General features: G+C 40.5%; 5 protein-coding genes and 1 long non-coding RNA gene across 8 annotated transcripts in view; 3 read left to right on the forward strand and 3 right to left on the reverse strand.

The window, feature by feature from the left end:
- LOC133629759 (gamma-aminobutyric acid receptor subunit rho-3) overlaps positions 1-19,159 on the reverse strand; it is a 54,920-nt gene extending 35,761 nt beyond the window's left edge. The window contains exons 1-4 of the mRNA XM_062020733.1: positions 19,032-19,159; positions 18,725-18,800; positions 9,789-9,879; positions 8,054-8,126 (exon numbers count right to left, since the gene is read on the reverse strand). The gene's annotated coding sequence lies outside the window, so the exon portion shown is untranslated. The remainder of the gene's footprint in view (positions 1-8,053; positions 8,127-9,788; positions 9,880-18,724; positions 18,801-19,031) is intronic.
- Positions 19,160-31,075: 11,916 nt separating this feature from the next.
- LOC133630543 (CD276 antigen-like) lies at positions 31,076-41,604 on the forward strand. Its single transcript, XM_062022157.1, has 5 exons — positions 31,076-31,208; positions 39,263-39,583; positions 39,650-39,919; positions 40,904-41,182; positions 41,444-41,604. The coding sequence occupies exons 1-5, from the start codon at positions 31,148-31,150 to the stop codon at positions 41,602-41,604; spliced, it is 1,092 nt and encodes a 363-aa protein (XP_061878141.1). The 5' UTR covers positions 31,076-31,147.
- On the forward strand, positions 41,476-96,846 carry LOC133629758 (uncharacterized). Of its 3 annotated transcripts, none has more exons than XM_062020730.1 (11): positions 41,476-41,518; positions 50,355-50,418; positions 58,140-59,129; positions 88,472-88,792; positions 88,859-89,128; positions 90,056-90,334; positions 92,364-92,684; positions 92,751-93,020; positions 93,875-94,153; positions 95,882-95,974; positions 96,082-96,846. In XM_062020730.1, the coding sequence occupies exons 3-11, from the start codon at positions 59,069-59,071 to the stop codon at positions 96,216-96,218; spliced, it is 2,031 nt and encodes a 676-aa protein (XP_061876714.1). In that variant the 5' UTR covers positions 41,476-41,518; positions 50,355-50,418; positions 58,140-59,068; the 3' UTR covers positions 96,219-96,846. The 3 variants fall into 3 exon arrangements, with proteins under 3 accessions (XP_061876714.1, XP_061876715.1, XP_061876716.1); XM_062020731.1 differs by lacking the exon at positions 41,476-41,518 and having other exon boundaries at positions 50,249-50,418; positions 58,140-58,281; positions 58,406-59,129; XM_062020732.1 differs by lacking the exon at positions 41,476-41,518 and having other exon boundaries at positions 50,249-50,418; positions 58,140-58,241; positions 58,340-59,129.
- LOC133629762 (uncharacterized) lies at positions 54,413-76,430 on the reverse strand. Its single transcript, XR_009821116.1, has 11 exons — positions 76,378-76,430; positions 76,062-76,185; positions 75,558-75,867; positions 64,323-64,500; positions 64,120-64,232; positions 63,614-63,923; positions 62,529-62,699; positions 57,849-58,053; positions 57,632-57,755; positions 57,125-57,434; positions 54,413-55,067 (listed from the first exon to the last, which is right to left on the reverse strand). It is a non-coding gene; the product is annotated as an uncharacterized LOC133629762 (long non-coding RNA).
- Positions 96,847-116,068: 19,222 nt separating the features above from the next.
- LOC133630379 (V-set domain-containing T-cell activation inhibitor 1-like) lies at positions 116,069-125,229 on the forward strand. Its single transcript, XM_062021952.1, has 6 exons — positions 116,069-116,234; positions 118,331-118,657; positions 118,728-119,006; positions 119,068-119,343; positions 124,891-124,980; positions 125,056-125,229. The coding sequence occupies exons 1-6, from the start codon at positions 116,162-116,164 to the stop codon at positions 125,103-125,105; spliced, it is 1,095 nt and encodes a 364-aa protein (XP_061877936.1). The 5' UTR covers positions 116,069-116,161; the 3' UTR covers positions 125,106-125,229.
- Positions 125,230-127,127: 1,898 nt separating this feature from the next.
- chrnd (cholinergic receptor, nicotinic, delta (muscle)) overlaps positions 127,128-144,179 on the reverse strand; it is a 21,817-nt gene continuing 4,765 nt past the window's right edge. Inside the window, exons 4-12 of the mRNA XM_062020734.1 lie at positions 138,289-138,398; positions 138,064-138,219; positions 137,876-137,985; positions 137,615-137,815; positions 135,045-135,156; positions 134,868-134,982; positions 133,195-133,405; positions 132,999-133,117; positions 127,128-130,202 (exon numbers count right to left, since the gene is read on the reverse strand). Coding sequence (XP_061876718.1) covers positions 130,020-130,202; positions 132,999-133,117; positions 133,195-133,405; positions 134,868-134,982; positions 135,045-135,156; positions 137,615-137,815; positions 137,876-137,985; positions 138,064-138,219; positions 138,289-138,398 — 1,317 coding nt within the window. The 3' untranslated portion in view covers positions 127,128-130,019. The remainder of the gene's footprint in view (positions 130,203-132,998; positions 133,118-133,194; positions 133,406-134,867; positions 134,983-135,044; positions 135,157-137,614; positions 137,816-137,875; positions 137,986-138,063; positions 138,220-138,288; positions 138,399-144,179) is intronic.

Below are 144,179 nucleotides of genomic sequence, written 5' to 3' on the forward strand. Positions count from 1 at the left end.
GAGTGACTGACATCCACCAAGCTGGTGGACACTGTCCCACTTTATAAACAAACCCCTCTGGCATTTGAATGAACTGCAGACTGTAATAGTGTGTGTGTGTGTGTGTGTGTGTGTGTGTGTGTGTGTGTGTGTGTGTGTGTGTGTGTGTGTGTGTGTGTGTGCTCAACCAAACTCCACCCCATCCCCAGTCAGCGTGTGTGAAGTGTGAGCGTGCGTTGAAGTGCGTGAGCGTGCGGTGTGTTCTCTAAATAACCTGTTGATCCAGTCATGCTAACACGATCGGAGGGCGACAGACTCCACTCTTCCTCTTTTGGACACATTTCAGTGTAAGTGTGCCTCTGACTTTTATCACCTATTACTTCTCTCCCAGGATTTCTCATGTCTTCTTCATCCGCACTAAAACCTCAGACGTCTTACTTCTGTCACAAACTAATGGATCCTCTTGCTGGCATCTTATCCCTTGCGGAGACGAAGAGACATCTTCCTGACAGAATGAAGTCTCACTCGTCCGAGGAACCTACAGACCTTTCACTACGTATGATGTCTCACTCCTACTGGTTTTCAGATGTCAGTTGTGTCTCACTTCTCATTCTCACTTTCACTTTCTCAGATGTATTGATCGTATTTGGTGTATTAAGGTTTCACTTTCTCAGATGTATTGATCGTATTTGGTGTATTGAGGTTTCACTTTCTCAGATGTATTGATGGTATTTGGTGTATTGAGGTTTCACTTCTCATAAACCTTCTGACGTCTCACCACACACACTGTTGTGTCATGATGACATGTCACTGCAAACACACTTACTCAACACTCCCTAGGGATTTTCTGATCTTTCACTCTTAACAAACTTTCTGATGTTTCACCCCAACACACTTTCTGATGTTTCACTCCTAGCACACTTGCTGATGTTTCCCATTCTTCACAAACTTTTGATGTTTCTCTACACACATTTTCTGATATTTCACTCCTCAAACTTTAGTTTTTTTACTCCTTTGTCTTTATGATGTTTAATTTCAAAGACTCATATGTTTCACTCCTTACAAACTTTCTGATGATCCATTCCTAAACTTTCTGATGTTTCACTCCTTAAAATGTCCGATGATTCCCCTTCTTACCAAAATGTTGACGTTTTTTTATTTTCTTTTTTTCTTTTTCGAACATGAACACATTTACATCATAATACATCACACAATTTCATATCATTTCATTTACATCATGCCCGAAAAGGAGTAGGAAGAAGCAAAGCTTATTTAATCCTACCCCTTTCCCACTTCAAAGCATTTACAATTATATAAAATCATTTACTGACCTTTTTATATAATAAAATAACATCTATGAATTAGTATATACAACAGTTTGTAATATGTAATTAATTAATTCAGTCATTATTAACATACTGAGATGAAGAATATTTTCAATAAGGTTGGAAGTTTTTCTCATAATTCTTCTTCTTTGTACTTTGTAAGCACTATTAATTTAAACAACCTCTTAAACTGGATCATGTCAGTACAATGTTTAACTTCTTTACTTAATCCATTCCATAATTTAATTCCACATACTGTTATGCTAAAAGTTTTAAGTGTTGTACGTGCATATAAATGTTTTAAATTATTTTTTCCTCTAAGGTTATATTTCTCCTCTTTAGTTGAGAAGAAATGTTGTACATTCTTTGGTAGCAGGTTATAGTTTGCTTTGTACATAATTTTAGCTGTTTGCAATTTTACCTCAAACTTTCTAATGTTTCACTCCTCAAACCTTCTGATGTTTCACTCCTCAAACTTTCTAATATTTCACTTCTCAAACTTTAATTTTTTTACTCCTTTGTCTTTATGATGTTTCATTTCAGAGACTCAGATGTTTCACTCCTTACAAACTTTCTGATGATCCATCCCTAAACTTTCTGATCTTTCACTCTTTAAAATTTCCGATGATTCCCCTCCTTTACAAACTTTTGATGTTTCACCCCTCAAACTTTCTGATGTTTCACTCCTCAAACTTGCTGATGTTTCACTCCTCAAACTTTCTAATGTTTCACGCCTCAAACTTTCTAATGTTTCACTCCCAACACACTTGCTGATGTTTCACTCCCAACACACTTGCTGATGTTTCACTCCTCAAAGTTTCTGATGTTTCACTCCTCAAACTTTCTGATGTTTCACTCCTCAAACGTTATTTTTTTTTACTCCTATGTCTTTATGATGTTTCATTTCAGACTCTCAGATGTTTCACTCCTTACAAACTTTCTGATGATCCACCTTAAATTTTCTGATGTTTCGCTCCTCAAACTTTCTGATGATTCCCACTCTTCACAAATGTTTGATGTTTCTCTACACACAAGCTTTCTGATGTTTTGCTCATCAAACTTTCTAATGTTTCACTCCTCAAACGTTCTGATGTTTCATTCTTCAAACTTTCATTTTTTTACTCCTTTGTCTTTATGATGTTTCATTTCAGACTCTCCATCAGACTCTCAGATGTTTCACTCCTTACAAACTTTCTGATGATCCATCCCTAAACTGTCTGATATATACTCCTTAAACTGTCTGATATATACTCCTTATACTGTTTGATATATACTCCTTAAACTGTCTGATATATACTCATTAAACTTTCTGATGTTTTACTCCTCAAACATTCTGATGTTTCACTCAAACGTTCTGATGTTTCACTCAAACATTCTGATGTTTCACTCCTCAAACTTTCTGATGTTTCACTCCTCAAACGTTCTGATGTTTCACTTCTCAAACTTTCTGATGTTTCACTTCTCAAACGTTCTGATGTTTCACTCCTCAAATGTTCTGATGTTTCACTCCTCAAACGTTCTGATGTTTCACTCCTCAAACGTTCTGATGTTTCACTCCAACTTTCTGATGTTTCGCTCCTCCAACTTTCTGATGTCTCACTCCTCAAACTTTCTAATGTTTCACTCCTCAAACTTTCTGATGTTTCACTCCTTAAACTTTCATTTTTTTTACTCCTGTCTTTATGATGTTTCATGTCACAGACTCTCAAATGTTTCACTCCTTACAAACTTTCTGATGATCCACCCTAAATTTTCTGATGTTTCGCTCCTCAAACTTTCTGATGATTCCCACTCTTCACAAACTTTTGATGTTTCTCTACACACAAACTTTCTGATGTTTTGCTCATCAAACTTTCTAATGTTTCACTCCTCAAGCGTTCTGATGTTTCACTCCTCAAACGTTGTGATGTTTTACTCATCAAACATTCTGATGTTTCACTCCTCAAACGTTCTGACGTTTCACTCCTCAAACGTTCTGATGTTTCACTCCAACTTTCTGATGTTTCGCTCCTCCAACGTTCTGATGTCTCACTCCTCAAACTTTCTAATGTTTCACTCCTCAAACTTTCTGATGTTTCACTCCTTAAACTTTCATTTTTTTACTCCTGTCTTTATGATGTTTCATGTCACAGACTCTCAGATGTTTCACTCCTTACAAACTTTCTGATGATCCACCCTACATTTTCTGATGTTTCGCTCAAACTTTCTGATGATTCCCACTCATCACAAACTGTTGATGTTTCTCTACACACAAACTTTCTGATGTTTTGCTCATCAAACTTTCTAATGTTTCACTCCTCAAACTTTCTGATGTTTCATTCCTCAAACTTTCATTTTTTTACTCCTTTGTCTTTATGATGTTTCATTCCAGACTCTCAGATGTTTCACTCCTTACAAACTTTCTGATGATCCATCCCTAAACTGTCTGATATATACTCCTTAAACTGTCTGATATATACTCCTTAAACTGTCTGATATATACTCCTTAAACTGTCTGATATATACTCCTTAAACTGTGTGATATATACTCATTAAACTTTCTGATGTTTTACTCTTCAAACTTTCTGATGTTTCACTCCTCAAACGTTCTGATGTTTCACTCCTCAAACGTTCTGATGTTTCACTCCTCCAACTTTCTGATGTTTCGCTCCTCCAACGTTCTGATGTCTCACTCCTCAAACTTTCTAATGTTTCACTCCTCAAACTTTCTGATGTTTCACTCCTTAAACTTTCATTTTTTTACTCCTGTCTTTATGATGTTTCATGTCACAGACTCTCAGATGTTTCACTCCTTACAAACTTTCTGATGATCCACCCTACATTTTCTGATGTTTCGCTCCTCAAACTTTCTGATGATTCCCACTCTTCACAAACTTTTGATGTTTCTCTACACACAAACTTTCTGATGTTTTGCTCATCAAACTTTCTAATGTTTCACTCCTCAAACTTTCTGATGTTTCATTCCTCAAACTTTCATTTTTTTACTCCTTTGTCTTTATGATGTTTCATTCCAGACTCTCAGATGTTTCACTCCTTACAAACTTTCTGATGATCCATCCCTAAACTGTCTGATATACACTCCTTAAACTGTCTGATATATACTCATTAAACTTTCTGATGTTTTACTCCTCAAACGTTCTGATGTTTCACTCCTCAAACGTTCTGATGTTTCACTCCTCAAACGTTCTGATGTTTCACTCCTCAAACTTTCTGATGTTTCGCTCCTCCAACTTTCTGATGTTTCGCTCCTCCAACTTTCTGATGTCTCACTCCTCAAACTTTCTAATGTTTCACTCCTCAAACTTTCTGATGTTTCACTCCTTAAACTTTCATTTTTTTACTCCTGTCTTTATGATGTTTCACGTCACAGACTCTCAGATGTTTCACTCCTTACAAACTTTCTGATGATCCACCCTACATTTTCTGATGTTTCGCTTCTCAAACTTTCTGATGATTCCCACTCTTCACAAACTTTTGATGTTTCTCTACACACAAACTTTCTGATGTTTTGCTCATCAAACTTTCTAATGTTTCACTCCTCAAACTTTCTGATGTTTCATTCCTCAAACTTTCATTTTTTTACTCCTTTGTCTTTATAATGTTTCATTCCAGACTCTCAGTTTCACTCCTTACAAACTTTCTGATGATCCATCCCTAAACTGTCTGATATACACTCCTTAAACTGTCTGATATATACTCAATAAACTTTCTGATGTTTTACTCCTCAAACGTTCTGATGTTTCACTCCTCAAACGTTCTGATGTTTCACTCCTCAAACGTTCTGATGTTTCACTCATCAAACGTTCTGATGTTTCACTCCTCAAACGTTCTGATGTTTCCCTCCTCAAACGTTCTGATGATTCCCACTCTTCACAAACTTTTGATGTTTCTCTACACACAAACTTTTTGATGTTTTGCTCATTAAACTTTCTAATGTTTCACTCAAACTTTCTGATGTTTCACTCTTTAAACTTTCATTTTTTTACTCCTGTCTTTATGATGTTTCATGTCACAGACTCTCAGATGTTTCACTCCTTACAAACTTTCTGATGATCCACCCTAAATTTTCTGATGTTTCGCTCCTCAAACTTTCTGATGATTCCCACTCTTCACAAACTTTTGATGTTTCTCTACACACAAACTTTCTGATGTTTTGCTCATCAAACTTTCTAATGTTTCACTCCTCAAACTTTCTGATGTTTCATTCCTCAAACTTTCATTTTTTTACTCCTTTGTCTTTATGATGTTTCATTCCAGACTCTTAGATGTTTCACTCCTTACAAACTTTCTGATGATCCATCCCTAAACTGTCTGATATATACTCCTTAAACTGTCTGATATATACTCATTAAACTTTCTGATGTTTTACTCCTCAAACTTTCTGATGTTTCACTCAAACATTCTGATGTTTCACTCCTCAAACTTTCTGATGTTTCACTCATCAAACGTTCTGATGTTTCACTCCTCAAACGTTCTGATGTTTCACTCCTCAAACGTTCTGATGTTTCACTCCTCTAACTTTCTGATGTTTCGCTCCTCCAACGTTCTGATGTCTTACTCCTCAAACTTTCTAATGTTTCACTCCTCAAACTTTCTGATGTTTCACTCCTTAAACTTTCATTTTTTTACTCCTGTCTTTATGATGTTTCATGTCACAGACTCTCAGATGTTTCACTTCTTACAAACTTTCTGATGATCCACCCTACATTTTCTGATGTTTCGCTCCTCAAACTTTCTGATGATTCCCACTCTTCACAAACTTTTGATGTTTCTCTACACACAAACTTTCTGATGTTTTGCTCATCAAACTTTCTAATGTTTCACTCCTCAAACTTTCTGATGTTTCATTCCTCAAACTTTCATTTTTTTACTCCTTTGTCTTTATAATGTTTCATTCCAGACTCTCAGATGTTTCACTCCTTACAAACTTTCTGATGATCCATCCCTAAACTGTCTGATATATACTCCTTAAACTGTCTGATATATACTCCTTAAACTGTCTGATATATACTCCTTAAACTGTCTGATATATACTCATTAAACTTTCTGATGTTTTACTCCTCAAACGTTCTGATGTTTCACTCCTCAAACTTTGTGATGTTTCACTCCAACTTTCTGATGTTTTGCTCCTCCAACTTTCTGATGTCTCACTCCTCAAACTTTCTAATGTTTCACTCCTCAAACTTTCTGATGTTTCACTCCTCAAACTTTCTGATCTTTCACTCTTTAAACTTTTGGATGTTTTACTCTTCAAGCTTTTGGATGTTTTACTCCTCAAACATTCTTGTTTCCCTACTCAAATTTTCGGATGTTTCACTACTCAAACTTTTGGATATTTCACCCCTCAAACGGTCTGATGTTTTACTCTTCAAACTTTTTGATCTTTCACTCCTAACACACTTTCTGATGTTTCACTCCAAGCAGACTTCCTGTGATCTCACCCCTCACAAGGATTCTCAGACCTTGAACTATTTACATGTACTTCCTGAAGACTCTCTCTCTGGCAGTCTCATGCCTCCCAGAGACTTCCCGAAATCCCACTCCCTCAAACTTGTCGCAGCCAGGTTGGAAAGTGAATATTTTCGGTGAGAGTGATCAGAAGGTAAATTGAGGAGCTGGCTGTCACACTATTGATAACAAATCAATACATATCTGTCGCTGGCTGCCAGGACTAAGAGGAGGATGTGATTAGATGTCCTTCTGCTCTTTGATTGATCAGTGGCGGTCCTCATTCTTTCAGGAGTTAAAGTGATCAAGCAGCAGCTGATAGTGAGCGCTTGTCGTGTTATTCTTCGTGTTTTATCAGTGCGCTGCTTCTCAAAGGCTCTATCTGAGATGAAAAGACAACATGCTTTTTGGAGATGAAAAGATGCAGAGGAAAGACAGCGAGCGGTGATGAAAAGGGAGCTCGGAGAAAAACCCTCCTGGATCCAAACTGGGCTTTTCTCAAAGAGCTCTCGCACATGTTCCGTCACGTCATTCGTCCTCCTGTGTCATCGTCGGCCAGGAACTCTCTGTAATTATGGCTTCTTTTTCTTTTGTTCTTGTCGTGTGATGTCAGACCACAGAGAGGGATATAAACCTGCACACCCCAGCGAAGAAGAAGAATGGACTGAAGCCTGAAGTCCCACTTTGAGCGTGTGTGAGAAGCAAATAATGTCAGCGTTGTGCATCCGGGCCTGCTTCCTGCTCGCCATCAGCGTCGCCGCGTGGGACAAAACGCCAGGTGAGACACAAACGCGCCTTTGTCCCGAAGCCACAGTGATCCGTCCGCAGGGGGGTTCAGGTTCTAAAGACAGCACGGCGGATCTCATGGCTGAGGAGGACTTGTTCGGAAAGTGCAATTGTTAATTTGCTCTCTGCTTTTGCACTGCATTCCTAAAAACAGCACAGCGCTTCTGTTGACTCACGTTTTAGCAGTAGAATACTGGAAAACAGCCGTTAGGCACATTGTTTGCAGTAGACTACTAAAAACAGTAGAACAAGGGTCTTTTCAGAATATTTTTTACAGTAGGTCCTTAAAAAAGCCAAAACCTGTCAGGGCATCTGTTCCTACTATTGTGGGAGTAGATTCCAAAAAATAGCAGAGTGTTTTTGTCGTAAAGCAGCTATTTGAATGACGTTTTTGCAGTAGGTCCTTAGAAACAGTGCAGCTCTTCTTTCATATAGAAAAACTTTGAATAGTGTTTTTGTAGTATTTTCCTAAAAACAGCACAGCGCTTCTGTCATATAGAGGATCTTTGACTCACGTTTTTGCAGTAGAATACTGGAAAACAGCAGAGCACTCCTGTCAGGAGATCTTTCACTTCTTGAAGTAGATTCCTAAAAACAGCAGAATGCTCTTGTCATTTACAAGATCTTCGACTAGCATTTTTGCAGTAGGTTCTAAAAACAAAAGACTCTAACACAGGATCTTTGACTAGGTGGGGGTTATGGTATTTTTTTTTTAAAATTTTTGTCATAAAGAAATACAATCATGTGTGCTTACAGACTGTATCCCTGCAGACTGTATTGATCTATATTGATATATAATGTAAACATTTTGTTTTTTATGTTGATTTAATAAAATAAAAAAATAAAATATATGTACCGTAATTTCCGGACTATAAGCCGCTACTTTTTCCCCTCGTTCTGGTCCCTGCGGCTTATACAAGGGTGCGGCTTATTTACGGCCTGTTCTTCTCCGACACCGACGAAGAGGATTTCGGTGGTTTTAGTACGCAGGAGGAAGACGATGACACAATGATTAAAGACTGACTTTTCATATACCGGTAGGCTGGTTATTTTGATAACGTACAGGCGAGCACTTTGTATTACTTTGCACCGTTGTATTATTTGTACTCTGCATGAATGCTGTTCGCCATGTCAAAGATGTGAAAGTTTGATTGAATGATTGAAAGATTTATTGTTAATAAACGGGACGCTTTGCGTTCCCAAACAGTCATCTCTGTCCCGACAATCCCCTCCGTGGTAGCAGGAACCCCTATATACTACGGTAATTACACATCAAAACCCTGCGGCTTATAGTCGGGTGCGGCTTATATATGGAGCAATCTGTATTTTCCCCTAAATTTAGCTGGTGCGGCTTATAGTCAGGTACGGCTTATAGTCCGGAAATTACGGTGTGTGTATATATATATATATAAATATATATATATATATATAAATATATATATATTTTATATATATATATATTTTTTATTTATTTCTTGTGCGGCCCGGTACCAATCGGTCCACGGACCGGTACCGGGCCGTGGCCCGGTGATTGGCATACTTGCCAACCCTCTCGTTTTTAGCGGGAGAATCCCGATATTCAGCGCCTCTCCCGACAACCTCCCGACAGAGATTTTCTCCCGACAAACTCCCGGTATTCAGCCGGAGCTGGAGGCCACGCCCCAAAAAAAAAAGTCTGCCGCAACTGCGATTGGACCTGACCAGCCTCCGGGTACAAGTACTGGAGTACCAATTGCTTGCCAGGGAAGATCTTCCCCAGGAAGCAAGGATTGACCGGTTTTGGGCCATGCTAGGGAGAGATGGAAGATTCCACACTCTCGTGCATTTGATGAAAGCACTTTTGTGCGTGCCACACAGCAATGCATCATCAGAGAGGGCGTTCAGCATGGTTACAAAAATAGTGACAGAGAATAGAAAGAGGATGGACAATTCAACCCTTTACAAAGCATTGTACTTTCAAGTACAACAATGAGTAGATGAGTGTTGTGTGTGTGTATATGTGTAAATAAATGAACACTAAAATTCAAGTATTTCTTTTATTTATATAATAAAATCAATATATATATATATATATATATATATATATATATATATATATATATATATATATATATATATATATATATATATATATATATATATATATATATATGTAACGGTGTAGAAACAGACGTTCATTATGCTTGATTAAATTATGAATGAAGTGTTGCAACAGTGCCTGTTGCTGGCGAGAAGTGGTATGTACTTTACCTGCGGGAAGTGCTCAGAACTGTGACGCCTTCCAATTGATAATCCCGTGACCCAAGTGGACTCACAGTCTCACAATTTGCACTGTTTTGCACTGTAATAAAAGAAATTCATAATCCACCTGGTGCCAGTGATATGTTGAAGCAACAGCAGTGTGGAGCTGCATTTTGCCACATACAGTTGTGGACCGTCACATATATATATATATATATATATATATATATATATATATATATATATATATATATATATATATATATATATATATATATATATATATAGCTAGAATTCACTGAAAGTCAAGTATTATATATATATATATATATATATATATATGAAATACTTGAGTTGGTGAATTCTAGCTGTAAATATACTCTCCTCTTAACCATAGTAGAAACAATAGTTATATGCGCAACCCCTAGAGGGACAAGAGGTAGAAAATGGATGAATGGATGCACACTGTAGGGTCTTTGACTGGTGTTTTTGCCTTACTGTAGGATCTTTGAGTGGTGTTTTTCCCATACATTCCTAAAAACAGCAGCATCCTTTTGTCATTTTAGACCATATTTGACTATTGTTTTTGCAGTAGATTGATAAAAAACAACAACAACTAAAGCACTACTCACATACACTGTAAGATCTTTGACCGGTGTTTTTGTTGTATATTCCTAAAAACAGCAGCATCTTTCTGTCATTTTAAACCATATTTGACTATTGTTTTTGCTTTAGATTGATGAAAAAACAACAGTAAAGCACTCTTGTCATATATACCGTAGGATCTTTCACTGGTGTTTTTCCCGTACAGCAGAGTCTTTGAATGGTGTTTTTGTTGTACTGTAGATTCCTAAAAACAGCAGCATCCTTCTGTCACATGAGGCCATATTTGACTATTGTTTCTGCAGTAGATTGATTAAAAAACAGTAAAGCACTACTCATATATACTGTAGGATCTTTGACTGGTGTTTTGTCATATATGCAACCCCGAGATGGACAAGAGGTAGAAAATGGATGGATGGATGCACACTGTAGGGCAGGGGTCACCAACGCGGTGCCCGCGGGCACCAGGTAGCCCGTAAGGACCAGATGTGTAGCCTGCTGGCCTGTTCTAAAAATAGCTCAAATAGCAGCACTTACCAGTGAGCTGCCTCTATTTTTTTAAATTTTTTTATTTACTAGCAAGCTGGTCTCGCTTTGCTCGACATTTTTAATTCCAAGAGAGACAAAACTCAAATAGAATTTGAAAATCCAAGAAAATATTTTAAAGACTTGGTCTTCACTTGTTTAAATAAATTCATTTATTTTTTTACTTTGCTTCTTATAACTTTCAGAAAGACAATTTTGGAGAAAAAATACAACCTTAAAAATGATTTTAGGATTTTTAAACACATATACCTTTTTACCTTTTAAATTCCTTCCTCTTTTTTCCTGACAATTTAAATCAATGTTCAAGTAAACTTATTGTTTTTATTGTAAAGAATAATCAATAAATTTTAATTAAATTCTTCATTTTAGCTTCTGTTTTTTCGACGAATAATATTTGTGAAATATTTCTTCAAACTTATTATGATTAAAATTCAAAAAAAATTATTCTGGCAAATCTAGAAAATCTGTAGAATCACATTTAAATCTTATTTCAAAGTCTTTTGAATTTCTTTTAAAATTTTTGTTTTGTAAAATCTAGAAGAAATAATGATTTGTCTTTGTTAGAAATACAGCTTGGTCCAATTTTTTATTCTAACAAAGTGTAGATTGGATTTTAACCTATTTAAAACATGTCATCAAAATCCTAAAATGAATCTTAATCAGGAAAAATTACTAATGATGTTCCATAAATTATTTTTTTAATTTTTTCAAAAAGATTTGAATTAGCTAGTTTTTCTCTTCTTTTTTTCGGTTGAATTTTGAATTTTAAAGAGTCGAAATTGAAGATAAACGGTTTCAAAATTTAATTGTCATTTTTTTCGTGTTTTCTCCTCTTTTAAACCGTTCAATTAAGTGTAAATATCATTAATTATTAATAATAACATAGAGTTAAAGGTAAATTGAGCAAATTGGCTATTTCTGGCAATTTATTTAAGTGTGTATCAAACTGGTAGCCCTTCGCATTAATCAGTACCCAAGAAGTAGCTCTTGGTTTCAAAAAGGTTGGTGACCCCTGTTGTAGGGTCTTTGACTGGTGTTTTTGCCGTACAGTAGGATCTTTGACTGGTGTTTTTGCCATACATTCCTAAAAACAGCAGCATCCTTTTGTCATTTTAGACCATATTTGACTATTGTTTTTGCAGTAAATTGCAAAAAACAACAACTTAAGCACTACTAATATACACTGTAAGATCTTTGACCAATGTTTTTGCCGGACTGTAGGATCTTTGACTGGTGTTTTTGCCGTACATTCCTAAAAACAGCAGCATCCTTCTGTCATGTTAGACCATATTTGACTATTGTTTTGGCAGCAGATTAAATACAAAAAAACTAAAACACTAGTCATATATACTGTAGGATCTTTGACCGATGTTTTTGCTGGACTGTAGGATCTTTGACTGGTGTTTTTGCTGTATTCTAGGATCTTTGACTGGTGTTTTTGCCATATATTCTTAAAAACAGCAGCATCCTTTTGTCATTTTAGACCATATTTGACTATTGTTTTTGCAGTAAATCGCAAAAAAAACAAAAACAACTAAAGCACTACTAATATACACTGTAAGATCTTTGACCAATGTTTTTGCCGGACAGTAGGATCTTTGACTGGTGTTTTTGCCGTATATTCCTAAAAACAGCAGCATCCTTCTGTCATTTTAGACCATATTTGACTATTGTTTTTGCAGCAGATTAAATACAAAAAAACTAAAGCACTAGTCATATATACTGTAGGATCTTTGACCGATGTTTTTGCTGGACTGTAGGATCTTTGACTGGTGTTTTTGCTGTATTCTAGGATCTTTGACTGGTGTTTTTGCCATATATTCCTAAAAACAGCAACATCCTTTTGTCATTTTAGACCATATTTGACTATTGTTTTTGCAGTAAATCGCAAAAAAAACAAAAACAACTAAAGCACTACTAATATACACTGCAAGATCTTTGACCAATGTTTTTGCCGGACTGTAGGATCTTTGACCGGTGTTTTTGCCGTATATTCCTAAAAACAGCAGCATCCTTCTGTCATTTTAGACCATATTTGACTATTGTTTTTGCAGCAGATTAAATACAAAAAAACTAAAGCACTAGTCATATATACTGTAGGATCTTTGACCGATGTTTTTGCTGGACTGCAGGATCTTTGACTGGTGTTTTTGCTGTACTCTAGGATCTTTGACTGGTGTTTTTGCCATACATTCCTAAAAACAGCAGCATCCTTTTGTCACTTTAGACCATATTTGACTATTGTTTTTGCAGTAAATCGCAAAAAAAACCCAAAAGCAACTAAAGCACTACTAATATACACTGTAAGATCTTTGACCAATGTTTTTGCCGGACTGTAGGATCTTTGACCGGTGTTTTTGCCGTACATTCCTAAAAACAGCAGCATCCTTCTGTCATTTTAGACCATATTTGACTATTGTTTTTGCAGCAGATTAAATACAAAAAAAACAAAGCACTAGTCATATATACTGTAGGATCTTTGACCGATGTTTTTGCTGGACTGTAGGATCTTTGACTGGTGTTTTTGCTGTACTCTAGGATCTTTGACTGGTGTTTTTGCCATATATTCCTAAAAACAGCAGCATCCTTTTGTCATTTTAGACCATATTTGACTATTGTTTTTGCAGTAAATCGCAAAAAAAAACAAAAACAACTAAAGCACTACTAATATACACTGTAAGATCTTTGACCAATGTTTTTGCCGGACTGTAGGATCTTTGACTGGTGTTTTTGCCGTATATTCCTAAAAACAGCAGCATCCTTCTGTCATTTTAGACCATATTTGACTATTGTTTTTGCAGCAGATTAAATACAAAAAAACTAAAGCACTAGTCATATATACTGTAGGATCTTTGACCGATGTTTTTGCTGGACTGTAGGATCTTTGACTGGTGTTTTTGCTGTACTCTAGGATCTTTGACTGGTGTTTTTGCCATATATTCCTAAAAACAGCAGCATCCTTTTGTCATTTTAGACCATATTTGACTATTGTTTTTGCAGTAAATCGCAAAAAAAACAAAAGCAACTAAAGCACTACTAATATACACCGTAAGATCTTTGACCAATGTTTTTACCGGACTGTAGGATCTTTGACCAGTGTTTTTGCCGTACATTCCTAAAAACAGCAGCATCCTTCCGTCATTTTAGACCATATTTGACTATTGTTTTTGCAGCAGATTAAATACAAAAAAACCAAAGCACTAGTCATGTATACTGTAGGATCTTTGACCAATGTTTGTGCTGGACTGTAGGATCTTTGAGTGGTGTTTTTGCCATACATTCCTAAAAACAGCAGCATCCTTTTGTCATTTTAGACCATATTTGACTATTGTTTTTGCAGTAGATTAATTAAAAAAACTAAAGCACCACTCATATATACTGTAGGATCTTTGACAAATGTTTTGCCGGACTGTAGGATCTTTGAACTGTGTTTTTGCCGTATATTCCTAAAAAACAGAAGCATCATTCTGTCATATTAGACTATTGTTTTTGCAGTAAGTCTTTAAAAACAGCAAAAAAACCTATCAGAGGAATCTTTATCTAGCGATTTTGGAGTACATTCCGGAAAACAGAAGAGCATTCCTGTCATGATAGAGAATCTTTGACTGGTGTTTTTGCAGTAGCTTCCTAAAAACAGCAGAACACATGTGATGCATTTTAAAGTACTTGAATGTTGACTTTTCACGGTAAGGGTGGCTTTGAAGGGTTAACTTAATTGCAGATATTTCCAAACATTCTACTTGCTGCCTCAGTTTGTGTTTTTTTTTAAAAGGACGGGAGTGTTTAAGAGTTGCTTCACTTTCCTTCATTCCAAAAGGAAAAAGTCTCCACTGTCAGGGGGAAAACTCAACTACACTTAACTTGCAGATTTGGAAAATGACGTCACTTTTTCTAGAACTTTCCACATGGCTGCACTTCGAACACACATGCTGACCTCCTGTCCTTTCTCCCAGACATGGCAGCACGAGCCTGTTAAGACAAGACTCGGGGCTAAAAAATGTGCCGCAGGGCCTTGGTGAGCCTTGACCCCAAATGTTGCGTGCACCTCGGGGAAGGTAATGAGGTCACATGTTCACCCTGAGACGTGAGCCTATAGTCGCACAATATCGGGATGTGATTGCCAAGCGTAATCCACGCGCAGGTGAGCACGCCGCATGTTGTTTTCATTTCAACACTGAACAGGTGCGAGTCAGGGCCATGACTCACTGCTCTCATTCTGTCTCTGCTGAAATTCAAGAGAAGGAATGACAGGAACGTCCGTCTGGTGAGTTCGCGGAAGCCCCAGGAAAGTCTGGAATAGTCCGTTTTTCATTTCAGCATCTCGAGAGAAGCGCCCCAAAGGGACATACCAGGACGTTTAAAAAGTGGGAAATGACAGACTGGTTGTCCTACAAGAAGTCATTTGCAACCAGAAAGTACGAGGGTGTTGTCACATTTCTTAAGTACTACAGCCTCACTTCCTCTTTGATTGTGACATGAACAAAGCAGCGTCATCACCATGGTAACATGCCTGTGACGTCTTGGAGGAGGAAGCGTCACCTCACAATTTAGTGTAACAACACTGTCATTGTGGAAGCTGAAGCCTCGATTCATGCTGCGCTCGCTGTCTCCCTCTAGTGGCCGAAGGGTGACACAGCTGCTACAGCAGCTGCAAACCTTTCGCACCAAGCAAGTACGGCCTCCAAAATGCTTTTAATTTTTGAGGACAGGAAAATATATTTTGCAAACACTGACATTATTTTATAAAAAAAAATTAAACTCAAGCGAAAAAAGTTTTGAGCAAATATATATGTATTTTGTGCACGACAGACTGTTTGCTTTATCCATATTAACAGTCAATATTTACTGATTTCTAACCAGTCAGACAGATGCGCTCTGTCGTGCCCTATGGAAGTTAGCTTGCGTCTTTTTTAAGAAAGCTTTTTTTTTGGACATTGCATTGATGTATTTACATTTTTTTAGCGTTTGAATTTTGTGAACTGAATTTTTTCACATCAAATTATGCTGACATTTTAATTGAAAAAATGTTAGCAAAATACGCGTGTTTAAAAATTCAGTGTTTATTTTAGGGATGATGTTCGAAATCGGTTCTCCCGGTTGTTCGATAAGAAAAGAACCGATTCCATGGAACCGAATCCCTTTTTGAGAACCGGTTCTCATTATCGAGGCCACTATAGTAAAGAAAAAGAGTTGGTTCTTTATTGGAATCCCTGGGAACAAATCTCTTCCCACGTACAGGAAATGCCCTGTGGGATCTGCAATGTTATGCCCATTTGATTGTAGACTCTTACTGACACCTTGTGGCGATATGAAAATACTAAGCATCATTAGTTTGGGCACTTCCGGGTTGAGACAATTGAGAAGTAGACAAGTTGTGTTAGCTCTTACAAGCCTTGGAAAAGATAAGTCTGTAAGTAAACTGTTTAACTTGTTTATGTAACTCAATATTAAGGTGGAAAGTGGTTAAATTTAATACTAAGATGTTTATTGAAAAACGATTTTTGTGCACTGTTTCAATGGATGTTTTGAGGACTTAAAATGGCTGCCAGTCGTGTATTTCCACCATCGAAATAGTTTCAACACTCAGAAGTATTTGTTTGATAGTACTGTATATTTGTGTGAAGCTAATATTTACATATTGTGTATTACATTTCAGTATGTTAATTGAATCACATAGCTTATACATTTGTCATTGTGTGTATTTCAGTTTAAAAAAAATAAAAAATAACAGTCCAGTGCAAGACAAAAGTAAAGATAGGAAAAGACAAAGCAAGATCAACAACAATAAAGAGCCTAAATGGATTAATGTGCTTTGGATTGTTTGTTAGCTGTCTGCCAAGCTGTATAACCTCAACACGCATAGTGAGGGCAGAACAGGCAATATGCAATTATTGCCAGGCTTCGCTCTCATGTAAGGGGGGAAGAATTGTTGATTGATGACTGTGGTGTTCTTAGTGTCATAGTGTGTGTAGTTAGTATGTTCCAATAGCAGCAGAAGTGCACTTTTTGGAGAGCTGTATTATTTTCAGTTTTGTGCCCAAGGGACTGATTTTATTTAACACTATATTATTATTTATACACCTATAGTGATCACAGAGACAGGTTGTTGTTGTGTTACTGTATATACAGTATTTGTCTTTCTGAAAAATCCCACTTAATATACTTTGGGTAACAACAGTCAATATACACATATATATATATATATATATATATATATATATATATATATATATATATATATATATATATATATATATATTTTTTTTTATGGTGGGTAACAGTCTATATATATTTTTTTTATTATAAAATAAAAGTGAGCTTTCGTTAAACCAAATATTGTGTTTTTTTCCATATGCAACAACCTATCTGGATTCGATAAGAGAATCAATAAGGAATCGGTTTGATAAGAGGATTCGATAATGGGCTCGAACTCGATAATTTCTTATCAAACATCATCCTATTTTTAAATATAGTGAACTACTTTATACTCTAACGAACCTAAATTGTCCAGCATTCTGGTTAACTGTTTTTTTTTCTTTCCCTGTCATATGACTTTAAATATGCAGTAAATTTCAGCAATAAGGTTTTTAGGATACCTACATGTTATGTATTACATTTTGTAAGAATTATTTAGTCATTAAATATTTTTTATTAACTGTAGAGACCGTGATTCTCCTTATAAAGGAAGGAAAATGATTTTAAAGTTATTATTTAATAGTTAAGTAGTTTATGGAGAAATAATATATGATGGTTGCATTATTAGTTCGTTTTTAGATCAAATGTAATGGTGTAATACAACAATCAGTTTTGCAAACTCACTAGACGAGGTAGTTATTAATATGTGTAGTCTCAGAAACACGCTGGAGACAATCCAGATGTTTCAAAAAGAGAAGTCTTCATGGTCGTTCTTTTTGGAATCCATACAGTAACACAGACCTGGGCAAATTAAGGCCCGGGGGCCACATGCGGCCCATTAAGCTTTTCAATCTGTCCCGCCGGACATTCCCAAATAATTTTTTAATTATGATGTGCAGCGATGTTTTCAAATGACCGTAAGTCTGACTCTTGAACTATACAAAGTATTTCAATGGTTGGAATCTGCACTTTTGCACGATATACTAGTTACTATGGTAATCTAATTAGTTACTATGGTAATCTAATTAGTTACTATGGTAATCTAAGTCACAGCAGCTCAGACCAGGCACCAAGCAGTGTGGGTGGGGAGCGTTTTCACAGAGTGTCAGCCTGAAATGCGGGTGTCAGGGACAGACGCGGAAGGAGATTTTTACAACAATGTTTTTAAGCTTAGTGATCCATCAGATTGTAGGTGGGGTTTTTTTTTACCCTTTGCGTTCATATTTCTGTGTTTGTTGCATTTTTGTTGCCTTTTGCTTGATTGTAAAATATGTGGATGGAGAGGGGTGTGACGTTCATATGCTGTCAATATTCAATGTTTTATCGTTCATAGTTAATATTGTAAAACCCACATCCTTTTTTTTCATGTACATTCTAGGTGTCTCATTCAGTAAAAAAATTAAAACTTCCATTCCGTTTTTTAAGGCGGTCTGTCATAATGTTTTTAACATTCAATCAGACATTATTGTGAGGTTTTTTGTTAGTGTTCCTGAAAATCAGATATACCAGCCCCCAGACACAAGTTTTTCTCTAAATATATATTCCCCTATTTTGGAATAGTTGCAATCAAGACAATAAATTAATCCCAACAGCAGTAGTCTCAGCACTTTGCTTATATATATAAACAGGTAAAATAAATGCTTTCAGATGATCGGCCAAACCTGCACGTTGTTTCTATTTCTTTTTGCTCTGTTGTCCTTTTAATTGTCTTGAAAGTCCATTTCCTTCTTGATTGTCCTAAAAGCAATAGCAGAGCAAACGTAAACACAAGATCACATTAACAGTGATTTAAAAGTAAACATTTTTAGTGAAACAAAAATGTACATAGCTTATACAAACTAATATTATTTAAAATGTACAAATAGTTAAAAAATCGACTATTAGTCACACATTAATAAAATATATAATGAAACATGTGTCAAGCTATTTTGGTGTAAAAATGTAAAGAAAATTATGTAAAGCTTTTACACGTCGAAAAAAGCTCCATGCATGAAGGTGCCTGCAGTGGCCGAATATGAGGGTCTGTCTCGGGGCAAAGAGAGGAGCAAAGAGCCTGGAGGTCGCTCGACATTACGATAGCCAAGGTCTCCTATTTTAAAATGGAGACCTTACACATACTTATATCACTACTGTCACTTCAGCTTTGCACTTCTGGTTTAGGATGTTTTAAATGAATAAATAAAGCTATACTGACATTTTAAAGTCGTTTGTCGAACTCCGTATAATGCCGCCATGTTGAAAATAGTTTTCCAGTGCAATCTCATTGGAGACAATCAGCCAATCAGAGCGCACGTATCCAGTTCTCTGATTGGTTGCCTTTTTTGACACAAATATAACGGTGTGTCAAAACCTGCGCAAGCGCAGAACAGAAATCTGAGCAAGTGCAGAAAAAAAACAGGTGAACGCGCAAAGGGGTGAAGTTGCGATGGGGGAACAGAGGGGGTGCAAGAGAGCGCCTCGGTCTGACTGCAGAAAGCATTAAAAGCAAACATGACAACACTTTTATTGTGCACATGATACACGTATCTTCACTCAAACATTTACATTTTTATTTTTTTTTTTTACAAAATATGTCTGTGCTTGCAAAATATATTTTTCTGTCCTCAAAATGACGACAAATTTTACGGCATAGATGGTATTCAGAGGCACTGCATAGGACGATGGTACTTAATCAAATAAATAAATACGATATTTTTGAAGTGGTAATTTAGCTTGGAATATGTGGCATCTATCTCTGCCGATGAAGGCACATTCTAAAAATATATTTTAAAAATGTATTTAAAGAAAAACATAAAAAGTGGCATAAAAGAGCAAACGTGTAATGTAACCATGTTGAAATGTTGAAGCTAATGACACAAAGCTGACATGCAGGCTATTGTTTCTTTTTTTAAATGTATACTAATTGTTTTGAGAGTGAAATATGACAATATGGCCGCCGCATCGCTTTATATTAGGATAGGATTGGGTAGGATAGACTTTATTTATCCCACAATGAGGAAATTATGTGCATACAAAAAGTCAACAAAAAATAAGGTGAAAAAACACATGAAAATAAGAGGGAAACATTAAAAAACATAAAAGACAATAAAAGAGCACAGAGCTGATGCAACCAGCTGCCACTTCAGCGGCGCCATTTCTACAAAAACAAAAAAACAAGCAATAAATGATACACATTGCGCACGCAAAAGACCCAACAAAGCAACCAGGAGAGCCGACTCCATCCAAGGCTACCCTCAGCCAATCTGTCCAGGGAGACCAAAGTGTCCGATACAAGCTTATTCTCCGCAGCCCTGTCTCTTCCTCCACATCTCCTCCGGTCTCTACACGCGAACTCTGTTGTGGCAGAACCAGCAGCTGGTAAACATGACCAGGCCACCCTCCCCACTGGGGAAAATCCAAAAGTCCACAAAAAAGGTCCAAAAAGCAGCGCAGAATTCACGAGCGTGCCACCCCTTGTCACGCAGTCTTGAAGGGGCCCCAAACTAAAAGGCAAACAACCCATGACCACAAGAGGGAAACATCAAAAACACAGAGGGAAACATCAAAAACACAAGAGTGCAGAGCTCCTGCAACCAGCAGCCACTACAGCGGCACCACTCTACGGCCCTCGGTGGACAAGGTTTAGACACCCCCGTTTTAGCTTCAATAGGACCCTGGGCGGAACCATTTTTTGGCGCCTAAATTCACAAACGTAAGTGGAGCATAGGGTTTCACGATGTATAGGATATCAATTTGACCGACGATAGCACTTTTAATACTCTCGTCATATTGCGTTGATGACGCAATCTAGCTATCTTGAAAATTTGACTCAACACACTCTCACGTCCCTCCACATAGAAAAGCAACCTCTAAGGGCTAGAATGGGGGCAAATGGAGGACGAGGACACACTACACACCGTAGGAAAGGGCTATTCAACTGGTGGCCCGGGGGAATGACAACATACCCCCCCTCCCACAGTTCAGTTCATTTTTGCAGCAAATTCCTAAAACCACTAAACTGCTCCTGCTCAAACGTGTTTCTCCAAGTACCACCTCAGAAAACCCTTGGCCCTTCAACTACCACCATCGTGATCAACATGAAAATACAGCAGTAGAGATTCTTTGGTGTACCGCAGTTTGAGAATCACTGGTATAAAGGAACTTGGACCACTGTAAACACATTCACCGATCTTTGCATTGACATTTGAACCTCGCTAGCAACCATTGAACACTGGTCAGAACTGAGGCCTTCCTCAAGGTACCCCTTTTAGTCCTCTCCTTTTTGGTATTTACACATTTTCCCCTAATGTGTTTTATGTAACTAAGGTGTTTCCGGAGATTGTTTAGTTAAAGTTAAAGTACCAATGATAGTCACACACACACTAGGTGTGGCGAAATTATTCTCTGCATTTGACCCATCACCCTTGATCACCCTCTGGGAGGTGAGGTGAGCAGTGAACAGCAGCAGTGGCTGCGCCCGGGAATCATTTTTGGTGATATAACGCCCAATTCCAACCCTTGATGCTGAGTGCCAAGCAGGGAGGTAATGGGTCCCATTTTTAGAGTCTTTGGTACGACTCGGCCGGGGTTTACTTCAGATGCGGTTGGTAGTCCTTTGTTCAACTTCTTTTGTTATACCAGTGGCGTTCCTCAAGGTTCTATTTGAGATCCTCTCTTGGGTTATTCAAGAACCGCAAGTTGAGGTCAATAAACATTCAAACACCATCAATGAAATTAACTTTAACTCACTTTTAAGCCGAAAGTCCTTAAAAACTACATGTCTACCGCAGGTTCTTCGGAATATCCAAAATGAGACTAACAGTCAAGGTATAAGTCCTGGACCTCAGAACAATTTAGTGGAATATCCCAGCCGTAGGAGGATATGCTAACCGCTAAGCTAGAGCTCTTGAATGTAAACATAGGTGGACGGATTGATACCAGTATAGATACCAAGTATCATATCAGAATATGGTCGATCCTACAGTAGTTAAATTGATTTATTGTTTACCAACTCAGGAAATAGAAGCACCTCTGCTGTGACTGAGTAACAATCAGACCCCTTTGCCTCAGGTTACGCCTCTATGAGGTGTCCAGAAGAGACAAACTATCATGAACACAAAACTTCTGTCTTTCAGATGTCACCGTGACTTGTCTGGTCTCAACGGAGTGCCTCCTTCCCTGCAGCTTCCCGCCCGCCGCCCAGGAGAGCGTCAGCTGGTTCCGGCAGGACGTGGCGGTCTTCAGCTTCCGGCGAGGAGAGGACGGAGACAACATTGAAAGCCAAGCGCTCGCCGGCCGGGTCGCCGTGGTTGGCAAATTTATCTCAGGAGGCAACGCCACCTTGGTCCTGAAGGAGGCGGTACTTAAAGACCGCGGCACGTACAGGTGTCACGTGCGCACCTCCGAGGGGGAACACAACGCCAAGGTGGTCTTGAAGGTGGAAGGTAGGTTTGATGTCCTCATGCTCACATATCAGAACCTTTGCGGACCATCGAGAGCCTTACCTGCGTTTGTGTAGCGCCTATCCGAGGTTTGACTCTGGAGCTCTCCAGGCTGAGCGGCTACGAGGAGATGGTGTGCATCGTCCGCAACGTCTTCCCACCGCCTCGGGTCACCTGGGTAACAGAACCGCCCACCTTTGAGGACCTTCGACCAATCACACACATGCTGGCCGACAAGCAGGGGCTCTACACGGCCGACAGTAAGCTGAAGATGCTGAGCGGCCAGCCGGACCTCATCTACATTTGCAAAGTCAGCACCTCCTACGGGGGTCCCACCTGGACGTCCTCGCTGCGGGAGAGAGGTGAGACAGTGAGATTGGACACACCTCCTACCAGGATTATAGCCAATCTTCTCTGACAGAAATAAGAGGACGTGAAGGTCAGGACCTGACCGTCCCCTGCTCCGCCCCGCCCTACCTGAACCACCCCACCCTCCACTGGAACTTCACCAACGGCGAGGGCCCGGCGCACATCCTCACCTACGACAGCCGCTCGGGGGACAGCGTCTCCACGCCGCCCTGGGACGAGCACGTGGAGCTGGACGGCTACAGGGTGCCCTTTGGAGACGGCTCCCTGCGCCTGATGGACCCCAAGCACGCCGTGCACACGGGAACGTACAGCTGCGTGTTCTCGGTGCCGTACAACACGCACACGGAACGTACAGACGTCTCCATTGACGGCCCCACAGGTGAGGAAGAGACAATGCAGGGGAAAGGTGGCCACAGAGGGCACCACATTTACCAACCACAGCTGAGCGCTTCGCTCAGATCTAGGACCTTAGACTAGCATTTTTGCAGTGTGTCCTCACAGACAGCAGAGTACTCTGATCAAGTAGAAGATCTTTGACTTGCATTTTTGCATTGTGTCCTCAAAGACAGCAGAGTACTCTGATCAAGTAGAAGATCTTTGACTTGCATTTTTGCATTGTGTCCTCAAAGACAGCAGAGTACTCTGATCAAGTAGAATATCTTTGACTTGCATTTTAGCATTGTGTCCTCAAAGACAGCAGAGTACTCTGATCAAGTAGAAGATCTTTGACTTGCATTTTGCATTGTGTCCTCAAAGACAGCAGAGTACTCTGATCAAGTAGAAGATCTTTGACTTGCATTTTTGCATTGTGTCCTCACAGACAGCAGAGTACTCTGATCAAGTAGATCTTTGACTTGCATTTTTGCATTGTGTCCTCAAAGACAGCAGAGTACTCTGATCAAGTAGAAGATCTTTGACTTGCATTTTAGCATTGTGTCCTCAAAGACAGCAGAGTACTCTGATCAAGTAGAAGATCTTTGACTTGCATTTTTGCATTGTGTCCTCACAGACAGCAGAGTACTCTGATCAAGTAGAAGATCTTTGACTTGCATTTTTGCATTGTGTCCTCAAAGACAGCAGAGTACTCTGATCAAGTAGAAGATCTTTGACTTGCATTTTTGCATTGTGTCCTCAAAGACAGCAGAGTACTCTGATCAAGTAGAAGATCTTTGACTTGCATTTTTGCATTGTGTCCTCAAAGACAGCAGAGTACTCTGATCAAGTAGAAGATCTTTGACTTGCATTTTAGCATTGTGTCCTCAAAGACAGCAGAGTACTCTGATCAAGTAGAAGATCTTTGACTTGCATTTTTGCATTGTGTCCTCAAAGACAGCAGAGTACTCTGATCAAGTAGAATATCTTTGACTTGCATTTTAGCATTGTGTCCTCAAAGACAGCAGAGTACTCTGATCAAGTAGAAGATCTTTGACTTGCATTTTTGCATTGTGTCCTCAAAGACAGCAGAGTACTCTGATCAAGTAGAAGATCTTTGACTTGCATTTTTGCATTGTGTCCTCACAGACAGCAGAGTACTCTGATCAAGTAGAAGATCTTTGACTTGCATTTTTGCATTGTGTCCTCAAAGACAGCAGAGTACTCTGATCAAGTAGAAGATCTTTGACTTGCATTTTAGCATTGTGTCCTCAAAGACAGCAGAGTACTCTGATCAAGTAGAAGATCTTTGACTTGCATTTTTGCATTGTGTCCTCACAGACAGCAGAGTACTCTGATCAAGTAGAAGATCTTTGACTTACATTTTTGCATTGTGTCCTCAAAGACAGCAGAGTACTCTGATCAAGTAGAAGATCTTTGACTTGCATTTTAGCATTGTGTCCTCAAAGACAGCAGAGTACTCTGATCAAGTAGAAGATCTTTGACTTGCATTTTTGCATTGTGTCCTCACAGACAGCAGAGTACTCTGATCAAGTAGAAGATCTTTGACTTGCATTTTTGCAGTGTGTCCTCACAGACAGCAGAGTACTCTGATCAAGTAGAGAATCTTTGACTAGCATTTTAGCATTGTGTTCTCAAAGACAGCAGAGTACTCTGATCAAGTAGAGAATCTTTGACTAGCATTTTAGCATTGTGTCCTCAAAGACAGCAGAGTACTCTGATCAAGTAGAAGATCTTTGACTTGCATTTTTGCATTGTGTCCTCAAAGACAGCAGAGTACTCTGATCAAGTAGAAGATCTTTGACTTGCATTTTTGCATTGTGTCCTCACAGACAGCAGAGTACTCTGATCAAGTAGAAGATCTTTGACTTGCATTTTTGCAGTGTGTCCTCACAGACAGCAGAGTACTCTGATCAAGTAGAGAATCTTTGACTAGCATTTTAGCATTGTGTCCTCAAAGACAGCAGAGTACTCTGATCAAGTAGAAGATCTTTGACATGCATTTTGTCCTCCAAAACAGCAGAGCACTCCTCTCATATAGATGATCTTTGACTAGCATCTTTGCAGTGGATCCTCAAAAACAGCAGAGAACTCCTCTCAAATAGAGAATCTTTGACCCGAGTTTTTGCAGTAGGTCCCAAAAATCAGTAGAGCGGTCCCATCAAATAGAGGATCTTTGACTAGCATTTTTGCAGTGTGTCCTCCATACAGCAGAGTACTCTGATCAAGTAGAAGATCTTTGACTTGCATTTTTGCATTGTGTCCTCACAGACCGCAGAGTACTCTCATCAAGTAGAGGATCTTTGACTAGCATTTTAGCATTATGTCCTCAAAGACAGCAGAGTATTCTGATCAAGTAGAAGATCTTTGACATGCATTTTGTCCTCCAAAACAGCAGAGCACTCCTCTCATATAGATGATCTTTGACTAGCATCTTTGCAGTGGATCCTCAAAAACAGCAGAGAACTCCTCTTAAATAGAGAATCTTTGACCCGAGTTTTTGCAGTAGGTCCCAAAAATCAGTAGAGTGATCCTATCCAATAGAGGATCTTTGACTAGCATTTTTGCATTGTGTCCTCACAGACAGCAGAGTACTCTGATCAAGTAGAAGATCTTTGACTTGCATTTTTGCATTGTGTCCTCACAGACCGCAGAGTACTCTGATCAAGTAGAGGATCTTTGACTAGCATTTTAGCATTATGTCCTCAAAGACAGCAGAGTACTCTGATCAAGTAGAAGATCTTTGACATGCATTTTGTCCTCCAAAACAGCAGAGCACTCCTCTCATATAGATGATCTTAGACGAGCATCTTTGCAGTGGATCCTCAAAAACAGCAGAGAACTCCTCTCAAATAGAGAATCTTTGACCCAAGTTTTTGCAGTAGGTCCCAAAAATCAGTAGAGCGGTCCAATCAAATAGAGGATCTTTGACTAGCATTTTTGCAGTGTGTCCTCCATACAGCAGAGTACTCTGATCAAGTAGAAGATCTTTGACTTGCATTTTTGCATTGTGTCCTCACAGACCGCAGAGTACTCTCATCAAGTAGAGGATCTTTGACTTGCATTTTTGCATTTTGTCCTCACAGACCGCAGAGTACTCTCATCAAGTAGAGGATCTTTGACTAGCATTTTAGCATTATGTCCTCAAAGACAGCAGAGTACTCTGATCAAGTAGAAGATCTTTGACATGCATTTTGTCCTCCAAAACAGCAGAGCACTCCTCTCATATAGATGATCTTAGACGAGCATCTTTGCAGTGGATCCTCAAAAACAGCAGAGAACTCCTCTCAAATAGAGAATCTTTGACCCAAGTTTTTGCAGTAGGTCCCAAAAATCAGTAGAGCGGTCCAATCAAATAGAGGATCTTTGACTAGCATTTTTGCAGTGTGTCCTCCATACAGCAGAGTACTCTGATCAAGTAGAAGATCTTTGACTTGCATTTTTGCATTGTGTCCTCACAGACCGCAGAGTACTCTCATCAAGTAGAGGATCTTTGACTTGCATTTTTGCATTGTGTCCTCACAGACCGCAGAGTACTCTCATCAAGTAGAGGATCTTTGACTAGCATTTTAGCATTATGTCCTCAAAGACAGCAGAGTACTCTGATTAAATAGAAGATCTTTGACATGCATTTTGTCCTCCAAAACAGCAGAGCACTCCTCTCATATAGATGATCTTTGACTAGCATCTTTGCAGTGGATCCTCAAAAACAGCAGAGAACTCCTCTCAAATAGAGAATCTTTGACCCAAGTTTTTGCAGTAGGTCCCAAAAATCAGTAGAGTGATCCTATCCAATAGAGGATCTTTGACTAGCATTTTTGCATTGTGTCCTCACAGACAGCAGAGTACTCTGATCAAGTAGAAGATCTTTGACTTGCATTTTTGCAGCGTGTCCTCACAGACCGCAGAGTACTCTCATCAAGTAGAGGATCTTTGACTAGCATTTTAGCATTATGTCCTCAAAGACAGCAGAGTACTCTGATTAAATAGAAGATCTTTGACATGCATTTTGTCCTCCTAAACAGCAGAGCACTCCTCTCATATAGATGATCTTTGACTAGCATCTTTGCAGTGGATCCTCAAAAACAGCAGAGAACTCCTCTCAAATAGAGAATCTTTGACCCGAGTTTTTGCAGTAGGTCCCAAAAATCAGTAGAGTGATCCTATCCAATAGAGGATCTTTGACTAGCATTTTTGCATTGTGTCCTCACAGACAGCAGAGTACTCTGATCAAGTAGAAGATCTTTGACTTGCATTTTTGCAGTGTGTCCTCACAGACCGCAGAGTACTCTGATCAAGTAGAGAATCTTTGACTAGCATTTTAGCATTATGTCCTCAAAGACAGCAGAGTACTCTGATCAAGTAGAAGATCTTTGACATGCATTTTGTCCTCCAAAACAGCAGAGCACTCCTCTCATATAGATGATCTTAGACGAGCATCTTTGCAGTGGATCCTCAAAAACAGCAGAGAACTCCTCTTAAATAGAGAATCTTTGACCCAAGTTTTTGCAGTAGGTCCCAAAAATCAGTAGAGCGGTCCAATCAAATAGAGGATCTTTGACTAGCATTTTTGCAGTGTGTCCTCCATACAGCAGAGTACTCTGATCAAGTAGAAGATCTTTGACTTGCATTTTTGCATTGTGTCCTCACAGACCGCAGAGTACTCTCATCAAGTAGAGGATCTTTGACTTGCATTTTTGCATTGTGTCCTCACAGACCGCAGAGTACTCTCATCAAGTAGAGGATCTTTGACTAGCATTTTAGCATTATGTCCTCAAAGACAGCAGAGTACTCTGATTAAATAGAAGATCTTTGACATGCATTTTGTCCTCCAAAACAGCAGAGCACTCCTCTCATATAGATGATCTTTGACTAGCATCTTTGCAGTGGATCCTCAAAAACAGCAGAGAACTCCTCTCAAATAGAGAATCTTTGACCCAAGTTTTTGCAGTAGGTCCCAAAAATCAGTAGAGTGATCCTATCCAATAGAGGATCTTTGACTAGCATTTTTGCATTGTGTCCTCACAGACAGCAGAGTACTCTGATCAAGTAGAAGATCTTTGACTTGCATTTTTGCAGTGTGTCCTCACAGACCGCAGAGTACGCTGATCAAGTAGAAGATCTTTGACATGCATTTTGTCCTCCAAAACAGCAGAGCACTCCTCTCATATAGATGATCTTTGACTAGCATCTTTGCAGTGGATCCTCAAAAACAGCAGAGAACTCCTCTTAAATAGAGAATCTTTGACCCGAGTTTTTGCAGTAGGTCCCAAAAATCAGTAGAGCGATCCTATAAAATAGAGGATCTTTGACTAGCATTTTTGCAGTGTGTCCTCACAGACAGCAGAGTACTCTGATCAAGTAGAAGATCTTTGACTTGCATTTTTGCATTGTGTCCTCACAGACCGCAGAGTACTTTCATCAAGTAGAGGATCTTTGACTAGCATTTTAGCATTATGTCCTCAAAGACAGCAGAGTACTGTGATCAAGTAGAAGATCTTTGACATGCATTTTTCCTCAAAAACAGCAGAGTACTCTAATTAAGTAGAGGATCTATGATAAGTATTTTTCCAGTAGATTATTCCAAAACAGCAGAGCACTCCTCTCATATAGATGATCTTTGACTAGCATCTATGCAGTGGATCGTCAAAAAACACCAAAGAACTTATGTCAAATGGAGAATCTTTGACGCTAGTGTTTGCAGTAGGTCCCAAAAATCAATAGAGTGCTCCTATCAAATAGAGGATCTTTGACTAGCATTTTTAGAGTGGGTCCTCAAAAACAGTGGCGCGCTCCTGTCAAATAGAGGATCTTTTTTTTTTTTTACAGTCAATCCTAAAAAAAACACAAAAAACAAAACAGCAGAGTGCGTCCCTCAAATAGGATCGTTGAGTAGCATTTGTTCAGTACAGTAGATTCTTAAATACACCAGAACACTTCTGACACCTAAGAGGAGCTCCAGCGTTTATGCAGTGGACTCCTAAAAACAACAGAGCACTCACGTCAAATATCAATCAATCAATCAATGTTTATTTATATAGCCCTAAATCACAAGTGTCTCAAAGGGCTGTACAAGCCACAACGACAACCTCGGTACAGAGCCCACATACGGGCAAGGAAAACTCACCCCAGTGGGACGTCAATGTGAATGACTGAGAAACCTTGGAGAGGACCGCAAATAGAGAATCTTTAAACTGTGTTTTTCAGTAAGTCCTTAAAAACAGAGCGCTCCTGTCAAATAAAGGATCTTTGAGTAGCATTTGTTCAGTACAGTAGATTCTTAAATACATCAGAACACCTTTGACACTTAAGAGGAGCTCTGGCATTCATGCAGCCTAAAACAGCCAAGCGCTCATGTCAAATAGAGGATCTTTGACCAGTGTGTTGTTGTTTTTTTGCACTAGATCCTGAAGAACAGCTCAGTGCTTCTGTCATTTAGAGTATCTTTGACTAGCATTTTTGTAGTTGATCCTCAAAAATAGTTAAGTGCTCCTGTTGTATATGGGATCTTTGACTAGTGATTTACCAGTAGATATTCAAAATTACTCATGTCATAATGATTATTTTTGAGCAGCATTTCTGCAGTCAGTCCTAAAAATACTGCACAGTTCTACTAAATTCAGGAGGTCCCCAAAAACAGCGGAGTGCTTCTGTCATGTAGGGGATCTTTTTTTAATACCATTTTTGCAGTGAGTCCTTAAGATAGACCCACTGTCATGTATAGATCTTGGATGATTGATTTTCCAGTAGATCTTTAAAAACAGCAGCACTCCTGTCATAATACATGATTTTTGCATTGAGTCTAGATCTTTGACGAGTGATTTTTTCCTTCTTCTTTGTAGTAGATCCTTAAAAACAGCGTAGTATTCCTGTCATATAAAATGAAATAAAAAAATGGCGCTAACATTAGCTGAACATGCATGGTGCTAATATCAACTGCCATTATGTGGCCAGTTAATGCCCATGGAACGTAATTTATTCACGTGCCACGTGTGTATTTTGTCGTGCGCAGTGAGTCGCAACACATCGGAGACACCATCATACTGGTGGATCGTGGGAGTGGCTGTGGCCGTGCTGATTCTGGGTCTGGCGGCCATGTTTGCTTACCTGAAGCTTAAAGGTAGAGACGGCAGGCAAGGAGATGTGCGGGTGTGTGCATCAAAATGTCTCACTGTGTTTGTTTTGCTGTCAGGAAGGGTATCCAGGAAGCCCAGGAGTAACCCTGAGGAGGTGACAGAGTTGAACTCAGTCAAAGGTCATCAAACTGCAGTAACACACATTTCCACTAGATGGAGCCAGAGCAAACCAACAAGAATTTGTCACACAGCTGCTCTTCTTTGTGATTTTTAGATGGCGGTGAGAGTCAGATGAGCGAAGGTGGAGGATGTCTTGCTGGCGGCAACAACGTACAGGCGGACCTCTCCTGATCCCACCTTTTCATCCACACATTCTGTACATAAAGTCACTCATCAGAATCAGTTTTATTGGCCAAGTATGTTTAACACACCGGGAATTTGACTTGGTGCTGTGTTGTCTTTGTTCAATGCAAGAAACAAAGAAAAACGGATCTACAAGAGAACACAATCGCATCACAGCTGCAGAATGAAGCTTCTCTTCTCACAAGAAGAAAACAATGTTTTCAAATATTCACCAAAGTGCCGTATTGTTAATAAATAATAATTGTTGCAAAGGATCATCTGTGTGATAGAATGAAGGAAAGAATGTGAGGTATGCGGGCTGGCATTGGCCAAAGTTACCTTGTGTAGAGGTCTGACAGCACCTGTTTGGGGTGTGACACAAACACCTATCATAAATGTTTCACGTCCTTCAGAGAGAGCTGACTGGCAGGCAGGCCGACCAGGTTGGTTAGCTTAGCCTGCTCATTGTTTTAAATGAGTGAAAATGAGGATTACTGTGGCTTGTTTGGCGCTTGTGACTTTTCTGTGGCCTGTCGTCAGCAGAGGTAAGGATGACCTCCTACTTTGGTTCCAACAACATCAAATACATGTTTTGTCTCTAATGGTGTAGCAGCAGAAAAGGATTGAATGAAAGGTTGAATATAATTTGTTGTGTCAGAGCAGCAGAAGTGTGAGGAGGCTAAGAACCCTTTGAACAAGTCAAAACTTGCAATAAAGCCTAAAATTAAACAGATTGTAAAGCTCATGATGACGTATGTTGTTTGTCACATTTAACCTGTCAGGTCACATTTTTTTTCCTTCTAAAATGTATTTCCTTGTTTCACTTTATGCTGCAGTCATTTTTGTTTATTAACGCTCAAAAATACATCCAATATAAGCCATGATTAGCTTCAAACTTTATGTTTAACAAGTCAATAAAACAAATCCAGTCTCAGCTGTACAGGATTACTCATAAATATTACAAATGCACTGTTTTTTAAACAATAAAACATTGAATATTATAGTAAGTGAACGTTCAACTCCTACCTTGTTTACTTTCCTGACGACCTCCTTAAAGTTTTGTGGCGAAGTTGGTAGAGTGGCTGTGCCAGCAATCGGAGTGTTGCTGGTTACTGGGGTTCAATTCCCACCTTCTACCTTCCTAGTCACGTCCGTTGTGTCCTTGGGCAAGACACTTCACCCTTTGCCTCTGATGGCTGCTGGTTAGCGCCTTGCATGGCAGCTCCCGCCATCAGTGTGTGAATGTGTGTGTGAATGGGTAAATGTGGAAATACTGTCAAAGCGCTTTGAGTACCTTGAAGGTAGAAAAGCGCTATACAAGTATAACCCATTTATCATTTAATTTATTTATAATTAATCAGAATGATCAAACAGCTAAAATTCACCAAACATGGTGTGGAGAGAGTGTTTTGCATATCATCCATCATCCATTTTAGTGGATTTATATTGGTGTAATTTTAATTTATGTATGGTGCTTGGACATGTTTTACAATGTCCACAAAGTTCAATGAGCAGGAAGTGTGTTATGTGCGACAGTATGTTGACCTTCTGTGTTGGTTATAGTTTATGTATACCATGAGTGGGAAAAGTTGTTGGGATTGGGTATATAATTGATGAAGTGCTTGTTGAACATACAAACAAAACTCATGGTCGGTGACCATAAGAAAACAAAATGGTGGCAAAATTTCAACAATCAATCACGTAAGTAATAACAGCTAGACTCAAGTCATGACACACTTTTTATCAAACTTGTGATGTCTCAGGTCAGACTGACGACGCCTGCAGGCAACCTGCTCAAAGCTTTGAAATTATACTTCATTTTAGATAAGGTCATCTAAAATAATTGGTGTTAAAAAAGGGGGCAGATAAATATAAGAGTATTATTCTTCCATCTGCTCCTTTCTGTACATGGAAATGTATAATAAACAAAAAAAAATGAAAGTGTGAACTGTACGTGGCTTGTATATATGCATTTTCATGAAAGGAATAAAAAGAAATGATGAATGATGATGATCTAACATGCAATCCACTTTTGGCCCCCGACAATTTTTTAGCCCTATGTGGTTCCAAGGTCAAAACGTTTGGACACTCCTGTTCTAAATGTACATTTGACAAGACTTTTAACTTTATTGGAGACTCTTGTTGGCCACATTTGTACTTTGCTAGGAGTTATTTGTTGAATGCTATAGTGTTTCTCACCTTCTTTTTTTAAGTGTTGCCACTTACATCCTCTTTTGGTCACGCTCCACACGACAGGGTTCGCCTTTTGTGTCGTTTGACATCAGTTTTGGGTCTGTGCTCTTATTTTTCTTTGGCAGTCTACTTGATTGGTATTTATTTTTGCAATAAGCCTGACCAAAGCCTTTTTCAGCATGTTGTTATATGAGCTGGTTTAAAGGCCTACTGAAATGAATTTTTTGTAATTAAACGGGAATAGCAGATCCATTCTATGTGTCATACTTGATCATTTTGCGATATTGCCATATTTTTGCTGAAAGGATTTAGTATAGAACAACGTCGATAAAGTTCGCAACTTTTGGTCTCTGATAAAAAAAAACTTGCCCCTACCGGAAGTAGCGTGACGTTGTCAGTTGTTCACTTCCTCATATTTTCCTATTGTTTTCAACGCAGCTAGAGCTATTCGGACCATTACCCCATTAATTTGAGCGAGGATGAAAGATTCGTGGACGAGGAACGTTAGAGTGACGGACTAGAATGCAGTGAAATACATATTTTTTTTCGCTCTGACCGTAACTTAGGTACAAGCTGGCTCATTGGATTCCACACTCTCTCCTTTTTCTATTGTGGATCACGGATTTGTATTTTAAACCACCTCGGATACTATATCCTCTTGAAAATGAGAGTCGAGAACGCGAAATGGACATTCAGTGCCTTTTATCTCCACGACAATACATCGGCGAAACGCTTTAGCTACGAGCTAACGTGATAGCATCGTGCTTTAACTGCATATAGAAACAAAAAAAATAAACCCCTGACTGGAAGGATAGATACAAAATCAACAATACTATTAAACCGTGGACATGTAAATACACGGTTAATGCTTTCCAGGCTGGCGAAGCTTAACAATGCTGTGCTAACAACGCCATTGAAGCTAACTTAGCAACCGGACCGCACAGAGCTATGCTAAAAACATTAGCTCTCCACCTACGCCAGCCAGCCTTCATCTGCTCATCAACACCCGTGCTCACCTGCGTTCCAGCGATCGGCGGAAGGACTTCACCCGATGCGTTTGGCGGCCCGGAGACGTAGGAAGTCAAGGTGTGGTCGCCGGCTAGCGCGTCTGCTCTCCAACAAAGTCCTCCTGGTTGTGTTGCTGTAGTCCGCTGCTAATACACCGATCCCACCTACAACTTTCAATCAATCAATCAATCAATGTTTATTTATATAGCCCTAAATCACAAGTGTCTCAAAGGGCTGTACAAGCCACAACGACATCCTCGGTACAGAGCCCACATACGGGCAAGGAAAAACTCACCCCAGTGGGACGTCGGTGAATGACTATGAGAAACCTTGGAGAGGACCGCATATGTGGGTAACCCCCCCCCCTCTAGGGGAGACCGAAAGCAACGGATGTCGAGTGGGTCTGACATAACATTGTGAAAGTCCAGTCCACAGTGGATCCAACACATCAGCGGGAGTCCAGTCCACAGCGGGGCCAACAGGAAACCATCCCGAGCGGAGACGGGTCAGCAGCGCAGAGATGTCCCCAACCGATGCACAGGCTAGTGGTCCACCCGGGGTCCCGGCTCTGGACAGCCAGCACTTCATCCATGGCCACCGGACCTATGCAACTCCCCCTCGCAAGGGACAGGGGAGAAGAGGAGAGAAGAAAAGAAACGGCAGATCAACTGGTCTAAAAAAGGGGGGGTCTATTTAAAGGCTAGATTATACAAATGAGTTTTAAGATGGGACTTAAATGCTTCTACTGAGGTAGCATCTCTAACTGTTACCGGGAGGGCATTCCAGAGTACTGGAGCCCGAATAGAAAACGCTCTATAGCCCGCAGACTTTTTTTTGGCTCTGGGAATCACTAATAAGCCGGAGTTCTTTGAACGCAGATTTCTTGTCGGGACATATGGTACAATACAATCGGCGAGATAGGCTGGAGCTAAACCGTGTAATATTTTATACGTAAGTAGTAAAACCTTAAAGTCGCATCTTAAGTGCACAGGAAGCCAGTGCAAGTGAGCCAGTATAGGCGTAATATGATCAAACTTTCTTGTTTTTGTCAAAAGCCTTGCAGCCGCATTTTGTACCAACTGTAATCTTTTAATGCTAGACATAGGGAGGCCCGAAAATAATACGTTACAGTAATCGAGACGAGACGTAACGAACGCATGAATAATGATCTCAGCGTCGCTAGTGGACAAGATGGAACGAATTTTAGCGATATTACGGAGATGAAAGAAGGCCGTTTTAGTAACACTCTTAATGTGTGACTCAAACGAGAGAGTTGGGTCGAAGATAATACCCAGATTCTTTACAGAGTCTCCTTGTTTAATTGTTTGGTTGTCAAATGTTAAGGTGGTATTATTAAATAGATGTTGGTGTCTAGCAGGACCGATAATCAGCATTTCCGTTTTCTTAGCGTTGAGTTGCAAAAAGTTAGCGGACATCCATTGTTTAATTTCATTAAGACACGCCTCCAGCTGACTACAGTCCGGCGTGTTGGTCAGCTTTAGGGGCATGTAGAGTTGGGTGTCATCAGCATAACAGTGAAAGCTAACACCGTATTTGCGTATGATGTCACCCAGCGGCAGCATGTAAATACTAAAGAGTGCAGGGCCAAGAACCGAACCCTGGGGAACTCCGCACGTTACCTTGACATAGTCCGAGGTCACATTGTTATGGGAGACGCACTGCATCCTGTCAGTAAGATAAGAGTTAAACCAAGACAAGGCTAAGTCTGACATACCAATACGTGTTTTGATACGCTCTAATAAAATATTATGATCGACGGTATCGAAAGCGGCGCTAAGATCAAGAAGCAGCAACATAGATGACGCATCAGAATCCATCGTTAGCAATAGATCATTAGTCATTTTTGCGAGGGCTGTCTCCGTAGAGTGATTTGCCCTGAAACCGGATTGAAAAGGTTCACAGAGATTGTTAGTCACTAAGTGTTCATTTAGCTGCTGTGCGACAGTTTTTTCGAGAATTTTGGAAATAAACGGAAGGTGGGAGACCGGTCGGTAGTTTACCATGAGGTCAGGATCGAGGTTAGGTCTTTTGAGCAGAGGATGAATAACCGCTTTTTTGAATGCTAGGGGAACAGTGCCGGAGGAAAGTGATAAGTTTATAATATTTAACACTGATGGACCTAATAATACAAACAGTTCCTTGATAAGTTTCCCAGGAAGTGGGTCAAGTAAACATGTTGTTTGTTTTATCCCACTTACACGCTGTAATAATTCCTCTAATGTTATTTCATCAAAAATAGAGAGACTATTTTGGAGGGCAGTGTCCGTCGTATATACAGTCGTATTTGTGTTAATAGAGCCCAGTTGTAGCTGGGATGCGTTGTCTTTAATCTCCTTTCTAATGAGTTCAATTTTCTTATTAAAGAAATTCATAAAATCATCTGCCGAGTGGGTGGAGCTACTGGGAGGAGTCCCTTGTTGGGTTAGCGATGCTACTGTACTAAACAGAAATTTAGGATCGTTTTTGTTGAGGCGGATGAGATTTGAGTAGTATTTAGCTTTAGCTAAGGTAAGCATGCGTTTATAAGTTATTAAACTATCACTCCATGCTTGATGGAAAACCTCAAGTTTAGTCGCGCGCCATTTGCGTTCCAGTTTTCTACATGATAATTTATGAGCTCTAATTTCTTCTGTAAACCATGGGGTGCGCCTTTTAGGGGCCCTTTTTTGCTTTAGCGGTGCTATACTATCAATAACTTCGCGCAAGGCATCGTCAAAGTTGTTAGTGAGTTTATCAATAGAGCCGACATAATTTGGGAATGGTGCTATTACCGAAGGCAGTAGGTCAGCAAGAGTCATCGTTGTGGCAGCATTAATGTTGCGGCCGCTATAGCAGTTATTATTATTATTAGCTTGTTGACAAAGAGTCAAAACTTCAAATTTTATAAGGTAATGATCGGACATTACTTTAGTATATGGAAGTATCATAACTTTGGAGGTGGTGACACCCCTGACAAGCACTAGATCTATTGTATTACCGTTGCGATGCGTGGGTTCATGTATTATTTGTGTAAGACCACAGCTATCAATTATGGTTTGGAGCGCCACGCACTGAGGGTCCGATGGGGTATTCATATGGATATTAAAGTCCCCCATTATGATTATATTGTCGGCGTGCGTCACTAGATCAGCAACGAACTCTGAGAATTCACTGATAAAGTCCGAATAGGGCCCAGGGGGGCGGTAGATAACAGCCAGGTCGAGAGGTAGCGGTGTGACAGACCTCATAGTAAGCACCTCAAACGATTTATATTTATTATTTAGGTTAGGGGTAAGGTTGAAATTTTCATTGTATATTAGTGCGACACCCCCTCCCCTTTTAAGAGGGCGGGCAACATGCGCATTCGTATAGTTAGGAGGAGATGCCTCATTGAGCGCAAAAAATTCGTCCGGTTTGAGCCAGGTTTCGCTAAGACCAATGACGTTAAGATTGTTGTCTCTAATGACCTCATTAACCAATAACGCCTTGGGAGACAATGATCTTATGTTTAAAAAGCCCATATTATAGGTATTGGGCTGTTTTGACGAGTTTTTGTTAAGATTATCCGTAGTGGCAATATTAACAATGTTGCGTTTATTATGCGTAGTGCACTTTAAATAGTTTCGACCATATCTAGGAATTGATATGACGGGAATTTTCCGATTGTTTGCTTGGTGCTGCAATAGACTGGACATATCATAATTTGCCACCTCAGTAGAATGCATGTCCACCTCTGACACAGACACAACAGAAAAAACATTATGTGAATTGTGTATTATTCTAAGAGAATTGCTATGCGTACATGGATTATCCAGCCTGGCGCTGGCTAGTTCTAGCTTAACTGACTCCTCACCCGGACTAACAGACATTGTAATTGCCTGTGACCGGGCTTGCTCTAGTGTAGTCAGTCAAGTGAGACTTAAATAGTAGTCTATGTTTCTAGACAGGATGATGGCGCCTTCCTGGTTAGGGTGAAGGCCGTCTCTCATCAGCAAGCCTGGTTTGCCCCAGAAAGAGGGCCAGTTATCAATAAACGTTAGTCCCTGCTGCCTACAGTAGCTAGGCAACCACTTGTTAAGCGAGACTAATCTGCTATATCTCTCATCATTGCCTCTCGCAGGCAGGGGGCCAGAGACAATTACTCGATGCCTGGACATCTTTCTGGCGAGATCACAAGTCCTGGCTATGTTTCTCTTTGTAATCTCTGACTGTCTCATTCTAGTGTCATTGGAGCCAACGTGTACAACTATATTCGCATAATTAGTGGTGCGATTAGCCTGTCGTACGTGTTTACTAGGCCTGTTGCGAGTTAGCTCCCTAAGATTAGCTTCAATGTCAGGTGCTCTGGCCCCGGGGATACACTTTATTGTGGCTGGTTTGCTAAGCTTTATGTTTCGGGTGATGGAGTCCCCTATAACTAAGGTGTGGTGCCCGGTAGACTGGGGTGTAGGACTAGCTAAAGAGCTAAATCTATTATGCGTCTCAACCGGTACACCGTAGCTTGTAGGCCGCTTAGGACTGCTACAAGCTGGGCTAGTTAGCTCGCTACAGCTAACGCTAGCAGATGTGTCCGCAACATCTAAAGTTACGACATTACTCTGCTCTAACTGGCGGACACGGCCCTCTAGCAGAGCCAACCTCTCCGTGAGTATGGTGCAAGACGCGCAGGAAGCCATTACTCACAGTGTTTTCTGTCACCGAGTGAAGTTCCTGCTGTCCTCAGGGAAGTGGTCGCGGTCTGTGGGAGTAGCTTCTTACTGACCGGCGCTGCCTTTCTCCGCGCTAGCTTAGCAGCTAGCTAGCTTTGTGTATTCACGCACAACGTTAAAAGTTTGGCGGACAAAATGAGACAGAAAAAGAAGTGGCATAAAACACGTCCTAGAAAGTCGGAGAAAGTTCTTTGCAGCCTTCATTGTTCGTTAAACAAATTGCAAAAGATGTCCAGAATACTGTGGAATTATGAAATGAAAACAGAGCTTTTTGTATAGGATTCTACGGGGTACCATAACTTCCGTTTAACTGACTACGTCACACGCATACGTCATCATACCGCGACGTTTCAGCCGGATATTTCCCGGGAAATTTTAAATGTCACTTTATAAGTTAACCCGGCCGTATTGGCATGTGTTGCAATGTTAAGATTTCATCATTGATGTATAAACTATCAGACTGCGTGGTCGGTAGTAGTGGCTTTCAGTAGGCCTTTAAGTTTTCAATAACAGTCAGTGACAACAGGGGCTACATTGATGTGACATTTTTATAGTGTGTCACTCAATTACATAAACCTACCACAAAACTTTCTGGACTGTTAAGGTAAAACTTACAAAATCAACAGGGGAAGGAACACTTATTTCCCACCACTAAAGAAGATCTCTTATTGCTTGTGGTGTTTTTCCAGGTGACAAAGATGTTTGGTGTCGTCTCAATGAGAGCTGCCTTTTACAGGCAAACTTTACTGTTGGACAAGATGTGGTCATACACTGGCAGAAGAAGTTGAAGGAGGACATTTATGTCCATTCATACTACTACAGTGTGGACCAGCTGGTACTCCAGGACAAACAGTTTAAGAACAGGACTTCACTGTTCAAGGAGCACATTAAAGATGGGAATTCTTCTCTCTTGTTGAAGAAAGTGGTTGCAGCTGATGAGGGAAGGTACATGTGCTATGTAGGAACCATCAGTGGAAAAACTGAGTCATTCATCAAGCTCCATGTAGAAGGTGAGTGGACTTTCAGGTGACGACGTGAGTTACACCAGACACCAGAAAACATTGTTTGTCTTCCAGCTGCGGTCACCACAATCAACATCCAGCAAGATGGCAACAATCTGACGTGCAGCTCAAGCGGAATCTACCCCAAGCCTCAACTCACCTGGTCCACCGAGCCTTTGCTTCCTCACGCCCTCCAGAACGCCACGAAAGTCGACAACGGCACAGGGGAGACACTTTACAGCATCAGCGGCTGGCTGGTCGTGGCGGGGGACAACACTTCTCAGGTGGACTACATCTGCCACGTTAGAAGCCACAGCAGCAGGAGGCTCACCTGGAAGAACGGATGTAAGAACTGGAGACAGTAGCTCACAAAAAGACAGACCTTACTTCTCAGCAAGCATTTCATGACATCTTTTTTTTTTTTAAATACCATAAAAATGGGCATCATTTAGAGTAGTCAGTGTATGGCTTATATAGCAGTACTGTAGAGATAATATTTAACACAGCCATTATTGTGTAAAAGGCCAGTAACACAAGTGAGTGGTAAGATCTTATCTACACTCAAACATGGAGGTTGTAATGTCTTGGCTTGGGGCTGCACGAGTGATGCAGACACTGGGAGATGTGGTTTACTGACAATAGATTTATCATCAATTAAAAACAAGTCAACACACATTGTTTTCCAATGTAGGGGTGTCCCGATCCAATACTGATATCGGTCGATAGTGGAGGGTACCTATCCCTAATTACAGCCAATGTTGGGATTCATATCTCCCCTCAATGAACCGCAGCTCTCTTGTGCAGCCTCAGACCGTGAAGCAAGACACAATTATCTTGTCTAAAGACTCCAAAAAACAGAATAATAATTTAGTTTGTGGCTACTGACAATCTAAGGCCGGGGTTTAAAAAAAAGTGTTTGGCATGCAGATTCTTGACGGATGTAACATGACAATTCATGATATCCATCCATTTTCTACCGCTTGTCCCTTTTGGGGTCGCGGGGGCTGCTGGAGCCTCACAAAACTCAAGAAGAAGCGCAGCATCGGCAGCACTCATGCACGCTGCTACCCCCATCGTGCTTGACTGTAAGACAAGACAGACTTATCTTGCTACTTATAAGTGTTGCCAGATATTTACACAACAATGGCTTTACTGCTACACAAGTTGTACACGGACTACTCCAAAGTATATCCGTTTGTATAGTATTGTCTCTTAAGAAGAAATACCATATATGATGAGGGTTGTATACTTATGGGAGATAGTGTATGTACACGGGTAGCAGCAAGAAGTATTTGCAAGGTCTGTTTACCTTCTTTGGTTCCATTTCAGCGACTGTCAGCTTTTCTGGATCAGAGACCGTCATCAACTGTCCCTTCTTGACTGGTGAAAGGAGCATCGTCTGGATGTTCAACAATCGTACCATCGTGAAGATGAGCGACGGCGCTAAGAACATCAGTGAGGAGTGGAAAGAGCAGATGAAGGACGTGTCCACTTCAGGCAGCCTCAGTCTGCACAGTCTGTCCAGCGACCATGAGGGAAGGTACACGTGCCAAGTGGACAACGCCACGGAAACACGCGTGATCAACTTCTTCTTGAGTGTGGCGGGCGGTAAGGTCATACTGGAAGATAAATGCTAATACCATCATAGGATATCATAGCAGTCCACAGATGCTCCCTAGTTGCTGAGGATGGCATCTGCTAATTGTGTTGCAGGCTGTTCAGGTGTTGTGCATATTGTGGTCAGGGTGCTGGCAATGCTCGTCATGCTGGCAGGAATCTTCTGACCTTATGTGGCACTTACATGTCAGCTGCTTCACACCTAGGAAACATATCATAGTCATGTGTGTCCTGTTTGTTTGTCGCATGCAGTGAGTCACAGCACGTCATACTGGTGGTTCCTGCTCGTGGGTCCGGTGGTTGGGTTTTCTTACCGGAAGTATAAAAGTAGAGACGTCAGACAAGGAGAATTGCGGGTGCGTCTCACTGTTTGTTTTGCTGTCAGGAAGTGTATCCAAGAGTCCCAGGAGTAACCCTGAGGAGGTGACAGAGTTGAACTCAGTCAAATGTCATCAAACTGCAGTAACACACATTTCCACTAGATGGAGCCAGAGCAAACCAACAAGAATTTGTCACAGAGCTGCTCTTCTTTGTGATTTTTAGATTGGGGTGACTATGAAAATCATATGAGCGAAGGTGGAGGCATTCTTGCTGGCGGCAACAACGGACAGGCGGACCTCTCCTGATCCCACCTTTTCATCCACACATTCTGTACATAAAGACACTCATCAGATTCAGTTTTATTGGCCAAGTATGTTTAACACACAAGGAATTTGACTTGGTGCTGTGTTGTCTTTGTTCAATGCAAGAAACAAAGAAAAACGGATCTACAAGAGAACACAATCGCATCACAGCTGCAGAATGAAGCTTCTCTTCTCACAAGAAGAAAACAATGTTTTCAAATATTCACCAAAGTGCCGTATTGTTAATAAATAATAATTGTTGCAAAGGATCATCTGTGTGATAGAATGAAGGAAAGAATGTGAGGTATGCGGGCTGGCATTGGCCAAAGTTACCTTGTGTAGGTGACAGCACCTGTTTGGGGTGTGACACAAACACCTAACATAATGTTTCACGTCCTTCAGAGAGAACTGACTGGCAGGCAGGCCGACTACGTTGGTTAGCTTAGCCTGCTCATTGTTTTGAATGAGTGAAAATGAGGATTACTGTGGCTTGTTTGGCGCTTGTGACTTTTCTGTGGCCTGTCATCAGCAGAGGTAAGGACGACCTCCTACTTTGGTTCCAACAACATCCAATACATGTTTTGTCTCTAATGGTGTAGCAGCAGAAAAGGATTGAATGAAAGGTTGAATAGACTTTGTTGTGTCAGAGCAGCAGAAGTGTGAGGAGGCTAAGAACGCTTTGAACAAGTCAAATTTTGCAATAAAGCCTAAAAGTAAACAGATTGTAAAGCTCATGATGACGTATGTTGTTTGTCACATTTAACCTGTCAGGTCACATTTTTTTTCCTTCTAAAATGTATTTCCTTGTTTCACCTAATGCTGCGGTGATTTTTGTTTATTAATACTCAAAAATACATCCAATATAAGCCATGATTAGCTTCAAACTTTATGTTTAACGAGTCAATAAAACAAATCAAGTCTCAGCTGTACAGGATTACTCATAAAGATTACAAATGCACTGTTTTTTAAACAATAAAACACTGAATATAGTTTTGAATGGCAGGGTCCCTGCTATCACATGATAAAAATATAACATTTACATAATAAAAATCAACTACAGGCTTCCCAAATGCTGTAATAAATTAAGCATGACGAGTTGAGCATATGTCAGCATGTGGCCCCACTTTTAACTCTTTTTTTCAATCGCTTATTGCTAACACTTATTTACAGTAAGTCTTATTTTGTCTTAGTAAGTCAATATTTACTAAGTCAAATTAATGACTAAGTCAAAATAATGACATACTTAGTATCTCAGGTAACTAGGACTGTTTTGTTTTTACTTTACGGAAAAAATATCGAGATATATATTCAGCATACGGAGCGAAAACACAACCAAAAATTGTAGGCTTCTTCACGCGACGAAGCCGGCCTGCTTCTCCACAGTCTGTAGTCTATTGTCCCCCCAAGCAGCGATGAGATGGAGACGTGATGGTGGCGACAGGTCAAATTACACTGTTCCTTACACCCACCCAGCCCCTTCCGTCCGCCTGGAGAGACACCACCTTAAAGGCCTACTGAAATGAAATTGTTTTATTCAAATGGGGATAGCAGATACATTCTATGTGTCACACTTGATCATTTCGCGATATTGCCATATTTTTGCTGAAAGGATTTAGCAGAGAACATCGACGATAAAGTTCGCAACATTTGGTCGCTGATTAAAAAAAGCCTTGCCTGTACCGGAAGTAGCGTGACGTCGCAGGTTGAAGGGCTCCTCACATTTCCCCATTGTTTACAATGCAGTGAGAGCGATTCGGACCGAAAAAGCGACGATTACCCCATTAATTTGAGCGAGGAGGAAAGATTCGTGGATGAGGAACGTGAGAGTGAAGGACTAGAGTGCAGTGCAGCACGTATCTTTTTTCGCTCTGACCGTAACTTAGGTACAAGCTGGCTCATTGGATTCCACACTTTCTCCTTTTTCTATTGTGGATCACGGATTTGTATTTTAAACCACCTCAGATACTATATCCTCTTGAAAATGAGAGTTGAGAACACGAAATGGACTTTCACAGTGACTTTTATCTCCACGACAATACATCGGTGAAGCACTTTAGCTACGGAGCTAACGTGATAGCATCGGGCTTAAATGCAGATAGAAACAAAAGAAATAAACCCCTGACTGGAAGGATAGACAGAAAATCAACAATACTATTAAACCATGGACATGTAAATACACGGTTAATGCTTTCCAACCTGGCGAAGCTTAACAATGCTGTTGCTAACGACGCCATTGAAGCTAAATTAGCTACGGGACCTCGACAGAGCTATGCGAAAAACATTAGCTCTGCACCTACGCCAGCTCTCATCTGCTCATCACCACCCGTGCTCACCTGCGTTCCAGAGATCGACGGCGCGACAAAGGACTTCACCCAATCACCGATGCAGTCGGCGGCCCGGAGACGGAGGAAGTCAAGGTGAGGACAGCGGTGCGGCGGCGGGCGTTGTAGCTTTCGACGACACCCTGGCCGCCATCAGAGTCGGCAAGTAACATATATTTCCCCAAAGTTACGTACGTGACATGCACATAGCGCCACGCACGAACGGGCAAGCGATCAAATGTTTGGAAGCCAAAGCTGTACTCACGGTAGCGCGTCTGCTATCCATCTCAAAGTCCTCCTGGTTGTGTTGCTGTAGTCTGCCGCTAATACACCGATCCCACCTGCAGCTTTCTTTTTTGCAGTCTTCATTGTTCATTAAACACATTGCAAAAGATTCACCAACACAGATGTCCAGAATACTGTGGAATTTTTCGAGGAAAACAGAGCTGTTTGTATTGGGACACAATGGTGTGCCAATACTTCCGTTCACTCCGTGACGTCCCGCGCAAACGTCATCATACCGAGACGTTTTCAACCGGATATTTCCCGGGAAATGTAAAATTGCACTTTATAAGTTAACCCGGCCGTATTGGCATGTGTTGCAATGTTAAGATTTCATCATTGATATATAAACTATCAGACTGCGTGGTCGGTAGTAGTGAGTTTCAGTAGGCCTTTAACTAACAAATATTCTGGGGGAAACACTGCGGTGTGTTATGTGCGACAGTGTGTTGACCTTCTGTGTTGGTTATAGTTTATTTATACCAAAGTTGTTTGGATTGGGTATATACATTGATGATGTGCTTGTTGAACATACAAACAAATCTCATGGTCGGTGACCATAAGAAAACAAAATGGTGGCAAAATTTCAACAATCGAACCCGCAAGTAATAACAGCAAGACTCAAGACACACTTTTTATCAAACTTGTGATGTCTCAGGTCAGACTGAAGACGCCTGCAGGCCGTAGTTTAGACCCCCTGTGTTAGAGTGTGCACACACACTAATCCAAGCACATTTTGTGGTTACATCAAAATCAACCTGGAATTGATTCCAGACCATGCGCCCTTATAAATCCGCAAACCATATAGAAACCAGCTATGTGCCTGAGGTGCTTCTTTCTCGTGTTTCCAGCCAACGGCAGATAAGTGAGATTGTGAACCTGTCATTGCTGTGTGCTCCGAGAACCGCACACAGGCTGTGCAGAGTCAAAACAGGCGAGGGCACCGGAGATAAAATATAGCACTGAACCCCGTTTGAAAAGATACGTAATGATATACATCCCTACCTTTGATTGTGTAACTTACAACAAAATGTGTTGATACAGTAGCCGGATCACAGCCAGACTAGAGGTTCATGTAAAATTAGGTTTGCAGTCTTTTAAATTTGAACATGCCAGCATATCAAGAATGATATGAAAGACTGAGTTTTGTTTGATCACTCAATTTATTATCACAACACAGGAGCACTTCCTGCGTTAGGAGCCGTAGGTAACACTAAGTGATGGACAAGGTGAGGAAGGTGGAGGTACTGCAAGGTGAGTGACGGTACAAGGAGCCATGGAAGGTAATCAATGAGACGACTCATTGTGCAATTAAACTATAACCAACACAAAAAGTCAACAAACGTGGTCACACATGACACACAACCTGCTCAAAGCTTTGAAATTATACTTCATTTAAATCCAGTACAAAGCATGATGGGTAATATGCAAAACATTATCTCTCCTCGCGTTGCCATGTTTGGCGCATTTAGCTGCTTGATATTTCTGATTGATTACAAATCTTTAAGGTGGTAGTCAGGAAAGGTAGAAATCTACCTTTAACATACTCTTAATATCCAATGTTTTATTGTTTATTTAATATCTATATCACTACACCAACTTCAGAAGTGTACGTACATACATTGTGTGGTGTGTATATATTGAGTTTATATATATCTGCTTTTTCTACCGCTTGTCTGATTTGGGGTCGCGGGGGGCCGGTGGGCTGGAGCCTATCCCAGCTGCACTCGGGCGGAAGGCAGTGTACACACAGGACAAGTCTACCACCTCACCACAGGGCCAACACACAACACACAACAACAACCACACACTTGGACCAATTTAGCTTTGCCACTCCACCTGTCCCCAAGTGCATGTCTTTGGAGGTGGGAGGACGCCGGAGTACCTGGATGGAACCCACGCGGTCATGGTGAGAACATGCAAACTACCCACAGAAAGACCCCGAGCCTGGGACTCAAACCCAGGACCTGCTCACTGCAAGGCACGAGGACTAACCACTGCATCACCGTGCTGCCTATATAACATTATATATTTATATAATATTATATTGATAAAATATGGATATAAATGTAATCTACATATATATATGTATGTATGTATGTATGTGTAGGCTATACTGTATGTGTGTGTATATATATGTATCATTAGGTCAGGATTATTACAACTAAAAGACATTGTAGAATTGCATACTCTATTAGTGATGTTCAAAGCTAGAAATAAAGTTCTTCTGAAGGACTTACAAATGTTAATCGTGTTCACGTCTGAAGATGAGAATCACAGAAGGCCGTATGACTTTAAACATCCAAGAGCACAAACAAATCTGAAACAAATGTGCTTGTCTGTTGCTGGTGTGAAAGCATGGAATTCTCTAAAGAAAGACTTCAAAGGTTGCTAGAATATTTTTGAATTTCAAAAGTTACAAAAAGAGACAACTGGCATTATATCAAGCTGATTTTTGGTTTGGATTGGACGTGTCATTGTGAAAATGCTTAAACGAAAATTAAAAAGTATGTTGGAGTTTGGGTGTTGGTGGAGGAAACAGTGATAAGGTCATCTAAAATAATTGGTGTTAAAAAAGGGGGCAGATAAATATAATAATATTATTCTTCCATCTGCTCCTTTCTGCACATGGAAATGTATAAGAAAAAAAATGAAAGTGTGAACTGTACGTGGCTTGTATATATGCATTTTTATGAAAGGAATAAAAGGAAATGATGAATGATGATCTAACATGCAATCCACTTTTGGCTCCCGACCAAATGTTTAGCCTTATGTGGTTCCAAGGTCAAAAAGTTTGGACACCCCTGTTCTAAATGTACATTTGACAAGACTTTTAACTTTATTGGAGACTCTTGTTGGCCACATTTGTACTTTGTTAGGAGTTATTTGTTGAATGCTATAGTGTTTCTCACCTTCTTTTTTTAAGTGTTGCCACTTACATCTTTTTTTGGTCACGCTCCACACGACAGGATTCGCCTTTTGTGTCGTTTCTCAATCAATCAATCAATGTTTATTTATATAGCCCTAAATCACAATTTTTTGACATCAGTTTTGGGTCTGTGCTCTTATTTTTCTTTGGCAGTCTACTTGATTGGTATTTATTTTTGCAATAAGCCTGACCAAAGCCTTTTTCAGCATGTTGTTATATGAGCTGGTTTAAGTTTTCAATAACAGTCAGTGACAACAGGGGCTACATTGATGTGACATTTTTATAGTGTGTCACTCAGTTACATTAAACCTACCATAAACTTTCTGGACTGTTAAGGTAAAACTTACAAAATCAACAGGGGAAGGAACACTTATTTCCCACCACTAAAGAAGATCTCTTATTGCTTGTGGTGTTTTTCCAGGTGACAAAGATGTTTGGTGTCGTCTCAATGAGAGCTGCCTTTTACAGGCAAACTTTACTGTTGGACAAGATGTGGTCATACACTGGCAGAAGAAGTTGAAGGAGGACATTTATGCCCATTCATACTACTACAGTGTGGACCAGCTGAAACTCCAGGACAAACAGTTTAAGAACAGGACTTCACTGTTCAAGGAGCACATTAAAGATGGGAATTCTTCTCTCTTGTTGAAGAAAGTGATTGCAGCTGATGAGGGAAGGTACATGTGCTACGTAGGAACCATCAGTGGAAAAACTGAGTCATTCATCAAGCTCCATGTAGAAGGTGAGTGGACTTTCAGGTGACGACGTGAGTTACACCAGACACCAGAAAACATTGTTTGTCTTCCAGCTGCGGTCACCACAATCAACATCCAGCAAGATGGCAACAATCTGACGTGCAGCTCAAGCGGAATCTACCCCAAGCCTCAACTCACCTGGTCCACCGAGCCTTTGCTTCCTCACGCCCTCCAGAACGCCACGAAAGTCGACAACGGCACAGGGGAGACACTTTACAGCATCAGCGGCTGGCTGGTCGTGGCGGGGGACAACACTTCTCAGGTGGACTACATCTGCCACGTTAGAAGCCACAGCAGCAGGAGGCTCACCTGGAAGAACGGATGTAAGAACTGGAGACAGTAGCTCACAAAAAGGCAGACCTTACTTGTCAACAAGCATTTCATGACATCCTGAAAAAGAAAATACCATAAAAATGGGCATCATTTAGAGTAGTCAGTGTATGGCTTTATAGCAGTACTGTGGAGATAATAATCAACACAGCAATTATTGTGTAAAAGGCCGGTAACACAAGTGAGTGGTAAGATCTTATCTACACTCAAACATGGAGGTTGTAACATCTTGGCTTGGGGCTGCACGAGTGATGCAGACACTGGGAGATGTGGTTTACTGACAATAGATTTATCATCAAATAAAAACAAGTAAACATACATTATTATCCAATGTAGGGGTGTCTCGATCCAATATTAATATCGGTCGATAGTGGAGGGTACCTATCCCTAATTACAATACATGTTGGGATTCATATCTCCCCTCAATGAACCGCAGCTCTCCTGTGCAGCTTCAGACCGTGAGGCAAGACACAATTATCTTGCCAAAAGACTCCAAAAAGTAAATGGGTTATACTTGTATAGCGCTTTTCTACCTTCAAAGTACTCAAAGCGCTTTGACAGTATTTCCACATTCACCCATTCACACACACATTCACATACTGATGGAGGGAGCTGCCATGCAAGGCGCTATCAGGAGCAAGGGTGAAGTGTCTTGCCCAAGGACACAACGGACGTGACTAGGATGGTAGAAGGTGGGGATTGAACCCCAGTAACCAGCAACCCTCCGATTGCTGGCACGGCCACTCTACCAACTTCGCCACGTCATCCAAAGCAGAACAATAAGTTAATTTGTGGCTACTGACAATCTAAGGCTGAGATTTAGGAACCAAGTGCCTGACATGCAGATACTTGACGGATGTAACATGACAATGCATGATATGCTGCATGCGATTATGTCTCACAAAACTCAAGAAGAAAAAGGTCTGCTTCGGCAGCACTCATGCACGCTGCTACTATTACCGTGCTTGACTGTAAGACAAGACAGAATTATCTTGCTACTTATTTGTGTTGCCAGATATTTACACAACAATGGCTTTACTGATACACAAGCTGTACACTGACTACTCTAATGTATATCCGTTTGTATAGTATTGTCTCTTAAGAAGAAATACCATATATAATGAGGGTTGTATACTTATGGGAGATAGTGTATGTACACAGGTAGCAGCAAGAAGTATTTGCAAGGTCTGTTTACCTTCTTTGGTTCCATTTTAGCGACTGTCAGCTTTTCTGGATCAGAGACCGTCATCAACTGTCCCTTCTTGACTGGTGAAAGGAGCGTCGTCTGGATGTTCAACAATCGTACCATCCTTCATATGAGCAACGGTGCTAAGGACATCAGTGAGGAGTGGAAAGAGCAGGTGAAGGACGTGTCCACTTCAGGCAACCTCAGTCTGCACAGTCTGTCCAGCGACCATGAGGGAAGGTACACGTGCCAAGTGGACAACGCCACGGAAACACGCGTCATCAACTTCTTCTTGAGTGTGGCGGTCGGTAAGGTCATGCTGGAAGATAAATGCTAATACCATCATAGGATATCATAGCAGTCCACAGATGCTCCCTAGTGGCTGAGGATGGCATCTGCTAATTGTGTTGCAGGCTGTTCAGGTGTTGTGCATATTGTGGTCAGGGTGCTGGCAATGCTCGTCATGCTGGCAGGAATCTTCTGACCTTATGTGGCACTTACATGTCAGCTGCTTCACACCTAGGAAACATATCATAGTCATGTGTGTCCTGTTTGTTTGTCGCATGCAGTGAGTCGAAGCACGGATAGGTCGTCATACTGGTGGATCCTGCTCGTGGTCCCGGTTGTGGGTCTGGTGGCTGGGTTTGCTTACCGGACGTATAAAAGTAGAGACAACAGACAAGGAGATTTGCGGGTGCGTACTTCAAAATGTCTCACTGTGTTTGTTTTGCTGTCAGGAAGTGTATCCAATAGGCCCAGGAGTAACCCAGTGGAGGTGATAAGAGTTGAACTCAGTCGAAGGTCATCAAACTGCAGTAACACACATGTCCACTAGACGGAGCCAGAGCAAACCAACAAGAATTTGTCACACAGCTGCTCTTCTTTGTGATTTTTAGATGGTGGTGAGTCAGATGAGTGAGAATGGAAGATGTCTTGGTGGTGGCAACAACGGACAGGCGGACCTCTGCTGATCCCACCTTTTCATCCACACATTCTGTACATAAAGTCACTCATCAGAATCAGTTTTATTGGCCAAGTATGTTTAACACACAAGGAATTTGACTTGGTGCTGTGTTGTCTTTGTTCAATGCAAGAAACAAAGCAACATCTGACAACTGCAAGAGACATCAGTGATGCTGGATGTGTTCTGCTTGCTGAAGAATGAAGCTTCTCTTCTCACAAGAAGAAAACAACGATGTCAAATATTCACCAAAGTGCCATTAATTTTCTACCGCTTGTGACTTTCGGGGTGGCGGGGGGTGCTGGAGCCTATATCTCAGCTGCATTCGAGCTGAAGGCGGGGTACACCCTGGACAAGTCGCCACCTCATCGCAGGGCCAACACAGATAGACAGACAACAACCACACACTAGGACCAATTAGGTGTTGCCAATCAACCTATCCCCAGGTGCATGTCTTTGGAGGTGGGAGGAAGCCGGAGTACCCGGAGGGAACCCACGCAGTCACGGGGAGAACATGCCAACTCAACACAGAAAAATCCTGAGCCCAGGATCAAACCCAGGACCTTCGTATTGTGAGGCACACGCACTAACCCCTGTGCCACTATGCTGCCCTCCAAAGTGTCGTATTTAATAAATAATAATTGTTGCAAAGGATCATCTGTGCGATAGAATGAAGGAAAGAATGTGAGGTATGTGGGCTGGCATTGGCCAAAGTTACCTTGTGTAGAGGTCTGACAGCACCTGTTTGGGGTGTGACACAAACACCTATCATAAATGTTTCACTCCTTCAGAGAGAACTGACTGGCAGGCAGGCCGACCAGGTTGGTTAGCTTAGCCTGCTCAATGTTTTGAATAAGTGAAAATGAGGATTACTGTGGCTTGTTTGGCGCTTGTGACTTTTCTGTGGCCTGTCGTCAGCAGAGGTAAGGATGACCTCCTACTTTGGCTCCACCAACATCAAATACATGTTTTGTCTCTAATGGTGTAGCAGCAGAAAAGGATTGAATGAAAGGTTGAATATAATTTGTTGTGTCAGAGCAGCAGAAGTGTGAGGAGGCTAAGAACGCTTTGAACAAGTCAAAATTTGCAAAATAGCCTAAAATTAAACAGATTGTAAATATCATGATGACACACCATGTTTGTCACATTTAACCTGTCAGGTCACATTTCTTTCTTTCTAAATGTATTTCCTTGTTTCACTTTATGCTGCACTGATTTTTGTTTATTAACACTCAAAAATACATCAAATATAAGCCATCCATCTATCCATTTTCTACCGCTTGTCCCTTTTGAGGTCACGGGGGGTGCTGGAGCCTATCTCAGATTAGCTATAAATGTCTTGCGAGCCAATAAAACAAATCCAGCGGACTTTAGTCTCAGCTGTACAGGATTACTCATTAGCAGCCTTTTGTACAGCTCGTGGAAACAAACACTTAAAATAAAAGTTGATTGTGAGTAGAATACTTGTGACTTGGTTGGATTTTTTATAGCTTTTTTTTCCCTTAATAAAATATTGTAAAATTAAATCTGTTCATTCTTTCTGAATAACCCTGTCAAGGATCTTTGGACTACAGTTATTGCAGTATGACGTAGTTTTGCCACAGATCTAAGGTCAGTCTCGGATATTGAAGCTCGTTGTTATGCCACAGAAAACCTTTGCGGGAGTTTGTTTAAGGTGGATCACAGGTTGCAAGCCTCAGACCCCCACGAGCTACATCACCAAGAGATTTGACTTGCTTCTTTATTATAGTGCACTTATGTTCCAGTTTTGCACACATTTCCATTAAATTAATAAATTAATTTAACGGTTTCTTATAACAAATGCACAGTTTTTTAAAGTTGCAACTGATAAAACGCTTATTTAGTGAAACCAAAAGAAATGTGAAACTGCATTAAAATATACTGTATAATTATATTAAAGCTGCATCAATAATCGATTTTTAATGGAATCGTAGCTCCTGAACCGTAATCGTAATTGAGTCGTGAGGTGCCCAAAGATTCCCACCTCCAGTCAGGAGATGGTGGAGACCTGGGTTCCAGTCTGCGTTTGGACATGTCTGTGTGGAGTTGGCATGTTCTCCCCCATGCGTGCGTGCATTTCAAAAATATGCATCTTTGTTTAATTGAAGACTCTAAATCAGGAGTGTCCAAACTATTTGACTTGGGCTGAACACTTTTTGCCAGGGGCGAAAAGCCGACTGCATGTAAGATAACAATATTTACACACACACTAATATAGCCTTTACATATGTTTGTGTTAATATATACATATCAATATAATAAATTAATATATTAACATAATATAAGATATGCACATACATATATAAACCTACAACACACAGACAACAACCACACACTAGGACCAATTTAGCATTGCCACTCCACCTGTCCCCAAGTGCATGTCTTTGGAGGTGGGAGGACGCCGGAGTACCTGGATGGAACCCACGCGGTCATGGTGAGAACATGCCAACTCCCCACAGAAAGACCCCGAGCCTGGGACTCAAACCCAGGACCTGCTCACTGCAAGGCACGAGCACTAACCACTGCGTCGCCGTGCTGCCTATATAACATTATATATTTATATAATATTATATTGATAAATTATGGATATAAATCTAATCTACATATATATATATATGTATGTATGTATAGGCTATACTGTATGTGTGTATATATATGTATCATTAAGTCAGGATTATTACAACTAAAAGACATTGTAGAATTGCATACTCTATTAGTGATGTTCAAAGCTACAAATAAAGTTCTTCTGAAGGACTTACAAATGTTATTCGTGTTCACGTCTGAAGATGAGAATCACAGAAGGCCGTATGACTTTAAACATCCAAGAGCACAAACAAATTTGAAACAAATGTGCTTGTCTGTTGCTGGTGTGAAAGCATGTAATTCTCTAAAGAAAGACTTCAAAGTTGCAAGAATATTTTTGAATTTAAAAAGTTACAAAAAGAGACAACTGGCATTATATCAAGCTGATTTTTGATTTTGATTGGACGTGTCATTGTGAAAATGCTTAAATGAAAATTAAAAAGTATGTTGGAGTTCGGGTGTTGGTGGAGGAAACAGTGATAAGGTCATCTAAAATAATTGGTGTTAAAAAAGGGGGCAGATAAATATAATAATTATTCTTCCATCTGCTCCTTTCTGTACATGGAAATGTATAAGAAACAAAAAAAATGAAAGTGTGAACTGTACGTGGCTTGTATATATGCATTTTCATGAAACGGAATAAAAGGAAATGATGAATGATGATGATCTAACATGCAATCCACTTTTGGCCCCCGACCAAATTTTTTAGCCTTATGTGGTTCCAAGGTCAAAAAGTTTGGACACTCCTGTTCTAAATGTACATTTGACAAGACTTTTAACTTTATTGGAGACTCTTGTTGGCCACATTTGTACTTTGCTAGGAGTTATTTGTTGAATGCTATAGTGTTTCTCACCTTCTTTTTTTAAGTGTTGCTACTGACATCTTTTTTCGGTCACGCTCCACACGACAGGGTTCGCCTTTTGTGTCGTTTGACATCAGTTTTGGGTCTGTGCTCTTATTTTTCTTTGGCAGTCTACTTGATTGGTATTTATTTTTGCAATAAGCCTGACCAAAGCCTTTTTTCAGCATTTTGTTATATGAGCTTGTTTAAGTTTTCAATAACAGTCAGTGACAACAGGGGCTACATTGATGTGACATTTTTATAGTGTGTCACTCAGTTACATTAAACCTACCATAAACTTTCTGGACTGTTAAGGTAAAACTTACAAAATCAACAGGGGAAGGAACACTTATTTCCCACCACTAAAGTAGATCTCTTATTGCTTGTGGTGTTTTTCCAGGTGACAAAGATGTTTGGTGTCGTCTCAATGAGAGCTGCCTTTTACAGGCAAACTTTACTGTTGGACAAGATGTGGTCATACACTGGCAGAAGAAGTTGAAGGAGGACATTTATGCCCATTCATACTACTACAGTGTGGACCAGCTGAAACTCCAGGACAAACAGTTTAAGAACAGGACTTCACTGTTCAAGGAGCACATTAAAGATGGGAATTCTTCTCTCTTGTTGAAGAAAGTGGTTGCAGCTGATGAGGGAAGGTACATGTGCTACGTAGGAACCATCAGTGGAAAAACTGAGTCATTCATCAAGCTCCATGTAGAAGGTGAGTGGACTTTCAGGTGACGACGTGAGTTACACCAGACACCAGAAAACATTGTTTGTCTTCCAGCTGCGGTCACCACAATCAACATCCAGCAAGATGGCAACAATCTGACGTGCAGCTCAAGCGGAATCTACCCCAAGCCTCAACTCACCTGGTCCACCGAGCCTTTGCTTCCTCACGCCCTCCAGAACGCCACGAAAGTCGACAACGGCACAGGGGAGACACTTTACAGCATCAGCGGCTGGCTGGTCGTGGCGGGGGACAACACTTCTCAGGTGGACTACATCTGCCACGTTAGAAGCCACAGCAGCAGGAGGCTCACCTGGAAGAACGGATGTAAGAACTGGAGACAGTAGCTCACAAAAAGACAGACCTTACTTCTCAGCAAGCATTTCATGACATCTCGTTAAAAAAAATACCATAAAAATGGGCATAATTTAGAGTAGTCAGTGTCCGGCTTGTATAGCAGTACTGTAGAGATAATAATCAACACAGCCATTATTGTGTAAAAGGCCGGTAACACAAGTGAGTGGTAAGATCTTATCTACACTCAAACATGGAGGTTGTAACGTCTTGGCTTGGGGCTGCACGAGTGATGCAGACACTGGGAGATGTGGTTTACTGACAATAGATTTATCATCAATTAAAAACAAGTCAACACACTTTGTCTTCCAATGTAGGGGTGTCCCAATCCAATACTGATATCGGTCGATAGTGAACCGTACTCATCCCTAATTACGATACATGTTGGGATTCATATCTCCCCTCAATGAACCGCAGCTCTCCTGTGCAGCCTCAGACCGTGAAGCAAGACACAATTATCTTGTCTAAAGACTCCAAAAAACAGAATAATAAGTAAGTTTGTGGCTACTGACAATCTAAGACCGAGATTTAGGAATCAAGTGTTTGACATGCAGATACTTGACGGATGTAATGCTGCATGCGATTATGTCTCACAAAACTCAAGAAGCGCAGCATCGGCAGCACTCATGCACGCTGCTACCACCATCGTGCTTGACTGTAAGGCAAGACAGACTTATCTTGCTACTTAGTAATGTTGCCAGATATTTACACATTGGTACACAAGCTGTACAATGACTACTCTAAGGCAGGGGTCACCAACGCGGTGCCCGCGGGCACCAGGTAGCCCGTAAGGACCAGATGAGTAGCCCACTGGCCTGTTCTAAAAATAGCTCAAATAGCAGCACTTACCAGTGAGCTGTCTCTATTTTTTAAATTTTAATTATTTACTAGCAAGCTGGTCTCGCTTTGCCCGACATTTTTAATTCTAAGAGAGACAAAACTCAAATAGAATTTGAAAATCCAAGAAAATATTTTAAAGACTTGGTCTTCACTTGTTTAAATAAATTCATACATTTTTTTACTTTGCTTCTTATAACTTTCAGAAAGACAATTTTATAGAAAAAATACAACCTTAAAAATGATTTTAGGATTTTTAAACACATATACCTTTTTACCTTTTAAATTCCTTCCTCTTCTTTCCTGACAATTTAAATCAATGTTCAAGTACATGTATTTTTTTTTATTGTAAAGAATAATAAATACATTTTAATTTAATTCTTCATTTTAGCTTCTGTTTTTTTCGACAAAGAATATTTGTGAAATATTTCTTCAAACTTATTATGATTAAAATTCCAAAAAAATTATTCTGGCAAATCTAGAAAATCTGTAGAATCAAATTTAAATCTTATTTCAAAGTCTTTTGAATTTCTTAAAAAAATTTTGTTCTGGAAAATCTAGAAGAAATAATGATTTGTCTTTGTTAGAAATATAGCTTGGTCCAATTTGTTATATATTCTAACAAAGTGTAAATTGGATTTTAACCTATTTAAAATATGTCATCAAAATTCTAAAATTAATCTTAATCAGGAAAAATTACTAATGATGTTCCATACATTTTTAAAAACATTTTTTCTCAAAAAGATTCAAATTAGCTAGTTTTTCTCTTCTTTTTTTTTCGGTTGAATTTTGAATTTTAAAGAGTCGAAATTGAAGATAAACTATGTTTCAAAATTGAATTGTCATTTTTTTCGTGTTTTCTCCTCTTTTAAACCGTTCAATTAAGTGTAAATATCATTCATTATTAATAATAACATAGAGTTAAAGGTAAATTGAGCAAATTGGCTATTTCTGGCAATTTATTTAAGTGTGTATCAAACTGGTAGCCCTTCGCATCAATCAGTACCCAAGAAGTAGCTCTTGCTTTCAAAAAGGTTGGTGACCCCTGCTCTAAGGTATGCCCATTTGTATATTATTGTCTCTTGAGAAGAAATACCATATAAGATGAGGTGTACTCACTTATGGGAGATAGTGTATGTACACAGGTAGCAGCAAGAAGTATTTGCAAGGTCTGTTTACCTTCTTTGGTTCCATTTCAGCGACTGTCAGCTTTTCTGGATCAGAGACCGTCATCAACTGTCCCTTCTTGACTGGTGAAAGGAGCGTCGTCTGGATGTTCAACAATCATATCATCCTCAAAATGAGCAACGGCGCTAAGGACATCAGTGAGGAGTGGAAAGAGCAGGTGAAGGACGTGTCCACTTCAGGCAGCCTCAGTCTGCACAGTCTGTCCAGCAACCATGAGGGAAGGTACACGTGCCAAGTGGACAACGCCACGGAAACACGCGTGATCAACTTCTTCTTGAGAATGGCGGGCAGTAAGGTCATGCTGGAAGATAAATGCTAATACCATCATAGGATATCATAGCAGTCCACAGATGCTCCCTAGTTGCTGACGATGGCATCTTCTGATGATGCCATCTGACTTTTATACACAATACTAAATCCACGTACCTATCTTTAGTTATTACAGTTAATAACAACAACCATCTATTGGTCAGTTAGCTCAATAGACTAATGACTAACCTGCTAATTGTGTTGCAGGCTGTTCAGGTGTTGTGCATATTGTGGTCAGGGTGCTGGCAATGCTCGTCATGCTGGCAGGAATCTTCTGACCTTATGTGGCACTTACATGTCAGCTGCTTCACACCTAGGAAACATATCATAGTCATGTGTGTCCTGTTTGTTTGTCGCATGCAGTGAGTCGAAGCACGGATAGGTCGTTATACTGGTGGATCCTGACCGTGGTCTTGCTGGTTCTGGTTGTGGGTCTGGTGGCTGGGTTTGCTTACAGGAAGTATAAAAGTAGAGACAACAGACAAGGAGATTTGCGGGTGCGTGCTTCAAAATGTCTCACAGTGTTTGTTTTGCTGTCAGGAAGTGTATCCAAGAGGCCCAGGAGTAACCCTGACAAGGTGACAGAGTTGAACTCGTCCAAGGTCATCAAACTGCAGTAACACACATTTCCACTAGATGAAGCCAGAGCAAACTAACAAGAATTTGTCACAGAGCTGCTCTTCATTGTGATTTTTAGATGGTGGTGAGAGTCAAATGAGTGAGAATGGAAGATGTCTTGGTGGTGGCAACAACGGACAGGCGGACCTCTGCTGATCCCACCTTTTCATCCACACATTCTGTACATGAAGTCACTCATCAGAATCAGTTTTATTGGCCAAGTATGTTTAACACACAAGGAATTTGACTTGGTGCTGTGTTGTCTTTGTTCAATGCAAGAAACAAAGCAACATCTGACAACTACAAGAGACATCAGTGATGCTGGATGTGTTCTGCTTGCTGAAGAATGAAGCTTCTCTTCTCACAAGAAGAAAACAACGTTGTCAAATATTCACCAAAGTGCCATTAATTTTCTACCACTTGTGACTTTCGGGGTCGCGGGGGGTGCTGGAGCCTATATCTCAGCTGCATTCGAGCTGAAGGCGGGGTGCACCCTGGACAAGTCGCCACCTCATCGCAGGGCCAACACAGATAGACAGACAACAACCACACACTAGGACCAATTCGGTGTTGCCAATCAACCTATCCCCAGGTGCATGTCTTTGGAGGTGGGAGGAAGCCGGAGTCCCCGGAGGGAACCCACGCAGTCACGGGGAGAACATGCAAACTCAACACAGAAAAATCCTGAGCCCAGGATCAAACCCAGGACCTTCGTATTGTGAGGCACACGCACTAACCCCTGTGCCACTGTGCTGCCCTCCAAAGTGTCGTATTTAATAAATAATAATTGTTGCAAAGGATCATCTGTGCAATAGAATGAAGGAAAGAATGTGAGGTATGTGGGCTGGCATTGGCCAAAGTTACCTTGTGTAGAGGTCTGACAGCACCTGTTTGGGGTGTGACACAAACACCTATCATAAATGTTTCACTCCTTCAGAGAGAACTGACTGGCAGGCAGGCCGACCAGGTTGGTTAGCTTAGCCTGCTCAATGTTTTGAATAAGTGAAAATGAGGATTACTGTGGCTTGTTTGGCGCTTGTGACTTTTCTGTGGCCTGTCGTCAGCAGAGGTAAGGATGACCTCCTACTTTGGCTCCAACAACATCAAATACATGTTTTGTCTCTAATGGTGTAGCAGCAGAAAAGGATTGAATGAAAGGTTGAATAGACTTTGTTGTGTCAGAGCAGCAGAAGTGTGAGGAGGCTAAGAACGCTTTGAACAAGTCAAAATTTGCAAAATAGCCTAAAATTAAACAGATTGTAAATATCATGATGACACACCATGTTTGTCACATTTAACCTGTCAGGTCACATTTCTTTCTTTCTAAATGTATTTCCTTGTTTCACTTTATGCTGCACTGATTTTTGTTTATTAACACTCAAAAATACATCAAATATAAGCCATCCATCTATCCATTTTCTACCGCTTGTCCCTTTTGAGGTCACGGGGGGTGCTGGAGCCTATCTCAGATTAGCTATAAATGTCTTGCGAGCCAATAAAACAAATCCAGCGGACTTTAGTCTCAGCTGTACAGGATTACTCATTAGCAGCCTTTTGTACAGCTCGTGGAAACAAACACTTAAAATAAAAGTTGATTGTGAGTAGAATACTTGTGACTCGGTTGGATTTTTTATAGCTTTTTTTTCCTTAATAAAATATTGTAAATTTAAATCTGTTCATTCTTTCTGAATAACCCTGTCAAGGATCTTTGGACTACAGTTATTGCAGTATGACGTAGTTTTGCCACAGATCTAAGGTCAGTCTCGGATATTAAAGCTCGTTGTTCTGCCACAGAAAACCTTTGCGGGAGTTTGTTTAAGGTGGATCACAGGTTGCAAGCCTCAGACCCCCACGAGCTACATCACCAAGAGATTTGACTTGCTTCTTTATTATAGTGCACTTATGTTCCAGTTTTGCACACATTTCCATTAAATTAATAAATTAATTAAACGGTTTCTTATAACAAATGCACAGTTTTTTAAAGTTGCAACTGATAAAACGCTTATTTAGTGAAACCAAAAGAAATGTGAAACTGCATTAAAATATACTGTATAATTATATTAAAGCTGCATCAATAATCGATTTTTAATGGAATCGTAGCTCCTGAACCGTAATCGTAAGTGAGCCGTGAGGGGCCCAAAGATTCCCACCTCCAGTCAGGAGATGGTGGAGACCTGGGTTCCAGTCTGCGTTTGGACATGTCTGTGTGGAGTTGGCATGTTCTCCCCCATGCATGCGTGCATTTAAAAAATATGCATCTTTGTTTAATTGAAGACTCAAAATCAGGAGTGTCCAAACTATTTGACTTGGGCTGAACACTTTTTGCCAGGGGCGAAAAGCCGACTGCATGTAAGGTAACAATATTTACACACACACTAATATAGCCTTTACATATGTTGGTGTTAATATATACATATCAATATAATAAATGAATATATTAACATAATATAAGATATGCACATACATATATAAACCTACAACACACAGACAACAACCACACACTAGGACCAATTTAGCGTTGCCACTCCACCTGTCCCCAAGTGCATGTCTTTGGAGGTGGGAGGACGCCGGAGTACCTGGATGGAACCCACGCGGTCATGGGGAGAACATGCAAACTACCCACAGAAAGACCCCGAGCCTGGGACTCAAACCCAGGACCTGCTCACTGCAAGGCATGAGCACTAACCACTGCCCCACCGTGCTGCCTATATAACATTATATATTTATATAATATTATATTGATAAATTATGGATATAAATCTAATCTACATATATATATATATGTATGTATGTATAGGCTATACTGTATGTGTGTGTATATATATGTATCATTAAGTCAGGATTATTACAACTAAAAGACATTGTAGAATTGCATACTCTATTAGTGATGTTCAAAGCTACAAATAAAGTTCTTCTGAAGGACTTACAAATGTTATTCGTGTTCACGTCTGAAGATGAGAATCACAGAAGGCCGTATGACTTTAAACATCCAAGAGCACAAACAAATTTGAAACAAATGTGCTTGTCTGTTGCTGGTGTGAAAGCATGGAATTCTCTAAAGAAAGACTTCAAAGGTTGCAAGAATATTTTTGAATTTAAAAAGTTACAAAAAGAGACAACTGGCATTATATCAAGTTGATTTTTGGTTTGGATTGGACGTGTCATTGTGAAAATGGTTAAATGAAAATTAAAAAGTATGTTGGAGTTCGGGTGTTGGTGGAGGAAACAGTGATAAGGTCATCTAAAATAATTGGTGTTAAAAAAGGGGGCAGATAAATATAATAATATTATTCTTCCATCTGCTCCTTTCTGTACATGGAAATGTATAAGAAACAAAAAAAATGAAAGTGTGAACTGTACGTGGCTTGTATATATGCATTTTCATGAAACGGAATAAAAGGAAATGATGAATGATGATGATCTAACATGCAATCCACTTTTGGCCCCCGACCAAATTTTTTAGCCTTATGTGGTTCCAAGGTCAAAAAGTTTGGACACTCCTGTTCTAAATGTACATTTGACAAGACTTTTAACTTTATTGGAGACTCTTGTTGGCCACATTTGTACTTTGCTAGGAGTTATTTGTTGAATGCTATAGTGTTTCTCACCTTCTTTTTTTAAGTGTTGCTACTGACATCTTTTTTTGGTCACGCTCCACACGACAGGGTTCGCCTTTTGTGTCGTTTCACATCAGTTTTGGGTCTGTGCTCTTATTTTTCTTTGGCAGTCTACTTGATTGGTATTTATTTTTGCAATAAGCCTGACCAAAGCCTTTTTTCAGCATTTTGTTATATGAGCTTGTTTAAGTTTTCAATAACAGTCAGTGACAACAGGGGCTACATTGATGTGACATTTTTATAGTGTGTCACTCAGTTACATTAAACCTACCATAAACTTTCTGGACTGTTAAGGTAAAACTTACAAAATCAACAGGGGAAGGAACACTTATTTCCCACCACTAAAGTAGATATCTTATTGCTTGTGGTGTTTTTCCAGGTGACAAAGATGTTTGGTGTCGTCTCAATGAGAGCTGCCTTTTACAGGCAAACTTTACTGTTGGACAAGATGTGGTCATACACTGGCAGAAGAAGTTGAAGGAGGACATTTATGCCCATTCATACTACTACAGTGTGGACCAGCTGAAACTCCAGGACAAACAGTTTAAGAACAGGACTTCACTGTTCAAGGAGCACATTAAAGATGGGAATTCTTCTCTCTTGTTGAAGAAAGTAATTGCAGCTGATGAGGGAAGGTACATGTGCTACGTAGGAACCATCAGTGGAAAAACTGAGTCATTCATCAAGCTCCATGTAGAAGGTGAGTGGACTTTCAGGTGACGACGTGAGTTACACCAGACACCAGAAAACATTGTTTGTCTTCCAGCTGCGGTCACCACAATCAACATCCAGCAAGATGGCAACAATCTGACGTGCAGCTCAAGCGGAATCTACCCCAAGCCTCAACTCACCTGGTCCACCGAGCCTTTGCTTCCTCACGCCCTCCAGAACGCCACGAAAGTCGACAACGGCACAGGGGAGACACTTTACAGCATCAGCGGCTGGCTGGTCGTGGCGGGGGACAACACTTCTCAGGTGGACTACATCTGCCACGTTAGAAGCCACAGCAGCAGGAGGCTCACCTGGAAGAACGGATGTAAGAACTGGAGACAGTAGCTCACAAAAAGACAGACCTTACTTCTCAGCAAGCATTTCATGACATCTCGTTAAAAAAAATACCATAAAAATGGGCATAATTTAGAGTAGTCAGTGTACGGCTTGTATAGCAGTACTGTAGAGATAATAATCAACACAGCCATTATTGTGTAAAAGGCCGGTAACACAAGTGAGTGGTAAGATCTTATCTACACTCAAACATGGAGGTTGTAACGTCTTGGCTTGGGGCTGCACGAGTGATGCAGACACTGGGAGATGTGGTTTACTGACAATAGATTTATCATCAATTAAAAACAAGTCAACACACTTTGTCTTCCAATGTAGGGGTGTCCCAATCCAATACTGATATCGGTCGATAGTGAACCGTACTCATCCCTAATTACGATACATGTTGGGATTCATATCTCCCCTCAATAAACCGCAGCTCTCCTGTGCAGCCTCAGACCGTGAAGCAAGACACAATTATCTTGTCTAAAGACTCCAAAAAACAGAATAATAAGTAAGTTTGTGGCTACTGACAATCTAAGGCCGAGATTTAGGAATCAAGTGTTTGACATGCAGATACTTGACGGATGTAATGCTGCATGCGATTATGTCTCACAAAACTCAAGAAGAAGCGCAGCATCGGCAGCACTCATGCACGCTGCTACCACCATCGTGCTTGACTGTAAGGCAAGACAGACTTATCTTGCTACTTATTAGTATTGCCAGATATTTACACAATGGTACACAAGCTGTACACTGACTACTCTAAAGGTATGTCCATTTGTATATTATTGTCTCTTGAGAAGAAATACCATATAAGATGAGGTGTACTCACTTATGGGAGATAGTGTATGTACACAGGTAGCAGCAAGAAGTATTTGCAAGGTCTGTTTACCTTCTTTGGTTCCATTTCAGCGTCTGTCAGCTTTTCTGGATCAGAGACCGTCATCAACTGTCCCTTCTTGACTGGTGAAAGGAGCGTCGTCTGGATGTTCAACAATCGTGCCATCGTGAAGATGAGCAACGGTGCTAAGGACATCAGTGAGGAGTGGAAAGAGCAGGTGAAGGACGTGTCCACTTCAGGCAGCCTCAGTCTGCACAGTCTGTCCAGCGACCATGAGGGAAGGTACACGTGCCAAGTGGACAACGCCACGGAAACACGCGTGATCAACTTCTTCTTGAGGATGGCGGGCGGTAAGGTCATACTGGAAGATAAATGCTAATATCATCATAGGATATCATAGCAGTCCACAGATGTTCCCTAGTTGCTGACGATGGCATCTTCTGATGATGCCATCTGACTTTTATACACAATACTAAATCCACGTACCTATCTTTAGTTATTAAAGTTAATAACAACAACCATCTATTGTCAGTTAGCTCAATAGACTAATGACTAACCTGCTAACTGTGTTGCAGGCTGTTCAGGTGTTGTGCATATTGTGGTCAGGGTGCTGGCAATGCTCGTCATGCTGGCAGGAATCTTCTGACCTTATGTGGCACTTACATGTCAGCTGCTTCAAACATAGGAAACATATCATAGTCATGTGTGTCCTGTTTGTTTGTCGCATGCAGTGAGTGAAAGCAGGTCGGATAGGTCATACCGATGGATCTTGGCCGTGGTGTTGCTGGTTCTGGTTGTGGGTCTGGTGGCTATGTTTGCTTACCGGAAGTGTAAAGGTAGAGACAACAGACAAGGAGATTTGCGGGTGCGTGTTTCAAAATGTGTCACTGTGTTTGTTTTGCTGTCAGGAAGTGTATCCAAGAGTCCCAAGAGTAACCCTGAGGAGGTGATAGAGTTGACCTCAGTCAAAGGTCATCAAACTGCAGTAACACACATTTCCACTAGATGGAGTCGGAGTAAACCAACAATTTGTCACAGAGCTGCTCTCTTTGTGATTTTTAGACGGAGTGAGGATGGAAGATGTCTTGTTGGCGTCACCAACTAACAGGCGGACCTCTGCTGATCCCACCTTTTAATCCACACATTCTGTACATTAAGTCACACATATTCCACATGAAGTACTGTTGAACCTTCATTTGCAAACTTTTAGATCGCGCCAATATGCCTCCATGTGCGAATCATGTCTGTGTGTACCAACACTTCATCCATTCTGTAGCTCTTGCTGAGAGAGTTTGCATACTTTAAATATGTCATAAATAATTACTAATAATAAATAAGTTCATCCATCCATCCATTTTCTACCGATTGACCCTTTTTGGGGTCGCTGGAGCCTATCATGATGCAGTTAAAATATTATTACAAAATGTGTGATTGTAAAATCTCCTAAGGAGAATGTATATGTATTGTGTTCATTGTGTTGTAAAACATAACTGGTGTTGTGATGTTGCACCCCCACGGACTGTAAACAAGGAAGAACTTGCAATAAGGGCGGGGGCATGATCACGTTATCTTCTGCTGCTAGTAAGAATTTGAGTTTATTCACTGATTTGTGCAAAACTTCAAGCAAGTCTTTGTTAGAACCTCTTTTCGTTACAAGCAGCCAACGAGGTATTGTATTTTTTGGAATTAAATTTCTTTCAGAGTGTTTACTGATGCCAAATCGAAGTCTGATGTACTGTATTTTGTAAGTTCTCACGGCGTGGATGGTGTGCACAGCAAGAAGGAGTCGTCAATAAACGCCCGTTTACAAAAAATAACTTTCCTGTGTTGCCGTGTATCGAAAGGAGTGTGAACTCGACTGCCTTCGTGGGCACGGGGCCATATGCGCATTCGAGATTTGCCTACCTGTCAATTGTTGCGTCCCAGCAGATTTTCCTCCCAGGGAATTTAAGTTGTGCTGGCTGCTCCCAAGTTCTTTTTATGACACATAAGCTGACTTCAATTTGACCAAAAGACAGAATGGGTATTTTGTGATTTATTTTTAAAGCTTTGGAAACAAACGTGAGACCAATCCAGTACAGAAGCGTTCATTAGCGCAGCTAAGATCGATCTCCCCCCAAACCCACGAAAGTGCTGTCTACTTCCATCTGTCCCTCGCTCCCACCCTCGTTGTTATGGCTACTCCCTGAGTTATGGCTACTCCCTGCATACCAAAATTTCAAGGCCGACACACAGTACTTGCAGACCAAAAGAGCACAATTGGAAGAACACTAGCTGTTTTGTAATATGACTATGAAAATAAAGAAGTAACACTTAAATATGGATATATGTAAAAATCTGCTTCCGTCAATATCAAGTCGCGTTTCAGGGCGTGTCCAAAGAGCTCCGCCAAAGCCGAGTGGTGGGAGAAGAGGCGTACATCTGGAATTCACAAGGACTCGGGTTTTTCACTTTGCTTTGTATAAATGTTTTTAACTAGTATTATGTTCATTTGCTGATAGTGATGTACAGTGTTGGGACTAACGCGTTACAAAGTAACGCCGTTATTTTCGGCGGTAACTAGTAGTCTAACGCGTTACTTTTTATATACAGTAACTCAGTTACAGTTACTACATGATGCTTTACTGCGTTATTTTACGTTATTTTTTATATAGTATCGGCTAGAAAATGAGAAGATCTGAGTGTGTTTTATTGCTGCGGTGTCGTCCTTCTGAATGTTCCTGTGTCACAAGGAAGAGGCGCGCCGCGCGCTCTGTGTGGGTGTGTATGTGTGTGGGGCGGGGGGGCGTGTCTGTGTTTACTAACAAGACATGGCTGAGCCGAAGCAGAGTTTCTTAACATGGAGATAATCTCACTACTTTTCTTTTGTCGCGCACAAAGAAAAGAACATTTTAGTTAAATGTAAGTTGTGTCTTGGATCAAAGATCCTATCTACTGCCCAAAACAGCAATTCAAATCTGCTGAAACACCTACAAAAGCAACATGCTTCGACGAAGCTAGTAATGAGAGACACACAGCGGCTGGATTTTAACAGAGGGACTGCTAGCCAGGACAACATTGATAGAGCAGCGTATGTGCTAGAAGACATGCAGGCTATTTCTACAGTGGAGTCACCCGCTTTCAGGCAGCTGGACACAGTGGACAGTGAGTACATAAACATGGAAAGCAAGCTAAAGAAAACACTCAAAACTCTGCCTCTGCTCATCATTCATCACTGAAGGTACACACACTCTGTCAATTCTCTATAATACTCTTTCATTGTAGACTTCTAGAGTGTTTGATTATCACATCATTCTAAATGTATAAACTATAAAGTTCACAAACATAAAGAGGGATCCTAGTGGGCCAGGTCAATCTTTCCTTTTCTCTAAACTAAAACTGGGGTAATGCGTAGAGTGCTCTGGGCTTCAGTAGTGTTGATCTCATGAAGACATGATTTTATTTCACAATTCCTTGAGAGAAAAAAGTATGTGTGCTTTATATAGTGACATGACATATAATCATGTCATGTGTGCCTTCCTTGGGTGAAGCCAGGTTTACAGCTATGTTGTGACATGTTGTTATTATGCGGTTTGTTACTTATATATGTTATGTTGCAGCTATTTAAAATAGTGTTGTCAATTTGTTCTGGCCCAAAATAAATTGGCCCTTTGAAACATCTTTGTCTTGGTGTGTTGTATGTAGACCACATTGCTTAGCAGAGTTCAGTGATGCAAATGCATGTCAAGATGATCTACAGATTGTATTATTCTCCAGTGCAATAACAGTACTGGAATGAAGGCTAAAAGGGCATAATGGGAGCCTTAAATAAAAATTAAAAAAAGAAGAAGTAACTAAATAGTTACTTTTCACAGTAACGCATTACTTTTTGGTGTAAGTAACTGAGTTACTTTTGAAATAAAGTAACTAGTAACTGTAACTAGTTACTGGTTTTCAGTAACTAACCCAACACTGGTGATGTACTGTATGTGTTTAACTGCACATTATTAGTCAAACTGTAAGGCTAATAAGAAGGCTTTAGGTTTCAAACAGTGCATCATTCAACAGGAAGATTGTGTAATTTCCGTTTATTCCGCCAGGTGTCTCAGGCATTTTTTTTAGTTAAACCAAGATTTGCATGTGTCTGTTAATTAAGCCAGCTATTGGTTTGATTTTTGATTTTTATTAAGGATCCCCATTAGCTAGTTGCCACAACAAACCACTAGTCTTCCTGGGGTCCACAAACTCAATACAATTACAAGTAAAAGCATATAATTATAACTACACAATACAGAAACAAATAAAAGCATCAATAAGCAAACAAGCAAACAATTTACAGTCACAGAATAATAATTACCATATAGATATAACTACACAATACAAAACCAAACAACAATCATCAACAAGCAAACTAATTTACAGACTCAGATAAAATATTACTTTCCTTTTAAAAACCTGTTTACTTTCAATGCCGGTGAGAATTCGAGGCAGGTTATTCCAGAGAGATGCAGATCTATGAATAAAATATTTACGCAAAGCATTCTTCCTGGGACGAGGGAGTACAAAATGCCCCTCACTAGACGCCCTGGTATTATGATTATGTATAGTGCTATACTGTAAACTATTTGGGCCATGAGAAAAGCAGGAGTTGTAATACCAGTTACTGATTTGAACAATATTAGAGTATTAGCTGACAACCTGTTCTGCACTGTTAAGACAGGAAAGAGAATCATGCATTTGGTTAACATTGATTCTTAGTAATCAACACAGAACCAGCCTTGCTGCCCTATTCTGGACAATCTGGAGCTTACTGATCTCACCACTTGCAGCAGACGCCCAGACTGTGGAACAATAGTCCAGATGACACAAGACTAAACTCTTCACAATCTTACAAAGAAGAGGTCGATCAACAAAAGCAGCACAATTCCTGGAAATACCAACAGCTCTTCCCATCTTTGTAAATATCACTGACATGATTTGACCAGGATAGAGTGCAGTCCAGCATCACTCCAAGGAGCTTGGCACTTCTGACCTGTTGAACTGTTGAAATACCTAGCCTCAGATCCAACTTTGGGTCACAAGATAACCCTTGCCTAGTCCCCAATATAATACTTTTTGTTTTTGAGATGTTACGGACAAGTCTGTTACATACTGTCCAGTCATGCACAGCTTTTAGTTCCTCACTCAATGCTACATTAAGTACACTGCATGATGGTGCAGCATGATATAAGGTTGCATCATCAGCATAAAGAACCAATTTGGCACGCCCGGTAGCCCAAGGTAAATCATTGGTGAATATAGAAAAAAGTAAAAGTTCCCAGGCAACTTCCCTGTGGAACACCACAATCTAAACGTCTGCTATTAGACAAGCTGCCATTAAGATACACCTGTTGTGATCTTGAGGACAAATAACTCTGTATCCACATTAAAGCCGAAGTATTAAAACCATAACATTTAAGTTTCTCAATTAAAACAGAGTGGTCAATCACGTCAAATGCAGCACTAAAATCTAACAGCACAGTGCCAACCAACATAGAATTATCTATAGCATTAAGCCAATCGTCGGTCATTTGTATAAGAGCAGTGGACGTAGTGTGGCCCGTTCTATATGCATGTTGAGAATCAGTTGCTAGCCCATTTGATTGAAAGTAAGCTTGAATTTGTGCATACACACATTTCTCCAGTATTTTACATAAACCAGGTAGGATGCTTATTGGTCTAGAATTGCCCTCATTGAAAGCCAATTTGGTATCCTTATGTAGAGGAGTAACCTTTGCCACCTTCCATATCTTTGGACACAGGCCCACTTGTAAACATCTATTAAAAATATGACAAACAGGCACTGATATGATACCAGCAGTCATTCTCAATAACTTACTATCCAGGTTGTCTATACCAGCTACCTTGTTGTCCAGAAGAGAATGTAGTAACTTCTCAACCTCACTGACTTCAACCTGATGAATATTGTATTCACACCCCTTATTATCCATTATAATATTCCTAATGAGGTCAGCTGATTTGTTGTTATTGGATATATGCATACCATGCCTTAATTGAGATACCTTGTCAACATAATAGTTATTAAAATGATTTGCAATGTCACATGGCTTAGTGAGTCTCAACCCATTTGATTCCACAAAAGGTGTACAGACATTGTTCTTTCTACCCATGATTTCATTCAAAACATTACATAAGTTTTTGCTATCATATATCACATCATATAACCTCTGTTTGTAATATTCCCTTTTTTTCCGTTTGTTTAACTTTATATAGGCTATAGTGTTGTAACGATACCAATATTTTGGTACGGCTACTGGTACTAAAATTATTTCGGTACTTTTCTAAATAAAGGGGACCACAAAAAAAATGTCATTATTGGCTTTATTTTTTTAGAGTACATTAAACATGTGTTTCTTATTGCAGTTAAGTCCTTAAATAAAATAGTGAACATACTAGACAACTTGTCTTTTAGTAGTAAGTAAACAAACAAACGCTCCTAATTAGTCTGCTGACGTATGCAGTAACATATTGTTTCATTTATCATTCTATTATTTTGTCAACATTATTAAGGACAAGTAGTAGAAAATTGATGATTAATTTACTAGTTCATATCTGCTTACTTCCTGTTTCGACATGTTCTATCTACACTTCTGTTAAGCCTACATCGACATGTAGACTAACGGGGGAAATATATGCCCGTTAGCCTGTATGTCGATGTGTCATCCAACTGACAGGGAAAAATATATTTTTGACAAATAAGACCTCTGTGAATATGAGTAGTGTCAATACCTATTTCCTTCCCAATATGCCGATACCCTGAGGAAATGGGTTCCAACATTAGCACGACTAATTGCGGTTTCTGGTACTGTATGTGCATCAGGCACATATGGGGTGGTATTAGCTCGGCACAATATAAAGCATTACATGCAATGATTTTCTACTTTGTGTATTGACATGGTAGTAGGCTATATGATCTATGCGTAACATAGTTTTCGCGCAACATGGGTTGGCTCATAGAATCGCACTCTGCACTAAAAGATGGTGATGTGCGTACATGGAAGAGAATTCAGTGCGTCAGGTTGGATGCAACATAGAGTTATGCTGAACAAAATGTGGCGGTAATTTTACTGTTGGCCTTGGCTTGCCGTCAAAGTAGGCCTATGCCATGTATTATATATTATCATATATAATTGTTTCGATGGTGGTCCGTGCAGTCAAACTAGACATTTTAGCAGGGTAAAGCCAACAATCTGTCCCGACTCCCGATTAAAATATTGCTGCGGGACTTTACAAATACATTTAGCTAATCGACATTAGTAAAATGTGGCATAGTTATTTAGTAAACCATCTTGCAAGAAGCATAAAGAGAGAAACCTACATCGTAGGACTCGATTGCCATTTGAAGTTCCTTGGAGTAGGATTTGGATTCATCTGCGTATCTGGCAAACCTCAGTCATGGAGAGTGGGAGGGGACTACAGAATTTTGACCGTGATTGCAGTACCATTTCAGGCCACATTACTACATATGGCACCTTTAAAGAACAGTACTGTATAGCACTTTATATTGTGTTCGAAATGTACGAACCTTCATTAAAATGTAGATTTTTGTAGAGCCTGAAACCTATTATTCATGTTTACATAGTTTTTTTTATGCTGTATTTGTTCCCATTTGGGTAAAGCCCAAAGCTTTGTGGAAGACTGTTTGCTGCAGAACAAAGCTTTTCTTCTCACCCCATGCCCTATTGCAGGGGTCGGCAACCTTTACCACTCAAAGAACCATTTTGACCCGTTTCACAAATTCAAGAAAACAATGTGAGCCACAAAACTCTTGAAATTTAAAATGAAATAACACTGCATACAAAAGGTTTTTTTTGCTTTGTGCCATGTATAAACCAGACACGCGGCCCGCAAGACGTTATTTTGCGGCCCGCACCTTAATATGAAAATTTTATGTTAGTGCGGCCCGCAAGTTTTATATGAATGGCGCTTGACAGCGTCATACTTGCCAACCTTCCCGATTTTTCCGGTAGACTCCCGAAATTCAGGGCAACTATCCTATCGAATGTCTGCTGATTTTCACCCAACCAACAATAATAAGGGCGTGCCGTGATGGCACTGCCTTTAGCGCCCTCTACAACCTGAACTAACAGCGTGCCAGGCCAGTTCCATGTTGTATGAGGCTTCTGCAGTCACACTGCAAGGCATACTTGGTCAACAGCCATACAGGTCACACTGAGGGTGGCCGTATAAAACAACTTTGACACTGTTACAAATACGCGCCACACTGTGAACCCACACCAAACAACAATGACAAACACATTTCGGGAGAACATCCGCACCGTAACACAACATAAACACAACAGAACAAATACCCAGAATCCCATGCATCCCTAACTCTTCCGGGCTACATTATACACCCCCGCTACCACCAAACCCCGCCCTCCCACACATCAATCCCCCCCTCCGTGCGTTGGTTGAGGTGGGCGGGGTAGCGGGGGTGTATAATGTAGCCCGGAAGAGTTAGGGATGCATGGGATTCTGGGTATTTGTTCTGTTGTGTTTATGTTGTGTTACGATGCGGATGTTCTCCCGACATGTGTTTGTCATTCTTGTTTGGTGTGGGTTCACAGTGTGGCGCATATTAGTAACAGTGTTAAAGCTGATTTATACGGCCACCCTCAGTGTGAACTGTATGACTGTTGACCAAGTATGCCTTGCAGTCATTTACGTGTAAAGGGCAGAGGCTACATACAACATGTGACTGGGCCGGCACGCAGATCGTGTAGTGAAAAAGCGGACGCGACGACAGGTTGTAAAGGACGCTAAAAGCACTGCCATCACGGCACGCCCTCAATATTGTTATCCGGGTGAAAATCGGAGAATGTTTGCCCCGGGAGATTTTCGGGAGAGGCACTGAAATTCGGAAGTCTCCCGGAAAATTCGGGAGGGTCAGCAAGTATGCAGCTGAGCCGCATCAGAGTGATCAAAGAGCCGCATGCGGCTCCGGAGCCGCGGGTTGCTGACCCCTGCCCTATTGGTAATAAAAAATGCTGTAAAAGATCATCTGTGCAGAATGAATCAGAATCAGAAATACTTTATTAATCTCCGAGGCTAATTTTGGGCTGGGATAATTCAAAGTTGCCTTGTATGAGTCACACCCCTGTTTCAGGCGTGGCCTAGCATGTCTCAACATAGTTGTTTCACTCTTTCAGGAAGAGCTTTGGCTAACCACGTCGGTTAGCTCAGCGTGCTATTTTTTTTTTTTAAATGACTGAAAATGAGGATTAGTGCGGCTCGTTTGGCGCTCTGGATTTTTTTGTGGGTTCCCATCAGCAAAGGTATGGACGCCCTTGACCTCGGTTCCAATACATGTTTTGTCTCTGATGGTGTAGCAGCAGAAAATGAATGAATGAATAGCCGAATAGACTTGGCGCCGCAAACGTGTGAGTAGGATAAGAACACTTTGAACGAGTCAAAAGTTTCAATATAGCGTAAAACTGCACATGTTTTAAATATGTTGACATGTTTGTCACGTACAACGCATCTTTCTTTATAAATGTACTTCCTTGTTTCAATTTACACAGCAGGGATGTTTGAACACACAAAATACATGTTTCAAAAGCCAATAAAAAAGCCAGCCGACTTTATACACTAAACTTAGTACAGGGTTATTCATAAAGAAATGTCACGTCGGGGCTTTCGCGGCTTACTGCGGGTTGTTCTCCCAGGAATGCAGACGGACTACTTCGTACAAGGCGTGCAGGTAAATGATTCATTCCTCACGACATCAAAGGAGTACAAAACAGAAAGCGAGCCGACGGAACAACGTGCCTGATCGCACTCGAAGCTAAACTAACACTTGTGCTTGTAGCGTGAAAGCAAGACAACTTGAAGTATCGTTGACACACAAAAACATGTGCGTCGTTCATTCATCCAGAACCAGCAAGAATGAACGCTTACGTCACACACACTCAAAAATGGCGGGAACAACAAACCCCCACCTTTGTGAGAATCTCCTGACGACCACTTAAAGGGGCCGCGCTGAATTACTCGCTCTTAACTGCATATATGAATGCTAAACAAGAACAACATTGTCATGTGCACAATCGAACAGTACAGTGAATGATGATGACAAAGTCAAGTAACAGGTGTGGTGAATTATGTCCTTAAATCAACCGCTACACACTTAGCATAAACTATGGATGAGAAAAACGTACAAACTGTAGCATGAACAAACAAGACTTACGTAGCAGGGCATGAAGCAAACAACTAGAGACAAGGCAAAACTCACGTAACAGGTGCTTGTAGCAAATAATGACGCCAGGCTGACTGACCGGCAAAGGCAGGCTTAAATAATGCCTCTGATTAGTACTCGGGTAGCAGGTGAGCGGCCGAACACTAATCAGAGACAGGTGAACATAATGAGCAACCATGACAACCAAAACAAACTCAGGAGGTGCACAAACAGGAACTCAAGGAGTCCAAAACTAACAGAAAACACAAAGACATGACCAAGGATCATGACAAGAAATAGCTGAGAGATTTCTCATATCACATTAATGATGCCTGTTCTACAGCGAGTGGAAACATTAACCATTAACGTTGATTGTGAGTAAAATACTTGTGACTTGGCTGGTTTTTCTATTGCATTTCAAAAGCCAAATAAAAAATGTTGCACAAAAATGAATTCTTGAGAAAAAAAATAGCTTACTAATCTATTTTCTTAGCACAAAATAATAAATATTTAAAACCTATATTTACATATTTCTGACACCAGTCCAGCCAGGATTCAAACAGACTACTTCTGCTTACACAGGTGACTTTGTGTTTATATTTTTATCAGTGAAGAAGCAGGAAGAGACTAGGAATCTGTTTTTGGTAAAATTTCATATGAAGCTCCTTTCTGTGATGTTGTGATATTTTTAATATCATGTCAGTTATAAAAAAAATATAATTCTGGACTGTTAAGGTAAAACTTACAAAATCAACAGGGGAAGGAACACTTATTTCCCACCACTAAAGAAGATCTCTTATTGCTTGTGGTGTTTTTCTAGGTGACAAAGATGTTTGGTGTCGTCTCAATGAGAGCTGCCTTTTACCGGCAAACTTTACTGTTGGACAAAATGTGGTCATAGACTGGCAGAAGAAGTTGAAGGAGGACATTAATGTCCATTCATACTACTACAGTGAGGACCAGCTGGAACTCCAGGACAAACAGTTTAAGAACAGGACTTCACTGTTCGAGGAGCACATTAAAGATGGGAATTCTTCTCTCTTGTTGAAGAATGTGGTTGTAGCTGATGAGGGAAGGTACATGTGCCACGTAGAAACCATCAGTGCAAAAACTGAGTCATTCATCAAGCTCCATGTAGAAGGTGAGTGGACTTTCAGGTGACGACGTGAGTTACACCAGACACCAGAAAACATTGTTTGTTGTAACGTCTTGGCTTGGGGCTGCACGAGTGATGCAGACACTGGGAGATGTGGTTTACTGACAATAGATTTATCATCAATTAAAAATTGATGATATGATATTATTTTCCAATGTAGGGGTGTCCCAAACCAATACGGATATCGGTCGATAGTGGAGGGTACCTATCCCTAATTATACAATTACGATTCATATCTCCCCTCAATGAACCGCAGCTCTCCTGTGCAGCCTCAGACCGTGAAAGAAGACACAATTATCTTGCCTAAAGACTAAAAAAAACAGAACAATAAGTCTGTCGCCAAGTTTGTGGCTACTGACAGATTAAGGCTGAGATTTAGGAACCGAGTGTAACATGACAATGCATGATATGCTGCATGCGATTATGTCTCACAAAACTCAAGAAGAAGCGCAGTATCGACAGGACTCATGCACGCTGCTACCACCATCGTGCTTGACTGTAAGACAAGACAGACTTATCTTTAATCTTTATTAAGAAATACTATATATGATGAGGGGTGTACTCACTTATGGGAGATAGTGTATGTACACAGGTAGCAGCAAGAAGTATTTGCAAGGTCTGTTTACCTTCTTTGGTTCCATTTCAGCGACTGTCAGCGTTTCTGGATCAGAGACCGTCATCAACTGTTCCTTCTTGACTGGTGAAAGGAGCGTCGTCTGGATGTTCAACAATCGTACCATCCTCAAGATGAGTAACGGTGCTAAGAACATCAGTGAGGAGTGGAAAGAGCAGGTGAAGGACGTGTCCACTTCAGGCAGCCTCAGTCTGCACAGTCTGTCCAGCAACCATGAGGGAAGGTACACGTGCCAAGTGGACAACGCCACGGAAACACACGTGATCGCCTTCTTCTTGAGGATGGCGGGCGGTAAGGTCATACTGGAAGATAAATGCTAATATCATCATAGGATATCATAGCAGTCCACAGATGCTCCCTAGTGGCTGACGATGGCATCTTCTGTTCCCATCTGACTTTTATACACAATACCAAATCCACGTACCTATCTTTAGTTATTACAGTTAATAACAACAACCATCTATTGGTCAGTTAGCTCAATAGACTAATGACTAACCTGCTAATTGTGTTGCAGGCTGTTCAGGTGTTGTGCATATTGTGGTCAGGGTGCTGGCAATGCTCGTCATGCTGGCAGGAATCTTCTGACCTTATGTGGCACTTACATGTCAGCTGCTTCACACCTAGGAAACATATCATAGTCATGTGTGTCCTGTTTGTTTGTCGCATTCAGTGAGTCAAAGCCGGTCACACTGGGGACTCCTGGTCGTGGTCTTGCTGCTTCTGGGTCTGGTGGCTATGTTTGCTTACCAGAAGTGTAAAGGTAGAGACAACAGACAAGGAGATGTGTGGGTGCGTGTTTCAAAATGTCTCACTCTGTTTGTTTTGCTGTCAGGAAGTGAATCCAATAGGCCCAGGAGTAACCCTGAGGAGGGGATAGAGTTGAACTCAGTGCAAGGTCATTAAACTGCAGTAACACACATGTCCACTAGATCAGTGGTCCCCAACCACCGGGCTGATTGGTACCGGGCCGCGGACCGATTAATACCAGAAAAAAATAAAAAATAATTTTTTATTTTTTTTTTTTATTAAATCAACATAGAAAAACACATTTGATACATTATATATCAATGTAGATCAATACAGTCTGCAGGGATACAGCCCGTAAGCACACATGATTGTATTTCTTTATGAAAAAAAAAAAAGAAATCTTTTTTTTTTTTTTTTTTTAAATTTCGCCCCCCACCCCTCCGGTCCGTGGGACAAATTTTCAAGCGTTGACCGGTCCGCAGCTACAAAAAGGTTGGGGACCACTGCACTAGATGGAGCCAGAGCAAAACAACAAGAATTTGTCACAGAGCTGCTCTTCTTTGTGATTATTAGATGGTGGTGAGAGTCAAATGAGTGAGAATGGAAGATGTCTTGCTGGTGGCAACAACGGACAGGCGGACCTCTGCTGATCCCACCTTTTCATCCACACTACGACATAGGGCTAGGCGATATGTAGATATATCGCGGGTTTGTCTCTGTGCGATATAGAAAATGACTATATTGTGATATTCGAGTATACGTTCTCACGCAGATGCTTTTAGCTGCGGGCATTACTCTGCAGGCGTTACTCACTCTTTCTTGTCTCTCCTTCTCACAGAGACTTAAAACAAGCGCACCTTCTTACATACGTCACCTACAACGTCATACGCCCTCGCGGAGCAGAGAGGTAGCAGCATGGGTAACATTAGCTGTGATGCTAGCGGAGTGGTGCGAGTGGTAATACGAGAGGAAGAAGGTGCGAATCTGGTAACAAATGAAGGAAGAATTAATTCCTAAGAAAAACAGCACGGCGGTGGTTTGGCTTCAAGCGGGAAGATGTCGAACAAGTGTACAGCAAAAGCGTTGCTACAAAACGTAGCACCTACTGCTAATTTGTAGCATCATTTGAAAAGTCACCGGCTAGAGAATGAAGAGTGCTTGAAACTCTGCATGTCAACATCTCCGTTCGGTGCCATACCCACAAAATGCCGAAGCAAACATTTCCAGATCAACACCATATGAAAAGATTTGTCAACAACAGAAGGAGATAACGTCCGCAGTAACCTACCACCAGTGTTGGAAGTAACGCGTTACTGTAACGCCGTTAGTTTCGGCGGTAACTAGTAATCTAACGCGTTATTTTTTATATTCAGTAACTCAGTTACCGTTACTACATGATGCGTTACTGCGTTATTTTACGTTATTTTGTATGTAGTATCAGCTAGAAACAGAAGATCTGAGTGTGTTTTATTGGAGCGCTGCGGTGTCGTCCTTCTGAATGTTCTTGTGTCACAAGCCGGAGGCGCGCTCTGTGTGTGTCTGGGTGTGGGGAGGGGCGGGGGGCGTGTCTGTGTTTACTAACAACGGAGCCGCAGCTCTCGACACTCGACTCGAGTGTCTTAACATGGAGATATTCTCACTTCTTTTTTTGTCGAGCACAAAAAAAAGAACATTTTTGTTAAATGTAAGTTGTCTTGGATCAAAGATCCCGTCTACTGCCCAAAACAACAATTTAAATCTGCCTGGTTAGGCTTTGTGTATGTCACGTGTGCCTTCCTTGGGTGAAGCCAGGTTTACAGCTATGTTGTTATTATGCTGTTTGTTACTTATGTATGTTATGTCGCAGCTATTTAAAATAGTTTTGTCAATTTGTTCTGGCCTGAAACAAATTGGCCCTTTGAAACATATCTTTGTCTTTGTGTGTTGTATGTAGACCACATTGCTTAGCAGAGTTCAGTGATGCAAATGCATGTCAAGTTGATCAACACATTGTATTATTCTCCAGTGCAATAACAGTACTGAAATGAAGGCTAAAAGGGCATTAATGGGAGCTTTTAAAAAAAAGAAGAAGAAAAAAAGCAACTAAATAGTTACTTTTCACAGTAACGCATTACTTTTTGGTGTAAGTAACTGAGTTACTTTTGAAATAAAGTAACTAGTAACTGTAACTAGTTACTGCCTACCACATAGCGAAGGACATAAACCATTTGATTTCATATTATACAGCTCATTTTTATTTGACACATATTGAAATATCTTGTGTGACATCAAGCTCTTCAAACTTAAAGTGATAAACATTTTGAATTTATTTCATACATCCATCCATTCATTTTCAAAATAATCTTACTCATCTCATCATATGAAATGTAACTTACTTCACCGAGTATTATTTATGTTTTTATTGTGATTATTTATGGAGTATATTGTGAATAAATTGAGAACAGGAAGTGAACAAAAGTTTTAGCAATTGTTATGTAAAAGAAAAGGGGTAGGATTAAATAAGCTTCTTCCTACTCCTTTTCGAACATGTTGAAAAGAGAAACTGGAAATTGTGATGTATCATGTTGTATGCATGCATGTTCGAAATAAACTCAAACTCAAACACATTATGTGCATAAAGTCACTCATATTCCACGAAGTACTGTTGAACTTTCATTTGCAAACTTTTAGATCGAGCCAATATGCATCCGTGTGCGAACCATGTCTCTGTGTACCAACACTTCATCCATTCATTTGCTGTGGCCTGCCTGCTGCATCTCCTCCTCCAGCATCTGGACTCCTCAGGCAACTTCGCCAGGATCCTCTTTCTGGACTTGAGCTCCGCCTTCAACTCCCTAGACAAGCATCTACCGATCCGGAAAGTACACCATCTCAACATCCCCCCCTCAGCTGATCCACCTCACCCACAACTTCCTCACCGACCGACTGCAAGCAGTAAGGGTGGGCTCAACCACATCCCTGGTGCTTACCATCAACACCGGGGTCCCACAAGGATGTGTGTTGAGCCCTTTCCTGTACACACTCTACACCAGGGGTCACCAACCTTTTTGAAACCAAGGGCTACTTCTTGGGTACTGATTACTGCGAAGGGCTACCAGTTAGATACACACTTAAATAAATTGCCAGAAGTAGCCAATTTGCTCAATTTACCTTTAACTCTGTTATTATTAATAATTAATGATATTTATCTTTGTGGAAACACTGATCATCTTAATGATTTCTCACAATAAATATATATAGAAACAGATAAATATCAATATGCAACACTTTATTTTTATATTTTCTCTAAGTGCACATTTTTCAAATTGAACATTTTCAAATGATCACTTCTAAGACAGTCTTGTGAAATCACAATATCCCATTTTAACTAGCTAGCCACTAACATTTTTTTTAACAAATCATGAATTACTTTGCACCATGTTTGTACAAATAATATCTCATGTAAAATACAAAAGTAAACTCTCAAATTTTTAAATCATGTCACACTTTGAACTGGACACCAAATCTGTTATCTGTTTCTTTGTCAGTTAGTGGGAAGCCTGGCATTGCATGCTGCTAACTAGTGTGTTGTACTCTGGTGTGTAACTTGACACTGCAACTCTGAGTGAGTCTTGCAGATGTGCATCAGTGAGGCGTGTTCTGTGTTTGTTCTTGATGAAGTTCATGTCAGAAAAGGCTGATTCACAAAGATAAGATTTTTCCTCATTGTTTGCGGAACCTTCTTAATCTTTTGGACATATTTTCACAGCAATCTGGCCTTAAGCTTAATTATGATAAATGTAAAATGTTAAGGATCGGAAATCTAAAGGGAACGTCCTTTCGAATGGAATGCAAAGTGCCTGTTTTGTGGACAGATGGACCAGTTAACATACTTGGTGTTGTTGTCCCAGAAAATCTGGAAGATCTAGGCTCAGTAAATTATGATAATCGACTAAGAAAGCTGGACAAAATTATGCAATTATGGAAAGGGAAATCCCTAACCTTGTATGGTAAAATGTCTATTGCCAACTCGTTAATTATTGCTCAATTTATTTATTTGTTTTTGTCATTACCAGCTCCATCACAAAACTTTTTTAAGATTTATGAGCGGAGGGTCTTCGATTTTGTCTGGAACGGCAAACCAGAAAAGATTAAAAGAAAGGTTTTGTACAAAGAGTATGAATATGGGGGCCGGAACTTCTCAACCTTGAAGCTATGTGTCTGTCTTTAAAAGCATCAATTGTTCCAAAGATGTATTTAAACATTGAGTGGTACACTAATGTCCTGTTGGACAAAAAACATGTACTGTATCAAAAGAAATTGTATCCTTTTTTACAAGTGATCCCCTCCCAGAGAGTCTGCTGGGAAACATGGCGGGGTTCATAAAGGAAACAATCCACTCATAGTGGTGTTTTCAATTTTATGTGCCAGAAAAAAGAGACAATATTTTGCAGCAGTTAATATGGATTAACTCTAATATTGTAATAGATGGAAAGCCTTTCTTTTGGAAAAATGTGTTTGAAAGAGGAATCATTTTTGTCAATGATATTATCAATGAGAATGGTAAAATTATGAAGTATGATGAATTTAGAGCTATGTATGGTGATGCTTGCTCAAGCTTTTCATTTTATCAACTAACTGGAGTAATTGGGAAAAGATGGAAACAAATAATTAATTATGGAACTACTAAATTATTAGTTTGTAAACCTCTAATAAGAAATTCTAGTTGGCAAAAAGGAACTAAAATAAATAGAAAAATATATAATTTGTATTTAATAAAGAAATCTTTGAAGGCTGCCTCATACAACACAAATGGAAAATGGGAGGACTTTTTTGACTGCCCGTTGCCATGGGATGCCATATTCAAACTAATCTATAAAACCACTATCGATGTGCAAAATCGTTATTTTCAAATTAAAATTATTTATAACTTCTTACCCACAGGGAAAATGTTAAAATTATGGAATATGACAGAGTCAGATGATTGCCGATTTTGTTGTCAGGAGCCTGAATCCACCCTGCATTTGTTTTGGTATTGTCATATTGTGTCTTTGTTTTGGGTGGAAGTTGAAAAAATGTGTTTAAGGATTGGTTTGTTTATGAAGCTTAATGTGGTTTCTGTTATTTTAGGAGAGTTCATTGACAATCATGATTTAGTCAATTTAATTATAGCACTCGGTAAAATGTTTATTTTTAAGGCCAAAAACAGATATTCACTTAGTATTACTTTCTTTAAAACATTTATTCAGTATTTTCTAACTTTAGAAAGTTACATGGTTGAAAACGATAATGATGCCAAAAAACATTAAAAAAAAAGATGAGAAGTCCTCAAAGGCTTATTTTGAAAGTATAATTATGTTTATAGATTATATGATATCTGTTGTTGTGTTCCCTAATTTGAGTGACCTGGACATAATCTGGACTGTACATAAATGCTTATTTTGAAAATGTAATTTTGTTTATAAATTATATGCAATCTGTTGTGTTCCCTAATTTTTTTCTGTGTACATGAATGAAGGTGTGTGTTGCTGAGTCCGACTTGGACATTATCTGGACTGGGCCTGGTTTAAAAAACCCTTTAAACAAATCTAATTTCATTGACAACCTGGTCTGTTGAAGATAAGGCCCTTTTTTTAAAAATAAAATAAAATAAGATAAATAAATAAAAAACATTTTCTTGGATAAAAAAGAAAGTAAAACAATATAAAAATAATTACATAAAACATAGTAATTAATGAAAATGTTAGTGGACCAGCAGCCTATACAATCATGTGTGCTTCAGGGACTGTGTCCCTTGCAGATGTGTTGTCTATGTTGTGGGAACCAGAATATTGGTAGCAGAAAGAAATAACCCCTTTTGTGTGAGTGGGTGTGGATGAGTGTGCATGGGGGAAAGGTTGTTTGGGTTGATGCACTGATTGAAAGTGTATCTTGTGTTTTTTCTATGTAGATTTAATTTAAAAAAAAAAAAAAAAAAATTTTTTTTTTTTTTTTTTTTTAGAACAGGCCCGCGGGCGACTCATCTGGTCCTTACGGGCGACCTGGTGCCCGCGGGCACCGCGTTAGTGACCCCTGCTCTACACCAATGACTGCCGCTGCATCTCACCCACCACAACATACATAAAATACTCAGATGACACAGCCATTCTTGCACTCTTCTCCAACAGTCAATCCTTTATGGAGTATCATACCGCAGTCAAACATTTCACAGAGTCATGCACAGCCAGTTATCTGGAAATAAATGTCAATAAAACAAAAGAAATATGGTTCAACTCCCCCTCATCCCAGCACCCCATCATCATAAACACACAAACAGTTGAAACGGTTGACACTTTCAAATACCTGGGTGTAACCTTGGACAATAAACTCACCTTTGATCAGCACACCACGGACATTCAAAAAGGAAGTCAAGAAAGACTGTCAGCTATCCGTAAACTGAAAGGACTATACGTTACACCTCACCTCCCGTTATTACCAAAGCATTGTTCAACCCATCCCTCTGTACTGTTCCACATGTTTCTACACTATGCTTTCTGTAACCAACCAAACTCACACGCATTACAAACATAGCAGCTAAAATCATCGGCCTACCCACACCCAACATCTCAGATCTAGACCTCAGGTCCATCATTCGACTGGCAAACACAATAGTCCAGGATATCACTCACCCACTACACCAATATATCATCCCACTACCATCAGGGCGCAGGTACAGAACCATCAGATTCCGGAGGGCCCGTCTCGGGCAAAGCCTTATACCTGCAGCTATAGCCGCCCTAAACAGCAGGCCTGGCCGACCTGTCTGACAAGCCTGTAAATGTGTTGGTGCTGTCACTGTCATGTATGATGTCTTTTTGTCCGTGATGTGTAATGTTTATTGTCTAAATGTACGGTCAGTGAAAATGAATTTCCCCACGGGGACCAATAAATCTAAATCTAAAATCTAAATTTGGTGTCACGCCTGCAGGCAAAAAGCAGGGCGCAGCTTTTTCAGGAGACGGAGCCCTCCACTCACTTGCTGCACACAGCACACTAAAGGTCACTTCTAAGTGCTTCAGTGTGTGTGCTTTTTGTGTGTTTTCTCGCCACTTGACAAGTTGTCCACTCAATATGACTTCCACAAAGACAACAGACCAGCGTGGAAAAAAGGAGGGAATTGCATCCATCCATCCATCCATTCATTTTTTTCCGCTTATCCGAGGTCGGGTCGCGTAGGCAGCAGCTTAAGCAGAGAAGCCCAGACTTCCCTCTCCCCAGCCACTTGGTCCAGCTCCTGCCGGGGGATCCCGAGGAGTTCCCAGGCCAGCGGTTCGACTATCTGGCGTAGCCTCCTGTCCAGTACACCTGAATAGACCTTACCGGGAAGGCTGAGGAGTGTGATCCCACGATAGTGGGAACACACCCTCCGGTTCCCATTCTTAAAAAGAAGAACCACCACCCTGGTCTGCCAATCTAGAGGTACTGCCCCTGATGTCCACGTGATGTTGCAGAGTCTTATCAACCAAGACAGCCCCACAGCATCCAAAGTCTTAAGAAAGGCTGGGCAGATCTCATCCACCCAGGAGCATTTTAACTACCTCGGCAACCTCAGCCCCAGAAATAAGAGAGCCCACCACAGATTCCCCAGGTACTGCTTCTTCATAGGAAGACGTGTTGGTGGGATTGAGGAGGTCTTCGAAGTATTCCCTCCACCAATCCACAACATCCGCAGTTGAGGTCAGCAAAACACCATCCTCACCATACACAGTGTTGACAATGCACTGCTTCCCCTTCCTGAGGCGGCAGATGGTGGTCCAGAATCGCTTCGAAGCCGTCCGGAAGTCGTTTAGCATGGCTTCCCCGAACTGTCCGCTGCCTCCGGAGTCCCATGAGCCAAAAGGACCCGATAGGACTCTTTCTTCAGCTTGACGGCATCCCTCACCGCTGGTGTCCACCAGCGGGTTCTAGGATTACCGCCACGCCAGGCACCAACCACTTTGCGGCCACAGCTCCAATCGGGCGCCTTGACAATAGTGGTACAAAACATGGTCCACTCTGACTCAATGTCCAGCACCTCCCTCATGACATGCTCTGAGTTCTTCCTGAGGTAGGAATTGAAACTCTCTCTGACAGGAGACTCTGCTAGACGTTCCCAGCAGACACTCACAATGCGTTTGGGCCTGCCACGTCTGTCAGGCATCCTTCCCCACCATCGTAGCAAACTCACCACCAGGTGTGATCGGTAGAAAGCTCCGCCCCTCTCTTCACCCGAGTGTCCAAAACAATCCGATGACAACTACAAAGTCGATCATGGAACTGCGGCCTAGGGTGTCCTGGTGCCAAGTGCACATATGGACACACGTTTGAACATTGTGTTCGTTATGGACAATCTGTAACCAGCACAAAAGTCCAATAACACTACTCGGGTTCACATCCGGGCGGCCATTCTTCCCCAATCACGCCTCTCCAGGTTTCACTGTCGTTGCCAATATGAGCGTTGAAGTCCCCCAGTAGAACAAAGGAATCACCCGGTGGAGCAATTTCCACTACTCCCTCGAGTAAATCCAAAAAGGGTGGGTATTCTGAGCAGCAGTTTGGTGCGTAAGCAAAAACAACAGTCAGGACCCGTCCCCCCACCCAAAGGCGGAGGGAAGCTACCCTCTCGTCCACTGGGTTGAACTCCAACGTGCGGGCTTTAAACCGGGGGGAAACAAGAATTGCCACTCCAGCCCATCACCTCTCACTCCGTGCAACGCCAGAGTGGAAGAGAGTCCAGCTCCTCTCGAGAGAACTGGTTCCAGAGCCCTTGCTGTGCGTCGAAGTGAATTCGACTATATCTGGCTGGAACTTCTACACCTCGCGCACTTGCTCAGGCTCCTTCCCCCCCCCCAGCGAGGTGACGTTCAATGTCCCAAGAGCTAGCTTATGTGGCCGAGGATCGGACCGCCAAGTGCCCTGCCTTCGGCTTACGGCCAGCTCACAATACACCCGACCTCTATGGCCCCTCTCATGAGTGGCGAGCCCATTAGAGGGGGAACCCATGTTGTATCTTCGGGCTGTGCCCGGCCAGGCCCAATGAGGACAGGCCCGGCCACCAGGCGCTCGCCATCGTGCCCCACCTCCGGGCCTGGCTCCAGAGGGGGGCCCTAGTGACCTGCGTCCGGGAGAGGGAAATTTGAGTCCTTTGTTTTTCTTTTTCATCGAGGTCTTCGAGCTGCTCTTTGTCTGATCCCTCACCTAGGACCTGTTTGTCATGGGAGACCCGACCGGCGGCATAGAAGTCCCCGGACAACATAGCTCCTAGGATCACTGGGACACGCAAACTCCTCTACAACGATAAGGTGGCAGCTCAGAGAGGAGGCACAGGGGTTGCAGTGGAGTTAAAAAACAGACTATTTGCAAGGAGTACATTAATGGCGCTCTCCAAGTATGGAAGAATCGACAAAGGCTTGTACCAAGTCTTAACTGTGATGAGACCAGACATTTCTGTCAAAAAAATGTCTACAGCAGCAGAAAAGAGCTACCTCTCCTTCAGCAGCGCCTCTTTCACGTACACACAGCCCCGCCAACAATGGACATTGGCCCTTTGGTTAAAGAACAGTTTGTACTGTTTAGCACTTTATATTGTGTTCGAAATGTACAAACTAGAGATGTCCGATAATATAATAAATGCTTTAAAATGCAATATCGGAAATTATCGGTACCGGTTTCAACCTCCCGATTTTCCCGGGAGACTCCCGAACTTCAGTGCCCCTCCCGAAAATCTCCCGGGGCAACCATTCTCCCGATTTTCTCCCGATTTCCACCCGGACAACAATATTGGGGGCGTGCCTTAAAGGCACTGCCTTTAGCGTCCTCTACAACCTGCCGTCACGTCCGCTTTTCCTCCATACAAACAGCGTGCCGGCCCATAATATATGCGGCTTTTACACACACATAAGTGAATGCAAGGCATACTTGGTCAACAGCCATACAGGTCACACTAAGGGTGGACGTATAAACAACTTTAACACTGTTACAAATATGCGCCAGACTGTGAACCCACACCAAACAAGAATGACAAACACATTTCGGGAGAACATCTGCAACGTAGCATAACATAAACACAACAGAACAAATACCCAGAACCCCTTGCAGCACTAACTCTTCCGGCACGCTACAATATACACCCCCCGCTACAACAACCCTCCATCTCCCGAATTCGGGGGTCTCAAGGTTGGCAAGTATGCTTTAGTACACTCTGGACTGAAGCTGTGTGCCTTCATTGTTTTTGTAGCTGTTTTGAGGCATGTTTAAAAAAAATAAAAAACAGTCAAAGTATAGTATTTCCCATAGTTGTAGTGGGTATTAGGATTATCTCAGGGAGAGCATGTCCCAAATTCCAAGCTGCTATTTTGAGGCATGCTAAAAAAAATTATGCACTTTGTGACTTCAATAATAAATATGGAACTGCCATGTTGGCACTTTTTTCCATAACTGGAGTTGAAGTTGTTCTCTTATTTTGGAAAACCTTGTTTTTGATTGATTGATTGAAACTTTTATTAGTAGATTGCACAGTACAGTAAATATTCCGTACAATTGACCACTAAATGGTAACACCCGAATAAGTTTTTCAACTTGTTTAAGTCGGGGTCCACGTTAATCAGTTCATGGTAAAGTTACATTATTTAATGCATCCAGCGGGGCATCACAACAAAATTAGGCATAATAATGTGTTGATTCCACGACTGTATATATCGGTATCGGTTGATATCGGAATCGGTAATTAAGAGTTGGACAATATCGGAATATCGGATATCGGCAAAAAAGCCATTATCGGACATCTCTAGTACAAACCTTCATTAAAATAGAGATTTTCATGTTTACACAGTTTTTTATGCCGTATTTGCTCCCGTTTGGGTGAAGCTCAAAGCTATGTGGAAGACTGTTTAATGCAGAACAAAGCTTTTCTTCTCACCCCATGCCGTATTGGTAATAAAAATTGCTGCAAAATAATCTGTGTGTTAGAATGAATCAGAATCCCTTCATCGATCCCTGAGGGGAACTTCAGAAAATGAATGAATGAGGGTAAGAATGTGGCATATATCAAAGTTACCTTGTGTAAGTCACACCCCTGTTTCAGGCGTGGCCCGAGCATGTTTCGTCATAGTTGTTTCTCGGCCTGCAGGGCGTGAAACAACTATGACGAAACATGTCGAGCATGTTTCGTCCATGTTGGTTAGCTAAGCGTGCTAATTTATTGAATGATTGAAAATGAGGATTAGTGCGGCTTGTTTGGCGCTCTGGATTTTTCTGTGGGTTCCCATCAGCGGAGGTAAGGACACCCTCAACTTGGGTTCCAATTCGTGTTTTGTCTCTAATGGTGGAGCAGCAGAAAATGATTGAATGAAAGGCCGAATAGAGTTTGTTGTGTCAGAGAGTCAAAAGTGTGAGGAGGATAAGAACACTTTGAACAAGTCAAAAGTTTCAACATAGCGTAAAACTGCACATATTTCAAATATGTTGACATATGTTTGTCACATGCAACTTGTGGGGGCACATATTTCTTTATAAATGTACTTCCTTGTTTCAATTTACACAGCAGGGATGTTTGAACACACACAATACATGTTTCAAGAGCCAATAAAAAAGCCAGCCGACTTTATACACTACAGTACAGGGATACTCATAAAGAAATAGCTGAGAGATTTCTCATATCACATTAATGATGCCTGTTCTACAGCGAGTGGAAACATTAACCATTTCAAATTAAAGTTGATTGTGAGTAAAATACTTGTGACTTGGCTGGTTTTACTTTTGCATTTCAAAAGCCAATTAAAAAAATGTTTTACTAAAACGAAATCTTGAGAATAAAATAGCCTAATAATCTAATTTCTTAGCACAAAATAATATATATTTAAAACCTACATTTACATATTTTCAGCCGGGATTCAAACAGAGTACTTCTGCTTACACAGGGGACTTTGTGATTATATTTTTATCAGTGAAGAAGCAGGAAGAGACTAGGAATCTGTTTGTGGTAAAATTTCATATGAAGCTCCTTTCTGTGATGTTGTGATATTTTTTACATCGTGTCTCACAGTTCCAAAAAAAACAAAAAATTCTGGACTGTTAAGGTAAAACTTACAAAATCAACAGGGGAAGGAACACTTATTTCCCACCACTAAAGAAGATCTCTTATTGCTTGTGGTGTTTTTCCAGGTGACAAAGATGTTTGGTGTCGTCTCAATGAGAGCTGCCTTTTACCGGCAAACTCAACTGCTTTAGACGACATGATCATACACTGGTTCAAGATGTCGCAAGAGGACATTTTTGTTCATTCATACTACTACAATCTGGACCAGCTGGAACTCCAGGACAAACAGTTTAAGAACAGGACTTCACTGTTCAAGGAGCACATTAAAGATGGGAATTTTACTCTCTTGTTGAAGAACGTGGTTGTTGCTGATGAGGGAAGGTACAAGTGCTACGTAAAAAACAAAAGTAGTACTCATACGTCATTCATCAAGCTCCATGTAGAAGGTGAGTGGACTTTCAGGTGACGACGTGAGTTACACCAGACACCAGAAAACATTGTTTGTCTTCCAGCTGCGGTCACCACAATCAACATCCAGCAAGATGGCAACAATCTGACGTGCAGCTCAAGCGGAATCTACCCCAAGCCTCAACTCACCTGGTCCACCGAGCCTTTGCTTCCTCACGCCCTCCAGAACGCCACGAAAGTCGACAACGGCACAGGGGAGACACTTTACAGCATCAGCGGCTGGCTGGTCGTGGCGGGGGACAACACTTCTCAGGTGGACTACATCTGCCACGTTAGAAGCCACAGCAGCAGGAGGCTCACCTGGAAGAACGGATGTAAGAACTGGAGACAGTAGCTCACAAAAAGACAGATCTTCTCAGCAAGCATTTCATGACATCTTGTAAAAGAAAATACCATAAAATGGGCATCATTTAGAGGAGTCAGTGTATGGCTTATATAGCAGTACTGTAGAGATAATAATCAACACAGCCATTATTGTGTAAAAGGCCGGTAACACAAATGAGTGGTAAGATCTTATCTACACTCAAACATGGAGGTTGTAATGTCTTGGCTTGGGGCTGCACGAGTGATGCAGACACTGGGAGATGTGGTTTACTGACAATAGATTTTTCATCAATTAAAAACAAGTCAACACACTTTGTTTCCCAATGTAGGGGTGTCCCGATCCAATACTGATATCGGTTAAAATGTGAATCATACTCATCCATAATTACGATACATGTTGGGATTCATATCTCCCCTCAATGAACCGCAGCTCTCCTGTGCAGCCTCAGACCGTGAAGGAAGACACAATTATCTTGTCTAAAGACTAAAAAAAAAAAAGAACAATAAGTTAGTTTTGTCGCTACTGGCAATTTAACACCGAGATTTAGGAACCAAGTGTCTGACATGCAGATACTTGACGGATGTAACATGACAATGCATGATATGCTGCATGCGATTATGTCTCATAAAACTCAAGAAGAAGCGCATGCACGCTGCAACCCCCATCGTGCTTGTAAGACAAGACAGAATTATCTTGCTACTTATTTGTGTTAACAGATATTTACACTGCAATGTCTTTACTGCTACACAAGCTGTACACTGACTACTCTAAGGTATATCTATTTGTATAGTATTGTCTCTTGAGAAGAAATACTATATATGATGAGGTGTACTCACTTATGGGAGATAGTGTATGTACACAGGTAGCAGCAAGAAGTATTTGCAAGGTCTGTTTACCTTCTTTGGTTCCATTTCAGCGACTGTCAGCTTTTCTGGATCAGAGACCGTCATCAACTGTCCCTTCTTGACTGGTGAAAGGAGCGTCGTCTGGATGTTCAACAATCGTACCATCGTGAAGATGAGCGACGGCGCTAAGAACATCAGTGAGGAGTGGAAAGAGCAGATGAAGGACGTGTCCACTTCAGGCAGCCTCAGTCTGCACAGTCTGTCCAGCGACCATGAGGGAAGGTACACGTGCCAAGTGGACAACGCCACGGAAACATGCGTGATCACCTTCTTCTTGAGGATGGCGGGCGGTAAGTTCATGCTGGAAGATAAATGCTAATATCATCATAGGATATCATAGCAGTCCACAGATGCTCCCTAGTGGCTGAGGATGGCATCTGCTATTTGTGTTGCAGGCTGTTCAGTAGTGATGGGTCCGGCAACACCGATGCATCGGCGCATGCGTCGAGCTCATAGAGCGATACCCTGTGTCGGTGCGCGTATCGCTTTTAGAAAGTCACGTGACCGAACACGAGCTGTTTTGGTCACGTGACCGATCATGAGCTGTTCTGGTCACGTGACCGCTCATGAGCTGATACGCGAACTGTATCGCACTGACGCCTGCGCGCCAAACTGTGTTTATTAGGAAGCGGCGCAATGCGTGTTGTTGACGAACACCGTTAGGGCCGCTTGTTGTCACTGTCACTCAAAGTTGCATTTCAAAATTACACAGAATAAATGTGTTTATTTTGTTTAGAATTCAAATGGGTTTGATTTGGTGCGCAGCATATATTGGCTGTGCGGCGCACAGTGTGCGCGGAGGACGCTTGAGCAGTGCGCGATTGCGCAGGCGCGCACCTTAGAGGGACCGTTGCTCACAGGGCACAGAGGAGGCGTCAGTGCGATACAGTTCGCGTATCGGTCACGTGACCAAAGCAGCTCATGATCGGTCACGTGACTTTCTAAAAGCGGTACGCGCACCGACACAGGGTTTCGCTCTATGAGCTCGACGCATGCGCCGATGCATGGGTGTTGCAGGACCCATCACTACTGTTACTAGAGACGGTACAGGAATGACGGCGTGGCGAAGTTGGTAGAGTGGCCGTGCCAGCAATCGGAGGGTTGCTGGTTACTGGGGTTCAATCCCCACCTTCTACCATCCTAGTCACGATACATGTTCACATTATTTATTGACTGTATCTAAAAAAGATAAAAATATATTTTTATTTAAATGAAGATATGAAATAATCCTAAATGAAATACAATGACTTAGTTTATATTATTGTATATACTAGGTCATAAAATCAGTGCCAGTTGAGTCCCTCCATAGGTTGCCTGTAGGGATTTTTAATGTCCAGCAGATGTCAGTATTTAGTGACACAGTATTGACACAGTATCAATATAGTTTTGCAATGTGTCGAAACGCTTCATGAGGCCTCATCAACCCATCACTAACACTTAGCATAAACTATGGACGAGAAAAACATGCAAACTGTAGCTTGAACAAACAAGACTTACGTAGCAAGGCATGAAGCAAACAACTAGAGACAAGGCAAAACTCACGTAACAGGTGCTTATAGCAAATAATGACGCCAGGCCGACTGACCGGCAAATGTAGGCTTAAATAATGCCTCTGATTAGTACTCGGGTAGCAGGTGAGCGGCCGAACACTAATCAGAGACAGGTGAACATAATGAGCAACCATGGCAACCAAAACAAACTCAGGAGGTGCACAAACAGGAACTCAAGGAGTCCAAAACTAACAGAAAACACAAAAACATGATCCGGACCAAGGATCATGACAAGAAATAGTTGAGAGATTTCTCATATCACATTAATGATGCCTGTTCTACAGCGAGTGGAAACATTAACCATTTAAAATTAACGACGATTATGAGTAAAATACTTGTGACTTGGCTGGTTTTTCTTTTGCATTTCAAAAGCCAATTAAAAAAATGTTGCACAAAAATGAATTCTTGAGAAAAAAAATTGCTTACTAATCTATTTTCTTAGCACAAAATAATAAATATTTAAAACCTATATTTACATATTTCTGACACCAGTCCAGCCAGGATTCAAACAGAGTACTTCTGCTTACACAGGTGACTTTGTGTTTATATTCTTATCAGTGAAGAAGCAGGAAGAGACTAGGAATCTGTTTTTGGTAAAATTTCATATGAAGCTCCTTTCTGTGATGTTGTGATATTTTTTATATCATGTCAGTTATAAAAAAAATATAATTCTGGACTGTTAAGGTAAAACTTACAAAATCAACAGGGGAAGGAACACTTATTTCCCACCACTAAAGAAGATCTCTTATTGCTTGTGGTGTTTTTCCAGGTGACAAAGATGTTTGGTGTCGTCTCAATGAGAGCTGCCTTTTACCGGCAAACTCAACTGCTTTAGACGACATGACCATACACTGGTTCAAGATGTCGCAAGAGGACATTTTTGTTCATTCATACTACTACAATCTGGACCAGCTGGAACTCCAGGACAAACAGTTTAAGAACAGGACTTCACTGTTCAAGGAGCACATTAAAGATGGGAATTTTACTCTCTTGTTGAAGAATGTGGTTGTTGCTGATGAGGGAAGGTACAAGTTGGACATAAAAAACAAAAGTAGTAATCATACGTCATTCATCAAGCTCCATGTAGAAGGTGAGTGGACTTTCAGGTGACGACGTGAGTTACACCAGACACCAGAAAACATTGTTTGTCTTCCAGCTGCGGTCACCACAATCAACATCCAGCAAGATGGCAACAATCTGACGTGCAGCTCAAGCGGAATCTACCCCAAGCCTCAACTCACCTGGTCCACCGAGCCTTTGCTTCCTCACGCCCTCCAGAACGCCACGAAAGTCGACATCGGCACAGGGGAGACACTTTACAGCATCAGCGGCTGGCTGGTCGTGGCGGGGGACAACACTTCTCAGGTGGACTACATCTGCCACGTTAGAAGCCACAGCAGCAGGAGGCTCACCTGGAAGAACGGATGTAAGAACTGGAGACAGTAGCTCACAAAAAGACAGACCTTACTTCTCAGCAAGCATTTCATGACATCTCGTAAAAGAAAATACCATAAAATGGGCATAATTTAGAGTAGTCAGTGTATGGCTTATTAATCAGTACTGTAGAGATAATAATCAACACAGCCATTATTGTGTAAAAGGCCAGTAACACAAGTGAGTGGTAAGATCTTATCTACACTCAAACATGGAGGTTGTAACATCTTGGCTTGGGGCTGCACGAGTGATGCAGACACTGGGAGATGCGGTTTCCTGAGAATAGATTTATCATCAATTAAAAACAAGTCAACACACATTATTTTCCAATGTAGGGGTGTCCCAAACCAATACGGATATCGGTCGATAGTGGAGGGTACCTATCCCTAATTACAATTACGATTCATATCTCCCCTCAATGAACCGCAGCTCTCCTGTGCAGCCTCAGACCGTGAGGCAAGACACAATTATCTTGTCTAAAGACTAAAAAAAAACAGAACAATAAGTCTGTCGCTACATTTGTCGCTACTGACAATTTTAGGCCGAGATTTAGGAACCGAGTGTGTGACATGCAGATACTTGACGGATTTAAAGTGACAATACATAATATGCTGCATGCGACTATGTCTCACAAAACTCAAGAAGAAGCGCAGTATCGACAGCACTCATGCACGCTGCTACCACCATCGTGCTTGACTGTAAGACAAGACAGACTTATTTTTAATCTTTATTAAGAAATACTATATATGATGAGGGGTGTACTCACTTATGGGAGATAGTGTATGTACACAGGTAGCAGCAAGAAGTATTTGCAAGGTCTGTTTACCTTCTTTGGTTCCATTTCAGCGACTGTCAGCTTTTCTGGATCAGAGACCGTCATCAACTGTCCCTTCTTGACTGGTGAAAGGAGCATCGTCTGGATGTTCAACAATCGTACCATCCTCAAGATGAGTAACGGTGCTAAGAACATCAGTGAAGAGTGGAAAGAGCAGGTGAAGGACGTGTCCACTTCAGGCAGCCTCAGTCTGCACAGTCTGTCCAGCGACCATGAGGGAAGGTACACGTGCCAAGTGGACAACGCCACGGAAACACGCGTCATCAACTTCTACTTGAGGATGGCGGGCGGTAAGGTCATGCTGGAAGATAAATGCTAATACCATCATAGGATATCATAGCTGTCCATAGATGCTCCCTAGTGGCTGAGGATTGCATCTTCTGATGATACCACCTGGCTTATTGTAATAGTGTAGCCGCTTATCTTACTATAAGCCGCTACACTACGCTTTGATCCTTCGGCTTATCAATCGGTGCAGATAATTTATTGATTTTTCTTTGCTGACGGCCATAATGCAAATAGTTTTTAAAAAAAAAGAGCAGACACTGAAATGGTGTCTTATTGTTGGGGGGGGAACGTCCACAGTTTTTACTTCTGTTTAGTGCTTTGAACCGAAAGTACAAGTGCCGTTCATTCTACTATTCGTCCATAGCGTTTGTACTCATATGGATTCTTCATAAGCGTTTCTAAGTTTTACTAAATACCCAAAACTATTTATACTCACTAAACCGCCCCGTGTGTGGTGTCTGTGGGAGTGTTTTCATGCACATTTGTACGTGCTATCGTAATGTAATGAAGCTAGCGTCGTGAGCAAGTTTCAGTGTTAGCAGCATTAACTTACAATGGCATTCTTTTTGTATTGTTTCAGTTTCACTAATTGTCTGATCATCCGTTTTACTGCAGTGTTACAGACAGCGTATGGAAACAAGTATGTAAATAAACATTTGCAGAATCTTTTTGTGTAAATAACTCCTTTCAAAACGTATGGATCTGCGGCTTAAAGTCTAGTGCAGCTAGTATATAGAAAAAAAAAAATTTTCTTCTAAAATTTAGTGGATGCAGCTTATATACCGGTGCACTTTATAGTCCGGGAAATCCGCTATATACGCAATACAACCCCAAAGTCATGTACCGTATTTTTCGGATTATAAGTCGCAGTTTTTTTCATAGTTTGGCCGTGGGTGCGACATATACTCCGGAGCGACTTATGTGTGAAATTGATAACACATTACCGTAAAATATCAAATAATATTATTTATCTAATTCACAGAAGAGATGGAGCAAATGTCAGCAATCGTCACACACACGTCAACTAATAAGAATTTGGCGGGGGAGGGTCATGGCAGAAGTGCATTGTGGGTCATGGGATGCTAACTGCTACTGCTGTAGCTATTAAAATGGATTATATCAACATTGGCGGTAACTTATAAAAACAGAGAAGGGCTGAACAAAAATGGCACCGAAAAGGAAATCATATCCTGCAGATTACAAGCTGGACGTAGTGAAATATGCAGCAGAAAACGGCGATCGAGCAGCAGAAAGAAAGGACGCTAGCGGCGCATACCAGGAGCGACAACGAGGAAGAAGATTTCATGGGATTTAGCGATCAGGAGTGACAGATTGTTTGGTAAACGTATAGCATGTTCTATATGTTATAGTTATTTGAATGACTCTTACCATAATATGTTACGTTAACATACCAGGCACGTTCTCAGTTGGTTATTTATGCCTCATATAACGTACACTTATTCAGCCTGTTGTTCACTATTCTTTATTTATTTTAAATTGCCTTTCAAATGTCTATTCTTGGTGTTGGGTTTTATCAAATACATTTCCCCCAAAAATGCAACTTATACTCCAGTGCGACTTATATATGTTTTTTTCCTTCTTTATTATGCATTTTCGGCCGGTGCGACGTATACTCCGGAGCGATTTATAATCCGAAAAATACGGTATCTATCCATGATTATTACAGTTATTGACTACAACCATCTATTTACCCGCTAATTGTGTTGCAGGCCGTTCACGTGTTGTGGACATCGTGATCGGGGTGCTGGCAACGCTCGCTGTGCTTGCAGCTGTGGCATTTATTTGGTACAAAAAGGAGAAAGGTAAACCTTTTTTTTCCCCCAAGAGTTTCCTGTGTTTGTCGTCTCGGTGGTCATGTGACTGCTCTTTTGTGACATCATTGTTAGCTGACGAGAACTTTCACATGCAGGTTCTCGGACACCTCAGCCTACTGGAATTGAAGAGAAGGAGATGGATATACTCCAGTACTCCTCAGAGGGACAAGCGGTAGAAAATGGACAGAAAACAGAAGACCAAAGACAAAAACCTCTCCTACATGACTCATAAGGCGGCGCTTAACACCAGATCCAAGTTGTCATGGAAACATGTTCACAAATAAGTTACATAAGTCAGACGTTTATGTTGTTTAAATCAAATGAATATTTCAGGACTGTCTTTAAAGAGTCGACGATGTAGCGGTTGCTTTAAGGCAGAGGTCTCAGACACGCGGCCCGCAACGTTATTTTATATGAATGGCGCCTGACAGCGTCATACTTGCCAACCCTCCCGATTTTTCCAGGAGACTCCTGAATTACAGGGCAACCTTTCTCACGAATGTCTGCCGATTTTCACCCAAACAACAATATTCAGGGCGTGCCGTGATGGCACTGCCTTTAGCGCCCTCTACAACCTGTACAAACAGCGTGCCAGCACAGTCACATGTTGTATTTGGCTTCTGTAGATACACGTAAGTGACTGCAAGACATACTTGATCATCAGCCATACAGGTCACATTGAGGGTGTCCGTATAAATAACTTTATTACTGTTACAAATATGCGCCACACTGTGAACCCACACCAAACAAGAATGACAAACACATTTCGGGAGAACATCCGCACCGTAACACAACATAAACACAACAGAACAAATACCCAGAATCCCATGCAGCCCTAACTCTTCCGGGCTACAATATACACCCCCGCTACCACCAAACCCCGCCCCCCCACACACATTAAACCCCCCTGTGAGTCGGTTGAGGTGGGCGGGGTTGGGGGGGGGTGTATATTGTAGCCTGGAAGAGTTAGGGCTGCAAGGTGTTCTGGGTATTTGTTCTGTTGTGTTTATGTTGTGTTACGGTGCGGATGTTCTCCCGAAATGTGTTTGTCATTCATGTTTGGTGTGGGTTCACAGTGTGGCGCATATTTGTAACAGTAATAAAGTTGTTTATACGGACACCCTCAGTGTGACATGTATGGCTGTTGACCAAGTATGTCTTGCAGTCACTTACGTGTGCCTGCAGAAGCCTCATACAACATGTGACTGGGCCGGCACGCTGTTTGTATGGTGAAAAAGCGGACGCGACGACAGGTTGTAGAGGACGTTAAAGGCAGTGCTATCACGGCACGCCCTTAATATTGTTGTCCGGGTGAAAATCGGGACAAATTCGGGAGAATGGTTGCCCCGGGAGATTGTCGGGAGGGGCACAGAAATTCGGGAGTCTCCCGTAAAAATCGGGAGGGTTGGCAAGTATGTTGCTAGGGCGGGATAGCCATTCAAAGAAGGTGAATTCATTAAAAAGTGCATGTTAGATTTTTTTAAGAAATCTTTTCTTGCGGCCCAGCCTCACCCAGTTTCTGCATCCAGTGGCCCCCAGGTAAATTGAGTTTGAGACCCCTGCTTTAAGGACATAATTCACCACACCTGTTTACTTGACTTTGTCGTCATTAGTCACAGTCATTGTTCGGTTGTGCACATAACAATGTTGTCCTGGTTTAGCATTCATGTATGCAGTTAAGAGTGAGTATTTCGGGGCGGCCCCTTTAAGTGACCGTCAGGAGATTTACCCAAAGGTGGGGGTTTGTTGTGACCGCCATTTTGAGTCGCTTTATGTTAGGAGTCATTCATTCTCGTCTTTGATGGAATAAACAGCGCACACGTTTTTGTGTGTCAAAAGATACTTCAAGTTGTCTTGCTTTCGCGTTACAAGCGCAACACTGAACGAATTCAGTGAATATTATCGACCATGACGGTGAAGCTGCCTGAGTTCTGGGAATCTTCCGCGACTGCATGGTTTGCCTAGGCCGAGGCACAGTTTGCCCTGCGTGGCATCACCGAGGACGACACAAAGTTTTATTATGTTGTTTCCTCCCTCTGGAGTGCTACGGCGACCAAAGTGGTTAGAGTCCTCACGCATCCCTCGGAGAGGAACAAGTATATTACGTTGAAGGCTCACCTCTTAAAGACATTTGAACTTTCCGACCCGGAGAAAGCTAGCCGCCTTTTATCGTTGCAGGAGCTTGGCGATTGCGAGCCCTCTGAACTAATGGACAAAATGCTAGACAGCTGTATTTCTTTCTGGGCGGGAGGGGCTGTGTTCGCGCTACATAAGCTGACTCTTTTTGTTTGAATTTAGACCTCGCTTGCTGATGCTATTGTTGCGTCATAAGGGCTGGTCTTCTGAAGCTTTAGTAAAATTTGGCCAAGCACTATTCTGTCTCAGTTGTTTTTTTACTCAACATATATGTCATCGAAAGAACTTGGGAGTGGCCAGTGTGTTTTATTCCCTTAGAGCAGGGGTCGGCAACCCAAAATGTTGAAAGAGCCATATTGGACCAAAAATACAAAAACAAATCTGTCTGGAGCCGCAAAAAATTAAAAGCCATACTACATACTGATAGTGTCATGATATAAATTGAATTAAGAGGACTTAAAGGAAACTAAATGAGCTCAAATACAACTACAAATGAGGCATAATGATGCAATATGTACATATAGCTAGCCTACATAGCATGTTAGCATCGATTAGCTTGCCGTCATGCAGTGACAAAATATGTCTGATTAGCACTCCACACAAGTCAATAACATCAACAAAACTCACCTTTGTGCAATCACGCACAACATTAAAAGTTTGGTGGACAAAATGAGACAGAAAAAGAAGTGGCATATAACACATGTCCTAGAAAGTCGGAGAAAGTTGTACATGTAAACAAACTACTGTGAGTTCAAGGACCGCCAAAATTAGTAGGACAAAACGGCGCTCGACAAATACTTGAATCAGTGAAGCATGTTTAATATAAACAGTGTACTTTATAACAATTAGGGAGGTTTGTGTCATGTTTGTCCCCCTACAGAAACCATATTAAAGGCCTACTGAAATGATTTTTTTAAATTTAAACGGGAATAGCAGATCCATTCTATGTGTCATACTTGATCATTTCGCGATATTGCCATATTTTTGCTGAAAGGATTTAGTAGAGAAAATTGACGATAAAGTTCGCAACTTTTGCTCGCTGATAAAAAAAAGCCTTGCCTGTACCGGAAGTAGCGTGACGTCACAGGAGCTAGTATTCCTCACAATTCCCCGTTGTTTACAATGGAGCGAGAGAGATTCGGACCGAGAAAGTGACGATTACCCCATTAATTTGAGCGAGGATGAAAGATTCGTAGATGAGGAACGTGAGAGTGAAGGACTTGAGAGGCAGTGATGGACGTATCTTTTTTCGCTCTGACCGTAACTTAGGTACAAGCTGGCTCATTGGATTCCACACTCTCCTTTTTCTATTGTAGATCACAGATTTGTATTTTAAACCACCTCAGATACTATATCCTCTTGAAAATGAGAGTCGAGCACGCGAAATGGACATTTAAAGTGACTTTTATCTCCAAGACAATACATCGGTGACACACTTAGCTACTGAGCTAACGTGCTAGCATCGTTCTCAAATGAAGATAGAAACAAAATAAATAAACCCCTGACTGGAAGGATAGACAGAAGAGCAAAAATACTATTAAACCATGTACATGTAACTACACGGTTAAAAATTCTCAGCCTGGTAAGGCTTAACAATGCTGTTGCTAACGACGCTAAAGCTAATTTAGCAACTTAGCAACTGGAACTCACAGAACTATGATAAAACATTAGCGCTCCACCTACGCCAGCCAGCCCTCATCTTCCCATCAACAGCCGTGCTCACCTGCGTTCCAGCGATCAACGGCGCGACGAAGGACTTCATCCGCGGGTTTGGCGGCAAGCATCAGCTAGGCGTCTTCTATCAGGGTAAGTAGTCCTTGTTGTGTTGCTGTAAGTATTGTACTTAGCCGCTAAGACACCGATCGATCCCACCTACAACGTTCTTCTTTGCAGCCTCCATTGTTTATTAAACAAATTGCAAAAGATTCACCAACACAGATGTCCAGAATACTGTGGAATTTTGTCGAAGAAAACAGAGCTTTGTGTATTGTGTCCAATAGGGCCCAAACACTTCCGTGCATTTTATGACGTCACGCGCATAAATCATATCCAAAGGAGATTTTCAACCGGAAGTGTGGCGGGAATTTTAAAATTGCACTTTATAAGTTAACCCGGCCGTATAGGCATGTGTTTCAATGTTAAGATTTCATCATTGATATATAAACTATCAGACTGTGTGGTCGGTATTATTTATCAACTCTTGTTGTTTTCCATCAGCGGGAGTTCTTTGCAGTCGTCAGTCCAGTTTGTCCACTCAAAAGCGAAAGTATTTTAGTTTGTTAGTCATGGCTGCGAATGCACAGATTCTTCTTTGGTGTCTGCTTCCATTGACGACCCTCGCTCAAATTTCAGATGGAAGTGAGTGATTTTTGGCTTTTTTTGTGTACCTGATGTTGTGGTCAGTACCTACACCACTTCATCAGGAATTTGAAATGTGGATTGTTGTGCAAATTGGTATCAATCGCTGACTCTTATGTGAAAAGTTGATTCCTGATTTTAGCAGGAAATATTTGGCAACATCAAATTGCATTTAAGGCTGGATTTTAGTCACGATGTTGTCCCTCGTTAAAAAAGGGCAAGGGAAGCAAAATGTCGCAGGTACGTGACACTAAAGTGACACTAAAGTGACATTGTTTGAGACAGGACAAATGTGTGAGTTTTAACCAAAGGACATGAAGCCGGCCTGAAAGTTGTGGCCAAGATGATGATTTACTTACAAGATATTTTCATGTAAAAGTGGGGAATCAAACCTTCATTGTGTTCTAGAACAAAACCACCAGGCCTAACCAAGAAAATCTTGCAGAACCAGTCAGAGTGTTGAAGGATTAACAAGAGTTATTAGAGCAGAGGCGTCAAAGTCATTTAGATTGGGGGCCACATGAAGAAAAATCTACTCCCAAGTAGGCCGGCCTGGTAAAATCACGGCACGATAACTTAAAAATAAAGACAACTTCAAATTGTTTTTTGTTTTTTTTTTAAATTAGAAGATGTCGTTGGGTTTTTTTTTTTACACTTACATGTTGCGGTTAATAGTATTTTTACCTTTACATGTCTTCATTTAAACTTTCTGAATAAATCACGTGATAATGTTTGTACAGCCCTCACCTCTGGGCCGAGACTGAGGGCGACTGTGTTGACCAGTTTAACGCGTGCAAATGATTGAATGTCCAGTACTGTAGTTTTGTGTTTGGATATGACAATCCGTTTATTTTATGCTATCCAAATTAAATCAAATATAGACTATATATAACAAAGTATGTTGACTTTGAATGGCACATTGTCACAGCACGACACGGTCGAAAACTGTTTGTCCTCATGCGATCGCCCCCCCAGTGCTCACACCTGAACCCAATTAAAGGAGGCTACCATGGCAACCGCACCATAGCAACAGTACCATCTCTGTCAACACTTCCTGGTTCTCAACAGGAAGTGGGCGGAGCAATCTGCCAAAAGGGAAATTCAGCATGAACTGAGGCCAGCAATCAATTATTGAAAACAAAATAAAACAATATAAACAAATAAGGAAATTTGGCTCCAACAATGTTCATCAGTCAACTCATTGGTGTTAATTTTTGATCTATCAAGATAAAAAAATATATATCAAAATCAAATTGCAGGAAGTTATTCATGTAGTTTGATCATTTTCCTCGATGGATGTGCTATCATCATGTGGTTTATTTTGTACATACATAATCTACAAAGATACAAATAATTGCTATTTCGCCATCCAGTGGACACATTTAGAACAGCTGTTTCTTTCATTCAAAAATTTCAGGTTCATTTTTATACTTAGCAAATTCATTCCGCGGGCCAGATAAAACTTGTTCGCGGGCCTGATCCAGCCCTCGGGCTGTACGTTTGACACCCCTGATGTAGAGTAACTGAATCAGTCTGTGTTGACAGGATTGAGTGTCACATGCCTGGCATCAGAAGATTGTGTGCTCCCGTGTCGATTCTCCTCTGATGGCTGTGGTGCTCGCGTCATGTGGTACACGCGTAAGGCGGTGGTGAGCGACACACGTTACGGCAAAACCAGCTGGGTGGTCGGCCACAACTCGCCGGCCGACAAGTACAAAGGCAGGACGGATCTGTACGCAGACCAGGTCCTGAAGGGCAACGCCACGCTGGTGCTGAGGAACGTCACTCCACGAGACGAGGGCAAATATGTCTGCATCACCTTCATGGAGCCGCAGTCCAGCATGTCAGGCGTTGTCACCGTGACGGTGAAAGGTAGACCGACTCGGCAGGTGTCATCTTTGGGTGAAACGTGACTAAGGCCGTCTTTTGGTTTGTGGTGCAGCTCCCGTCAGGAAGGTCCACATGGAGTTCCGTGACGAGGCGGTCTACTGTCGAGCAGAAGGCATATACCCGCCGCCCACGCTGACCTGGTCCGTCGAGCCGCCCAGTGAAGCCAAACTCTTCTACAACAAAACCAAGATGGAGGAAGGCCGTCTGGGCTTCTTCGACATCGAGAGCGCCGTGCAGATGAAGGCGGCCGACACCAGCAACATGAATATGACTTTCATTTGTGAAGTCGCCAGCGAGGAATTGTCTAAAAGAGCACACCTGAAGGTGGAAGGTAAGGACCGTCTCAAAATGACAAACCCTCTTAAATCCTCACTGATGTTTCTCCTCTGCAGACGCCATCATCACACCCGCTGGGGACAACGTCAAAGTGCCCTGCACTTTACCTCTCAAAGAACCCGACAACTTCGGTCTCACCTGGAGGGTCCCACGCTCTGAACCCATGAGCCTCAACAATTTGGGGAGCCACCTGTCTCTGTCGGACACCTGGAAGATCCAGGAGATGAACACAAGTTCGGTATGGCGCCATATGATGCTGCCCAGCGTGGAATCGCTGCATCAGGGCACGTACACCTGCGAGGTGCAAACACCTGATGTAACGTACCTCACTCAGACGGACGTCAATGTGATCTCAGGTAATGACATCATCATCATCACTTGTTCCCTACAATGATTGACATGAACGTAACTATTGGGACAACTGATGATTAAAAACAGCTCAAATTTTGACTCCAGCGTTCTGGTTCCTCATCCAAGTCTGTTTCAACCAGGGATGTCCGATAATGGCTCTTTTGCCGATATCCGATATTCTGATATTGTCCAACTCTTAATTACCGATACCGATATCAACCGATATGATATATACAGTCGTGGAATTAACACATTATCATGCCTTATTTGGACAACCAGGTATGGTGAAGATAAGGTCCTTTTTAAAAATATTAATAAAATAAAATAAGATAAATAAATAAAAAACATTTTCTTGAATAAAAAAGAAAGTAAAACAATATAAAAACAGTTACATAGAAAGTAATTAATGAAAATGAGTAAAATTAACTGTTAAAGGTTAGTACTATTAGTGCACCAGCAGCACGCACAATCATGTGTGCTTACGGACTGTATCCCTTGCAGACTGTATTGATATATATTGATATATAATGTAGGAACCACAATATTAATAACAGAAAGAAGCAACCCTTTTGTGTGAATGAGTATAAATGGGGGAGGGAGGTTTTTTGGGTTGGTGCACTAATTGTAAGTGTATCTTGTGTTTTTATGTTGATTTAATAAAAATAAAAATAAAAATAAATAAAAAACTATACCGATAATAAAAAAAACGATACCAATAATTTCCGATATTACATTTTAAAGCATTTATCGGCCGATAATATCGGCAGGCCGATATTATCGGACATCTCTAGTTTCAACGGTCCTTGCTTTGAGTACTGAAAACCGAAAAGAAGCACTTCCTAAAGTTGAAAGCATGCAACTGTCCAAAACTTATCGGTTAATAACTAAGGACTCTAGTTGGGGCTCTAGTCCAACACCCAATTGATTCATGAACAGCTTTGTCCCAACCAGGGCCGGGACATTTGAGTGTAAATTAAAGAAAAATAATGTGAAACCCGAGGGCTGTCATATTAAACAAGTTAACGCATGCAATTAATCAAAAAAAAATATCACAATTAATCATACATCAATGCAGATTAATCACCTAAGTTATTTAAACTGCACATTAAAGCTGCATCAGGGGTCGGGGACCTTTTTGGCTGAGAGAGCCATGAAAGCCAAATATTTTAAAAATGTATTTCTATGAGAGCCATACGATATTTTTTAACACTGAATACAACTAAATGCGTGCATTTTTAAGTAAGACCTACATTTTTAGAGTATAATAGGTCTCTTATTCTTTTTAATACCATTGTTATTCTGTAGCTAACCAATAATAAATAAAATACTTCTTACCATTAATGCGACTTCTTGAACAGGTGCTGTAGAAAACAGACGGATGGATTAAAATGCATGAGAATGTTTTATATTTTGAATGTTATTTTTAACACTGGGATTACCAGCGGAATTATTCATTATTTATCGTGTTAAGCAATGTCAGCTAAGATTTATCTGAGAGCCAGATGCAGTCATCAAAGAGTCACATGTTCCCTACTCCTGGTCTACATCATCGACAAATGTGGATAATATAATTTGTCGCCGACAATTATGTTTGTCAAAAACGGTCGTAACGTCACCAATAGTGTTTTTCCGAGCGGGCACCACCACTCGCAAAAACATTTCCTCTTATTCTTGTTAAAAACATGAATACCTTGCTCATTCTGCAAAGCGGACCTTGTTTTTATGAGAGTACATCTGTGATATGCGAGCATTTAAAGCAGAGGCATGATGTCGGAGGATGCAGCACAACCTTGGTAAGAGTTTTAGCTTATGCCTTGCTAGCGAGCTGATTGATTGATTGAGACTTTTATTAGTAGATTGCACAGTACAGTACATATTCCGTACAATTGACCACTAAATGGTAACACCCGAATAAGTTTTTCAACTTGTTTAAGTCGGGGTCCACTTAAATCAATTCATGGTAACGTGTGATTCTATCATTTTCGCCCAAGTCAGCCAGCTAAACTTTGTCTACATCAATTCAAGTACGTTTTAAAGCAACGTCCATTTGCAGTGCCGAAAAAAAAGGCACGACACGCACGCACGCATCAATGCGGAGGTATCATAAGATTAAACAAACAATCTATTGAGTAGCCAACATTTTAAGAATTAATCAAAGATATAAAATTCAACACATTGAGCTTATTAGAGTGCTAAAACTGCCTAGAGTTAATCAATAGTCAATGTACAAGTTTGCAGCTTTTTAAACATCACAAAATGCTTCTTTTCTTTTTAAGGAAATTAGATTTAGTGTTTTGTTGTTTGTTTCCATTGCTGCTATTTTAACTGTTTTTAATACACAAACAAGGTTAATGTTTTTTTTATAGCAAAGTGACTTTCCTTTCTTTTAAATGGACAACATTTACAAGTCATTTTATTTTTTGTAACAGCTCAATGAGCAGCACAGATACAGCATGAATACATATTTATGAATGAATTAGTCATCTTTGTTAGTAAGCACATGCTTAAAATAACTTAAGCTGCATTCAGAAGTCGATGAAAAAATTGGAACCATTAAAAATATTGATTAATACCACTATCCGACTAATCGTTTAGACGGCCGAAGACTAATGGACTATCATAATAATTGTTGGTTGCAGCACTGCACACATGCACCTTTAGCTGAACGGCGGATGATTCTCAGAAAGACGGCGTGGGTTGTCATACGGTCAGTGTTTAGGTCAATGCATACGCCAATGCAAAGATGAGAGAAAAAACTAATTTCGCTTGAAAATACATTTCGATGGGACTTTAGATAAAACGGTTACAAAGTTTTGAGAAAATAAATGACATGCATTGAAGTAAAAACAATTAAAAATGTTTATGTAAGACATCGAGACACTTAAATGACAGTCGTGTCAAAATATTGGAGCCTTTCTTTAAATTCATTTAAATTATACAGGCAAGTAATTTACTGCGATTAATCATGGTTATAATCACATCTCAAAAGTGAATCGTCGGCTTAAAAAAAGGAATCAGCGGACATCACTAAAACCAAAATACCGCATTTCTTTGCATGTCTTTATTTCTGGAACATTCCTCAGCGCCTCATTGTTCCTAACACACCGTTAATACTGATGTACATGATGCATTGCCTAACGTCTACGCTGCCACCATATTAATGCTTACTTCAGCAGTTACGTGTAGACAGCTAAGATAAATAAGCCCGTATCTGACAAATTGCAAATCCACTGAAGAGTTTGGCGTTCCTTTAAAATGTTGAATTAAACTGACTTGAACGTAAGCGTTAAAGCTTTGTGCATATTGTCAGCCGGAAATAATATTCTAGATTTGTTCTTTGCTAAAAAAAAATTGCACTAATTGGTCTGTTGTGTATGTGAGGGCCTTAGATTTAGACTTCCTTTTATTGTCATTCAAATTTCAACATTATAGTACAGATAAGAACAAAATTGTGTTGCATTAGCTCGTTGTAGTGTAGGATAAAAGAGCAATAAGGTGCAGATATCAATAAATAGATTACTGTACAGATAAATATATTGCACTTTTGCATATGCATCCACGTTTATCCAGTGAGTTAATCCGTTTTTGAGGGCCCGATGTAATATCAGTATTTTCGATGGCGGGTGAAAGAAAGCTTTACATCATCCCATTTTCCTTTATCAGATAATCTTCCGCCATGGTGGTTTTACTTCGGAGTGCTGGCCTTCCTCCTGAGTCTGTCCTACTGCGTCGTAGGATGTCTGTCCATTAAATGTGAGTCCGCGCTAAGCAACGTAACAGGACTGTGTGAAGCTGATGACAACTCGGCTGTGCTCTCCTGTTCATTGTGGTGCTCGTACAAAGTCAAGGACAAAGAACAGGACGACACCACAATCAAGATAAAGAACGACACTGACAAGGAAAGTCTAGAATAAAATATTGCGCAAGGTCTTCAGTCATGGTATTGTTTCTTATGCTAAATCTTCTCCCTGCAGATGTACTCATTTTCACACAAAGTCATGGACAAAGGACATGAGGACGGGGCGCAAGCATCACAGTCAACACGCTCATCATCAACATCAACACGGACGACAACGGCCAATGGCTCGACACAAAAAAATGCGTGTAACAAAACATGAGCAAACTTGATAGCACACGCAAAGCTGAGCTAAGTTTTTTCACCAAGCATTGCATCTCTTAAAGAGGCTGTTTGCAAAAAATCTACTTTAAATTCACCAATCCTCGACTCCATGACGGCAATTATTATATACATATATATATATATATATATATATATATATATATATATATATATATATATATATATATATATATATATATATATATATATATATATATATATATATATATATATATATATATATATATATATATATATATATATATATATATATTTATTTATTTATGTATATACACTACCGTTCAAAAGTTTGGGGTCACCCAAACAATTTTGTGGAATAGCCTTCATTTCTAAGAACAAGAATAGACTGTCGAGTTTCAGATGAAAGTTCTCTTTTTCTGGCCATTTTGAGCGTTTAATTGACCCCACAAATGTGATGCTCCAGAAACTCAATCTGCTCAAAGGAAGGTCAGTTTTGTAGCTTCTGTAACGAGCTAAACTGTTTTCAGATGTGTGAACATGATTGCACAAGGGTTTTCTAATCATCAATTAGCCTTCTGAGCCAATGAGCAAACACATTGTACCATTAGAACACTGGAGTGATAGTTTCTGGAAATGGGCCTCTATACACCTATGTAGATATTGCACCAAAAACCAGACATTTGCAGCTAGAATAGTCATTTACCACATTAGCAATGTATAGAGTGTATTTCTTTAAAGTTAAGACTAGTTTAAAGTTATCTTCATTGAAAAGTACAGTGCTTTTCCTTCAAAAATAAGGACATTTCAATGTGACCCCAAACTTTTGAACGGTAGTGTATGTATTGCAGTCATCTGGAGGCGTATCTTAATGAAATCAAACAATGGATGTCCAGCAACTTCATGCATCCTAACGCTAAGGAAACAGAGATGTTGACTATCGGCCCTGCTAGACACAGGCACGTGTGTAAGGATACCACTTTGAAATTAGGGCTGGGACATATGGCTGAAAGCTGATCTTGCACTTTCTGTTTTGAAATGACATGAATGTTTGTGCCACTGTTTAATAACTAAATACAGTTTTGGTAAATTGACTTAGTTGTGATTTCCCTCTCTGCATGAAAGTTTAAAATGAGCATATATCAATGCAGTAATTGTAAATGGGTTATACTTGTATAGCGCTTTTCTACCTTCAAGGTAGGGCTGGGCGATATGGCCTTTTTTTAATATCGCAATATTTTAAGGCCATATCGCGATACACAATATATATCTCTATATTTTGCCTTAGTCTTGAATGAACACTTGATGCATCAGAATAGTTTTATAGATGCATATAATCACGGCAGTATGATGATTCTATGTGTCTACATTAAAACATTCTTCTTCATGCTGCATTAATATATGCTACTTTAAATCTTTCATGCAGAGAAGGAAATCACAACTAAAAAAATCACTATTTTTTCATACGGTGTTGATCTGGAAATGTTTGCCTCTGCATTTTGATGGTGTGGGGGTGTGGCACCGAACGGAGATGTTGAAACTGACATGCGGAGTAAGCACTCTTCATTCTCTAGCTAGTGTGTGTGTGACAATCATTGGTACTTTAACAGGTGACTTTTCAAATGATGCTACATATTAGCAGTAATGCTACTTTTTATAGCAACGCTTTCGCCCCACACTTGACAAATTACGGTTGTCTGTTCGACATATTCCCACTTGGAAGCCAAACCACCGCCAGACGATGGACCCTCTGCTGTTTTTTGGGGGAATTAATTATTCCTTCATTTGTTACCAGATTCGCACCTTCTTTCTCTCGTATTACCGCTGGCATCACAGCTAACGTTAGCCATGCTGCTACCTCTCATGCGAGGACGTATGTCGTGACAGTATGTGACGTGTGTAGAAGCTGCGCTTGTCTGTTTGTTGTAGTGTAATGTCCGCAGCTAAAAGCAACTGCGTGAGAACGCATACTCGAATATCACAATATAGTCATTTTCTATATCGCACAGAGACAAACCCGCGATATATCGCGCATATCGATATATCGCCCAGCCCTACTTCAAGGTACTCAAAGCGCTTTGACACTATATCCACATTCACCCATTCACACACTGATGGGGGGAGCTGCCATGCAAGGCCCTAACCACGACCCATCAGGAGCAAGAGTGAAGTGTCTTGCTCAAGGACACAACGGATGTGACGAGGTTGGTAGAAGGTGGGGATCAAACCAAGAACCCTCAGGTTGCTGGCACGGCCACTCTCCCAACTTCGCCACGCCCCCCTGTTCCAGTATGAACATCCATCCATCCATCCATTTTCTACCGCTTATTCCCTTCGGGGTCGCGGGGAACGCTGGAGCCTATCTCAGCTACAATCGGGCGGAAGGCGGGGTACACCCTGGACAAGTCGCCACCTCATCGCAGGGCCAGTATGAACAATTCTGATTTAATGTAGACACATAGAATCATCATACTGCTGTGATTATATGCATCAAGTGTTCATTCAAGGCTAAGGCAAAATATCGAGATATATATCGTGTATCGTGACATGGCCTAAAATAATTGAGATATTAATAAAAGGCCATATCGCCCAGCCCTATGTAAGTCCAAATCAAAACTGTTCTCGAGTTGCATATTTCGCACGAGAAATGCTGCCAAAAATGTCAGCACTCACTTGGCGCTGACCAGAACCGTACGTGTGACAGTGCGTTACATCATCGACTGGGAATTAAAAAGTGCCTGCCTGCAAATGTATTTTTTATCTGAGTTTGATACATTTTGTATTATTTGCACAGCTATGTTATTTATTTTACGTAGAAATTATATTTTTCTGTTTCATTTATGTTATGTAATTCATTGCTACTTAAACATTTTATTTTCTGTGCTGTTAATACCCATCTTGACTAACTGGGTTAATAAAAGTGCCACAGTGTTTACAGTACAGTTGTCATTCACTTCAATTTCACTGAATCTCGCTCAAAAATATTTATATGTATACTTTCACCGGAAAATATATTGAGATATATATCGAATTTAAGTAAAAATATATCGAGATATACTTTTTCGTCCATATCGCCCAGCCCTACACACAACACACTGATTAATGGTTTGCACATGCTATTTTTGCACTTATTTGGGATGTTAGTAGATCAGGCCCCAAGAGCTTAAAATATTCCAACCCTAACTCATCCATTCTTATATGTATTACTCTTATTAATTTTTAAAGACCATATGCACTTTATTCATATATCTAGTACGACTGATAGTATGACTGTGTTTTGTTTATATTCTGTGTACTGTTTGTGTTCTTTTCAATGGTTGTGTATTATTAATGTGGTGCCGGACACACAAAGTTAAAGTTAAAGTTAAAGTACCAATGATTGTCACACACACACTAGGTGTGGGGAAATGTGTCCTCTGCATTTGACCCATCCCCTTGTTCACCCCCTGGGAGGTGAGGGGAGCAGTGGGCAGCAGCGGTGGCCGCGCCCGGGAATCATTTTTGGTGATTTAACCCCCAATTCCAACCCTTGATGCTGAGTGCCAAGCAGGGAGGTAATGGGTCCCATTTTTATAGTCTTTGGTATGACTCGGCCGGGGTTTGAACTCATAACCTACCGATCTCAGGGGGGACACTCTAACCACTAGGCCACAAATGGATATAATAAATACAATATCCAATGTGGTATTACACATAATAAACTCATGTGTCTAATACATTGTTTGTTTCACATTGTACCTGACATTTTGAGTTGAGTTGAATTTGAGTTTATTTCGAACATGCAAAGGAGTAGGAAGAAGCAGAGCTTATTTAATCCTACCCCTTTTCCTTTACATAGCAGTTGCCAAAACTTTTGTTCACTTCCTGTTCTCAATTTATTCACAATATACTCCATAAGTAATAACAATACACATAAATAAATAATACTCTGTGAAGTAAGTTATATTTCATATGGTGAGATGAGAAAATCTTGAAAATGAATGGATGGATGAAATAATATCATAATGTTTATCATGGTTCTTCTTCTTTGTACTTTGTAAACACTTTAAGTGTGAAGAGTTTCTTGAAGTGCATCATATCAGTAAATTGTTTGATTTCTTTGCTTAATCCATTCCATAATTTAATTCCACATACTGATATACTGGAGGTCTTAAGTGTTGTACGTGCGTACAAATGTTTCTAATTACATTTTCCTCTAAGATTATATTTCTCCCCTTTTGTTGAGAAGAATTGTTGTATATTCTTGGCCAGCAGATTATAGTTTGCTTTGTGTATAATTTTAGCTGTTTGCAAATTCACTATGTTGTGGAATTTCAGTATTTTTGATTCAATGAATAACGGGTTTGGATGTTCTCTATATCCAACGCTACGTATTATTCTAACTCAGTGGTTCTTAACCTGGGATCGATCGAACCCTAGGGGTTCGGTGAGTCGGGCTCAGGGGTTCGGCATAGGTCAAGACACACCGACTCACCGTTTAAATGAAAACTTCTCCCTATCGGCGTATTACGGATACGGCAACAGCTGACTGATTTGCAGGTGTGTAATTTGTTGTGAGTTTATGCACTGTGTTGGTTTTGTTGTTTGAACAAGGTGATGTTCATGCACGGTTCATTTTGTGCACCAGTAAAAAAAACATGGTAACACTTTAGTATGGGGAACATATTCACCATTATTTAGTTGCTTATTAACATGCAAATTAGTAACATATTGGCTCTTAACTAGTCATTATTAAGTACTTATTAATGCCCCGGGCGCGGCGCCGCTGCTGCCCACTGCTCCCCAAGGGGATGGGTCAAATGCAGAGGACAAATTTCACCACATCTAGTGTGTGTGTGACAATCATTGGTACTTTAATCTTTAATCTTATTCGGCATGGCCTTATTTTAACCCTAACCCTCTAACCCTGGCCCTAACCCTCTAACCCTAACCCTAACCAAATAACTCTAAATTAAGTCTTTGTTACTTAGAATATGTTCCCGTAGTGTCCAAATAACTCTAAATTAAGTCTTTGTTACTTAGAATATGTTTCCCATACTAAAGTGTAACCAAAAACATATAACTTTGTCTTGAATTTGAAAAAAAAAACATTTTATTTTTCACTAAAGGGTTCGGTGAATGTGCATATGAAACTGGTGGGGTTCGGTGCCTCCAACAAGGTTAAGAACCACTGTTCTGGCTGATCTTTTTTGTCACACCGTTAATGAAGTGTACTTTTGTAGTTATTTCCCCATATTTTTACACAGTAACTCAGATATGGTAACACTAGCGAGCAGTAGAGAATATGAAGTGATTTTTGGTCTAGAACAGTGGTTCTTAACCTGGGTTCGATCGAACCCTAGGGGTTCGGTGAGTCGGGCTCAGGGGTTCGGCGAGTCGGGCTCAGGGGTTCGGCGGAGGTCAAGACAAACCCGACTCACCGTTTGAATAAAAACTTCTCCCTATCGGCGTATTACGGATACGGCAACAGCAGAAGTCAGACTGATTTGCAGGTGTGTAATTTGTTGTGAGTTTATGCACTGTGTTGGTTTTGTTGTTTGAACAAGGTGATGTTCATGCACGGTTCATTTTATGCACCAGTAATAAAACATGGTAACACTTTAGTATGGGGAACATATTCACTATTAATTAGTTGCTTATTAACATGCAAATTAGTAACATATTGGCTCTTAACTAGTCATTATTAAGTACTTATTAATGCTTTAAACGGCATGGCCTTATTATAACCCTAACCCTAACCAAAAAACTCTAAATTAAGTCTTTGTTACTTAGTATATGTTCCCCTGGTGTCCAAAAAACTCTAAATTAAGTCTTTGTTACTTAGAATATGTTCCCCTAGTGTCTAAAAAACTCTAAATTAGGTCTTTGTTACTTAGAATATGTTCCCCATACTAAAGTGTTACCAAAAACATATAACTTTGTCTTGAATTTGAAAAAAAACATTTTATTTTTCACTAAAGAAGGGTTCGGTGAATGCGCATATGACACTGGTGGGGTTCGGTACCTCCAACAAGGTTAAGAACCACTGGTCTAGAACATGTTTTGCTTTATTCATTATTGACGTGTTTCTTGCTACTTTATGTTGTATATTTTTTACACGAGATTTCCAGTTCAATTTGTCATCAATCATTATATCTAGAAATTTGGTTTCATTCACTCTTTCAATTTCTATTCCGTCTATTTGTATTTGCGTTTGACTTTCTCTTCTTATGTTACCAAATAGCATTATTTTAGTTTTATTGAGATGAGTCTGTTTTTGTCAAACCATATTTTTCATTTGTTCATTTCTCCTGTTATTATTTGTATTAGCTTCTGTGTGTTCTCTCCTGAACAAAACACTGTTATATCATCCGTAAATAATACTAACTTTATATCTTTTGTTACTGACATTTGACAATACATGGTCTGTGTATGTTTACTATTATAAATGCTGTAATTAACGCCTCTCTTAAACAACGTCCAAGTCTGTATCTTTTAACTCACACTAGTCACCAACCTTTTTTAGCCCAAGTTGACATAACAATGTTACACGAATAAAAGGGGTGAAACTATTACAGTTCACACGTATCACAACAATTACTACAGCATTATCACAGCAAAAATAAACTTACATTAATGCAGAATCAATTGGACGCTTGTTCTTGTTTCTGAAAAACTCATTTTGTTAGATAGCTAGCAGACATATTCCCGCCCAATGACGGAGTCGCAATCAAGTGCAAGGCGTCATTCTTGGGCGGAAGTGATGATTATTTCAAAATAAGATATCGGCAAGCTAAAAAAAAAAATTATAAAAAAAATTATTTTCAGCCCGGTTTAACTGTCACCGTAAGCTTTGTTACGAACCTAATGTAGCGTCGCGCATAAAAACATCTCACCTCACTTGTCAAGTTGAAGTAAAAGTCGACCGGTAAAGGAAATGGAGTTTTGAGTTGAAGTTTTTATGAATGCAAATCTGACCACTGGCGCTTCCGTAAATCTTAACTCGGCCTCGAAGCTCAGCATTGTCGTGCCACTTCCCATTAAAGGAGGCGACAGAGAATGCAGATGTTCAGCACTGAGGAAAAAAGTATTTATATGAAATATTTATTTGACCGATCCCTAAAGTAACCGTTAGGGGGCAACAAAGTTAACTTAACTTAAATTAGGGGTGTCAAAGCAATTGCCAATGCATTTGATTATTAGATTTGTTTACGAAATCATATTATATTACTTGTTTTTATTTTTAGAAACACAATGTGATGCAGTATATGTTTGTTGCATTATCAGACAATTGCCTTAGTTTAAAATATTTGCAATTGCTTGCAGTACATACATTTTGTCTCTGAAAATGGAAAGGACAAAAACAAAAGTATTTGATTGACTCTTGCTATTTCCAGACTATCGCGGGCCACATTAAATGATGTGCCGGGTTGGATTGAGTTTGACACCTGTGCTTTAAATCATTCTATTTGATGGTTCATTGCTTGTTAGACTTATCATTTAGAGCAGTGGTTCTCAACCTTTTTTCAGTGATGTACCCCCTGTGAACATTTTTTTAATTCAAGTACCCCCTAATCAGAGCAAAGCATTTTTGGTTGAAAAAAAAAGATTAAAAAGTAAAATACAGCACTATGTCATCAGTTTGTGATTTATTAAATTGTATAACAGTGCAAAATATTGCTCATTTGTAGTGGTCTTTCTTGAACTATTTGGAAAAAAAGATATAAAATAACTAAAAACTTGTTGAAAAATAAACAAGTGATTCAATTATAAATAAAGATTTCTACACATAGAAGTAATCATCAACTGAAAGTGCGCTCTTTGGGGATAGAGATCCATCTGGATTCATGAACTTAATTCTAAACATTTATTTTGTTGAAGTATTATTCAATAAATATATTTATAAAGGATTTTTGAATTGTTGCTATTTTTAGAACATTTTTAAAAAATCTCACGTACCCCTTGGCATACCTTCAAGTACCCCCAGGGGTACGCGTACCCCCATTTGAGAACCACTGATTTAGAGAAATAGTAACCATCCATCCATCTTCTTACGCTTAGTCGAGGTCGGGTCGCGGGGGCAGCAGCCTAAGCAGAGAAGCCCAGACTTTCCTCTCCCCAGCCACTTCGTCCAGCTCCTCCCGGTGGACCCCAAGGCGTTTCCAGGCCAACATGTCCTGGGTCTTCATCACGGCCTCCTACCGGTTAGATGTGCCCTAAAAACCTCCCCAGGTAGGCGTTCAGGAGGCATCATGACCAGGTGCTACTCCTTTCAATGTGGAGGAGCAGCGACTTTACTTTGAGCTTCTCCACCTATCTCTAAGGGAGAGCCCCACCACCCAACGGAGGAAACTAATTTCGGCATCTTGTCCTTTCAGTCATAACCCAAAGCTCATGATCATTGTGAGAATGAGATATTTTTAAGTGTTCTTTTTTTAATCCATAGTCATGTTTAAAGCAGCTAGTATTTTCCCATGTAGTGTGTCTTCTCGTGACCTTTTATCTTATGTCCGCTAGTAAACTCTTTGTTTTGTCTTAAGGGCTCCTGTTTGTCGGCTCGCAGAGCTGTTTTGGACAGTTCCTTATCTGTTTTGAAGTAGCAGCTGTATTTCTTTCTGGGCGGGAGGGGCTGTGTTCGCTCTACATAAGCTGATTCTTTTTGTTTGAATTTAGACCTCGCTTGCTGATGCTATTGTTGCGTTGTAAGGGCTGGTCTCCTGAAGCTTTAGTAAAATCTGGCCAAGCACTATTCTGTCTCAGTTGTTTTTTTTTACTCAACATATATGTCATCGAAAGAACTTGGGAGTGACCAGTGTGTTTTATTCCCTGAGAGGAAGACTGGTCGTGCAACACCATACACCCAGGCTGCGATTGCAAGTTCTCTTAAACTAAACAAGAGGTTCAACAAGAGGAACTAATAACCAACATTAATTATCAACTCTTGTTGTTTTCCATCAGCGGGAGTTCTTTGCAGTCGTCAGTCCAGTTTGTCCACTCAAAAGCGAAAGTATTTTAGTTTGTTAGTCATGCCTGCGAATGCACAGATTCTTCTTTGGTGTCTGCTTCCATTGACGACCCTCGCTCAAATTTCAGATGGAAGTGAGTGATTTTTGGCTTCTTTTGTGTACCTGATGTTGTGGTCAGTACCTACACCACTTCATCAGGAATTTGAAATAAGTTGATTGTTGTGCAAATTGGTATCAATCGCTGACTCTTATGTGAAAAGTTGATTCCTGATTTTAGCAGGAAATTTTTGGCAACATCAAATTGCATTTAAGGCTGGATTTTAGTCACGATGTTGTCCCTCGTTAAAAAAGGGCAAGGGAAGCAAAATGTCGCAGGTATGTGACACTAAAGTGACACTAAGGTGACATTGTTTGAGACAGGACAAATGTGTGAGTTTTAACCAAAGGACATGAAGCCGGCCTGAAAGTTGTGGCCAAGATGATGATTTACTTACAAGATATTTTCATGTAAAAGTGGGGAATCAAACCTTCATAGTGTTCTAGAACAAAACCACCAGGCCTAACCAAGAAAATCTTGCAGAACCAGTCAGAGTGTTGAAGGATTAACAAGAGTTATTAGAGCAGAGGCGTCAAAGTCATTTAGATTGGGTGCCACATGAAGAAAAATCTACTCCCAAGTAGGCCGGCCTGGTAAAATCACGGCACGATAACTTAAAAATAAAGACAACTTCAGATTGTTTTTTTTTTGTTTAAAATTAGAAGATGTCGTTGGGTTTGGGCGGGCGGGGTTTGGAGGTAGCGTTGGTGTATATTGTAGCGTCCCGGAAGAGTTAGTGCTGCAAAGGGTTCTGGGTATTTGTTCTGTTGTGTTTATGTTGTGTTACGGTGCGGATGTTCTACCGAAATCTGTTTGTCATTCTTGTTTGGTGTAGATTCACAGTGTGGCGTATATTTCTAACAATGTTAAAGTTGCTTATACGGTCACTGTCAATGTAAACTGTATCGCTGTTGATGAAGTATGCTTTGCATTTACGTGTGTGAGCGTACAGGAGCCGCTCATATCTTGTGACTGGGCGGGCACGTTGTTAGAAGGGATGAAAAGCGGACGTTAAAAGCAGTGCCTATAAGGCACGCCCCCAAGACTGTGGAATACGAGATATAATGACTGATGAACACCTTCGTTGGATAATGAAGGTTGCCTCAGCTCAAAACCTGAGCCCCGACATTAATGAACTAGCATCCAAGAAAAGATGGCAGGTATCTGGCTTGGGCACATCAGATTAGATCAGTGTGTTGCAAACTGAGCAGTTTAAAGTCCTGAATGGTTGGTTTATTCATTATTTTATTTTCAAATGTAGTAGCCTGTGGAAAAAGTTAATGTTGATATTTACCTCAGAAGGCTGCAAATAGAAAAGAGGCATTCAATTTTTATTTAAATTGTATTTGATATGCCATTGATATTTTTTAATTATTATTATTATTATTTGAAACTCGATTTTGCATGTCACTATAAAGTTATATAAGCCTTGCTTGTTCAATATTTAATGCAAAACTTGTTTGGGTCCCTATTAAAAAGGTTAATTTGTTCAACCTTGGCCCGCGGCTTTGTTCAGTTCACTCTGTATTTGAGTTTGACACCCCTGAGTTAGAGTGTTGAAGGATTAATACGATTTATTAGGGCAGAGGTGTCAAACTTATTTAGATTGGGGGCCACATGAAGAAAAATCTACTCCCAAGTGGGCCAGACTGGTAAAATCACGGCACGATAACTTAAAAATAAAGACAACTTCAGATTGTTTTTTTTGGTTTAAAAATAGAACATGTCGTTTTGTTTTTTTAACACTTACATGTTGCGGTTAATAGTATTCTACCTTTATATGTCGTTGTTTAAACGTTCTGAATAAATGATGTGATAATGTTTATCAGTCAACTCATCTGTGTTAATTTTTAATCCATCAAGATAAAAAAAATATATATCAAAATCAAATTACAGGATGTTATTTATGTAGTTCGATCATTTTCCTCGATGGATGTGCTATCATCATGTGGTTTATTTTGTACATATGTGGCATCATCTACAAAGATACAAATAATTGCTATTTCGCCATCCAGTGGACACATTTAGAACAGCAGTTTCTTTCATTCAAAAATTTCAGGTACATTTTTATACTTAGCAAACTACGTTTGACACCCCTGATGTAGAGTAACTGAATCAGTCTGTGTTGACAGGATTGAACGTCACATGCCTGGCATCAGAAGATTGTGTGCTCCCGTGTCGATTCTCCTCTGATGGCCGTGGTGCTCGCGTCATGTGGTACAGGCAAAAGGCGGTGGTGAGCTGCACACGTTACGGCAACACCAGCTGGGTGGTCGGCCACAACTCGCCGGCCGACAAGTACAAAGGCAGGACGGACCTGTACGCAGACCAGGTCCTGGAGGGCAACGCCACGCTGGTGCTGAGGAACGTCACTCCGCGAGACGAGGACAAATACGTCTGCATCACCTTCACAGAGCCGGAGACCATTAAATCCGGCGTTATCACCGTGACGGTGAAAGGTAGACCGACTCGGCAGGTGTCACCTTTGGGTGAAACGTGACTAAGGCCGTCTTTTGGTTTGTGGTGCAGCTCCCGTCAGGAAGGTCCACATGGAGTTCCGTGACGAGGCGGTCTACTGTCGAGCAGAAGGCATATACCCGCCGCCCACGCTGACCTGGTCCGTCGAGCCGCCCAGTGAAGCCAAACTCTTCTACAACAAAACCAAGATGGAGGAAGGCCGTCTGGGCCTCTTCGACATCGAGAGCGCCGTGCAGATGAAGGCGGCCGACACCAGCAACATGAACATGACTTTCATTTGTGAAGTCGCCAGCGAGGAATTGTCTAAAAGAGCACACCTGAAGGTGGAAGGTAAGGACCGTCTCAAAATGACACACCCTCTTAAATCCTCACTGATGTTTCTCCTCTGCAGACGCCATCATCACACCCGCTGGCGACAACGTCAAAGTGCCCTGCACTCTACCTCTCAAAGAACTCGACAACTTCGGCCTCACCTGGAGGGTCCGACGCTCTGAGCCCGTCCCCAGCGTCAAAGACCTCTGGAAGATCCAGAAGATGGACACACGTTCGGTATGGCGCCATATGATGCTGCCCAGCGTGGAATCGGTGCATCAGGGCACGTACACCTGCGAGGTGCAAACACCTGATGTAACGTACTTCACTCAGACGGACGTCAATGTGATCTCAGGTATGATCGGAATAAAACCCACTGCAACGTAATTTACATGAAAACTACCCTGACTAGTACAATTTACCAAAAAAGTATGTAATGAGTAAAAATAGCGCGTTCCTACCTGTGGGTCAGCACAGCTACAATAAGTCGTATTCAGACACGTGACTTTTGAACGGACGTGAACAAAGTGGTGGGCACCCAAACCAACATGGCTGCTGTGCCGCAAACAGAGTGGGAACAATCTGAGTACACAAGGGGCCTAGATCTTACCACTGAAGGCAGATACGAGCAAAAAAATCTAACTCTGCAATACAACCTATCCCTATACTTTATCAAAATAAGATTTGTCGAGTGATCTCAAGGATTATCTTGGTCGCGTTCCCAGACATGTCACACTATCTGGTGCTCCATTCGCTACAAAACAGATGACAACTTGGACATTTGGAAAAATAACAATTTCCCTTGTGGATCAATAAAGTTTGTCTAAGTCTAAGTCTAAAAGCATGGAGGTCTACAACTTCTTTGTGTGTGGTTGGGTCAAGGAAATTGGTGTGAAGACACTCTCGAATAAATCATGCATAGTTTTTGCTCCGCTAAGGTTGCATTTCCTGATTTAACTTTGCGTCTACCGCCATGTTTGTTGCTTTGTTTTTGTTGCACGCGCCCTTTACGACTAGCGTGTTGTTCCCCGTCTTTATCAATATATAACTATAAATGTCAACATTGCGTATGTGATGAAGCATTCATTTATGATTGTTTATCAATATATAACTATAGATGTCAACATTGTGTATGTGCTTAAAGGCCTACTGAAAGCCACTACTACCGACCACGCAGTCTGATAGTTTATATATGAATGATGAAATCTTAACATTGCAACACATGCCAATACAGCCGGGTTAACTTATAAAGTGCAATTTTAAATTTCCCGGCAAACTTCCGGCTGAAAACGTTTTGATATGATGACGTATGCGCGTGACGTCAATAGTTGAACCGGAAGTATTGGGACACATTGTATCCAATACAAAAAAGCTCTGTTTTCATCTCAAAATTCCACAGTATTCTGGACATCTGTGTTGGTGAATCTTTTGCAATTTGTTTAATGAACAATGGAGACTGCAAAGAAGAAAGCTGTAGGTGGGATCGGTGTATTAGCGGCTGGCTGTAGCAACACAACCAGGAGGACTTAGAGTTGGATAGCAGACGCGCTATCCGACGCTAGCCGCCGACCACATCGATGATCGGGTGAAGTCCTTCGTCGCGCCGTCGATCGCTGGAATGCAGGTGAGCACGGGTGTTGATGAGCAGATGAGGGTTGGCGTAGGTGGAGCGCTAATGTTTTTATCATAGCTCTGACGAGGTCCCCTAGCTAAGTTAGCTTCAATGGCGTCGTTAGCAACAGCATTGCTAGGCTTCGACAGGCGGCACAGCATTAACCGTGTAGTTACAGGTCCAGTGTTTGGTTCGGTGTATCCTGAATTGTTGATCTTCTGTCTATCCTTCCAGTCAGGGGCTTATTTCTTTTGTTTTATCTGCATTTAAGCACGATGCTATCACGTTAGCTCTGTAGCTAAAGTGCTTCACCGATGTATTGTCGTGGGGATAAAAGTCACTGTGAATGTCCATTTCGCGTTCTCGACTCTCATTTTCAAGAGGATATAGTATCCGAGGTGGTTTAAAATACAAATCCATGATCCACAATAGAAAAAGGAGAAAGTGTGGAATCCAATGAGCCAGCTTGTACCTAAGTTACGGTCAGAGCGAAAAAAGATACGTCCTGCACTGCACTCTAGTCCTTCACTCTCACGTTCCTCATCCACAAATCTTTCATCCTCGCTCAAATTAATGGGGTAATCATCGCTTTCTCAGTCTGAATCGCTCTCGCTGCTGGTGTAAACAATGGGGAAATGTGAGGAGCCTTTCAACGTGCGACGTCACGCTACTTCCGGTACAGGCAAGGCTTTTTTTATCAGCGACCAAAAGTTGCGAATTTTATCGTCGATGTTCTCTACTAAATCCTTTCAGCAAAAATATGGCAATATCGCGAAATGATCAAGTATGACAAATAGAATGGATCTGCTATCCCCGTTTGAATTAAAAAAATTCATATCAGTAGGCCTTTAAAGAATAATTTACGATTGTTTATCAAAATATAACTATAGATGTCAACATTGTGTATGTGCTGAAAGATTAATTTATGATTGTTTATCAAAACCTACTTCAAGACCTACCGTATTTTTCGGAGTAGAAGTCGCACAGGCCGAAAATGCATAATAAAGAAGGAAAAAAAACATATATAAGTCACACTGGAGTATAAGTCGCATTTTTTGGGGAAATTTATTTGATAAACCCAACCAAGAATAGACATTTGAAAGGCAATTTAAAATAAATAAAGAATATGGTAAATGGGTTATACTTGTATAGCGCTTTTCTACCTTCAAGGTACTCAAAGCGCTTTGACACTATTTCCACATTCACCCATTCACACACACATTCACACACTGATGGCGGGAGCTGCCATGCAAGGCCCTAACCACGACCCATCAGGAGCAAGGGTGAAGTGTCTTGCTCAAGGACACAACGGACGTGACTAGGATGGTAGAAGCTGGGGATTGAACCAGGAACCCTCAGGTTGCTGGCACGGCCACTTTCCCAACCGCGCCACGCCGTCCCCATAGTATAGATAGAATAGTGAACAACAGGCTGAATAAGTGTACGTTATATGAGGCATAAATAACCAACTGAGAAGGTGCCTGGTATGTTAACGTAACATATTATGGTAAGAGTCATTCAAATAACTATAACATATAGAACATGCTATACGTTTACCAAACAATCTGTCACTCCTAATCGCTAAATCCCATGAAATCTTATACGTCTAGTCTCTTACGTGAATGAGCTAAATAATATTATTTGATATTTTACGCTAATGTGTTAATAATTTCACACATAAGTCGCACCCCCGGCCAAACTATGAGAAAAACTGCGACTTATAGTCCGAAAAATACGATACTCAGTGGCCTAGTGGTTAGAGTGTCCGCCCTGAGATCGGTAGGTTGTGAGTTCAAGCCCCGGCCGAGTCATACCAAAGACTATAAAAATGGGACCCTGCTTGGCACTCAGCATCAAGGGTTGGAATTGGGGGTTAAATCACCAAAATGATTCCCGGGCGCGGCCACTGCTGCTGCTCACTGCTCCCCTCACCTCCCAGGGGATAAACAAGGGGACGGGTCAAATGCAGAGGACAAATTTCACCACACCGAGTGTGTGTGTGTGTAACAATCATTGGTACTTTAACTTAACTTTTAATATAACTATAGATGTCAACATTGTGTATGTGCTGAAAGTTTCATTTATGATTGTTGCTTTTGGTAAAAGCCGAACTCTTTTAGGTTTTGCTCGCATTCGTTTTATTTATGTTTTTTAGACTCATCGAGTTGGTTATGTACAAAACACTCGTAGCAAAAATTTGTTTTAAGAACTCTAACAAGACAATACAAATAATATCAAGATAATACTTCAATGAGAAATACTAGACGTTAAAAGTATATCAAACAAACCTTTAACAAAGGGATCATCAAACTGGTGTGTTTTTCTACTCTGCCATTTTCAAATGCGGTGCGTGCCCCTTTTTTCATCTTCTTTTGTAAAATCTTGACGTCTTTTGCCCTTCTTGATTACCTGTCGAGGAACTCCAAAAAAACATTTATCCATTTTGCGATTTGAACGGTTTCAACAGCCTAAAACAACGCCAGCATTGGGCATTTTTCTTGGAGAGAGGCTAAATGCCGCCCACAACGCTCTGACAACAGACCCTCGTTGGCTTACCACTTCGAGCCTCGCATAGATAACGAGCCGGACGTGACGTCAGGTGAATACAACCTATTACATCATAGTAATGCAAAGACGTGCTTACTTCAGCCGTTACGAGTTGACAGACAAGGTAAATAGCCCATATGTGAAGGAAGAAAATAGTTGGGTTTACAAAGCGTCCTAACTGGAAATCATCTTCCTTATTTTTTCTCTTTGTGAAAAAAAATCTGCTGATCGGTTTGGGTATTTCGAAGCCTGATAAAAAAAAAATCAGTATTTCTGCTGGCGTGTCAAAGAACGCTTCACAGCAGGGCTCCTTATACTTTTAGACCTCTGGGCCCAACTTTTCCATAACAGAGCGGCCCACACAAATATTAACACTGAATTAGTAATTTTACACTTGATTTGAACAGTATTCAATAATTGTATCTAACCTACTTACAGTTTAACAGGATAAGCCTTGTCAAATGATATCAAACCATGCAATAATCATGATTATTATTAGAAATGTCCGATAATGGCTTTTTTGCCGGTATCCGATATTCCGATATTGTCCAACTCTTAATTACCGATTCCGATATCAACCGATACCGATATATACAGTCGTGGAATTAACACATTATTATGCCTAATTTTGTTGTGATGCCCCGCTGGATGCATTAAACAATGTAACAAGGTTTTCCAAAATAAATCAACTCAAGTTATGGAAAGAAAATGCCAACATGGCACTGCCATATTTATTATTGAAGTCACAAAGTGCATTATTTTTTTTAACATGCCTCAAAACAGCAGCTTGGAATTTGGGACATGCGGAGGTTGAGGTGGGTGAGGTTGGGGGGGAACGGGGTTAAGGTGGGGGGGGGGGGGGTGTATATTGTAGCGTCCCGGAAGAGTTAGTGCTGCAAGGGGTTCTGGGTATTTGTTCTGTTGTGTTACGGTGCGGATGTTCTCCCGAAATGTGTTTGTCATTCTTGTTTGGTGTGGGTTCACAGTGTGGCGCATATTTGTAACAGTGTTGAAGTTGTTTATACGGCTACCCTCAGTGTGACCTGTATGGCTGTTGACCAAGTATGCGTTGCATTCACTTGTGTGTGTGAAAAGCCGTAGATATTATGTGACTGGGCCGGCACGCAAAGGTAGTGCCTTTAAGGTTTATTGGCGCTCTGTACTTCTCCCTACGTCCGTGTACACAGCGGCGTTTTAAAAAGTAATACATTTTACTTTTTTAAAACCAATACCGATAATTTCCGATATTACATTTTAAAGCATTTATAAGCCGATAATATCGGCAGTCCGATATTATTGGACATCTCTAATTATTATCAAGGCTTAGGTCAGGCTGATAACAAAAATAAATACTAATCAAAAATACGGCATAAGAAGGTATTCATATGTTCTGAAACAGATAGATTCTAACTAAGAAATACTACATAAATTAATAATTATCATTATTATAATAATATGTAAGTTTTTTTAACGAAATGGTCTTTAAAATGAAAGTGCAAACTAAATTACAGATTTGTCACATTAGTCATAATTGTTGCACTTAAGAAACTCGTTTAGGACTTTGGCTCCAGACTTCTTCGGTTTGTTTGATATTCCACCACAAGTGGTGGAAAATTGTTTTCCAATGAAGTACCGCTGCGGCCCATACGGACCACGGCTAAGAGACAGATATTTTTTCGTGGCCCAACAATGGACCTATGGTTAAGAAACACTGCTTTACATCATTACCCTTTCCTCCATCAGATAATCTTCCGCCATGGTGGTTTTACATCGGATTGCTGGCCTTCCTCCTGAGTCTGTCCTACTGCGTCGTAGGATGTCTGTCCAGTAAAAGTGAGCCCGCGCTAAGCGACGTAACAGAAGGACTGTGTGAAGGTGACGATAACGAGGCTGTGCTCTCCTTTTCAGGGTGGCGCTCACCCAAAAAAGAGGACAAAGAAGAGGACACCACAAATTAACATCTCCCAACACATTTTAACTCATGTTATTGTTGCTTATGCTAAAACTTCTCTTTGCAGCTGTAAATAAAACTTTGTCATGCATTTATACAACGTGTTTCATGTTTTAACTCAACATAAGTACAGTTGACTTTACAGTAAAAACCTCCATTCAATTAACCGCAAAGTCTCCTTTGGTCAACAGGTGCGTGCGTGGTCTACAAACACAAATAACCGCAGAGGTCTTTCAAAAAACACAGGCAGTAACAGTTGTGGCTGTAGGCAACCTCCCAATGTAGTTTGTTACCTTTACAAGGTTGGGAGGTAGCAGCATTTGACGCGTCATCAACAGCGTTGCCTACCTCCGCCTGCGCTTTTAAGTGTTGTTCCTCCTAAGTGTTTATTATTAACTCATCGGCGCTATTATAGCCGACTCAGCAGTTTGCTTTTTTTACCGCTATTACAACATAGGTTCTGTTGCTGTTGTGTTATGCAATTAACAGTGGAACCTGGATTTATTAGCTTTTAGATCGAGCCAAATATGCCTCTGTGTCTGAACCGTGTGTACGAACGCTTCATTCCACCATTTTGTGTCACGCCTGCAGGCAAAAAGCAGGGCACGGCATTATTGTTGGAGGCGGAGCCCCCCACGTCACTTGCTGCACACTACAAGTCACTTCTCACTGCTTCAGCGTGCGCGTCTTTTGTGTGTTTTGTCCACTTGGATCAGTGTTTTTCAACCTTTTTTGAGCCAAGGCACATTATTTGCGTTGAAAAAATCCAAAGGCACACCACCATGCTGCAAAAACTGAAATCTAAGTAAGATGAAATATCTCAAATAAGGGTGATATTTGCTTATTTTCTGTCTGATAAGATAATTCTTCTCACTAAGCCGATTTTATGTTAGTGTTTTACTTGTTTTTAATGTTTTGGTCCTAAATGATCTCAGTAAGATATTACAGCTTGTAGCTGAGATTGTAAGACCTATATTGAGTAAAACATGCTTGAAACTAGAATATCAACTGTTGCAAAGCTGTGTCATCAACACTCACAAGTATAAAACTGTTTTTTCAAAGTAATAATTTCTTACTTCAAGCATGAAAAATAAAAATCATGATGCCGAGCGCATTGAAGTGGCGACTTGTCCAGGGTGTACCCTGCCTTCCGCCCGATTGTAGCTGAGATAGGCTCCAGCGCCCCCCGAAACCCCGAAGGGAATAAGCGGTAGAACATGGATGGATGGATGGATGATGCCGAGCACATATCATTATGTCAAGATAATGGCACTAGCATTTACTTAATTTAAGAATATTTTTCAACATATTGAGCAAAAAGGTCTATTTTTTTTTCTACCAAGAAAAGTGCACTTGTTATTAGTGAGAATATACTTATTGTAAGGTATTTTGGGGTTTATTGAGGTTAGCTAATTTGACTTGTTTTGGAAAGTCTTGACAAGCCAAATGTTCTTGTTCTATTGGCAGATAATTTTGCTGAGTTCAAATAAAATACCCCAATTTTTTTATTAAATTGTTTTTGAACACAGACTTTTTGCAGTGCAGCAGAAGTCATTAAAATATGAAACTCGATATTGACAGTAAAAAGTCGTTGGATATGACTTTAAAGCAGGGGTCCCCAAACTACGGCCCGCGGGCCGGATCCGCCCCCCCCAGCATCCAAAATCTGGCCCACGGGAAGTCCCAATATATATATACATATATATTCATTTATTTTTTTATTTTATTTTTTTAAATCTTTCATTTCTAATCCATTTTCTACCGCTTGTTACTCTCGGTGTCTCCTAGCCGCTCAGGCAAATCATATTGTCTAAAAATTAATTTTCCCATCGATAACGTGACAATGTTAAATGACAAAACAGATTAACTCGCTGGAATATAAAGACAATGTATATATATATATATATATATATATATATATATATATATATATATATATATATATATATATATATATATATATATATATATATATATATATATATATATATATATATTTTATTTTTTATTTTTATTTTTTTTAACCCAATGCGGCCCCCGAGTCAAAAAGTTTGGGGACCCCTGCTTTAAAGCATAACCAAGCATGCATCACTATAGCTCTTGTCTCAAAGTAGGTGTACTGTCACCACCTGTCACATCACGTCCTGACTTATTTGGAGTTTTTTGCTGTTTTCCTGTGTGTAGTGTTTTACTTTTTGTCTTGCGCTCCTATTTTGGTGGCTTTTCCTGTTTTGTTGGTATTTTCCTGTAGCAGTTTCATGTCTTCCTTTAAGCGCTATTCACCGCACCTGCTTTGTTTTAGCAAACAAGAATATTTCAGTTGTTTTTATCCTTCTTTGTGGGGACATTGTTGATCGTCATGTCATGTACGGATGTACTTTGTGGATGCCGTCTGCTCCACACGCTGTAAGTCTTTGCTGTCGTCCAGCATTCTGTTTTTCTTCACTTTGTCGCCAGTTCAGTTGTAGTTCCGTACTGCATAGCCTTCCCTAAGCTTCAATGCCTTTTTTTAGGGGCATTCACCTTTTGTTTATTTTTCAGTTTAAACATTAGATACCTTTTTACCCGCACGCTGCCTCCCGCTGTCGTCTGCATATTGTGATTGCGACAAAGCAATTAGCTACCTGCTGCCACCTACTGATATGGAAGAGTATTACACGGTTACTCTGCCGAGCTCTAGACAGCACAGACACTCAACAACGGCACATTATTTGCCCATTATAAATACTGCTTTGCAAAAAATATTTTTAACCCAAATAGGTGAAATGACATCATCTCCCACGCCACACTAGTGTGCCGCGGCACACAGTGGTTGAAAAACACTGACTTAGATAACTCAATATGAGGACCAAAAGACAACAGACCAGCGTGGAAAGGTGGAGGAAATGGTTGTAGAGTTAAAAAAAAAAGACTATTTGCGAGGAGTACATTAATGCCGTTCACAAGTATGGAAGAATCATCGAAGCAGGCTTCGTACCACAACAAGTTCTAATTGTGATTAGGGCTGCAACAACTAATCGATTAAATCGATTAAAATCGGTTATTAAAATAGTTGCCGATTAATTTAGTCATCGATTCGTTATTTTTTTTTATATATATATACTTTTTTTTTAAATAAACCTTTATTTATAAACTGCAACATTTACAAACAGCTGGGAAACAATAATCAAAATAAGTATGGAGCCAGTTTGCGTTTTTTTTTTTTAAATAAAATAATGGATAGGATAGAAATGTAGTTTGTCTCTTTTATCCGATTATTAATCGATTAATCGAAGTAATAATCGACAGATTAATCAATTATCAAATTAATCGTTAGTTGCAGCCCTAATTGTGATAAGACCGGACTTTTCTGGAAAAAAAAATTGCCATTGCAGACTTATTTCTCATTCAGTGGAGCTTCTTTCAAGGCACACACACGGCCCACACTGCCTGTCTGCTGCTTCTCTTCTAGTTATCTCCTCCCTGACTCCCTGATTTTACTTTTTAAAATATTTATTATTGTCACAATATGATTGTAAAGTTAAGGATTTTTGTGATTTGTGATCGTTTGTGAGGGCGCCATAGTGCCTTCTGAGTGTCTGCGCATTGCGCACAGTTGAGCTTGTTTTTTTTGGCTTGTTATTGAATAGAAAGTTGATCTATCACCCCTTTGTTATGTTTGTTTGATACACAGTACTGTATTGCACTTTATATTGTATTTATATTATATTTATACACTTACTCAGTGGCCTAGTGGTTAGAGTGTCCGCCCTGAGATCGGTAGGTTGTGAGTTAAAATCCCGGCCGAGTCATACCAAAGACTATAAAAATGGGACCTGCTTGGCACTCAGCATCAAGGGTTGGAATTGGGGGTTAAATCACCAGAAATGATTCCCGGGCGCGGCCACCACTGCTGCTCACTGCTCCCCTCACCTCCCAGGGGGTGATCAAGGGGGATGGGTCAAATGCAGAGAATAATTTCGCCACACCTAGTGTGTGTGTGACAATCATTTGTACTTTAACTTTTAACTTTATATTGTGTATAACGTGTACAAACCTTCACTAAAATATGAACTTATGTCAAAGCTGCAACGCATTATTCATATTTATATTTTTTATGGAGAAATTTGCGTCACTATACGAACTTTTCAATTTACAAACCCTGTTCAAAAACAATTTAATGTTCGTAAGTCGAGGTTCCACTGTACTTCTACTGTAAAATGTTATTTCCACTTTCTCATGCACTCCGAAGCATCACTTTTTAAGTCGATAACTTCCCGCTGCCAAAGACCAATACACACAACCTTTGTACTGTACATCTATTATTTTTTACATTTAGGGTTAACTGTAGTTTGTGCACACCTAACAGCACTAGCTTCTCAAAACGCAGTCGTAGCGATGCTGGCTGATAAGGTTTGATGGGTTTAAGCCTCATGTTTTTTCCCCCTTCCTCGCAGAATGTTTGCTGAACATTTGGTGCCAACAGCACGAAAAATGTCTTCCCCTGAAACAGTGAGGACGTCCCGCACAGTTGACGCCATGTTCGTTTACAATGAGCTCGGGAGAAGTTTACAGGATAAAAGGAGCGCTTGTTTTTCTCACCTACAAAGCACAGCACATGTCCAATTTGCAGTTTAGTTCAGGTACATAATTACAGCATATAATATATCAACAATAATATAATTACTGAATTCACAAGAATTGTTTTTGTCCCGGTTAGGCACATGTAGTGATTAGTCACATCCAAAATACAAAACAAATGCACACGCACGCCCTGTCGTTCTAATTAAATGTATCTAATTTCATTATTCACATCACGTTACAGAAAAAAAGCCAACACAAAAGTCAAAGAAAAGAGAATACGTGTGTGTGTGTGTGTGTGTGTGTGTGTGTGTGTGTGTGTGTGTGTGTGTGTGTGTGTGTGTGTGTGTGTGTGTGTGTGTCACATTAGACGAGGGTTTTCCTCTCTGTAGTTGTAGGAATCTCCAGCGAAAGGCAAAGGCGGAGGGTGGTTGTAAAGGCCCATGAGGAAGATGATGATGGTGCCAAAGGTCATCACCGGGGTGATCAGAAAGAGACAGAGTCGGTCCACCGTGCGAGCGATGCCGCTCCAGTTGTCTTTCTCCTGCGGACGTTGATCTGTTTTTATTCATGTGTCCAAACAGTTACAAATATTTCAATGGTTGGCTTTTGCTTGATATACTAGTTACTATGGTAATCTAATTAGTTACTATGGTAATCTAAGTCTCAGACGAGGCACCAAACAGTGTGGGTGGGGGAGCGTTTCCGCAGAGTGTCAGCCTGAAATGTGGGTGTCAGGGACAGACGCGGAAGGAGATTTTTACAACAAAGTTCTAAAGCTTAGTGATATCTCAGATGTATCAGATTGTAGGTGGGTTTTTTTTACCCTTTGCGGTCATATTTGGCTGTGTTTGTTGCATTTTTGTTGCGTTTCGCTTGATTGTAAAATATGTCAATCGAGAGGTGGTGTGACGTTCATATGTTGTCAATATTCAGTGTTTTATCCTTCATAGTTAATATTGTAAATCTCACATTTTTTATTTTCATATACATTCTGGGAGTCTCATTCAGTAAAAAAATTAAAAATTCCATTCCGTTTTTTAAGGTGGTCTGTCATAACGTTTTTAACATTCAGACATTATTCTGAGGTTTCGTATACCGGTAAGTGTTTCTAAAAAAAGATACACCGGCCTCCAGACACATTTTTTTCTCTAAATTTGGCCCCTCAAAGCAAAATAATTGCCCAGGCCTGATCTAATGGCTCGCCAAATAATTACTTGATTAAAGTACAGTGTTTTATTTTCCTATATTCAAACACAGTGTTACTGTTCAAACAGTGTGTAATGTTACAGCAGGGGTCACCAACCTTTTTGAAACCAAGAGCTACTTCTTGGGTACTGATTAATGCGAAGGGCTACCAGTTTGATACACACTTAAATAAATTGCCAGAAATAGCCAATTTGCTCAATTTACCTTTAACTCTATGTTATTATTAATAATTAATGATATTTACATTTAATTGAACGGTTTAAAAGAGGAGAAAACACGAAAAAAAATGACAATTACATTTTTAAACATAGTTTACCGTATTTCCTTGAATTGGCGCCGGGAATATAGTATTCGCCTGCCTAGAATTACAGCCGGGTCAAACTCGTTTCGCAAAATAATTAGCGCATGCTTGGCACTTCCGCCGGGTCAAATATGAGTCATTAAATGACTCCCGCCTCCAGGTGGTAGAGGGCGCTAGTGATCCTTCTTGCGACTACCAGTACTGCAGGAGACAGGTACTGCAGAAGAAAACAACAAGCAGCAAGCATGCAGCAATTGTTTGCTTGCACTTTTAACATGGAGGATTACATATCTAAAATAAAACGGTTTTCTAAACTGGACTTTCAATCGAAGCAGGAGGTAATAATTAAAGGAATATCTCCAGAGACTTTTAAAATTGAAGAAAGATGAGAAAGACTGCCTTTGATCAGAAGCAGCTGCACATGGACCCATCTACAAGTAAAGGTAAGATCATAATAACGTTTTTTTTATTAAATGTGTTTTTCATGATAAGGTATGCGCCGGAGTGAGAAGAGGTTTTAAAATAATTAGAGCATGCTTGCTCATTCCGCATGGTTTTGGTAACCGCAGGAGTGAGAAGAGGTTTTAAATTAATTAGCGCCCCTGCGGCTATTCAAGGAAATACGGTATCTTCAATTTCGACTCTTTAAAATTCAAAATTCAACCGAAAAAAAGAAGAGAAAAACTAGCTAATTCGAATCTTTTTGAAAAAATTAAAAAAATGAATTTATGGAACATCATTAGTCATTTTTCCTGATTAAGATTACTTTTAGAATTTTGATGACATGTTTTGAATAGGTTAAAATCCCATCTACACTTTGTTAGAATATATAACAAATTGGACCAAGCTATATTTCTAACAAAGACAAATCATTATTTCTTCTAGATTTTCCAGAACAAAAATTTTAAAAGAAATTCAAAAGACTTTGAAATAAGATTCAAATTTGATTCTACAGATTTTCTAGAATAATTTTTTTGAATTTTAATCATAATAAGTTTGAAGAAATATTTCACAAATATTCTTCGTCGAAAAAACAGAAGCTAAAATGAAGAATTAAATTAAAATGTATTTATTATTCTTTACAATAAAAAAAATAAATTTACTTGAACATTGATTTAAATTGTCAGGAAAGAAGAGGAAGGAATTTAAGGGTAAAAATGTATATGTGTTTAAAAATCCTAATATCATTTTTAAGGTTGTATTTTTTCTCTAAAATTGTCTTTCTGAAAGTTATAAGAAGCAAAGTAAAAAAAATTATGAAGTGAAGACCAAGTCTTTAAAATATTTTCTTGGATTTTCAAATTCTATTTGAGTTTTGTCTCTCTTAGAATTAAAAATGTCGGGCAAAGCGAGACCAGCTTGCTAGTAAATAAATAAAATATAAAAAATAGAGGGAGCTCACTGGTAAGTGCTGCTATTTGAGCTATTTTTAGAACAGGCCAGCGGGCTACTCATCTGGTCCTTACGGGCTACCTGGTGCCCGCGGGCACCACGTTGGTGACCCCTGTGTTACAGTGCCCAAAATATGATATACTTGTTAAATACTTAGGCCTACTATGCTACTGTACTTTAATGTCGGTCATTGTGGCGGTACTTGGAGAGCCAAGTTTGTTCTGAGTTTGAGAGAACCACTGAGTTAAGCTATCTGAATAAAATATCTTAGCCTTGTGTTGTAACTGACAAAGCACATCAGTGTAATAATCTATAAATATATCTTCAGTTTTTGTTTTCCCAATGTGATACAAAAATGGTAGTTTTCTGTAACAAAATTGACGTAAAGCTTCCTGCTTTTAAACAAGATGTCGCCAACTTAAATGTCATCTCGCTCACCTCGTTGTAGTCGTTCTTGTTGCGCATGTGCTTGATGATGTAGTTGGCTCCGTCCACCGCCGGCTTGATTTCCCCGTACAGCTGGTCCGTGACGCCGCCGTCCCCCTGCAGCTTTTTCACTGGCAAAGGCGTCAGGGTGTTCAACTGTTCCCAATCTACCGACCAATGTTCGGGCACTCGGGCGTGCGTGCCGTACCTGCGGCGTGCGTGGGTCTGGCGGTGAGGCCGTGTCTCACCGACTGCCTCTCGAACATGAGGTCGCTGCGAGACTTGACGCTGTAGTACTCCTCGGCCGAGGCGATGTAGCCCGCCGAGCTGGACCGCCGTGGCAACGCCCCGTCCCAGTAAGGCTCCGCCTCCGCCGGGCGAGACATACGCAGGATGCGAGGCAGACGCTCAAGGAAGAACTGCGCAACAGTGATGCAGGGCAAATAGTTTAGTCTTTATCTTTGTGAAATCTGTGTGTGTGTGTGTGTGTTCTTGTATTTCTACCCTTCTTGAGACATCAACAAGGAAAAGTACCTTTCATATGAGGTTCGGATCGAAATCATGGTCCCAATACGGGAAACCATTGCATCTAATAGAGAATGTCTCATGTGCACCCCTGGTGGTGAAATCTATCAAAATGAGGCTGGTCCCAAAAAGGAGGGGTTTTTCAAATTGACTGTGTCGGTTTTAAAAGTGCTCCCACTCTATAGTCAACATATGAAATAACAAGTGTGTGTAAAAATTTGAAGTGCTCCCCCTCTGGCAAACATATGTAACAACAAGTGTGTGTAAGAAATTGAAATGTAATGAAATTAATAAAAATAAATAAATAAATATGTACGTATACAGAGACATACTGTAAAAACTTCAAGTAAATAATGAAGATTTAAAACTAGAGATGTCCGATAATGGCTTTTTTGCCGATATCCGATATTGTCCAACTCTTAATTACCGATTCCGATATCAACCGATACCGATATATACAGTTGTGGAATTAACACATTATTATGCCTAATTTTGTTGTGATGCCCCGCTGGATGCATTAAACAATGTAACAAGGTTTTCCAAAATAAATAAACTCAAGTTATGGAAAAAAAATGCCAACATGGCACTGTCATATTTATTATTGAAGTCACAAAGTGCATTATTTTTTTTAACATGCCTCAAAACAGCAGCTTGGAATTTGGGATATGCTCTCCCTGAGAGAGCATGAGGAGGTTGAGGTGGGCGGGGTTGGGGGGGCAGGGTTTTGGGTAGCGGGGGGTGTATATTGTAGTGTCCCGGAAGAGTTAGTGCTGCAAGGGGTTCTGGGTATTTGTTCTGTTGTGTTACGGTGCGGATGTTCTCCCAAAATGTGTTTGTCATTCTTGTTTGGTGTGGGTTCACAGTGTGGCGCATATTTGTAACAGTGTTAAAGTTGTTTATACGTCCACCCTCAGTGTGATCTGTATGGCTGTTGACCAAGTATGGTTTGCATTCACTTGTGTGTGTGAAAAGCCATCGGTATAATGTGATTGGGCCGGCACGCAAAGGCAGTGCCTTTAAGGTTTATTGGCGCTCTGTACTTCTCCCTACGTCCGTGTACCACTCCGTACAGCGGCGTTTTAAAAAGTCATAAGTTTTACTTTTTGAAACCGATACCGATCATTTCCGAAATTACATTTTAAAGCATTTATTGGCCGATAATATCGGCAGTCCAATATTATATTGACAAAATTAACTAAAAGCTTACCTTTTTTATATTTGCATAGTATGTATGTATTATGAATGTTGTAAATAAAAATCTTTATATATCTGGAAAGGGTGGTCCTAAAGAGGTAGGCCTTTTTCAGAGGTCTCAAGAAGGTAACAAATACAAGAATGATTGTGTGTGTGTGTTACCCTCTTGGTCCACTCAGACATGACATGAGTACTCGGGGTCCTGAAGTGCAGGTTGAGGACCACCACGCAGTTTAACACCACCACCGTCACGAGCACCATGATGAACATCAGATACCTGAGACACACCAAGCTTTAGAAAAACGTCCACGTGTGTGCGTGTGTGTGGTAGTTACTGACTTGACGATAAGCGGAACAGACATGGAAGTTTCCGGCAGCCTTTGAGAGATCAGCAGCAGGAAGACAGACTGAGCGAGCAGCACCGAGATGGACAAGGTCATCTTCTCGCCACCTGAACACACCTTCACCTTTTAGGGAGCGGTACTCCAAACAAACCGTTGAACTTAAAGGCCTACTGAAAGCCACTACTACCGACCACGCAGTCTGATAGTTTATATATCAATGATGAAATCTTAACGTTGCAACACATGCCAATACGGCCGGGTTAACTTATAAAGTGCAATTTTGAATTTCCCGCGAAACTTCCGGTTCAAACCGCCTTTGGATGACGTATGCGCGTGACGTCGAGAGATCCACGGAAGTGTTTGGACCATATTGGACACAATACACAGAGCTCTGTTTTCTTCGCCAAAATTCCACAGTATTCTGGACATCTGTGTTGGTGAATCTTTTGCAATTTGTTTAATGAACAATGGAGGCTGCAAAGAAGAACGTTGTAGGTGGGATCGGTGTATGCGGCTGGCTGTAGCAACACAACAAGGAGGACTTTGACTTGGATAGAAGACGCGCTAGCGGCAAACTCACCTTGACTTCCTACGTCTCCGGGCCGCCGACCGCATCGTCAAACGCTGGAACGCAGGTGAGCACGGGTGTTGATGAGCTGAGGAGGGCTGGCTGGCGTAGGTGGAGCGCTAATGTTTTTATCATAGCTCTGACGAGGTCCCGTTGTTAAGTTAGCGTCGTTAGCAACAGCATTGCTAGGCTTCGACAGGCGTCGAATACACATTAACCGTGTATTTACATGTCCAGTGTTTGGTTCGGTGTCTCCTGATAGTAGTATTGTTGATCTTCTGTCTATCCTTCCAGTCAGGGATTTATTTATTTTGTTTCTATCTGCATTTGAGACAGATGCTATCACGTCAGCTCATGCTAAGAGCTTCGTCGATGATGGGTGAAGTCTTTCGTTGCGCCGCCGATCGCTGGAACGCAGGTGAGCACGGCTGTTGATGTAACCGTGTAGTTACATGTGCATGGTTTAATAGTATTGTTGATCTTCTGTATATCCTTCCAGTGAGGGGTTTATTTCTTTTGTTTCTATCTGCATTTGAGAACGATGCTATCACGTTAGCTCAGTAGCTAAGTGTGTCACCGATGTATTGTCGTGGAGATAAAAGTCACTCTGAATGTCCATTTCGCGTGCTCGACTCTCATTTTCAAGAGGATATAGTATCCGAGGTGGTTTAAAATACAAATCCGTGATCCACAATAGAAAAAGGAGAGAGTGTGGAATCCAATGAGCCAGCTTGTACCTAAGTTACGGTCAGAGCGAAAAAAGATACGTCCATCACTGCCTCTAGTTCTTCACTCTAACGTGCCTCATCCACGAATCGTTCATCCTCGCTCAAATTAATGGGGTAATCGTCACTTTCTCGCTCCTAATATCTCTCGCTCCATTGTAAACAACGGGGAATTGTGAGCAGCACTACCGCTTGTGACGTCACGCTACTTCCGGTAGGGGCAAGGTTTTTTTTTTTATCAGCGAGCAAAAGTTGCGAACTTTATCGTCGATTTTCTCTACTAAATCCTTTCAGCAAAAATATGGCAATATCGCGAAATGATCAAGTATGACACATAGAATGGATCTGCTATTCCCGTTTAAATAAAAAAAAACATTTCAGTAGGCCTTTAATAGCTCTCTTATATAGAGGATATTTGATTAGTATGTTCGCATTCAATTGAATAGACTGCAAAGACAAGATACTTAACGTTCGAACTGGAAAACTTTGTTATTTTTTACAAATATTAGCTCATTTGGAATTTGATGCCTGCAACATGTTTCAAAAAAGCTGGCACAAGTGGCAAAAATGACAGAGAAAGTTGAGGAATGCTCATCAAACACTTATTTGGAACATCCCACAGGTGAACAGGCTAATTCACCTCAGTAGAAGCATTTAAGTCCCATCTTAAAACTCATTTGTATACAGCCTTTAAATAGACCCCCCTTTTTAGGCCAGTTGTTCTGACGTTTCTTTTCTGCTCTGCCCCCCCTCTCCTTCGTGGAGAGGGGGGGGCACAGATGACGCGTTAGCTGTCCAAAATCGGGACCCAGGGTGGACCACTCATCTGTGCATCGGTTGGGGACGTCTCTGCGCTGCTGACCTGTCTACACTCAAAATGATCTCCTGCTGGCCCCCACTATGGACTGGACTCTTACTATTATGTTAGATCCACTATGGACTGGACTTTCACAATATTATGCTAGATCCACTCGTCCATTGCACCGGTCGCCCAGGGGGAAGGGGGTACCCACATCTGCGGTCCTCTCCAAGGTTTCTCATGGTCTTCTCATTGGGTTGAGTTTTTTCTTGCCCTGATGTGGGATCTGAGCTGAGGATGTCGTTGTGGCTTGTGCAGCCCTTTGAGACACTTGTGATTTAGGGCTACCGTATATAAGTAAACATTGATTGATTGATTGATTGATTATTGAATACCGCTGTAGCCGATACAGACCGCAGCGAGGAAACATATATTTTTTGGATTAGAGATGAATAGGAAGAGGAAGCACTGACTGTCGGCAGGCAGGTAGTAGACGAGTGAGGCGAGGAAGGAGATGAGCACGCAGGGGATGATGATGTTGACGATGTAGAAGAGAGGTTTGCGCTTGATGATCAGGTAGAAGGTGATGTCCTGGTGCTTGTTGCTCTCCATGGGAATGTGCCTGTAGGTGTTCCTCTTTGCCGGACGGTGGATCACCTCCCACTCGCCGTTCTCTGCGGACAAGGAAGTGGCGTCTTTAGCAGCCGGCGTGAAACAAAGGGCGAGACGCTCACCTGTCCAACCAGCGGGGTCGATGATGATCCACTCCACTGTCCACTTGCTCGTATCGTCGCCCTCCTCCTTCAGGAGCATTTTGATCTCCTTGGCGTTGTAAGTGAGCGAGCTGCGACGGTTCGACAACACAATTCTGGGCTATGTAGACAAGCGCCCCCTGCTGGTACCAGTAGATATGGCAACTTACGTGAACTTGAGCGTGCAGTTCTGCCAGTCGAAGGGGAAGTAGTTGACATTGATGGAGCAGGAGGAGCGGAAGATGGCGGGAGGCAACCAGTAGCACAGACCGCTGCTGTCCACCAGCACGTTGCTGTAGTAGGCCACCTGGAACTGGGCGTCGTTGCTTGGGGGAGGTGAGGAGTCGCTTAGTCGGGGTCATGAATAGATCATTTCCAGAAACAAAGACGCTCACTTGTTTTCCAGCACGATCTCTGGAAGCCACACCATGCTGGACGGGAGGCGGAGCATGTTAATACCGTCAAACTCGGTCTCGTTCCACGTCAGCCGGTAGTCTGTCCATGTCTAACACACGTAAATGACATTAGTGGCGCCCCCTACGGGTTGGAGGACACACTAGCATACAAATATGCATTCATAAGTCAAATTATTTACTCTTATAGTAGTTAGGTGCCACTGTAAACTAGTTCAGCCTGAATGTTTACCAACCAGTCTTGCTCAAATTCTACACTGAGGGCCACACACTGAACACTCAAAGCATGCAGGGGCCATTTTGATATTTTTAATTTTTTTTGAAAAACAATACCGGTACAAAATTTATTTTTTTAACCTTTAGGGCTCCCCTCAAGTTTGGTCCCAGTCGAGTTTCAGTCATAAAATGTTTAAAATATGTCTTATTAAAAAAAATGTATACGCTAAAATCTGTAGATCAACTTCAGCCATACTTGCCAACCCTCCCGTTTTTAGCGGGAGAATCCCGGTATTCAGCGCCTCTCCCGACAACCTCCCGGCAGAGATTTTCTCCCGACAAACTCCCGGTATTCAGCCGGAGCTGGAGGCCACGCCCCCTCCAGCTCAATGCGGACCTGAGACTGAGTGGGGACAGCCTGTTCTCACGTCCGCTTTCCCACAATATAAACAGCTTGCCTGCCCAAAGACGTCATAACATATAGGGCTTTTATAGAGTGCACAACTGCGCACACAACAAGGAGACGAAGCAGAAGAACGAGGAAATTACAGACATGGCGGCCGAAATGATATACTCATCATGAACAGAGAAGTTAAACAGGACAATACTGCCATCTAATGGCTAGCCACCGGAACACTGAAATTCAAGCATTTTATTTTCTTTCTATGTAAATAAAATAAATATATATATATATATATATATATATATATATATATATATATATATATATATATATATATATATATAGCTAGAATTCACTGAAAGTCAAGTATTTCATATATATATGAAATACTCGAGTTGGTGAATTCTAGCTGTAAATAACCACGCCCCCAACCCCCACCTCCCGATATTGGAGGTCTCAAGGTTGGCAAGTATGACTTCAGCTCTCTCTGTCGATATAAAGTTAAAAGAAATACATGTTTTATGCCCTTTTTGTTCAAGAAAAACGTTTTTTTGTGTGGCAAAAACACAACATACGCAACATATGCTGCCCCCCAAGAAAATTCAAAGTGAAATATTTGATGCGAAATAATGGGAGCCTTCAATATGTCAATTTAAAACACATCAATTTGGTTCATTATTATTTTTTTAGCAAAAAAGTCCTACAAAAAATCATCGGGATCCAAAAGGGCTCCACTCATAAAAGTGTAAAAATAAATAATACAATTTTTTTTTACTTTTGTTGCTTTTTTTTAAAAGATCAACTTCAGATTTGCCTGTCAATTAAAATTTTTTATTCTATTTTTTGTTTGTTTTATGCCTTTTCTGTCACAGAACACACAAAATACGCAATATTTTATCAAATAAATACCTCAAAGTGGAATATTTGATGTGAAGTAATTGAAGCCTTCAATAGGTCAATAATTCATAACATAGATTTTTGAGTCAATATTATTTTTGAGCATGGACCGTTGAAAAAAAAAAAATCACACAAAAAATCTTAGGGATCCAAAAGGACTGCACTCATAAAAGTTTAAAAATAAATATTTTTTTTTACTTTCATTGCTTAAATCTCTAGATCAACTTCAGATCTACTTGTTAATTTTAAGTTTTTAATCTATTTTTTGTTTGTTTTATGCCTTTTTTGTCACAGAAAACTTTGCTTTTTATGGAAAACACACAAAATATGCAATATTTTATGAAAGAAATACCTCAAAGTGTAATACTTGATGTGAAGTAATTGAAGCCTTCAATAGGTCAATAATTCATAACATTGATTTTTGAGTCAATATTATTTTTGAGCATGGACCGTTGAAAAAAAAATAAAAATCCCTCAAAAAATCTAGGGATCCAAAAGGGCTGCACTCATAAGTGTAAAAATAAATGTTTTTTTTACTTTTATTGCTTAAATCTCTAGATCAACTTCAGATCTACCTGTTAATTTTAAGTTTGTTTAATGCCTTTTTTGTCACAGAAAAAAAAAGTGATCTAATTGAAGCCTTCAGTAGGTCAATAATTTCAAACACAACTGGTTTGTTTCATTATTATTTTTGAGCAAGGACTGTTTAAAAAAAAAAAAAATCCCATGAAAATTCTTAGGGATCCAAAAGCCAGTTGTGTTTGAAATTATTGACCTACTGAAGGCTTCAATTAGGTCACTTTTTTTTTCTGTGACAAAAAAGGCATTAATCAAACTTAAAATTGACAGGTAGATCTGAAGTTGATCTAGAGATTTAAGCAATAAAAGTAAAAAAAAAAACAGGACACACACACACACACACACACACACACACACACACACACACACACACATACTGGTTATCATTTGGAATGGGGACCAAGTTTTTGATCATCACTTGTGGGGACCACCCTTTCTACAGGTTGTGGAGGCATAAAAAAAAATTAGGTAAAATGGCCACTGCCCAGTTAGCTCGTACATGTCTTTAAATCTCTGGATTGATGAAGTAATGTGCTGATCATTCTTACTGGGGACCCTGGGGAAAAATAGTTCATATGGTTCATGGGGACCAAATTGTAATAATTTTGCATAATTCACACAAATTTGTACGTGACTACTTAGGACCATTTATTTTAAAAAAAATAAAAGAAAAAGTTCAAATTAAATAAACGTGTCATCAAAGAGTAAAAATGCATTTCTTTCAACATGCATAATAACAAAAAGGGTAATATAAAAAAAAAAATGGATAAATGTTGATAGTCCAACTCATACTGACTGGTACACACAAGCTATGGAGATGATATCAGTAGAAAAAAATTCATTTAGTTTAGATAATGAGTCATATATTGGAATATGGCATCCATTATTTACATTTGTTTTAACTATTAAATTAACCAAAATATGACTTATTGGACGGCGTGGCGAAGTTGGTAGAGTGGCCGTGCCAGCAATCGGAGGGTTGCTGGTTACTGGGGTTCAATCCCCAGCTTCTACCATCCTAGTCACGTCCGTTGTGTCCTTGGGCAAGACACTTCCCCCTTGCTCCTGATGGGTGCTGGTTAGCGCCTTGCATGGCAGCTCCCACCATCAGTGTGTGAATGTGTGGGTGAATGTGGAAATACTGTCAAAGCGCTTTGAGTACCTTGAAGGTAGAAAAGCGCTATACAAGTATAACACATTTATCATTATATTTATCAAAAGGGCTGAACTCACAAGAGTGTAAAATACATAATTTTTTAACTTTTATTGCTTAGATCAACTTCAGATCTACCGGTCTATTTTAAGTTTGTATTCTTTTTTTTGGTGTTTGTTTTATGCCTTTTTTGTTACAGAAAAAAAAGTGAAGTAATTGAAGCCTTCAGTAGGTCAATAATTCATAACATCGATTTTGAGTCATTAGGTTTTTTTGAGCAATGATGTTTAAATAAAAATAAAAACAGCCTGCCTGGCAGCGTTGTGTTATTAGTCAACATTGCAACTTTTTCTTGTTACATTTCACTTGTTCTCTCTTTTATGGTTTTTTATAATAGTGTTTTCAGAATGTATAGCTAACCGTTAAAAAATTAGTTGTGGGCCGCAAATGGTCCCCGCACTTTGGACACCTTTGTGCTAGACGGTGTTGTGGGAGAAATTTCAAACATTATGTGTTGCATTTGTCAGAAGAAGAAAAATGGCACAAACACAGTAGAGATGTTTTGACCAATATCAAACATTTTATGTGCGGCACTTCAGGAATGTACAATAGGACGTGCAGCGCCCTCATTGTCTCCCTAAGACTTTGTAAACAAGAAGTGTGAGATGTCCTAGAACAGAGCTGGGAAATATTTTGACTCGGGGGCCACATTGAGAGAAAAAATGTGTCTGGGGGGGCAATGTGTATATGTGTATAAATGATATATAAACATTTAGCTGTAAAAATCTGCTGTTTGGGTGCCTTTTTTCCAGGAACACTAATACCAAAAGTCACAATGTCCGATAGAGTTTAAAAAAAATTATGACAGACCACCTCAAAAAAACAGAATGCAGTGTTACAGTTTTTTACTGAATGGGACACCCGAAATGTACATGAAAATAAAGAAAGTGGGATTTACAATATTAACTATGAACAATAAAACACTGAATATTAACAGCATATGAACATCGCTCCTCTTTTACTTCTCAGACCAGCTCCTCCATAGACATCTTTTACATTCAAGCAAAACACAACAAAAATGTAACAAACAGCAAAATATGAATGCAAAGTGTAATAAACACCTACAATATGATGCATTATCACTAGAGATGTCCGATAATATCGGACTGCCGATATTATCGGCCGATAAATGCTTTAAAATGTAATATCGGAAATTATCGGTATCGGTTTCAAAAAGTAATTTAAAAAAAAAATGTTTTGTCCTGTCCAGTTTCTCAGGCAATTCATATAGTTGATGTAGATACCCATATCGGATGTTCAGATTGAGCCCAGTTTATAGTTTCCTGTTATACAGTATGCCGGGCAGTCTTGCACTAAAGGAGGACTATGTTATTGTTTACTTTATTACTCTAGTATACTCTGGACTGAAGCTGTGTGCGGTATAGCTCGGTTAGTAGAGTGGCCGTGTCAGCAACTTGAGGGTTCCAGGTTCGATCCCCGCTCCCGCCATCCTAGTCACTGCCGTTGTGTCCTTGGGCAAGACACTTTACCCACCTGCTCCCAGTGCCACCTACACTGGTTTAAATGTAGCTTAGATATTGGGTTTCACTATGTAAAGCGCTTTGAGTCACTAGAGAAAAAGCGCTATATAAATATAATTCAATTCAATTCATTGTTTTTGTAGCTATTGTTTTGAGGCATGTTTAAAAAAAATAATGCAATTTGTGAAAGTCAAAGTATAGTATTTCCCATAGTTGTAGTGGGTATCAGGATTATCTCAGGGAGAGCATGTCCCAAATTCCAAGCTGCTGCTTTGAGGCATGTTCAAAAAAATAATGCACTTTGTGACTTCAATAATAAATATGGCAGTGCCATGTTGGCATTTTTTTCCATAACTTGAGTTGATTTATTTTGGAAAACCTTGTTACATTGTTTAATGCATCCAGCGGGGCATCACAACAAAATTAGGCATAATAATGTGTTAATTCCACGACTGTATGCATCGGTATCGGTTGATATCGGAATCGGTAATTAAGAGGTGGACAATATCGGAATATCGGATATCGGCAAAAAAGCCATTATCGGACCTCTCTAATTATCACGTAAAAATCTGCTTCCGCATCGGTTTCTGACAACACGCGTTTGGGGCTGGCTGCTCTGAAAACAAATCCCGCCCACTCTGCTTTGTTCCTGGTCTGAGCTGCTGTGACGTAGAGCAGTGGTTCTCAACCTTTTTTCAGTGATGTACCCCCTGTGAACATTTTTTTAATTCAAGTACCCCCTAATCAGAGCAAAGCATTTTTGGTTGAAAAAAAGAGATAAAGAAGTAAAATACAGCACTATGTCATCAGTTTCTGATTTATTAAATTGTACAACAGTGCAAAATATTGCTCATTTGTAGTGGTCTTTCTTGAACTATTTGGAAAAAAAGATATAAAAACAACTAAAAACTTGTTGAAAAATAAACAAGTGATTCAATTATAAATAAAGATTTCTACACATAGAAGTAATCATCAACTTAAAGTGCCCTCTTTATGGATTGTAATAGAGATCCATCTGGATTCATGAACTTAATTCTAAACATTTCTTCACAAAAAAATAAATCTTTAACATCAATATTTATGG

The sequence above is a fragment of the Entelurus aequoreus genome, linkage group LG15, assembly GCF_033978785.1.
Source record: "Entelurus aequoreus isolate RoL-2023_Sb linkage group LG15, RoL_Eaeq_v1.1, whole genome shotgun sequence".
In the NCBI taxonomy this organism is placed as follows: Eukaryota; Metazoa; Chordata; class Actinopteri; order Syngnathiformes; family Syngnathidae; genus Entelurus; species Entelurus aequoreus.

Excerpts from the sequence above, each read along its gene's own strand:
- LOC133630543 (XM_062022157.1), top strand. The coding sequence starts at position 31,148 with ATGAGGATTACTGTGGCTTGTTTGGCGCTTGTGACTTTTCTGTGGCCT. Across the intron at positions 31,209-39,262 it reads GTGGCCTGTCGTCAGCAGAG|GTGACAAAGATGTTTGGTGT; the intron begins GTAAGGATGACC and ends GTGTTTTTCCAG. Across the intron at positions 39,584-39,649 it reads CATCAAGCTCCATGTAGAAG|CTGCGGTCACCACAATCAAC; the intron begins GTGAGTGGACTT and ends TTTGTCTTCCAG.
- LOC133629758 (XM_062020730.1), top strand. The coding sequence starts at position 59,069 with ATGAGGATTACTGTGGCTTGTTTGGCGCTTGTGACTTTTCTGTGGCCT. Across the intron at positions 59,130-88,471 it reads GTGGCCTGTCGTCAGCAGAG|GTGACAAAGATGTTTGGTGT; the intron begins GTAAGGATGACC and ends GTGTTTTTCCAG. Across the intron at positions 95,975-96,081 it reads TTGGTACAAAAAGGAGAAAG|GTTCTCGGACACCTCAGCCT; the intron begins GTAAACCTTTTT and ends TTTCACATGCAG.
- LOC133630379 (XM_062021952.1), top strand. The coding sequence starts at position 116,162 with ATGCCTGCGAATGCACAGATTCTTCTTTGGTGTCTGCTTCCATTGACG. Across the intron at positions 116,235-118,330 it reads CGCTCAAATTTCAGATGGAA|GATTGAACGTCACATGCCTG; the intron begins GTGAGTGATTTT and ends CTGTGTTGACAG. Across the intron at positions 124,981-125,055 it reads AGGATGTCTGTCCAGTAAAA|GGTGGCGCTCACCCAAAAAA; the intron begins GTGAGCCCGCGC and ends TCTCCTTTTCAG.